The following is a 144,179-nucleotide window of genomic DNA, read 5'->3' on the forward strand; positions in this document are numbered from 1 at the left end:
GGCAAGGCATTGGGATTTGTTGGTTATAGACACACGTGGTGCGTTTTAATTGGGGCCACTCAATGGAATTTGAGCGGGAAGAGTATGGGGTATTGCTCGGCGGATGGCGTATCGGTTGTGTCCTTTAAGGTTTGTGTAATGTTATGTCAATTGCTTCGCCATGGTTATGATGATTTGTTTTGGTTCTAGACATCGAATTATGCATGGTTGTCGAGTTTGAGCATAGTGACTTGAGGTGTTTCATGTGAGCTAGTGTTTGGATAGGGTCGCTCATTGCAGCAAAGTTATGTGGAGGTATGCTCCTTCGGGTTAGATTTGCGTGTTCTGTTTCTACGATGTGTGACGTTTTCTCAACATTGCATGTGGTGGTACCGGTGAGATTGCGGTACAGCTCTCTCATTTGAGTCATTATCATGATTCGAGTATGTTCGAATTGTTGCTTATTGGTGCGCGAATTGCACGAGTTGTGGATTTAGTTTGTATTGATGTGTCATGTCACCAGAGTAGTTATGTTGGATTAGATGAGATCGTCGGGATCTATAATGAATACAAACGGATTCGATTCCAGCATGTTGGAAGATAATATCAAGGTTCGGCTCAGAAATTTGCTATGGTCCTTGCCAAAGGAGAAGGGGCTTCACGAATGGTTGTGACTTTCTACGTGTTTCATTTATCATTGGCAGTATACAGAAGTGTTGGAGTGAGGCTTTATTGGATAAGAGGCTTATTATCGATATTTGGTTGCTTTGAGCAACTGCCGTGATTAGAAGTTATCGCTACGAGTGGTTGAGTTATGTGGTATATCATGTAATTGCATCTGAGGTTGCAGGTATGGTTTGTTACAGCTTTTTCGGGCTTATTCAGAGTATAGATGTGAGATTCTGGCCTTATGGATGATTTCAGAAGTGGAGATGTGGTTTTAAGGTTCATAGGCTAGGTTGGATTGTGAAATCTCAGTTACATTATGTTATTGGACCTATATGAGATAAAGAGACGTGGGATCACCCTCAGGTATATGCATAGTAAGGTTGCACGGTGAGTTGATGGTTTTCGAAACAACTTTGGGCATGTTCGAGGATGAACGTATGTTTAAGTAGGGGAGGATGTAACGACCCGGCTGGTCGTTTTGAGCTTTTACACTTTGCTCGCCAGTTCTCGGGCATGACTAGCCCCATGTGATGTATTATGACTTAATCAAATCGTCGGTTTTGGTTTTCAGGGTAATCGGAATGAATTTGGAAGAACAATTCTCAGTTTGAAGCTTAAATTGGAAAGGTTTAACCAGGTTTTGACTTGTTAGTATATGATCTCGGATTGGAATATTTATGATTTGGTTAGCTCCGTTAGGTGATTTGAGACTTAGGAGCATGATCAGAATGTATTTTGGAGGTCCGCGCAAGGTTTAGGCTTGAATTGGCGAAAATGGGATTTTTGGCGTTTTCCGGTTGATAGGTGAGATTTTGATATAGGGGTCGGAATGGAATTCTGGAAGTTGGAGTAGGTCCATTGTGTCATTTGTGACGTGTGTGAAAACTTTCAGGTCATTCGGACGAGGCTTGATAGACTTTTGAATCGAATTCGGAATTCAAAAGTTTTTGGAATTCTTAGGCTTGAATCTGATGTGATCTTGGTGTTTTGATGTTGTTTTGAGCATCTCGAAGGTTGGAACAAGTTTGAATGATGATATGGGATATGTTGGCATGTTTGGTTGAGATCCTGAGGGCCTCGGGTGAGTTTCAGGTGGTTAAACGGATCAAATTCTTGCTTTGCAAGTTGCAGATTTCTTCAGATCAGTATTACAGAGTTTTGCTCTTCGCGTTTATGAGTGGTCCCTCGCGTTTGCAAAGAGATGTTGAGTGAGGCAGGCCAGTTACCCTTCGCGTTCGCGATGTTGGTCCCGTGTTCGCGAAGGTTGAGTCTGGTTGTGCATCGCGAGCGCATGTCATGGTTCGCGTTCGCGTAGAGGGGTGAAGCAGACTTGGGCACCAGGCCCTAAAGCATCGCGTTCGCGACTGGAAAAATGCATCCGCATAGGCTGAGCTGAGTAAGGCATCGCATTCGTGAGGGTAGTATTCGCGTTCGCGTAAGATGAAATTTGGGCTGTGAATTATTTGTGCTTCGCGAACGCGAAGCTTTGACCGCATTCGTGAAGAATGAATTTTTGGCCTAGGCAGAATGTTTAAATAGCCATGTTCATGATTTTTAGTCTATCTTTCACCATTTTTGAGCGATTTTGGAGCTTTTTGAGAAGGATTGAAGAGGGAATCAAAGGGAAACACTTGGAGATTTGGAGCATTCGGAGGCCGAGTTGAGAGGCAAAGGCATCACGGGCTAGAATTTGGAACGAATTGAGGTAAGTAATGATTGTAAATATTTGTCCTAAGGGTATAAAACCCTGGATTTCACATAGTTATTCTACTTTGAGGTGACGCACGTGCTAGATAACGAGCGTGGGGTCGTTCACCGTTGGGGATTGTGACTTAGTCCATCCCGTACGACTGTTAAGTCACGTATTTGATTAAAAACCCGTTTGATATCAGTGTGTTTTGAAAAGTATTATCAAGTTTTGGGCTGAATGCCATATTTGGGCCTAGTGCCAACTATTTTAGACCCTTAGGGGATTTTTACTACTATTCCTTACTGTTTTGACTTCATATTTGTACTCAGTCATGTTGTATTCTACTGTTTTCATAACTCAACCATTTTTACTTCATTTTTCATATTTTCAATGATATTTTGGGATGAGCATCATGTTTTACTGTTGTCGAGTGGCTTGAGAGATTTCTGACTGAATGAGGCCGAGGGCCTGTGTTGTGAGGATATTATGGGATCGGACTGCATGCCGTAGCAGTGTGGTACTGATTCATGACTATGAGTCCGAAGGCCTGATTTGTTACGCCACGAGGTAGCTTGTTATAAGGTCGGGTGCCTGTTTGATTATGCCACGATATGGCTTGATATTGTGATTGGGCTGTAAGGGGCCCCTCCCGGAGTCTGTACACCCTCAGTGAGCGCAAGTACCCAGTGTGAGTGATATATCGTAGCTCGAGGGGCTGTGGTTGTTTCATATTGATACACTAGGGGTTGTTCTTGATCCATGTTTGCCCGAGGGGCTAATTAAGAGTGATTGTGAGATAGCCCAAGGGGCTGGGTCTGTTGATATTATGCCTGAGGGGCGGTTTATGGTACATATTTTGCTCGAGGGCTGTTTACCTTTCCATCGTTTTTACTCACTATTTCTATCACTCGTTTGAAACTATTTAAAGTTGTTTAAAAAGGGTTTTACTGAAACTGAGTTTGATTTATGAAGAAAACAATTTTTGTACTGTTTTGGAAAGGTATTGCATTTGTTGTAGCATTATACTGAGTTTTACGTGTTTTCTTACTGCTCAGCTTTCATTTACCTTTATTACTTACTGAGTTGGCGTACTCGCATTACTCCCTACACATTGTGTGTAGATTCAGGTAGTTCTGAACCCGATAGTGGGTGTTGATTGCTCAGTGGCGGAATCATTGGAGTTAGCAAGATATCTGCCGATGTTCGCAGCACTACTTTTCTCCCTCATGTCTTCCTTAGACTCTATTTAGTACATTTTTAGACTCTTGTTGTATTCAGACCTTAGTAAATGCTCATGACTTGTGACACCCCGATGTCGGGCTTGTGTAATTAATTCTGCACTGTCCATTTAGACTTATATTATGAGAAAACTGATTAATTAAAGGCTTAACGACGATTGTTTTGATTAAATGGTTAATTTGAGAGTTGTGTCGGCTGGCATAGTTTCACGATAGGCTCCATCACGGCCGGGTCAGTTTTAAGGTCGTGACACACACCAATGAATAGTTAAGTTATGGGTTTCCAATGTCTTAGCTTTATGTTTCGATGATCTAACAAACTTACTATCAAAGAACCAGATAAGGAACCTGACACACTTGGTACATATTACAAATCAACGGACTCCAGCTAATATGAACTGCTACAACTTCAGAAGATAGAGAACCAACACAAGGACTTGATACCCTTGTGTTTCCCTAACAACAGTACAAAATCAACTGTGTACAGCTGGAAAATGACTGCCAGTACAGTACACAGAAACAGTGCAGCACAGTTTTGCAGTCACTTGTCCTTTGACCAACAAAGTGATTACATCATTCAAGTGATGTCATTCAAGTGATATTAACAAGAGCATTACAACAAAACTTCACTTGAACATTTGAGAATTCACTTCAAGCATTCAAGCCATCTGACATTCGAGCATTCAATTCTCAAGTGCATCAAGAACAAAGTTTAACACTACTACGGACCAGTTCCAAAATCTAGTATATTGTTGTCCTTAGTTGAGTTGTAACTTTGTAATTGTTCTTCATTGTAATTCCTAATTTGCTTATCTAGAAGCGTTTCTTAGGAACCCACTTGTAAAACTATAAACCCTTAGTGTTTGTGTCGTGACTAGAGTTAGTCATGAGTTAAAGTCTTTGTAATAGTATATTGCAACGTGGCTTGTAATAGGTGTATTATAAGTTAGTGAGGGATTAAGAATTTAATTCCTATATTTCATAGGTTGTAATCTAAAAGTTTCTCATAATGAATTTGAAATCCTACTAGTGTAGGTCGTGATTTTTTTATCCTCTTGAGCAGGGATTTTTTCATGTAAAACTCCCTATCTTATTTACTTGCTATTTCATTAGCATTCTCAGTGGGAACTCATAAGAGGACCTGGTCTCTCTATAGTTTGGTGGACTCATATAAACTATCAATTGGTATCAGAGCAGGTTCATCTTATTAGGCTAACACCTAGGAAGGATCCTTATGGCTACTCCACCAAATTTTGAAGAAGGTCATTCTACGTATAGACCACCCAGGTTCAATGGGCAATACTAGGGTGGTGGAAGATGAGAATGCATGATTTCATCATGGCAGAAGACTTTGAGTTGTGGGATGACATGTGTGATGGTCCTTATATCCCAACAAAGAGTGTCGGAGATCTTCCATTGACGATGCCAAGGACCAGAAAAGAATACACCAATGCAGATAGGAAAGCTGTGAAGAAAGATTTTTGTGCCAAGAAAATTTTGGTGTGTAGCATAAGACCTAATGAATACAACAGAATCTCGGCTTGTCAAACTGCCAAAGAGATATGGGAAGTTTTGCAAACAGCACATGAGGTAACCACTCAAGTAAAGCAATCTAAGATTGATATGCTTACCACTAAGTATGAGCTCTTTAGGATGAAACACGATGAATCTATTCAAGACATGCACACAAGATTCACTTCCATCATAAATGAGTTACACTCACTTGGTGAAGTCATTCCCAGGAAAAAGCTTGTGAGGAAAATTCTTAGCATCCTACCTAGTTCATGGGAAAGTAAAGTGAATGCTATTACTGAAGCAAAGGGCTTGCAGGAGCTAACCATAGACGAGCTAGTTGGAAATCTGAAAACCTACAAAATGAAGAGGAAGATAGACAGTAAAAGAAGAGAACCAAAGAAGGAAAAAACCTAGTACTCAAAGCTGAAAGCAATGACTCAAGTGAGGAGTACATTGACATGGTTTACTTAACTAAAAGGTTTCAGAATATGGTTAGAAGAAATGGAGGAATACTGAAAAAGGGCAACCCCCGCAGAGTAAAGAACTATGATCTCTGCCATAAGTGTGGAAAGTCGTATAACTTTATCAAATATTGACCTCTCATAAAGCAAGAACACTCCAAATACAACCCTGATAAAGCAGCAAAGAGGAACTCAGTTCCTGACAAACACTTCAAAAGGAAGATCTCTACTGACAATGTGGTGAAGCAGGCTCTTGTAGCATAGGGAGATTCCTCCAGTGAGTCTGAAGAAGAAACCAATGTAGGTGACAGTTCCATGATGGCAGTTGAAAGTGAAGGAAATGAATATGATTTTCTATTTGCTTTGATGGCTCAATCAGACGATGATGAAGAAGATGACAATGATGAGGTAAACTTCAGGGATGTTCAGAGAAATCTGAAATCCTACTCCCCTAAGAAACTCATGTCATTAGCAAATGTATTAATTGATGCCTATCATAGTCTTGTAGATGATAAAGATGCCTTGACCTTAGAACTAGGAGAAGCTGAACAAAGAAGAGATGAGTTGGTAGTGTGTGTAGTTGATATGAAGGAAAGCATAAGTAATCTTGAAAATGAAAAGGTGGTTCTAACTGGAAAAAATTGCTAGTGTAGAACATGAAAGAGATGATTTGGTGGTTATAGTTGTTGACTATAAGGAAATCATTAAGAATTTCAATAAATAAAAAGAGGCCTTAGTGGAAAAAGTGAATGGTATTGAGCGGTAGAGAAATGACCTTCTAGTAGTGATTGTAGACTTAAAGGAAACAATAGAGGAACTTGAAGCTGAGTGTAGGCCTGGAAATTCTAAAAAAGGGAAAGAGATAGCTATGAGGCACACATTAACCTTTAAAAAGAGTTAACTGCTGTGAGAACTAATTTGTGTGCTAAACTTGAGAAAAATAGGCAGCTCCAAGCGGAACTGGAAAGAGTGAAGAATTATCTTGAGAAGTCTCTTAAATGGACCTGGTCCTCGAAAGCTATCATTGCCATGTATGTAAATAATGGTGGTAACAGGCAGGGAATAGGGTTTCAAAAGAAGAAAACTCCTTATAACCCTCACATCAAATATGTTACTGTATCTGATAATTGGTTGTGCACCCACTGTGGGAACAATGGGCATTTCAAGGAAAATTGCCAAGCTAGAGTTCAATTTTTGTAGAAAAACAAAGTTTTTGCAGAGAGAGTAACTGCTGAAAAAGGACCAGGTGCCACTCATAAAAAATGCATGTTACCTGCATGGACTAAAAGAGCACTTATTCATCCTCTTGCTTATTACAAGGGACCCAAACTTGCTTGGGTTCCTAAATCTAACCCATATGTAGGGAACAGTGAGAGGAAGCAGTCAACAATGGTTCATGGATAGTGGTTGCTCAAAGCACATGACTGGAAATGGGAAAGAGATAGTGTATCCTTTAGAAATAGGGAAAAGGGGTACATTCTTGGTGTTGGAAAAGTTGGAAAGTCACTCACTCACTCAATTAAGAATGTGTACTATGTCAATGGTTTTAAGTACAGTCTCTTGAGTGTTTCTCAGATTTGTGACAAAGGAAACAAGGTGGAGTACTTGTCCAAAATATGCACAGTTACAAATCTAGTAACTGGTGAAGTGGTACTTGTGGCCAAAAGATACAAGAACATCTATGTTGCTGATTTCGAGTCTCTACAAATTGGTGATCTGAGTTGCTTGAAAGTTGTTGATGATGATGCTGAGCTATGGCACAGAAGACTGGGGCACGCAAGTTTCTCTCTTTGAATAAACTAATTCAGAAGGACATGATTCGCGGTCTGCCCATGTCAAAGTTCAAAGAACACAAAGTTTGTGATGCTTGTGCTAGAGGGAAGCATGTGAAGTCCTCATTCAAGTCAAAGAAAGATGTCAGCACCTCAAAACCACTTGATCTCCTTCATGTGGATCTATGTGGACCTATGAGAGTGCAAAGCAGAGGAGGAAAAGGTACATCTTTGTGATAGTGGATGACTACTCAGATTCACTTGGACTCTGTTTCTTAGAACAAAAGATGAAACCTTTGAAGTATTCGTAGCCTTTGTAAAGAAAATCCAAGTGAAGATGGAATCGAGAGTAGCATGCATTATATCAGATCATGGAATAGAGTTTGACAATGCCAAGTTTGATGAATTCTGTACCGAAAATGGCATTACTCACAATTTCTCAACCCCAAGAACTCCCCGGCAAAATAGAGTTGTGGAAAGGAAGAATAAAACTCTTGAGGAAATGGCAAGAACTATGCTAATCGACAGTAGGATTGCAAAGAACTTTTGGGCTGAAGCTGTCAACACTGCCTGCTACTTGGTGAACAGGTGCATGATCATATCTCTCCTAAACAAAAGCCCCTATGAGTTACTGAATGGAAGGAAGCCCAAGCTGGCTCACCTGAGAACATTTGGGTGCAAATGTTATGTTCTCAACAATCGAAAAGATCTGCTTGCAAAATTTGATGCCAAGAGTGATGAAGAAATCTTTTTGGGGTATTCTTCTCAAGGCAAGGCTTACAAGATATACAACAAGCGGACTCAGTATGTTGAGGAAAGTGTTCACGTAATCTTTGACGAGTCCTATCCCTCATGTGAGAAAATCAACAAGGATGATCAAGATGGGGAGCCCTTACTGGTTCCAGGTGAAGTCATCGACATGACAAATGGAAAGGCAGACATGATGAGTCAAGTGAAGGATCCAAGTGGAGACAATGAAACTTTTGCCTCAAGGGAACCAGGTACCACAATTACAATCACTGAATCTGAAGAAATAGTGGTTAATGCAGTGCAAAGTAATTCATAAGTAGCTGGGAGAAGAACACAAGGGAACCAGCTAGATCTACTCAGCACCTCTGCAAATGAGCCTCAAATGCCCAACTAGAAACACAAAAGCTCTCATCCTCTTGACAGCATAATTACCCATCTAGATTTCGGAGTGCAAACTAGATCAAAAGCCAGAAATTCACTTGCGTTCTCAACTTTTCTTTCCCAAATAGAACCCAAAAATATCAAGGAGGCCTTAAAGGATGCAGACTGGATTACAGCCATGCAAGATGAGTTGCATCAGTTTGAAAAGAACAATGTATGGCACCTGGTACCTCGACCCTCAGATCGAACCATCATAGGAACCAAGTGGGTATTCAGGAAAAAGCTTGATGAACATGGAAACACTACAAGGAACAAGGCTAGGCTAGTGGTTCAAGGTTACAATCAGGAGGAAGGAATTGATTATGATGAGATGTTTGCTCCAGTTGCTCGCATGGAATCTATTAGAATCCTAATCGTTTTTGCATCACATATGGAATTCACTCTATTCCAAATGGATGTCAAAAGTGCATTTCTGAATGGATTTCTTAAGGAAGAAGTCTATGTAAAGTAACCTCCAGGGTTTGAATGTCATGACCACCCTGAATATGTGTTCAAACTGGATAAGGCATTGTATGGGTTGAAGTAGGCTCCTCGAGCGTGGTATGAAAGGCTGTCAAAGTTCCTCTTGGAAAATGGTTTTGCAAGAGGGAAAATTGACAACACCCTATTCCTAAAGAAACAGGAGAGGAACCTGCTCATCATTCAAGTATATGTTGATGATATCATTTTTGGGGCAACAGCTGATTCACTATGTGAAGAATTTGTAGAACTCATAAGAAGTAAGTTTGAAATGAGTATGATGGGTGAGCTGAATTTCTTCTTGGGTCTTCAAGTGAAGCAGTACACAAAGGGTACATTCATCTGCCAGCAGAAATACATCAAGGAGCTCCTGAAGGGGTTTGATATGGAAGCATCAAAAGTGATAGACACTCCCATCGCCACTGTTACTCCACTGGACATGGATGATTCTGGATCTCCTATAAATCAAACCATGTACAGAGGCATTATTGGGTCTCTTCTCTACCTCACTGCCAGCACACCTAATATTGTCTTTAGTGTGGAGCTGCGTGCAAGGTTTCAGTCAAATCCCTAAAAATCTCATTTGAATGCTGCCAAAAGAATTTTGAGATATCTTAAAGGAATACAGGACCTGGTCTTGTACTACCCCTCAGGGGACAAATTTAATCTAATTGGATATGTTGATGCTGACTATGCTGGTTATCTTATGGACAGGAAAAGTACTTCTAGAATGGCTCACTTTCTAGATTCATGTCTCATCTCATGGGGCATAAGAAAGAAAAACTCAGTGGCTCTTTCAACAGCTGAAGCAGAATATGTAGCTGCAACTTCTTGCTGTGCTCAGCTCCTATGGATCAAACAGCAATTGGAAAATTTTGGTTTGTACAGTGACTGTGTACCTCTTCTATATGATAAAACCAGTGCACTCAACATGGCCAAGAATCCAGTTCAACACAAAAGAACCAAGCACATTGTTGTGCGATATCATTTTTTGAGGGACAATGTGGAGAAAGGACTTATCTGTATGAAGTTCTGTAGTACAGAAGACCAAATCGCAAATATCTTTACCAAAGCATTGAGCAAAGAACATTTTGAAAGAAACACGCTGGAGATGGAGCTAATAAAGAAAAATTGAGAACCTTATTCCCATCACATTGGCTATAAAAGTCACACTCAGGTAACATTAGCTAAAGTGTTTTCTGGCCAAGTCTAACTCGTTTCAATACCGTTATAGGTAGATACGCATAATTATTATAGAAGTTGTAGACGCATTGTATGGGTGGTAAAAGAGGATTAAAATTTTCAAAGACTGGTCAAGAACCTGGTTCTTGCACCACAGGTTAGTAGTCATGTGCATTCTTTTCATACATATCTTAAAAAGGTGCAAAAATCAAGTGCCATGTCATCCACCTTTTTAGACTCTGTTGTCATGTCTTTTCATTTCAAATCCTTTCCATCTCCCTCTGAAAGGTACAACTCCACACACTACCGCCATTTCATAACCGATTTCTCTCTCTCTCTCTCTCTCTCCCTCATAATTATCTTCTCCCATTAAAACCCTCTCTTCTTCTTGAACGATCATACTCTCCTCTTAAGCTTTTCTCCAGAAAATTCTCAACTGTATCCTTGCAATGGCTGAAAATCACCCAATAATTCCTTCTTCAATTGAGAACACCCCATAGAAAACCCTTGATTCGTCCATCCCTGATGAACCCTCTTTTACCACTCCAGTCTCAACCATTAAAAACACCCTCAAACCAGATTCCCATACTCTCTCTAGTTCTCATGCGACTCTCTCAGACCTCTCTCTTACTCCAAATGATGAGAACTCAGAAACCCCAAAATTCGATAATCCTTCATCTCTCTCAACTAAATTCTCACCGACAAAAGTAAGGGAGGAGAACAAGGTAGAGTTTTGCAGTCTATAGGGGTCTCAGAGGTTGGTGTTGATCAATCTCCAGCAATTCTTGCTCATGTGTTTGTGGTAACCATGGAGTCTCTAGAGAAAGAGGTCACCGCAAACATACTGGTCGTATCTGCAGATGGAATAGTGCATGATGTAATCTCTGGTGTGCTCGAGTCTTAGAGGAATGAGACATAGGGGTTAGTGGAAGAAGGATATGTGGTGATTTTTGAAAACTCTACACCAACAGAAACTACTAGGACTTATCGTGAAGGACCTGACCCCTCTCCAGAGGAAATAGGTCAAGGATCCTTCTCCCATGTTAGTTCTACTCTTGCACCCTCTCCACACTTTGTTGTTGAGCCCTTGGAAATTCTGGTTCCTGAGATGAGGTCTAGTGATGAGGAAGATCAAGACAACATTACTCTAGACACTTTTATTGTCAAGAGAAGGGCAGTTATCACTCCTGATTCCTCTACTAAGCGACGTACTACTAGGTTACAAGCAAGAGAGGCTTATGAGTCTGCCCTACAAAAGAGAAAAAGGAACAGTAAGAAGAAAAAGAAGAGGTTGGTAAAAAATGGAGAAATGATATGTGACAAGGACATTCCTATGGTGAAAGTCAATAAGGAAACAACGGAGGAACCCAGTTCATTGGTTAACAGATCTTAGAAGAAGAAGCAATCTACTTCAGTGGAGGATGTTTCAACCCCTAGTTCAAAGGTTAAAGGTGTTTTGAAAGGAGGAAAGTTGAAACATGTTGTGAGTGAACAATCTTTTTCTGATGAGGATGTGTTGGACAAGTCTAGTGGAAAAGAAAATTCAAGTGTGAAGCCTGGAAAAAGAAAATTGGAACTTGTAAAGTGGACTGATTCTGCAAATAGAGTGAAAAGTGAGACAAGGTCTACTACAGATCGATTGAGGCATCAAAAGGTCTTGTGGGGTTGCACTTTTGACCCAGCAATTTCTGATATGGCTGGCGTGAGACAAGTAATTGAGATGGTTGAGTTTCAATGGTGGGGGCATTTATTCCAAATGGATGCGCCCAAGGTGTATTAGGATGAGGTCCAAAACTTTTATGTCAACCTCTTTCTTGTTGAAACTGACTGTCACGACCCAAACAGATGGGCCGCGACGGGCAACCCGGTATCTTACTCGACCGAGTACCAACGTAACGTATCTTTCTTATTACATCATTAGATACACGTGACATATGGGCCCAATAGGCCAACATAATCATTTATAAACTCAAAACATAGGCCGACAAGGCCGTACAATCTTTCACATACACGACATATGTCTACAAGCCTCTAAGAATACATAAATGTCATAATGGTCGGGATAGAGTCCCGCCATACCAAAAAATACACGTCTAAACCATACTAACCAAACAAGCAACTCCGAAGCAAATGGAGCGCACCAACATCTTCCGCTGAGCTGATAGCCTACTTGGAGGGCTCTCGACCTGTCTATTGGGACCTACGGGCATGAAACGCGGCATCCCCAGGCAAAAGGGACGTCAGTACGAATAATGTACCGAGTATGTAAGGCATATAAATAAGTACATAAGAGACATGGAAGAAATATAGAGTACGTGACTCATCTTGCAAGTCTGAATAACTTTGTAAATCATAAATTACTCTTAGCGTCATGCATATGTGTATGAATGTCATGTTGTGCATATGTACATGTTTCATAACATCATCAGCCTCTGAGGGCATCCCATCATATCATATCGGCCACTGTGGGCAAAATCATCATCGTATACCAGCTGATCAGGTGGTGGTGCGTATATAATGCCATAACCTTTCCCATATCCCATATACATATATATATACATATATACGCGTATATAAAACCGTTTGAATACATACATGTATATACGTATATAACGCTATTTGAATACCTACCCATATATGCGTATATAACGCCGTTTGAATCATATTTTAGCCACTATGGGCAACATTATCATCATATACCAGCTGATCAGGTGGTGGAGGTGGTGGTGCATATATAACGCCATAACCTTTTCCCATATCCCATATACATATATTTACATATATACGCGTATATAACGCCATCTGGTCATGGGTCAGTGCACATGAATGCAATGCATAAAAAGTACGTCAATAAAATCATTCGAAATGTCATAAGACCATCTTGCCTTTGAGTAATATCATAAAGTAAACTCTTTTCAACTTTCGTATTTTTCTGAGACCCATGAACAGATGATAAGATATTATAACACACAAAAATTCAAGAATACAGATGTCTCTAATACTTCTATGAATAGAGTCATTCATGGAATTTGTGCATTTGCACGTTCCATTCATATCGTATGGGTCATGCCAAAAGAAGGAAGGGATAGCCTTAACATACCTGGAGTAGGGAAAAATTCGTACGATATTATTGAGATGGGTTACACCGTATTCCTTTAGAACCGCAAAAACTTTCATTGCTAAGGAGCTACAAATCTTCATAAGATATTTGTTGAAAGCTTACTGGATTGAGTGATATAACACTTTCGTTGAAAGCTTACTGCATTGAAAGCTTTTGTTGAAAGAAGCTACAAATTTTCGAAAGCTCACTGGATTGAAAGCTTACTAGATCCTTTCTTTTGAAATGTTTTAATTTAGGAAAAGGTTACATGACTTACATGAAGCAACTTCAAGTTTTGCTGATTTTTTTGAGTCCAATTAAGCCAATCTTAAAAATCTTACACGTAATATCCACATTGTTTTATAAACCTCACTTTAAATGGCCACCTAGGCTAATACTAAGAGTCATTTGCACAATATGTGGCTTGCTGCCACGTTCTCACCTTAATACTTATCCAAAATTTCTAATTAATTTAATTAGGTAATATCCCGCTACCCGATAATTAACCAATTACCCGCATAATTCAAAAATTCCCTCCAATTACTTAAATACTACTCTCTTTAACCATACCTTGTACACATTACTAGCATGGTCATGTAATACCTTTTATGGCACTAGTCCATAAATACCGGGTATTAATGTTCGGGCCGTATTTTATCCCAAAATATCAAATTTCAACGAAATTCATTTTCTTTGACTTGCTCCCCCTTTCACCTTCATGAATTTACTAATCTCTTGTGAAATAGCATAATCCTTATAATCCTCACATAATCTTTTCCTTAGACTGATGTCAATTACCTTACGACAAATTCAATGTAAAATACTGCAGGGTACAACACTGTCGTAAATTAATACAGCAGGACGTAATATTGACGTAATATTGCGGGGTGTAACATCATCCCCCCCTTTGGAACATTCGTCCTCAAATGTTGACTGATTCTTTTATCATTTTCATAACTTATAGCTCTTGTGAATACTTTAATCTTCTTTCCATTTAAGCAGTTGTTCTGGGTATTTCCCCCTTTCGTCTTTTTGCTCATATCATGACCTGTGGTCGAAATCTTCCTAATCTTGCAACTTCTGTTACCTCCTGTCACGCAGCTTGTATGACCCTGGCTTTATAGGTGCACTTATGCGATTCATATTTTCTTTTTCCTTTTATCTTTTAGTCAATCTCTAGGCCTTACTTTGTATATACAAGGCTTAATATGATGCCTCTCTGGGACTTTATAGGTATACTGAAGTCCTTTGCTCGATACTTTGTAGAACTTGTGAATATGGCCATATCTCATTTCCTAGATCTTGTTACCCATTCATATGACTTTACTGCATTTACATGGGTTATACTATACCATAATGTTTGCTTCAATCTACCTTTACTGAGGTATGCTTACCAAGTTCCCAGTTACTTTTGTTGCCTACCCTTTAGGTATAAATCTCAGTCCTTTAATGCCCCTTCATTACCATTCGTCTTAAGAATCATGGCCTAATCTCATGTCATACTTTGTAACTTATATCTGACCATTGTTGATTCGCCTCAATGTTGATCTATAATTCTTTACTTGAAGACTTGAAACTTCTTGTGTAATACATTACCGCCAGGGCTTACGTTGCATTGAGGAATACTTGAAGTGACTTCCATAATCATATTTCATAGTGTCTCAATGTGATTCACCTTATGGGGGTATCCTAATTTTGTGCCGCCAATGAAATCTTTTCTCCTCCTCTTCTTCTATTTTCTTTTATTCAAGTCATTATTCAAATGAAGGCCCAAACGTCATCCTTTATCTGTCACAATTATACCCTCATTTTATTACCAGGTCAGCATTTCATTCCTTGTAAATGCTATCAATCTTAGACTCCTTTGAGTTCATTCAGGCTATACTGAACTTTCAATAACTTAGAGAAACCATTATCTCTCTTATTTTCATGGACTTAATCTCGAGGACTTACCCATTCTTGTCACCTTCTCACTTGCCTTTCCTCATCATTAATCATGTTCTCTTAACACATTGTCGCTCTACCATACTTTAGCTTGTTACTCGCAACTTTCCTTCAACTTACTTGCACCATATATTTCCTTATGTCATTTGGAACATCAAGCGAGACATCACATCGTCTCTAACTCTTCTTTACTCTTTTAGTCAAGCTTTTCGATACCTAGACCATAGGTTGGAAGGTATGGTACTGACGATGCCGCTATGATTCCTAGATAATGAATCCTCGTGCTTTTGTCCCTTTTATCCGAAGTATGGACTACTCACGATCTTCTGTATTTGAGTATCTCGTACGTTGTTCACCTTTACCTTACTTACTTTAAAAATCTCGCATCGTATCTTCTATCTTTTTTTTATGACCTCCCTTCCACCTAGGTGTAATTCACGTCCATAACTTGAAGCTCTATTGTAATACTCGCACATCTGGTACATACACAATCCGGTGAGAGCTTCGTACTGACTTCTTATGAGGCTGGTACTTCTTCTAACTGGCTTCTTTGTAGAGCCATTATAGATCATGGTTGTTATGTTATTTCTCTTGAACATCTGATATTAAGAGTGATTCTATCATGTTCTCAAGCACAACTTCTATAATTTTTCTAGGTCCAATAATCAAACTCATAATTTATTTGGGTTATATAATTCTTTAGTTCCCTCCTTCTTCTGATCAGCCTTTACGTAGGCTTAAGTTATCTTCTGATCTGTGGCTCATGATATCAGTTATTACCTTTGCCTTTCATGGGCGTTATGGAAAATCCAGGATACAATCTTCTAACAATTCAATCATTTGTCTATGCCATGGGCTCAATTCTTTCTTTTAACTTATACCGGAGTCTTCTATGGGTGTATATGATGTATGCATAAAACTTTGAACCCTTAAGTATGTTCATAACGTAACCAACTCTGGATCATTGATCGAATAATTTCTTTCGTTCCATTTTAGCTTTCTTTAAACGTAAGCTATTACTTTTCTTGATCTTTCTGCCCCCTTGTTGCGTCCATACTTATCTTATCTTAGTGCCCATATATATTGAAATTCCATACAACTCATATGATCATGAATATCACTTCTGATTTTACTCCTTGTTCATTAGCCACTATAGGTGCCACTTTCTTAGGGAGTGCATACAATGTTGTTTTGAGACTGTTGTCACACGACCATTTCCTCTTTAGGTCATTGTACTGAGGTTGAAGCCTTCTTCCTTATTTCCTCAGTTAGTCTTTCGTCATAGTACTTAGGGAAGTCCCTCTGACTCTTGTAAAGATGCAAGCTTATTATACCGTATTCCTGATAGAATTTTTGATGTTCGTGCTCACTTGTAATTATCCTTAGTTACTTACCTCCATACTCATCTGCTCGTATGGCTGCTTCTGAACTAAAGTTTTGACAATCTTTCTGGTAGAACTATCTTTTATTTTCGTAACACTCATACGGTACCTTTAACTAACCCAACTCCTATTTGAATATTTCTCAAGTATTACAATCTCATAACTGTGGGGTTAAATTCACTATATTGGGTTTTACTATCTTTATCTTGCACGACCTGCTGTCTTGTTCTGTATCCTCTTGACTAGCCATAGCTAGGCTCTTTCTGAATTAACTACTAACTACTCATTGGCCCATCCTCATGTCAATATTCCGCAAAATCTTTCTTGGGTTATTTCCTTGGTCTTAACTTACGTTTCGCACTGGCTCCTTAATTATCAATAACATATCGGGAAGGAACCCTTACTTCTTCTCCTTGACGTCGCGTATACATAATGTTCTGGAATCGTAGCATATCTGTAGCATTTAGATAAGTGCAATCTCATCCCTTTCTCATTTTTATCGCATTATTCCTTTTATCATTCCAAATTCCCCCCTTTAGGGGAGTACTAAGAGTTGGAGCTACGATGACCTGCCTTTAGATGTTTCACCTTTTCAACTTTGGCATCATTTCACATTATCAATGACTCTTACCCGCCTTGCGATAATCCTTCCATACCAAGGATAGCAAAATCCCTTACTCACAAGGGTGAGATTTAGTGTAACTGGCACATACAGTCCCTTAAGCTGAACTTTGCTCACATTACTTACTATAGGGGAAGCGTCTTCCTGAATGATCATTCTCTAAATTTCTCATGAATCTTCTTTTGTCGTCCATTCTATTATTTTCGGAACAAAATTTGAAGTTCTTATAATGGCGACTATCACCAGTCACTCAGTCCCTAATTCTTGTTTACTTTATCTTGTTCACCAATCCATACTAGTTCTATTACTATGGGGTCTAACTTTTCCTCTTGGTAATCGCGCTAGAGTTGCGAATTTATTTCTTGAAATGAGGACATGATTATATGCCCTATGCTCTTTTGTTGTCCTAAGGACTATCACTTCTTGTTTCTTCCTTCATTTGACTATAGATTTTGTAATATTGTCATCTTTTGATAATCCGTTGTCATCCATATATCATATCTTACTCATAATGCTTTATTAACTCTTTTCTTATTCCCTGCTAACATTTATGCCGATCACTTTGTTCTGAAAACTTGAATAAGGCATTCTTTTGCTCTTAGCTTCCCTTTGCTCTATCCAATGGCTCTTCAAGTTGCTTAATGTCCTCGCTTTACTAGGGACGTGAGCCGTACTAAGGTAATATTTATCCCTTCAAGGCTTATAGTACATGTCTTTGTAGTACTCATATCTGGTTGCGCTATTTTAAAGTGTACCATCTGGGTGTCTCACAAGGAGATCTATTAGCAAATTTGCCATATCATTCGAAAATGTCAACTGACACAAACAATTCATCCATTACATCTTCTTATACTATTTCCTATTAACCCCCATAGGGCATATCTGGAATGGGTGCGGCCAATTGTATATACCTCTGTTACATTTGAATATAACTCAAAAAAAACTTATGTTCCTCTGCCTGAATTATAAACATTGTTAACCTTTGTTAACTGGGCGCCTCATACCTTTCTTCATCTTGCTTCTTTTACTTGCTAAAACTTGTACTTATCTTCTTAATCTCTTATTATCCTTCACCATAAAGATGGATAGGCATTCTTGCCTTAAGGCTTTTTATCAGAAAGCTTACACCTTTCAATATACCTGTGATCTGCTAAAAGACCTCATATTTACTTATCATAGGCATCATACAAAAATCGAATTCCTCTAACTGAGCTCTTCCACAACTATCCCTCTTTCCAACCATCTTTTCGAATGTAGGTATAGTCTTATTACGAATAATATAGAATTTCAAAATTTGACTTCTTATAAATGAGCTCTACCACACGATCTAGAGTAAGAAGAAAGAGTAACATTCCTAAATGCCCTGTAGCCTCTTGCTTATAAGTGTGGTGCACGACACACCCATAAACAAGACTATACTAGACACAACTTGTAGACTCCCTAGGATAGAACTGCTATGATACCACTTCTGTCACGACCCAAACCGATGGGCTGCGACGGGCAACCCGGTACCTTACTCGACCGAGTACCAACGTAATGTATCTTTCTTATTACATCATTAGATACACGTGACATATGGGCCCAATAGGTCAATATAATCATTTATAAACTCAAAACATAGGCCGACAAGGCCGTACAATCTTTCACATACACGACATATGTCTACAAGCCTCTAAGAATACATAAATGTCATAATGGTCGGGATAGATTCCCGTCATACCAAACAATACACGTCTAAACCATACTAACTAAACAAGCAACTCTGAAGCAAATGGAGCGCACCAACATCTTCCGCTGAGCTGATAGCCTACTTGGAGGGCTCTCGGCCTGTCTATCGGGACCTGCGGGCATGAAACGCAGCGTCCCCAGGCAAAAGGGACGTCAGTACGAATAATGTACCGAGTATGTAAGGAATATAAATAAGTACATAAGAGACATGGAAGAAATATAGAGTACATGACTCATCTTGCAAGTCTGAATAACTTTGTAAATCATAAATTACTTTTAGCGTCATGCATATGTGTATGAATGTCATGTCGTGCATATGTACATGTTTCATAACATCATCAGCCTCTGAGGGCATCCCATCATATCATATCGGCCACTGTGGGCAAAATCATCATCGTATACCAGCTGATCAGGTGGTGGTGCGTATATAACGCCATAACCTTTCCCATATCCCATATACATATATATACATACATATATACGCATATATAATGCCGTTTGACATACATGTATATGTGTATATAACGCCATTTGAATACATACCCATATATGTGTATATAACGCTGTTTGAATCATATTTCAGCCATTGTGGGCAACATTATCATCATATACTAGCTGATCAGGTGGTGGTGCGTATATAACGCCATAACCTTTTCCCATATCCCATATACATATATTTACATATATACGCGTATATAACGCCATCTGCTCATGGGTCAATGCACATGAATGCAATGCATAAAAAGTACGTCAATAAAATCATTCGGAATGTCATAATACCATCTTGCCTCTGAGTAATATCATAAAGTAAACTCTTTTCAACTTTCGTATTTTTCTGAGACCCATGAACAGATGATAAGATATTATAACACACGAAAATTCAAGAATACATATGTCTCTAATACTTCTATGAATAGAGTCATTCATGGAATTTGTGCATTTGCACGTTCCGTTCATATCGTATGGGTCATGCCAAAAGAAGGAAGGGATAGCCTTAACATACCTGGAGTAGGAAAAAATTCGTGCGATATTGTTGAGATGGGTTACACCGTATTCCTTTAGAACAGCAAAAACTTTCGTTGCTAAGGAGCTACAAATCTTCATAAGATATTTGTTGAAAGCTTACTGGATTGAGTGATATAACACTTTCGTTGAAAGCTTACTGCATTGAAAGCTTTTGTTGAAAGAAGCTACAAATTTTCGAAAGCTCACTGGATTGAAAGCTTACTAGATCCTTTCTTTTGAAATGTTTTAATTTAGGAAAAGGTTACATGACTTACATGAAGCAACTTCAAGTTTTGCTGATTTTTTTGAGTCCAATTAAGCCAATCTTAAAAATCTTACACGTAATATCCACATTGTTTTATATACCTCACTTTAAATGGCCACCTGGGCTAATATGACTAAGAGTCATTTGCACAATATGTGGCTTGCTGTCACGTTCTCACCTTAATACTTATCCAAAATTTCTAATTAATTTAATTAGGTAATATGCCGCTACCCGGTAATTAACCAATTACCCGCACAATTCAAAAGTTCCCTCCAATTACTTAAATACTACTCTCTTTCAACATACCTTGTACACGTTACTAGCATGGTCATGTAATATCTTTTATGGCACTAGTCCATAAATACCGGGTATTAATGCTCGGGCCGTATTTTATCCCAAAATATCAAATTTCAACGAAATTTATTTTCTTTGACTTGCTCCCCCTTTCACCTTCATGAATTTACTAATCTCTTGTGAAATAGCATAATCCTTATAATCCTCATATAATCTTTTCCTTAGACTGATGTCAATTACCTTACGACAAATTCAATGTAAAATACTGCAGGGTACAACACTGTCGTAACTTAATACAGCAGGACGTAATATTGACGTAATATTGCGGGGCGTATGACTGTATTTGTACTTTAGTTAATGGGGTGGATATTGTGTTTGATGTTGCTCTGCTTGGGGATATTCTTAAAGTCCCTACAGTTGGAATGTCTTCTATGAAGGATGTGTGCGGGTCAAATTTCAGAAATGCTATTCTGAAGGATGATGCAAACCAGAAAGGGGAACAGGTTCACAAGAAAGCCTTGTTCCCTGTTTATTAGTTATTATTCGAGCTGGTGAATAAGGTTCTTCTACCCCGTGCTGTGAGGATATCCATGATTTCCATATATGACTTGTATCTAGACTTCTTTATGATGATTGCTTGCTTGTGTCTTTTTTTATGATGCCAAAAGGGGGAAGTATAATTGAAACAGGGATCTGATTAAGGGGAAAGCATAATGTCAAGGGGAACTTGTGACGTTCCTATTGCTTCATCTGGTTAATTATGCTCTAAATTTGGGTTATGAATTTTTAAGTTTGTCATCATCAAAAGGGGGAAAATTGATGGGTTTCCAATATCTTAGCTTTATGTTTTGATGATCTAACAAACTTACTGTCAAAGAACCAGATAAGGAACCTGACACACTTGTTACATATTGCTAATCAACGGACTCCGACTAATATGAACTACTACAACTACAAATAAGTCTAAGTGGTTCTGCTAAAATCATCAACAATGGTTAGAAAGTATTTGTATCCATCATATGTTGAAAAACTATATGGTCCCTCAGTATCTACATGAATTAAATCACACACTGCTTTAGTAGAGATAGAACTTGAAGGGAAAAGGAGTTTAGACTGTCTTGCCATTGTACAAATCACACAAGAATTTTTTGAAGATGAAGAAGCAAAAATAGATAAAATATTCTTCATATTACTCAATGGGATATAGACTAGTCTATAGTGCCATAGCTTCTCTTTTACATTGGAATCAAAAAAAGTGAAGCAAGATCCTAAAACTGGAATGGAAGTAGACTTCCTTTTGGAAACAAAACTACTTATGTACTTGGACAAATTACGGAAAATTGTTGTTGTCTATCTTGATTTCAGAATGTAGAGTCCTCCATACTCTTTATCAATCCCCATAGGACCCTTCATTGAAAGGTACATGTAGTAGAAAATAAGAAGAAGGGATGAAAATAATATATTGCTTGAGGCGTCTGCATAATTTGTGCACAAACAATAGATTGTATCTTAAGGATAAGGTATACAAAACTTTATGAAAGACCAAGTTACGCAAAAGTAAATTGGAACCTGAATGAGTAACTCTAACCCTTTGAAAATTAGGTAAATTTACCATAACAGGTTTTGGCAAGGGTTTAAATTAGATGAAAGATTGTTTGTCAAAAGTCATATGCTGAGTGGCTCCACTATCTAGAATCTATGAATCACTATTAATATTAATGAAACAAGCATAAGTATTAAAAAAATTTGTTATACCAGTACAACTGAGATTTGCAGAAGCATCAACGGTACTAGATCCTTGTTGGCCCATTTTTACTTTGTTGAAGGAGTTGGAGTAATTCTGTTACATTTTTCTTGGTAAGTGTCTGGGCACCTTCCGCATTTGATCACTCCTGTTCAGCTTCTTTAGTTGTATTAAAAGCACTATTTGCATGTATATCTCCCTGATACCTCTTCTGTTTTGTGAACCTGAAATCAGCAGAAAACCATGGATCATATAGCACTGTTCTATGCTATGTCCAACCTTCTTGCAGTAAGCACAGGTAACACACCCTTTCTTAGCATCAAACCTACCCTTTTGTCCCCTATTATCATTTATTTTTCTGGTATTAGTTGCATAGTTAGCTACAATGAATGAGGCAAAATCTCCTGAATGAACAGTAGGGGCTGAAACAATTTGGCTCCATTAGTTTGACCAAATCTATCTTCCAAATTACTCCAAAGGTCCTTCGCACTTTGAGAGTACAAAACACTTTCAACTATCTCCTTGGACAGAGAATTCAGTAGCCATGAGAGGACCATGTCATTACATCTGGCCCAGTTCCTTTGCAGTCTAGAGTCAGCAACATGACAAGCTAGTGAACTATCTAGCTTGTTCTTTGCAGGGAGGGCTATGACAATTGCTCTCCAATCCCTACAGCCTTTGCCATTAAATAATGTGTAGACCAAAGTCATGCCTGGATAATCAGAGGATACAAATAATATGAATGTGCAGAATCCACTAACCCAGATCCAATAGAAATGGTAGGAGCATAATTATTGTAATGGATGATGTTACAACATGGGGATAAGTGAACTGATTAACAATACCCATTTAATGAGAAGATAAGAGTAGAAAATGATGAAAATAAAAGATTAATCTATGTTGTGAAGAAGCATATTTAAACCTACTCTGATACCAAGTGGAAATAAAAAAATATTGGGAAAATTTTCTTTGTGTATTGATTAAATTAATAATGTATTGTACAGCTTGTCTCTTTATACAAGAAAGAACAAAATCTTTGTATAATAACTCATATACATGTCACTATTTTATTAGCTAACTCCTAACAGACTATTGCGATAAATACATAAATAAATAATTATTTACAGTGTATATCTGACTAGATTTGTTTCTATACTCTTCTAGAATAAGCTTGTTCCTGTCTTGTTCCAGTAGGCCCAACACAACAAGGTTGAATGCTTCAGCATAATATCATAAGTTGAGCCCAATAAAAAGAATCCATTACTTCTTCAGATAATAAGTTTAGCAAAGTCTCAAACTCACTCTTTTGTCTTTGTTTGAGAAGCTTCGAGCACCATTAGAGAACCTCCATTACTGCTTTTAATTTTAGTACCAACATAAAGTGAGTCTTTTTTTAATAATATTATTTGACTAAATTGGTGATTGAAAATTATTTATGTTGGTATTTGGAAGATTTATTTTAAATTTGAGATCATTTGGAGCAAATTTGGGGTGGTTTAGTCGAAATTAAAGTTGCAAATTCGAAGACCACTTTATTAACATAACACAGAAAAATTATACCAATTGAGTAGAATTCGATGAACAGCTTAATAAATATGTAGAATAAGTATAGCATAAACTCTATCAATCCGGTAGAAAATCCCCGAAGAGCAAAATCATGCCAACATGGTTGACTTTGATGAGCAATTTATTAGATAGATAGAGTAAATATTGTATAAACTATATCAATTTGGTAAAGAACACTTAAGAACAATAACCGAGTGCAGGTCTAAAAACTATTTAAATGCTTCCAATTTTGAGACATTCAGCTAAAACCAGCCCTTTACGGAGCCATTCATGGTAATCACCCTTCAAGATTTAAGATATCGTACTTGGCAAAGGCCTTCAAAATGACAAGTATTTTTGTCCCATTATTCCATTATGTATCTGTCATGGCCTGAATTTTTCACCCTCGGGAGTCATGATGGAGCCTACTAATGTGATCTAGGCAAGCCAATTATTAGACAAATTACCCTTTTTACCAATTTTTATTTTCTTTAACATTATATAAAACAATAACGTGTAAATAGCAAAAATTTAGAATAAGCGGAAGAAAGCAATAAAATATCTGAACATGCGTCTATTACAACATCTTAAACCTTAATCACCCAGAACTGGTGTCATAGTACCACAGATGGTCTAAGACTGCTAAATACAAGGCCTGGAAATAAAATACACATTGTTTCTGAAGCAAAGAGATGAAACAGAAAATAAAGGATAGAGGAGACGCTAGAGCCTGCGGATGTCTGCAGGTCTACCGTGAATCTCCGCGTGGACTGAAGGTAGCCTCTAAGCTACGGTCCAAGAGCTGCTCCGGGATCTACACATAGTGCAAAGTGTAGTATTAGCACAACCGACCCCATGTGCTGGTAAGTGCCTAGCCTAACCTCAGCGAAGTAGTGACGAGGCTAGGACCAGACTACCAAATAAACCTATGCAGTTATATAATATACAGCGGAAAGTAAAGCAGAAATAAACAAGTAAAGATGGGAGGGGGAAAGCATGCTTCGGGGAATAACAGGTAAAAATAGAATATCAAGAGAATTATAAAGGAACCAAAATCCAACTACTAACAAGGATAAGGGAAACAAAGGCAGAATTCACTTTCATTTCACATCTTGTTGCAGGCGTGCCACCCGCTCCCATTTCATATATCTCGTAGCAGGCTTGCCACCCTCTCCCATTTCATTTATCTCGTGGTAGGTGTGCCACCCACTCCCATTTCATTTATCTCATGGCAGGCATGCCACCCACTCCCATTTTGTTTATCTTGTGGCAGGCGTGTCACCCGCTCCCATTTCATTTATCTCGTGGTAGGCATGCCACCCACTCCCATTTCATTTATCTCCTGGAAGGCGTGTCACCCGCTCCCATTTCATTTATCTCGTAGCAGGTGTGCCACCCGCTCCCATTTACAAATCAACAACAATTACAAAGAATCCCGGCAAGGGAACAAGAGCAATATAACCATATACCGGCAAGGGAACAATAATATTTCAATAACATCCCGGCGAGGGAACAATAATATTTCAATAACATCCCGGCGAGGGAACAATAATATTTCAATAACATGTGAAGTGCAATAATTTACAACGGAGTCATAAAAATTACAATACAAGACTCACGGGCATGCTTGACACTGACGTATAGATACTCGTCACCATGCCTATACGTCGTACTCCATAATTAACACTTAGCAAATAAGACACAACTCCTAATCCCTCAAGCTAAGGTTAGACCAAACACTTACCTCAAAGCCACGAGCAAAATTCAAGTTTTTACTATCGCTTTACTTCTTGATTCCACCACCAATTTGCTCGTATCTAGCCACAAGTTACTTAATTACATCAATAAAAGCTAAATGAATCAACTCCAATGCATGAAAATAAGTTTTTCAAAGTTTTACCCAAAAAGTCAAAAATCGCCCCCAGGCCCACATGGTCAAAACCTGAGGTTCGAACCAAAACCCGATTACCCATTCCCCCACGAACCCAAATATATAATTTGTTTTGAAATCGGACCTCAAATCGAGGTCCAAATCCCCAATTTTTGAAAAACCTAGGTCCTACCCAAAACACCCAATTTCCCCCATGAAAATCATTGATTTTGAGTTGAAATCATGTGAAAAGATGTTAATGATTGAAGGAAACGAGTTAGAAATCACTTACCAATGTTTAGGAGAAGAAAGATTCTTTGAAAAATCGCCTCTTATGTTTTTGGGGTTTTTAAAAATGAAAAATAACTGAAAATCCTGTTTTAATATACCCCTCTCAGACCCCCCGTGCGGACCGCACAAAATCGAGTGCAGCCGCACAGCTCTCCCTGTGGACTACAGTGACATGATTTAGTATTTTGGACGTAACTTTCCCTACATATATCCAAATTATGATTTATGTACCTTTATGAAAACTAGACACGAAGGGCTACAACTTTCGTGTTTGAATCATCTCAAAATTCATTTTAGATCAAAAGATATAGGCTTCCAAAGTCGGACTAGTGAATCTGTTCAGACCGCACAAAATCGAGTGCGGTCGCACAGCCCTCACCGCGGACAGCACCAAAACCAATGCGGTCAGCACTGGCAGGTTCAGAGATTTGCACTTCTCTGAACCTGCAACATCCATGTTTTAAGTCTAAGATATCCGGGAACCTACCCGAAACTCACCCGAGCCCTCGGAACTCCAAACCAAGTGTGCATACTAGCTCAAAGACATCATATGAACCTACTCGTGTGATCACATCGTCAAAACAACATGTAAAATTTTGAATTAAACCTTAAAACTCAACATTTTCATTAAGAACTCTCAAAGTTTATAACTCTTCAATCGGAAGTCCAACTCACGTTAAATAAACTCTATTTTTCACCAAATTTCACAGTTATCTTTCAAATACTATAACAAGTTTGTATTGGGCTCCGGAACCAAAATACGGGCCCGATAATAATAGTTTCAAACATTAATTCTTTTCTTCATTTCTTAGATAATTCAGTAAAATAATTTCTTTCACAAATTGATTTCTAAGACTTGGGACCTCGGAATTCATTTCTACTCCAAAGTCCCATATTTTATTGCGGACCTCCCGGGATCGTCGGAACGCGGATCCGGGTCTGTTTGCTCAAAATATTGACCAAAGTCAACCATAATCAAATTTTAACTCTTGAAATTTCCATTTCTCATATTTTCACATAGAAGGCTTTCCGGATATAGGTATGGACCACGCATGTAAATCAAGGTGTGCGAGCACCAGGGCAACTATTCATGCTCATGAAAATGTTTGGGCTATAACAAGCTTAGAATTGACAATTAAGCTTTAAGCTATTGTGTTTCTCATCTGTAACATTGCGTGAGCTATTTTGGTTATATTTGCGGATGCATAGGGGTTAAAATCCCTGAACGAACTTGATAAATGCCTCAGTGATGAAAAATTTTCAATTTGAGCTATGATAACATACTTGGTACATGCTTATACTTTAGCATGTCACTTATACCAGTCCAGGAACATGAAAGTCTTATCTTACCCATCATGAAAATGTATACCTGTTTGAATGCTCCCATATAAATGTTTGAACTGGAGGTCTGAGAATACCATGTAGATTATATTATTGGCACGTGAGTTGTTCATGCGTATTTTATTGTTAGCACGTGAGTTGTCCGTGCATATATATGTATTGATGTAATTGGCACGTGAGTTTTCCGTGTGGGTGCTATTGTTAGCACATGAGTTACGTGAAAATTGTGATTCCCCGATCAATTATATGATTAATGGTCTTCTTCCTATTCATGCTATGATACTTCCAGATCAGGGCAATTTGAGAAAATTGGGCGCATGAACATATAGATGGCCTTCTAACAGAGTTGGATTTAAATAATGTTCTATGCCAAAAAGGGCAGGATTACATCGGAATAGATGGAATAGCTGTGTTTGGTGATATAAGGTCATTGGACCTAGAATGAGTACTATGGAATATGATTACGGTAGATTTGGGAGAATAATATCGGGAGTGTACGAAGATTTTGGAACGAGACTTTATGGAAAATGGAGTTTCATACTAGTACTTGGTTGGTTTTGAGCAGTTACTGTGATCGGAAATGGTGATGCGAGTATGCGAGTTGCGTAGTATATTGTGTAATTATATTTGGGGTCATGGTTGTGAGCACGTTATTTTTGCTTCACGAAAACTACTCCAAAAGAAATCAAAAATAAAACAAAATTCTCTTGGTGTGCAATTTTTAGGATTTACGTGGCATTTTTGGATAATTATTGGTGTTTTTGTCTGTGAATGTTTATCCTGTTTTAATTAATTAAAATAAAAAAATATATATATGTTGCATGCATATTTAGGATATATATATATATATATATATATATATATATATTGCATGCATATTTAGGATTTGATTGTGCGATTAGGAATTAATTAAACCATAATTTGGTTTTTTTAAAAGAAGAAAAATATGCATTTAAAGTGTGCCATCGTGTGATTTTATTTTTTTTAATGTTTTAACTTGTGTGATAATTGTTGTTGAGAGTTAATATTTTGTAGTTTAATTTTGGTTTTACATTTTTATTTTTGGAATTTTTGTTAAGTTGTTAATTAAAAGAAGAAAATGAAAAGAGTTGAAAATATAAGGCAAATCGGATCTAGGCCAAAATTTAGACCAAAAATCAGGCCCAAACATTCAAAAGACCCGGTCCAATCCAGTTCAGCCCCTGCATAATTGAAAACGACGCCGTATTGACACTTTCCATCTGGACTATTGATCAAATAGATCTAACGGTCCAGTTTAGTTCTTTCATTAAACCAAACGACGTCGTATGGTTGTATTTGATCAGGACCGTTCATTGCTTTTGGTCTAATGGCTCCCAGGCCTTCCTTCATGATCCGACCCACTCCCATCTAAGACCGACCCAAATCCGCCTGTTTAAACAAAACGACACCGTGTAGTTTAACCCCCTTGATCTTGGCCATTGATCTTAATTGATCTAATGGCTAGGATCGAAACAACCCTTCCGTATATAAGGCCAATCCTTACCCCACACCCCCAAAGCCATATACCCCCCCTTTCCACCTTCGTCTCTGATCTTCAGAGACCAGACATGTCTGCCACCTCTAGCCACCGTGCACCGCCCACCGGAAATCATCTCACGGCGGTTCCGGTGGTCCAAACGACCCCAAAATACACCATAGCTTCCCCACGACATCCTCTTTCCAGATCTGGTAATAGTTTCCCTCGAATCCATACCCAATGTCTCGAATCTTCAATCAAAGAGTCCGTCTGAGACCTCACTTGTTCCGATGACTACAAAATTAACACCCCTACGCCATCTGACCACCCTCATTACAGATCCAGTACCCGTTGGCTTCGAATCTTCCTGAAACTCCTCGAATCTTCGTTTGAAGATTCGAGCCAAACATGAACCTACCCCGATTCGTTCCAAATTCATATCAGGTGACCCCCAAACCTCCCTCACCCCTAAACCACCACTGGTTCCCTTCAAATCAGCCTAGAAACGTTCGAACCCTAAATCGAAAAAAACGGAACCCTAGAAATTCCAAATCATGGAATCCGTCCAAATTAAGTGAGAATTTGGGGTTTAGTCGACCTTAATCAAAGTGTTCTTAGTTGAGAACACTTCGACTAAGGTCTGTTCGACCTCAAAATGTCCAAATCCGAGTTCGAGCCTGGGTCTGTATAGTTCTGAGGTATTTCTCTTTTTTCTTTATTCTGTATTTATGATTTTTTTTATCTATGTATCTGTTTAGTTTAGTTTTATTGATTTCCCATGCTTTTTCAATTCATCTTCTCATCTCCACTAGACCTTTTTATTTGGTCCAATTCTGGCATTGCTTCTGTTTGCCATAATTGTTATGAGTTACAATGTGTGTAATCGATTGAATAAGTGTCGTCGATTAGTCTGGCATGCTGAATGTTAGATTAATATGATAATAGTCTGAGTTTTGGTTCATGCTTGTCTGTTTCCCTTCCTGCCTTGTTTGTGTTTTAAGGTTGTATTAAAATGATCCCGTTGGTATATTTTGAACTTAGAATTGAGCCTGTTGGTATAGTCAGTTCATTGAACTAGATTTATTGGTCATTTGTTATCTTGAACCTGTCAATACCCTTAAAGCCCCGTTGACTGTTTCTTCTTGTGTATTTCAATCTGATTAAGGCATATGCTCAGCGAGTTGATCCCAGCTTCCATTTTCTTATGTGCTGCCATGAACCCTTAATGGCATAGCTTGAATGACTAACTGATTTGAATAGCTTAGAAAGGTTCAGTGCACAAACTGGTAGGGCAGTAATTTCAGGACTTTAGGGGGTAGTTTGGGAATAAAAAACAGGAAGAGATGGGTGGTTTAAGTGCTCTGTCCACTAATTATTAAAATACAATTAGGCTAATGAATTGATTAGTATTAATGGGAAACAAAAAGGGAATGGGGGCTGATAATAAGGAAAAGTTTGTCTTAGTGGGATTTAAAGTGAAAATCAGATTTTAGTGGGAAATAACTGACTTGAATAAGGAAAAGGGTCGGGCACTAAGTTTGAAAGGGGGGATAGCTGTATAAAAAGGAGATTGAGGACTGAATTTGGGGGGGAGATTTTTCAGAACAAAAAAAAAGAGAAATTTCTGGAAAAAAAGAGGGAAAATTTTCTGGAAAAAGAGGGGAAAAAGGGAACTAAAAGTTCAGTAATTGGAGAAAGTTAAAAGAGAGGGTCGAGAGATAAAACAAAACTGAAAAGTGAAGTCTTTCTTCCACTGTTAAAAATCAATGTCAGTTTGCTACTGTGTCATTGAAGCTTCAAACTTCTTTTCTTTGAGTGTGTGAAAACTAGAAAATCTACTATTCTATCGCATTGCTGAATACATTCTGTATCTGCATGTGGTTGTTGGTGGTATTTTTGGTTTTATTCCTGGGTTTCTGGTGTATCTATGTTGTTGTTTGGTGCTTCTGAAATTGCAACTTGTGGTCCTAAATTTGCTGTTGGTTAAAACTCTTCCATTGGTTTTATTCCTGGATTTCTGCTGGTTCTAATCTGTTTTTGGGTTGTTGTTGTTGTTGCTGCATCTATTACCGCCCTGTTAATCTCTCACCTTCCTCTTCTTTTATTTCAATACCAGGTACACTTTCGAATCAATATTGATGTGGCTGTGAGATGTGAAAGTGAAATGAAATGCTAGGGTGTTTCGATGAATTAGTGTTGTATCTATAGTTTAATAAGACACGTGACAAGTATTTATATAGTTTAGTTTTATAACTCAACTGGAATGTATGACGTAGTCTTGTATTTAACTAGAACTGTTTGGTTTTCAAACTATAGTTTGTATTTGTCAATTACAAATTCCATGTAGTTAAATATGTAATTTGTAGAATGAGCAAATAAATCAAGGGATTAGTTGCCATATTTCATCGCTAGCTTTCTTTTGTATTTGAGGCAGATTTTAAATAGGCAGCATTTGATCCCGTTAGGCAGTATATAGGCCAATATTTGAATCCATTTCCTAGCCGATAATTCCAATAGTTTAAATCAATGTTAGGAATGTTAGTTTAAATCAATTTGGAGAATGGTTAGTTTGTTTTGAATATCTTGATAATCTTGTAGGCATTTTTGTAATTTCAGATTTAGTAGTTCATTTATAGAATAAAGGCATGAAACATTTCTCCATTTTTACGAGTTCGAGTGTAAATTACCATTATCATCTACTGTAAACCAATAACTACTTGTCAAGCATGTAATTAATTAATACTTTTCTCGTTTATTCTAGAGTCAAACTTAATAGAAGTGTAGTCACTTTAGGATTGCCCTTTTAAAATAAATGAGATGAGCCTCACCCAATAAAACGCACAAGTTGTGGGGCCCTCAATAAATGGTTAATAATTGTATAGACTTCGGGGTCGTTTAGCAAATTTCACGACCTTACCCAAAATAATGATACGCTAGTCGCTTTAGGCGCGCCTTTAACAATTTACTTTCTTAAACTCGGGTGCACATTTATGTGACCCAAATCTAAATCTCAACAGAGTTGAAATATGTTGATAATCACGGGTACATTGATGTGACATGGTTCGAGATATATTTTCATGATGTTGCAATTCTCGATAAAAAAAATAATAATGATAAAAGCGGTTAAAAGTTAAAATTCGCACATATGCTCAACATGTATTATATCATATAATCAAGCCGAATATGACAGTTGAGCGACCGTGCTAGAACCACGGAATTCGGGAATGCCTAACACCTTCTCCCGGGTTAACAGAATTCCTTATCCGGATTTCTGGTGTGCAGACTGTTAACAGAGTCAATATTTTCCTCGATTCAGGATTCAACCGGTGACTTGGGACACCATAAATCTCCCAAGTGGCGAATCTGAAATAAATAAATAAATCTCGTTTCGATTGTCCTTTAATTGGAAAAACTCCCTTCCGCTCTACATTTTGCGGAGGCGCAGGCAAAAAAGGAGGTGTGACAGCTCTGGTGACTCTGCTGGGGAGGTAAGCAGCCAGAATCTCTGGTTCAGGGTTCAGAATTTGAGCTATAATAATTGTTGAATCTGGCTTTGTTTATTATCTGATTTTATTACATGTTTGGGCTTAATGTGCTAAATGTTGCTTTTACCGCTTTGATATTATCTGAACTGTATATAAACTGTGCCGAAACCCTTCTCTTCTTACCTCTGGGGATGTGCTTGCTGGTCGAGACTCCCTATTCTGTTAGTGCCAACACCTGAAATAAGAAAGAGGCCGGATAAGTTACTAAGCTGGATGGCCTTTTGGTTCCCGGTAAGTAGCCCCCTCCTCGACTCGAGTTGTCCGCTCGGGTACACAGTCTACAACAAATACCCAGGTTATGAACCTAGAATAACTCCGTTTCATGCCGGATCCCTAGTAGGAACATTTGTTTGTATCACGTGCATTTGACTTTGGAGGCTCAACACAAGGGTTGGGTCTGTCTAGGACAGGTGTACCAAAAATGAAAATGACCATCCTGATGCATCTTACTTGCTTCTACTTGTGCATTTATTTGCTTCGGACTGGCATGCTGACTGGCTTGTGAATATTTTGAGGAAAGAGAAATATAGGCACGAGGGTTAATCACTTTCTTTGAAAATGATGTCGAAACTCTGCCGAATTTTTGAGAAAATGGAAAGAAAAAAAAAGATAGTTTTATTTGCCAATAAAATGGAGTTTTTTTTTCAAAATAAGTTTTGTATTATCGGCGAACTACGCCGGTTTGATTCTCACAGGGTGTGAGATACGTAGGCAACCCTCAACGGGTTCAACCTCCCTTTTTGCAAAAATAGTCAAAAAATGTCAATTTTTGATTGTCAAACATAAATAAGTCGGGTGATGCCGTTTTTTTAAGAATAGCCGAATGTTCCCGGAAGGGACGCTGGAAGGCTAACTTTGCATAAACGGCCACTTTTGATCATCCTTTAGAGTTTTGGTCGGTTGACCCTCACAGCCTTAAAATCTTCATTTCCGAAGTGCTAGAAGGTCGTGTTTGGAACCGGATCTTCCTTTAAATCTCGAAGGAAAAAATAGAAATAATAATATATATATAGCCAACTGGTTGAGTCAGATAAATTTTATTTTTGCTTAATCACCCTAATAAATGTGGAGAATGAGCACAAGTCAGACTTCGTACGTAACAATTGTGAACAAGATCCCTTTGGAGTTGCACATGTGGTGGGATGACTTGGGCGAGGCAGGACGCGACACAATCAATCTATACCTGGGAGGCCTCCCTGGGTTGCTGAAGATTAATCCTAGAGGGGATATCATAAAGGCCTTGGTCGCATTCTGGGATCCGGCTCACAATGTATTTCGCTTCTCAGATTTTGAACTTACCCCAACATTGGAAGAAATAGCCGGGTACATTGGGAGCCCCAAAATTCCTTTGAGACACCAATACCTGATCGCTCCAAGGGCCGTAGCCGTACACAGGTTACTAGACTCTCTGAAAATAAGCAGGGGGGTCCACAATCCAGACTTAGCAGCTGGGTTTTGTACTTTGCGGTTTATATACAACAGGTATGGCCACATATGAGGGCTCAACAAGCCGGAAAACAAAATCTGTAGCAAAGGAAACCGCCTAAAGTGGGAAGAACATAGGTGTGTTGCGTTCATGATAGCCTTTCTGGGACTCCTGGTGTTTCCTAGAAAAGACGGGAACATTGACATACGAGTGTCCGGGGTTGTCAACACTTTACTCACTCAGGACAACAACACCCTCGTACCCATGATAGTAGCTGAAATCTTCCGCGCTTTCACAGCTTGCAAAGCCGGGGAAAATTTCTTTGAAGGGTGCAATGTGTTGCTACAGATGTGGATGATCGAACACCTATGTCGTCGTCCTCAATTTATGAGTTATGGATCGATAGAGGAAACATGCATAGAGGAATTTTCCACAAGGGTTGACGGAATTAGCTTACCAGAGGGGGTCACTGAATGGATAGCCCGCCTCCGTTCTATTACTGCGGGCCGAATAGAATGGACATTTGGATGGTTGCCTACGAATGAAATCATATATATGCCCGCCACGGGACCCCATTTCCTTTTGATGGGACTCCGTAGTATTCAACCCTACGCCCCGTATCGAGTCTTGAGATAGCTGGGGAGATGCCAAATAGTTCCGAAAGATGAAGATCTTAGTGGCCAAGTAGTCGAGATCGGGCCTAGCGGACAGTTTCCTGAAGCAGCCATCCGACAAATTTAGAGCGAATGTCAATACCTAACAGCCAATACATGTGTATGTGATCAGTCCAAGGGTGAAGTTTCGCCGGGATACCTTGCTTATTTTAGGAAAGAAATCGAGTTAGGGAGACCGGCCAAAAGACCCCATCTCCAAGAGTTCGTCCAGGCGTCACAAGAACAGTGGGATTGGTTGGGTAAAGAAGAGAGTTACAGGGCAGAAATAGGCAAGCTGAAACAACAGATTAAGGATCTGAAATTTGAGAACAAAGTGCAGGTTGCTGCCAATGAAGGAGAAAAGAACAAATTAGCCAGATAAAGCGAGATCCTCAAAGCTCAGATCCGGAAGATGAAAATGGATGCCGACAACCAACGAAGAAGCCGGTCCGATAAAAGGTTGATAGCAGGGTTAAGGAATCAGGTCATTGAAAGTCGAAAAGACTTGGAAAGATCCGAGGCTAGCATAGCAAGAATGCGGGCCAGATGGGCAAAAGGTGCAACAGCGCGGAAAAAGCACCTATGGCAAGTGAGAAGGGATTATGAAGGGAGCATTGCAATATTGAGAGAAACAAATTCCACTCTCAGAGATCGGGTCTTTAAACAAGCCCGAAATGCTAGAACAGACAGGGAGCGCTGCAATGATTCAATAGCCCGATTGGAAGAACAAATGAAGAGGTTCCAAGATCAGCTCGTTGACAACACTCAAGTATTGGGACTAAAGAATCAACGAATAGAACAGCTGTGTATGGAAAGGGATAGACACAGGGGTAGGATCGATGAGATTGGACGCTACATCACCACGAAGTGCCTAACATGTGAAGAAATGCCCCGTGATACCCTTTTTGCCTCAGTCATGGATTATGTCCATCGGATCATGGAGGAATTAAAAAACCTGCAAAGAAGCCTGGCACAAAAACCCGCGGAAAGGCCGAACGATGCCTTGCGGGCACCAAAATTCAAGGCTTTAATGTATCCCTAGTTCAAGTCTGCACTTGTTTGGTTTTTAAAAAGTCTATTGTCTACCCCTCTGTTCTCTTTTCATATCAAACAATGTTAATAGTGTGGAGTCTGTATTTCGTTTGTTTTTTTTTTCAAATGATAGCTTGTAATAGCATATTTTGGTAATAAAATGCAAAATTGTGTCTTTATTTTACTTATGGCAGAACTACGCCTGGTCTGATTCATGCGGAGACATGATACGTAGGCAATCTACATAAGATTCGACCACCCCTAAAAGATAAAAAGAAGAGGCAAAGTGAATAAAGAAAGGACATAAGCCGGAATGACGCATGCAGTCGAAGAAAAAACATGTTAGAAATGGTTAACTGCCTAGGAACATTGCATTCCCCAATGTGAAAGTGCAATATGTGTTAAACTCTAACGCTAACAAGTTTGTTGTTTATATCAGAGAAAGAGATTTCAAAACAGTTAGCTCGTTAGAACGTTCTGGCAAATTACCATTACCACATAAGATCAAAAGGGCCCATTCCGGAAAATATGTCTGGTTCGGACAAAAGTGTTGAGGAGGAAAAGACGAAGATGCAAATGATGAAGGAGGAAGTAGACAGGTTGAGACAAGAGATAGCTGGGATGCACCTAGTCTGGGCTAAGGGACAAACACCACCAATACTTCCCCATACTCCTACCCTTTCACCAGCTCGGACTCCGGAACACCCTTCCACTGGTCCATCAACGAGCTTCCCCATTGCCCAATACTATCAAGGGGAAACTTCTTATAATCCCCAAGCTTCACCACCCAAACAAAACCCTCCTCCACCAGTTGTTCCTGTTTTCGTGACACCTCCACCCGCCACATTGCAAAAATCATCTGATGAACCAGTGTTTTAGGTTCACGACAATCAATACTATCCTCCTGAACTCACCTTCAAAGCACCCGAGCCATACACTTACACCCCTCACCTTCAGCTCTCGACAAAAACTGAGAGGCCAGCTAAGAATCCGGAGCAGGACGAAGTACTCCGTAAAGTGAAAAGCCTAGAGCAATCCTTCAGGAATATGCATGGATTGGGCAGCCAATTCAGTGTATCCTATAAAGATCTGTGTCCCTTCCCCGATGTTCAATTGCTGGCAGGTTTTAAGATGCCAAAGTTTGATCTATATGAGGGACATGGTGATCCCATGGCACATTTGCGAGGTTTCTGTAGTACGATGAGAGGGGCTGGTGGAAAGGATGAGTTGCTGATTGCTTATTTCGGTCAAAGTTTAAGCGGGTCCGCATTAGAATGGTACACGAGGCAGGATCCTAGCAGGTGGTATACCTGGGACGATCTAGCACAAGCATTTGCAGGTCATTTCCAGTATAACCTTGAGATCGTCCCCAACCGTCTCACACTATTAAAACTTGAGAAAAAGCCTGGAGAGAGCTTCAGGGAATTCGGATTCCGTTGGAGAGAACAAGCAGCAAGAGTCGATCCGCCAATGAGGGAAGGTGAAATGGTGGATTACTTCTTACAAACTTTGGAGCCAACTTACTTTGGTCACCTGGTGACGTCGGTTGGTAAATCTTTCAATGAAGTAGTAAAAATGGGTGGCATGGTTGAAGAGGGACTCAGGTCCAACAAGATAATGAGTTATTCGGCAATCAAAGCCACAACTCAGGCTATCCAAAGCGGCACGGGAGGTGCGCTTGGGAAAAAGAAGAGAGAGGAGGTCGCAATAGTCGAAGCAGGTACTTGGTCCAGATCAAGAGGTCCAGCCCCTCGCTATCAAACCAGACCCCATTACCCAAATTATCCACATAATCCATACAACCCTCCACAACCCTATTATCCACCACAAGAGCCCCATTTCTCCGTCCATCACGCCCAAACTTACACCCAGCCTCCGGCTCGTCCGCAATGGTGTGCGCCGGCTCCCCAACACACATATCCTCCTCCACAAAACACATATCCACCACCAATGGCCTACAGGAATCCTTCAGGGCCAAGCTTCCGCGGAAATCAGGCTTTCAGAAATGAAAGGATGCAGAAGCCGAGAACATTCACTCCGTTGGGAGAAACCTATACTACTCTATTTCACAAGTTGAGGCAGATAGGCTTATTAAGTCATGTTGAACCCAAATTGCCAAATCCCCTTCCCAGAAATCTGGACCATTTAGTAAGCTGTGAATATTGTTCAGGGGCTCCCGGACATGATACCGAGAAATGTTGGAAGTTGAAACATGCAGTGCAAAATCTTATTGACACCAACAAGATTGAGGTTCAAACACTAGAGGCACCCAACATCAATCAGAACCCGTTGCCGGCACACCATGAAACCCACATGATCGAGCTAGTGCACAAAGGAGGGGAGCTAAAGAAACCCTCACAAACAGTGATGATGATCCGTGCCGGTTCAAAGAAAAGTCGACCAGTGGAAAAGTGGTGGCATAGTTGGAAAAGGTATATGACAAGCCAGTTATGGTATTGGGAAAAGGGTCCATTGGGGCAGATGTACAGTTTGTGGGGCTGAAAGCAAAAATCAACAATTGAATGGCTATTCCTCTTCCTATCCGAAGGGAGTCTTGGTAGTGGGCTCTGATTTTCTTTCTTGTTGTCTGGATTATTCCAGGGTGGTAATCCAGATTTCTTTTTGTGCTCGCCAAAGTGTGAAACCTTGCTATCCCGTATTTTAATAAAGTGAAAGTTTTTTTTCTTCATTCCTTATTTTGTTTTAATTTTTCTTCTTCTTTTTCTCTTCTGAACAGTTCTCTTTATACTGGTTCTAATGACATAGCATGTGCGACGGATCTTCAACCTAGTCTAAAAAAATCAATCTGATTTCGAACTTATAGTACAAGATTGTGATGATGAGTCGGAATACGATGAGGATGAAGCCTTCGAAGAAATTAACAGAGAGTTGAGCCAATTTGAAAAAAAAACAACTCAAATGACACGAAAGTCGTCAATCTAGGGGATGCGGATGATATCAGGGAAGCTAAGATAAGCGTCCACATTGAACCAAACATCAGGGAAGAACTAATCAAAGCACTTATTGAATTCAAAAACATTTTGCATAGTCATATGACGACATGCTGGGTTTAAGCACCAATCTAGTGGTTCACAAATTGCCCACTGACCCGGCATTTCCTCCCGTCGAGCAAAATTGAGGATTCAAAACCGACATGAGTGTGAAGATTAAGGAAGAAGTAACCAAATAGCTGAATGTTAAGGTTATTCGGGTCGCTCCATATCCTGATTGATTGGCTAATGTGGTGCCAGGGCCAAAAAAGATGGAAAAATCAGGGTGTATGTTGATTATCGCAATCTGAACAAAGCAAGCCCAATGGCGCTTTATGTTTAACAGATATCGAAGGGAAATGCATCGACAGGGCTATCAATTCTGACGCAGTTAAGAGATATTATGTATGATTTCTTGTAATTGTAATTGTTGTTTGTTTGTACTTAGCATTTATCGGGGAATGAAATGACGGAGGCAATTCTTTCTTCTATCCAAACACTTTAACCTTTGCTTCCCCTTTTGAGCCTTATTTATTCTTTCATACCCCTCTTTTTGGAATCAGTAATGAAAATGAAAGAAAAAGAAAAAAAATAATAATGATAATAAAGACAAAAGAAAAATCACAAGAAAAAAAAGGAATTGGGAACTACGTTTGACCTGATTCCTCAAAGAAGGATACGTAGGCGCCTCACAGATCGGTCATAGTGTAACAAAAAACAAAAATCCCCATGCAAGAAAAACTGGGGCAGAAGTTTGTGTTTATAATTTTGGGAAAGAAAGTTGATTCCAAGAGTTGTAATGTCTTACCCATCAAAATTATTTTGAACCTCTTGTTACCTCTTTTCTTTTAACCATACACAAAAACCCATATTGATGTCCAAAAAAGACCTCCCGATCAGTATTCGAGAAGTGCAAAGTTATGCAAATGGAAGTCGGGAATAACACTCTGATCCCCAGCTAAGAAGAAGATCATAAGCTGGAAATGAATTGATAGCCGAAAGAACCCCCAACAAAGAGAGTCATATCGGCAGCACTCCAATCCCCAGCTGAAAAATAAAATAAAATGAGAGAGTCTTATCGGTGAAATCCTTCACAGGCCCCATAAGGCGACGAAAGATGAGAGAAACCAAATGAGAGAGTCTTATTGGTGAAAACCTTCACAGGCACCATAAGGCGACGGGAGTTGAGAGAAATGAGAGAGTCTTATTAGTGAAAACCCCTCGAAGGGCACTATGAGGCGACAAGACAAGATTGGCGGAAAGGATCCGCATTTGGAAAAGAGTTGAATGCCTGTTTATCCCCAGCAAAATGAGGCCATCCGAAAGATTGATTGATACAAATAGACTGGATTGATCAATCCGGAATGCACGACATGATCATTGGGATTGGTTATATCTCAGATAAGTTCTTTTCTTTCTTTTTCCCCAGCATTTGTTCAGAAAGACTTCTTCTTTTTCTATTTTTGAAATCATCACTTTATCATTTCTTGGTTTAAAGACTTTACCTCCTTAGTAGTTTGTCTTTGGAAAAGGATTTTCAGAGCTTAATACAAGTTGACAAAATGGTGGAAAACAAAGTGCAAATAGGACAGGCCAAGGATAAGGCGACAAAGCAAAAAGAGGTTGGTCGCAAGACCAAATAATGAATGGGTCTAGAGCCCAAGAGGACCAAATTTCCAAGGGAAGTTGGAGAAAAACGGAAAAATGACAGTTAAAAAGTTATGGATCAAATTCCAAGAGGATCCCCAGCAGATTTGCGAGATACAGGAACAACTCCGACAGATTCTCGACCAAGCTCCACAATGGTCGGACAACACAGAGCGGGGAAGGAAGAGAAAAGAAAAATCATCCCCAGCAGGAGTATCATCCTCAGCAAACAATATCATCCCCCAGCAAGTTTTATAGCAAAGCAGGGAAAGGAAAAAGGGAAAACCATCCCCAGCAGAAGTGGCACGACCACTCACCACGTTTTAAACTAACAAATTTCTCTTTGATTTTAAGCAGGGAAAGGAAATGTTATTGATAGTAGGAAGACAGGGTCACAAAGAAGATTATCAAACTGGGGCAGAAAATTTTCTCTCATTACGAAAATTTTCTTGAAATCAGATAGCCATTTGGGAAAGAGAGAAGATAACACAGGTTTTAAAGGAATTAAAATCCCTAGCAGTACACGAGAAGGGAAATACAAGTTTTAAAAGAAAAGCAATCTTGGAAGAAGCAAGATGACCCAAAGATGTAAAAGCAATGACCTTTGAATCAATATCATCCCTACCATTGTTAAAAGGAGGAAGATAATTCCCCAGCAGTGTTATTCCCGGCAGTTTTCAGAGGAATAAAACACCAGTTTTGAAGGAAGCAGTCGAAGAAGTCAGGAGCCCGCCTGGAGAATGGAGGTGTTACATTTAAGTTGTTGTTGAAGTCAGGAGCCCGCCTGGAGAATGGAGGTGTTACATTTAAGTTGTTGTTGAAGTCAGGAGCCCGCCTCGAGAATGGAGGCTGAATTAGTTTGAAGAAATTGTTGAAGTCAGGGGGCCGCCTGGAGAATGGAGGCTGAATTATTTTTAGGTTGTTGTTGAAGTCAGGAGCCCGCCTGGAGAATGGAGGTGTTGTATTTTTTAAGAACTAGTTGAAGTCAGGAGCCCGCCTGGAGAATGGAGGTGTTATATCTTTAAGCTATAGTTGAAGTCAGGAGCCCGCCTGGAGAATGGAGGCTGAATTATTTTGAAGAAATTGTTGAAATCAGGAGCCCGCCTGAAGAATGGAGGCCGAATTATTTTTTAAAAAGTTAGAAAAGTTAGGAGCCCGCCTGGAGAATGGAGGTGTTATTTTTAAGAAGTTGTTGAAGTCAGGAGCCCGCCTGGAGAATGGAGGCTGAATTATTTTGAAGAAATTGTTGAAGTCAGGAGCTCGCCTGAAGAATGGAGGCCGAATTATTTTTTAAAAAGTTAGAAAAGTCAGGAGCCCGCTTGGAGAATGGAGGTGTTATTGTTCGAAGTTGGTGTTGAGGTCAGGAGCCCGCCTGGAGAATGGAGGTGTTATTTTTAAGTTTTTGAAATCAGGAGCCCCCTGGAGAATGGAGGCTGAATTATTTTGAATTAATATTGAAGTCAGGAGCCCGCCTGGAGAATGGAGGCTGAATTATTTTTAAAATTGTTGGAGTCAGGAGCCCACGTGGAGAATGGAGGCTGAATTATTTTAAGAAAGTTGGAGAAGTTAAGAGCCGCCTGGAGAATGGAGGTGTTACATTTAAAAGTTAGAAAAGTCATAAGCCCGCCTGGAGAATGGGGGTGTTCCATTTTAAAGATTGGAGAAGTCAGGAGCCCGCCTGGAGAATGGAGGTGTTACATTTAAAAGATTGGAGAAGTCAGGAGCCCGCCTGGAGAATGGAGGTTGTGTCATCTTTCAGAAGTCAAGTTGGTGTCAGGAGTGTCCCCGCCTGCAGAATAGAGGAATACATTTCAAGATCAAACAGAAGTCAGTAATGAGGAGGGGTACAACAAAAATCCCCAACATAAAAAGCTTTAATGTAGGAAGCAGTGTCCTCAGCAGACAGAACGGAATAATAAAACTTGTGTTCAGAAAAGCAAAAGGCCAGTGTCATCCCCAACAGTTTTCGAAAGAAAGGCACCCGAGGAAACACAAGCCGACAAGAAAGCAAAAGCAACCAAAGCGCGTGGAAGATACATAAGATTTTGTAATTCCTAGTTTAGTCTAGCCTCTAGTTTTCTTTTGAGAACAATGTAACAAGGAGATCGGTAAGCAGTAGTAACAACATGCAACAGTAGTAACAGCAAAAGGAAGTCCCATGGTAGTCCCAGCTACCAAAACTTCCCGAACTACATTAACCTGATTCTCTTCTAGCCAGGGATATGTAGGAAACCTTTGAAGCAAAGGTTCGGTTAAATCATTTTCAAAAAATGCTTCACACGGAGTATTCCAATGGGCAAAAATCGCTTGTATCTGCTCACTTTATCTTTGCACGAAAACCCTTCGTGTTGTCGGACAAAGAGGGGCAGCTGTGAGCACGTGATTTTTGCTTCACGAAAACTACTCCAAAAGAAATCAAAAATAAAACAAAATTCTCTTGGTGTGCAATTTTTAGGATTTACGTGGCATTTTTGGATAATTATTGGTGTTTTTGTCTGTGAATGTTTATCCTAATTTAATTATTTAAAATAAAATATATATATATATGTTGCATGCATATTTAGGATTTGATTGTGCGATTAGGAATTAATTAAACCATAATTTGGTTTTTTTAAAAGAAGAAAAATTTGCATTTAAAGTGTGCCATCGTGTGATTTTTTTTTTAATGTTTTAACTTGTGTGATAATTGTTGTTGAGAGTTAATATTTTGTAGTTTAATTTTGGTTTTACATTTTTATTTTTAGAATTTTTGTTAAGTTGTTAATTAAAAGAAGAAAATGAAAAGAGTTAAAAATATAAGGCAAATCGGATCTAGGCCAAAATTTAGACCAAAAACCAGGCCCAAACATTCAAAAGACCCGGTCCATTCCAGTTCAGCCCCTGCATAATTGAAAACGATGCCGTATTGACACTTTCCATCTGGACCACTGATCAAATAGATCTAATGGTCCAGTTCAGTTCTTTCATTAAACCAAACGATGTCGTATGGTTGTATTTGATCAGGACCGTTCATTGCTTTTGATCTAATGGCTCCCAGGCCTTCCTTCATGACCCGACCCACTCCCATCTGAGACTGACCCAAACCCCCTGTTTAAACAAAATGACACCGTATAGTATAACCCCCTTGATCTTGGCCGTTGATCTTAATTGATCAAACGGCTAGGATCGAAACAACCCCTCCGTATATAAGGCCAATCCTTACCCCACACCCCCAAAGCCATACCCCCCCCCTCCACCTTCGTCTCTGATCTTTAGAGACCAGACATGTTTGCCACCTCTAGCCACCGTGCATCGTGCACCGCCCACCGGAAATTGCCTCACGGCGGTTCCGGGGGTCCAAACGACCCTAAAATTACACCATAGCTTCCCCACGACATCCTCTTTCCAGATCTGGTAATTAGGTTCCCTCGAATCCATACCCAATGTCTCGAATCTTCAATCAAAGAGTCCGTCTGAGACCTCACTTGTTCCGATGACTACCAAATTAACACCCCTAAGCCCCTAGTACCCGTTGGCTTCGAATCTTCCTGAAACTCCTCGAATCTTCGTTTGAAGATTCGAGCCAAACATGAACCTACCCCGATTCATTCCAAATTCATACCAGGTGACCCCCAAACCTCCCTCACCCCTAAACCACCACTGGTTCCCTTCAAATCTGCCTAGAAACGTTCGAACCCTAAATCGGAAAAAAACGGAACCCTAGAAATTCCAAATCATGGAATCCGTCCAAATTAAGTGAGAATTTAGGGTTTAATCGACCTTAATTGAAGTGTTCTTAGTTCAGAACACTTCGACTAAGGTCTGTTCGACCTCAAAATGTCCAAATCCGAGTTCGACCCCGGGTCCATATAGTTCTGAGGTATTTCTCTTTTTCTTTTATTCTGTATTTATGGTTTTTTTATCTATGTATCTGTTTAGTTTAGTTTTATTGATTTCCCATGCTTTTTCAATTCATCTTCTCATCTCCACTAGACCTTTTTATTTGGTCCAATTCTAGCATTGCTTCTGTTTGCCATAATTGTTATGAGTTACAATGTGTGTAATCGATTGAATAAGTGTCGTCGATTAGTCTGGCATGCTGAATGTTAGATTAACATGATAATAGTCTGAGTTTTGGTTCATACTTGTCTGTTTCCCTTCCTGCCTCGTTTATGTTTTAAGGTTGTATTAAAATGATCCCGTTGGTATATTTTGAGCTTAGAATTGAGCCTGTTGGTATAGTCAGTTCATTGAACTGGATTTATTGGTCATTTGTTATCTTGAACCTGTCAATACCCTTAAAGCCCAGTTGACTGTTTCTTCTTGTGTATTTCAATCTGATTAAGGCATATGCTCAGCGAGTTGATTCCAGCTTTCATTTTTGATCCCAGCTTCCATTTTCTTCTGTGTTGCCTTGAACCCTTAATGCCATAGCTTGAATGACTAACTGATTTGAATAGCTTAGAAAGGTTCGGTGCACAAACTGGTAGGGGAGTAATTTCAGGACTTTAGGGGGTAGTTTGGGAATTGAAAACAGGAAGAGATGGGTGGTTTAAGTGCTCTGTCCACTAATTATTAAAATACCATTAGGCTAATAAATTGATTAGTATTAATGGGGAACAAAAAGGGAATGGGGGCTGATAATATGGAAAAGTTTACCTTAGTGGGATTTAAAGTGAAAAATCAGATTTTAGTGGGAAAAATCTGACTTGAATAAGGAAAAGGGTCGGGCACTAAGTTTGAAAGGGGGGATGGCTGTATAAAAAGGAGATTGAGGACTGAATTTGGGGGGGAGATTTTTCAGAACAAAAAAAAGAGAGAAATTTCTGGAAAAAAAAAAGGGAAAATTTCTGGAAAAAGAGGGGAAAAAGGGAACTAAAAGTTCAGTAATTGGAGAAAGTTAAAAGAGAGGGTCGAGAGATAAAACAAAACTGAAAAGTGAAGTCTTTCTTCCACTGTTAAAAATCAGTTTCAGTTTGCTACTGTATCATTGAAGCTTCAAGCTTCTTTTCTTTGAGTGTTTGAGAACTAGAAAATCTACTGTTCTATCGCATTGCTGAATACATTTTGTTTCTGCATGTGGTTGTTGGTGGTATTTCTGGTTTTATTCTGGGTTTCTGGTGTATCTATGTTGTTGTTTGGTGCTTCTAAAATTGCAACTTGTGGTCCTAAATTTGTTGTTGGTTAAAACTGTTCCATTGGTTTTATTCCTGGATTTCTGCTGGTTCTAATCTGTTTCTGGGTTGTTGTTGCTGTTGCTGCATCTATTACGGCCCTGCTGATCTCTCACCTTCCTCTTCTTTTATTTCAATACCAGTTACACTTTCGAATCAATATTAATGTGGCTGTGAGATGTGAAAGTGAAATGAAATGCTAGGGTATTTCGATGAATTAGTGTTGTATCTATAGTTTAATAAGACACGTGACAAGTATTTATATAGTTTAGTTTTATAACTCAACTGGAATGTATGACGTAGTCTTGTATTTAACTAGAACTGTTTGGTTTTCAAACTATAGTTTGTATTTGTCAATTACAAATTCCAGGTAGTTAAATATGTAATTTGTAGAATGAGCAAATAAATCAAGGGATTAGTTGCCATATTTCATAGCTAGCTTTCTTTTGTATTTGAGGCAGCATTTGATCCCGTTAGGCAGCATATAGGCCAATATTCGAATCCATTTCCTAGCCGATAATTCTAATAGTTTAAATCAATGTTAGGAATGTTAGTTTAAATCAATTTGGAGAATGGTTAGTTTGTTTTGAATATCTTGATAATCTTGTATGCATTTTTGTAATTTCAGATTTAGTAGTTCATTTATAGAATAAAGGCATGAAACATTTCTCTATTTTTACGAGTTCGAGTGTAAATTACCATTATCATCTACTGTAATCCAATAACTACTTGTCAAGCATGTAATTAATTAATACTTTTCTCGTTTATTCTAGAGTCAAACTTAATAGAAGTGTAGTCACTTTAGGATTGCCCTTTTAAAATAAATGAGATGAGCCTCACCCAATAAAACGCACAAGTTGTGGGGCCCTCAATAAATGGTTAATAATTGTATAGACTTCGGGGTCGTTTAGCAAATTTCACGACCTTACCCAAAATAATGATACGCTAGTCGCTTTAGGCGCGCCTTTAACAATTTACTTTCTTAAACTCGGGTGCACATTTATGTGACCCAAATCCAAATCTCAACAGAGTCGAAATATGTCGATAATCACGGGTACATTGATGTGACGTGGTTCGAGATATATTTTCACGATGTTGCAATTCTCGATAAAAATAATAATAATGATAAATGCGGTTAAAAGTTAAAATTCGCACATATGCTCAACATGTATTATATCAGATAATCAAGCTGAATATGACAGTTGAGCGACCGTGCTAGAACCACGGAATTCGGGAATGCCTAACACCTTCTCCTGGGTTAACAGAATTCCTTATCCGAATTTCTGGTGCGCAGACTGTTAACAGAGTCAATATTTTCCTCGATTCGGGATTCAACCGGTGACTTGGGACACCATAAATCTCCCAAGTGGCGAATCTGAAATAAATAAATAAATCTCGTTTCGATTGTCCTTTAATTGGAAAAACTCCCTTCCGCGCTGCATTTTGCGGAGTCGCGGGCGAAAAAGGAGGTGTGACAATGGTTAAAGCTTAATACAACTTTCTCTAATTCATACAGTGTGTTGACGTGAAATTCTTATCTTTAAAAGAAATTTTTGGATGTTGGAAGTTTGATTCCAAGGTTTATGGGCTAAGGCCAAATTAGTAATTTTCAGTTATGTGGTGTCCTCAGGCCTATATGGTATAGGATGACGTGGGATTACTCTCGGATATGAATGTGTGATAGGTGAATTAGTGATTTGAAGGTTCAAACATATCAAAGAAGAAGCATTACACCGTGATCAAATATATGGGATATGAAATTTTATCATCAATTTTGTACCAGAACATCTTAGAGTAATTGTTGGAGGTCGACAAAGGTTTAGTTCAGATGTTTGGCGTAGAGATTTAGCGTTGAAGAAAGTGAACGGGTTATTCTCAATATTTTCTCCATGAGGATGTTATGTGAATTTCTAATACGAGTAAAGTATGTGTAGTTACATCGGGTCTTATGAAATCCCGAAGGGAATATGCCAAACTATGAGTATGATGTTTCCCTATTATTTCTCTAATGTATTTTGTGTTTTCATGTATCTATGTCTAAGAAGGTAGTTGAAAATCCTTTGTGTATCATTCCATTGGGAAACTACTAAAGGTAAAGTTAATGGGTAATTGGCTTATGAGGGGAATCTATTTGTCATATTAGTTAGATAAGTCTGGGAGTTAAGATCACTTTTGTAAATGTATTATGACGAAATCTATGAGTCGAGGAGCCCACTTTGAAGGTCGAAAACGTTAAGGAAAGAAAATGTTCTTACTTGGTTTAATAGCCCAATAATGGTGGATCGAAAGGTATTTTCTATGTGTTACGATTCAAATAGGTGCAACTCATGTCAATGTATCAATTTTGATAATATAATGCATGTAATATTGAGATTAATATTGTTGATATACATTGTAAAGCTTTGTCGAGTTGTGAATGTGTTGTTAGGATGGTTTTGGTGATTCTCTAACAGGTGAATAGGCCCAATTACAAAGGAGACTCTGCCGAAATTTTTGAAAAATTTGGGACTTAGTAAAAATTTGGGAGCTGGAGGTGTACGGAAAAAGGGTTAAATTATGTTATGTATTTGGGAGTGGACTCTACTTCTCATTCGAGGATGAATGATCCTAAGTGGGGGAGAATGTAACACCCCGAAAAAAAAATTTGAAGTACTTAAGCGCTATTAAGAAAGTTGACGTGCGCTAATTATATTATTTTGTCTGCGAACGAGGACTATTAATATGATGGATATCAATTGGATATGATAATAAGTGTACGAGGCATTCTAAGTGATTTGGGGTCTAAGAAGAGGCCTAAGTCCAAGCCAAGTTGAAAATTTTCATTATAGACTAAAATTCTAAATGAGTACGCACAAGATCACACTTTGGACGAGCATATGTACATATATATAAGGTTTTATGTGATGCCCAACCTATCAAATTAAAGGTCTTTGAGTCTAATTCTAACACTTCAAACCGTTCATCATTTGGACATTTGTACAAAAAGTTATGATTGATTTACTGAAGGCGGGTAATGCTGTGTTCTGGGGCAGAGGCAAATCGTTGTTACCAAATGCGATTTATAAGTCGTATTCGATACCTGCGACTTACCTGGACAGATTACAAAATGCGAGTTTCGGCCATTTTTAACACATTTGGAGCTATGGAGCTCGGATTGAAGCAATGGTTGAGGTAATTTTCACCATATGGATTGGGGTAATTGATTCTAACTCAATTTTGGTTAAAATACATGAATCTATTGTTATTTTTATCATGAAATTAGTAAATTTGGTTGAAAATGGTAGAAATTCTCTATACATTAAATTTAAGATTTGGAGCTCGATTTGTTGTTGGAATTTAGTAATTTTGGTATGATTGGACTCGTGGTTGAATGGGCGTTCATATTTTATAACTTTTGTCGGATTCCGAGACGTGGGCCTCACGGGCGATTTTTGGGTTAATTTCGAATTTTGTTGGAAAATTAGTATTTTCATAATTCCTATAATATGTATTGAATAAATTGAGTTAATTGTGACTATATTCGGGACGTTTGGAGGCCGATTTGAGCGGCAAAGGCATTGCGGAGTAGGATTTTGCTCGGATTGAGGTAACGGTTATAAATATGGTCCTAAGGGTATGAAACCCCGGACATTGTATCGTATGACTATTTTGGAGGTGATGCACATGCTAGGTATCGTAAAATTTCTCTTCTTTTCCCCATTGCATTGCTTGAAAAAATTTGCTTGTAATTGGTAAATGTTATTTTCAAAATTAAACTCATTCTTTATGTTTGATATATTATTTTAATATCAAAATTTGAAAAATCAGAAACAGAAAAAGTGAAAAAAGAAAAGGATGATCAAGACAAGACTTCTACTATTATGAAGGCATTACGTAATATAATTAAGATGAAATTCCTTAGAAATTTTATCATATGTAAGTGGTTTTTATAATTTCATGGTGGCTTCTCGATACATAGTAATTTATAAAATATATTTTTAATTTATACTGGATGATAAATTTTGATTATTCAAATCATCATATAAACAATAAATAAATATACTAGATACCCAATATTATTATTTTGGTAGCTATATGTTTTACGGATTAAAATATTTAATAATTATTCTTACTCTATATTTTATATATTAAACTAAATTAAAAATAAATTTAATTATATATATATATTCAAAATTTTGATAAAAAGGTAAACTTTTTGCTTGCAAAACTATCAAACAGCACAATACATCATAGCATTAAAAAAAAGTTGTTGTTAAATATTTTTAACCTTGTTTTCTTTCCAAATGGAATAAAATAACTCTTTTGAATGAAAGGAAATATTGCAAAGGCACAACACCGGAACTCTCGGAGGAAAAACAGTATTGCTTCACATTCTTTATATGGAAAAATTATATGGTGTAGCTAACTTATATATTGTATTTATGATTAATAGTTATACTTTTAAAAAATTGCTATGCATAGAGATATTTGAATGTTATAGCAAATTTACTTATAGTACTGAAACAAGGATCAATTATTTTGAACTGAACACTAACAACATAAGCTCTCATAACTCAGTTGGTTAGAACACCTGTTTAGTAAGAGGGAGGTGTTGAGGTTGAGTCTCATTGTGAGCATTCTGTTTCTTAATTTTTTTGTATTTCTGTATTTCGCCTTGGTTGTACGCATTGCGGAATACAGGTTATATTTGTTGCACTAAATAGTAATTAGGCAAACTATAGTTACGTATGGTAATCAAACTCTAAACCATAGTGCTTTGTGAAAATTCTTTTATTATCATCATAGTTCTTTATTGTTCGAGTGGCATTAAATAAAAAAGAAACTGAAGATTAATTAGAAGAATTTAATGCTTAGAATTTAATTTTGCAAGTAACGGGTTCATGGGAAAAACGCATGAAACAGTTGCTATAAAAATATATTCAGAAACATACTTCTTTAATCCCCCTTATTCATATAGTGACTTTAATGCATTTGAGTGAACCAAAAATGACAACATCACAAATCATTGTCCTTATGACTTTCATGGTCTTCGCTTTTGCATCACTAGGTGGGTATTTTCCTTAATTAATTAGCAAAAGTTAGTACTAAATTTATAATATCAAAGCTCATTTAATTTTCTAATCAATGAAAATAATTAATTATGCCTGTAAACATTTTAATTTCTACCAAATTAATGACGATACTTCTCATCATGTTCTTTAATTAAATTTATAATGTCAAACATTTTTAATGATTATGATCATTCATTAAAATTCATTATCCAATGGATTGTTTAAAACTATGTTTTTGTAAAAAAAAAAAAAATATTTAGAGGTGTTAGTGGTTTTCTTGTAACTTCTTGAATTCATTAAGCAAAATACATTTGTGAAAAAAATGAAAAATATGAAGTAAACAAAAGAATCTTTCATTTTGTTTGATTTTAATCGTTTTTGTTAATGAATCATCAACTCGTAATTTAAATATTTTAACTCATGCAGAGTTGACAGCTGGGCAATGTTGGCTTTTTGTTCACGAAGATTCGGGATCGTGTATAAGTGATGATGATTGTCAGGTTCAGTGTAACATATATCATGATCGTGCAGCTTCTGTTAAGGGTCAATATGAAGCTCAAATGAGTGTATATAGTTGTCAAGCTTGTTCGTACTAACAATATAATAATTTATTGTATTATTAGTATATAAGTTAACCAGTTAATTACAACTTGTTATTACTTTATTTTCGATGTTATTGTATTTAGAATGCGTATTATAAAAATTACATGTTATCACTTAACTTAATAGTGTGATAATCAAAGAGAAAATTTAGAATAAAATATGATTTTTGTCGTCTTTCATAAACCTTACAATACAAAGGAAGATTTATTTTCATACACTAAAATTTTATCCACTAAATTTCTCCATCTCATAATAATAAAACATTATATGTTGCATTGTGAGGATCTCAATTTTGCTCTGTAGAATGTCGTGACCGTACATAATCTCTAAGTTTAGGTAAACTTAACAAACATGCGGAAGTAAATGAAACAGTAATTTAAAAATATCAAAACTCAACAACACATAAAAAAGGAAATTCTCTACAACTCAAGGTGTATACAATAGCCCAAAACCCGACGTAATACAAGTCACAAGCTCTATGACAATAGCTAAATATTAAAAACATTAATTTTATCAAATGTAAAATTTATTTTATATGATAAAAAGGTCGACCAATTTTGCGTTGAAGTTTTGTACTTTTAATAGTCTGGATTGATTGAGAAGAGAAAATTAAGTGAAACGTTATTTTCCTATATATTTAGTAGTTTTTAGTTTTAGTTTTACATTATTTACCACATAATTATTATAAATTAATATACTATGTTGCAAATACTAAGTGATTCTTCTAAAAAATTACTCATTGATGTAAAAAAAATTATTTTGTTCATCATGGTAAAGTACCAATAGGATGTCATTTTCCAATTGCCATATAAAAATCACTTTAAGGTCATTGCATTCCGTAACAAAAATTGATAATCTATATATATATTATTATAAAAGTAGGAAGCCCTAAACTTAAAAGTTGAATTACTAAAATACCCCTATGAATTAATTAAGTATCTTTTTTTTTTATATAGTATCACGCTTATTTGAAGGGTTGCAATTATCACGCTTATTTGAAGGGTTGCAATCTTTCACATTAGTTACTAATGATCACAATTGTTTTAGACTAACATTCCTATTTTGATTTTGTTTCCAACCGTTGCTACTTTCCTTTATAGGCCTTCGACTATTCCTTTCACAAATCACATAGATATAATCCAAACGAGAAGAAGAAGAGTAGTTCTAATGTTCGATTAGTTGAAATTTTATCAAGAAACAGAAAAATATAGTGAACGAAAATTTTCGCGGAAAGTTGACGTCATTGTGATTTGTGGAACAAAGGTAACAACGGAAATCTAGGTATGTTCTTGCCATCTCGGGATAGAAAGAATTCCGAACAATTCGTAACAATCTACAATTTCACTTCCTTGCTTGTCCAATTCTGATGTTATTCTTATAATAAAGTATCTTTCATTCTTCAATATTAATAAGGAGAAGTTTTGTTCCATAAATGGTGAAAGCAAAAACATATCTATCTATATTATTATTATAAAAGTGGGAACCTCAAAAATTAAAAGAGGAATTACTAAAATATTCTTCTTACATATATATATATATATATATATATACTTCTTTTTTCACCAGATACGTAAATATTCTACTTATAAAACAATTTAATAAACAGAACCTTGAAAAAACATAACGATGAGGTGTGGCGATTGGCAAAGTTTAGAACCAACTACATGGCCATTGGCAAATATGTGATACGTGCTGCAACTTTGTCAAGGATGTTGCCATTTCCTCAAGGCGACGATTTGGTATGATATCTAAATTGAAAGAGGCATTTCTGTTCCATATTTTGCGTGTCATGTGCTTTATTTTCCTTTAAACAACAAAAGCACAAATGTGGAGACAAAATACTACAAATATAATACATCCAGAATACTTGAAACTCCTCCAAGATTATGGGGACGTTCCAGTAACGTTTCTAACATGTTTTCCTTTTATTCTTTTCATTCTTTTTATCTTTTGATTTCTTCCTTTAGGATAATGGAAACTAGAAAGCAAATCAATGGAGGAAAGAAAATCTTGGGATTAAAGCGACAACCAGGGGCGAAAGGGTGTTCACCCGAATCCCTTCACCGAAAAATTACGCTGTATATATAAGGCGAAATCTGTTTTTTACCTCTATATATTATGTTTTGAATCTCCTTGACACAGCCCAAAAGCATAGCTTAGTGGTCAAGGGATCAAAACCTTTGTAAGGTCATTGATTCAATTCCCACTAACTACAATCTTCTTAAACGTTTTTCTTTTTTGAACCAAAATCCTGCCTCCGCCACTAACGCCAATATCAAAGTGTTGAATCAAGGAAAATGTTCAACAAATAATAAAAAGAAGAACTTTAATTCATTGGGTTAGAATGGAGGAACCATAATAAATTAAATTAAAATAATGCAAGAAAATGCTTGGAACGGTTCTGAATTGGAAAAATAATTTCAATGCTCTCTAACAAGTTTGTCTCATCGAGTGATCAGTGATACATCACTTCTCTACACATGCAGCCAGTATTGTTAGAGTAATAGAAAGATGGACTTTAAATTGAACAGTGAACTATTCTCAGGCATCTGATAAAACCAAAAATGATCTCTATATGAAGAAGCGGTGATGGAAAAAAAAATATATTAAGAAGCGGTTGCAATAGTACACGGGCTCAGAAGAGTAGCAATATGTCTCTTTTCTTCCATTTTATTTGATACCATATGCTTTCTTTTCTCATGTGATAGACCATGAATTTACAACTTCTTTTCTGATTTTTAAAATGTGTACATTGAATTATACTAACATGTTTACTGTATTTTTCGAGTCTTATAGAAACTAATTTATGTTGTGTTTCGATATGAATATGATGCGAGAACGAAGATGGCTTCGATGTATGGCGTGGGAAGAAAGAGACAAACATATATCGGGTTCTACTTTTCTTAACTTCATTTATTAACTGTTTACTACTTTATTTTATCCTATGTAGTTTTTCATGAAATTTAATTCTCTGAAGGATAGAGTAGTCATTTTATATGAACTGCTGAATCAAAATATGTATTGTGCATGTTGTTATGATTAGGAAAAGCATATCCTTTAAGGTATAGTTTTTATTCTTTTGCCAAAATGCATATTAGTTGGTAATACATATGTTATAGGTGCATACATATGTGAAATTTACGTTCATGTGTACTAAAATAATATAAAGTATACAATTTGAAAGAATCATAGTTATACTTGAATGCCTTTTGTCATTTTGAGATCATAAAGTAACTTGATGTTTTATTTAGACATCTTTCTTGTAATATATTTTGTGGTAACGGCTACCTTGAGTTGAAAAATCATGGGCAATATGATTCTTGTTTCAGCTGAGATGCGTGTGTTAGCCTTGGAGGTTCAATCGTTGCCTAATTTGTGTGTCATAATAGATTTTTCAATAACAACAAAAGTTTTTGCTTGTGTGTTTGTACACTCTTTGTTACTTGAGCAGATTAAAGCCCACTAATATGATGATCTACATTTTCTTTCACTTGGGGAGAAGGTTCATATATATAAGGGAGACTTCTATTGTAGTGATTGATCAAGTAGATGCATGTTTTATGCTGATTACAAGAGCTCCAGTCATAATAGAGAAAACAAAATGATCGAAAGGAATATATACTATGAATATTGTCTATAGAAAATTATTAGGTGAAATACACTTCATTACATGTGTGTACTTTATAAAAACAAAATAAATATAAAAGAAAGTCACATGTATCTAAATCAAACATTGATTGTTGATCTTCATGTTCATCCAATATCCAATCATGTTAACCTTAGCTTGACAAACAAGTTATCATACGCTGATCCATATTGACCATTTATAAAAATTTGTGCTTTATTTCATGTATAATTATTTACTCATTAAAGCTTTAGTTTTGGCAATATTGATATTATTTTATAAAATCATGTACTATATAACATAACATAACGTAACATGTAATATATATATATATATATATATGTCTAAGGTTGTGGTTCTAGTAGTAGAAGGCACGAAATTATATTGTCATTGTTTGATCCATCGTCATATTTTTCACCAAACCTCTCCTCAATTTCGAGGAGAAAATGGAACATGTAACTCATCATCACATTCTGAGATTTCATTCGTGCAATTTTGCTCAAAAGCGATTTGTTGGTTTGAGACCCTGGTATTTTCGAACAATGGGGAGCATCCCGCTATGCTGTTGGTAGCAATGCTATGAATTTGATCTGTCTCATCCTCCACTGAGTCTAATGATGTGGTCACTAATAATCTTTCTGGATTAACAATTGAACCCTCGAGTCTGGTTTTCACCTTGTGTCGCCATCCATGTAGCGACTTCCTAACATTCTCTGAAACAATTGTCTTCTTGTATCTGGAACCCATCTGCTCGATCATCGATGACTCAAGGAATAATGCAGAAGGATATATAACCAAGGACAAAAGAAAGAGATTACATAGTGTTTTTTAGTTACCTGAGCAACAATAACATAGAGTGGAAATGTGACAAAGCTACACCAGAATTGAGAAATAACCCTGCAGCGACAAGTTAACACGGGTCATGCCACAATGAGTGTATTCAGCAACAAGTTAACAAGAAAATGAGACAAAGATAGGTACCCAAATGACAAGCGAATCACGAGAAAGGTTTGATTTTCTGTGAAACACGATGATCCCTTAATTTCCCACTGCACCAGAAAAGGAAATCAGGGTTAGCCCCTATGGAGAGAATTTTGTATCACTGCATAAGAAAATTATCGCTTTTGCCTTTTCTAAGTATTAGGTGAAAATATAAAACAGACACAAACCACATATGAAAGCCTCTAGTTTGCTCTCTCTCTCATATTTTCTGACTCGTAGCTCAATATAACTTTGTAGTTTGCTTTAAGAGTTGAAAAGTTAAATAAATGTGATCTTTAGACTTGTAGAAGTTATGTAGAGGCTTCCAAAAGGCAAAACTACCAAGAGTGTAAAACAAGATAAACACAAGGCAGAAGATGTTACTCGCTCTGATCACCCAACGATATGCAGTCAATGGAGGGTCTGTGAATAACAATCAGTACCCGGAACTTACATCTATTGGCTACAAAAGGGAAAATATACCTAATTACTGTCTGCAGCAGCCCATAGGAACAACGTTTCCTCATAAGCAACTCTACTTCTTCCCATTGACAATAAGACAAAATTATTTTATTTCATTATAAGCAACTCTACCTCAATCAGAAAACTAAGTTCCCAAGTTCTTACCAGTGACCAAATGTATGTTGCCATCTCAAATGCGTTCTGCATATCATTCACCCAGAAGAGCAATCAATAAGTCATATATGAGGCAGCTATATCATTGACCTAAATTTAATTAGCGCTCTTCTTGTTAAGCCCTTTGAATTTGAGGATAATATTAATGTTATTTTGCATACCTGGAATGATATAAATTGTATTATCCGTAGCAGAAACCTAGGCTTCCCAAACCAGAATAGCTCATCTCTGAGGTTAAACTGATGAAATCCTTCCCGTGGACTGCTATCCATGATTTCAACTGCCAGCTTAACCACCACATGGTGAAGCTTGGTACCAACCAGAAGGATTAACTTCCAAAAACAATTTTCGAAAAGGTCAGAAATTGAATGATAATTGAATTATGCTTCTGAAGCAAAAAGAGAACAGAAAATAACAAGGACATACAATAGCAGGAAAGAAGGAGATCCAGAAGTAGATATTAGTGCCTGGACAACGATCATCAAAATTATCCATCATCTTTTTGAAAGAACTAAATGAACAATAGAACGGCAAGGATTCAAAAAGAAATCAACAGTAAACCTACTACACATTTTGGCCTTTTGCTTCATTTACATATTAATCTTTCCTGGTTCCTCTTCTACTACTCTAAAGAAGGGATACGATCAGGAAACAATTCAATAAAAGTATAAATGTGCTTTTATAACATCCTCTTTATTGTCTTTTGTTGATCAAAGTAATCTAGTTGCAATGACTTTCATATCCTTTTTGTTGCTGGATTTTTACTTTCAAATGCTAAGCAATTAGGGATTTTGTGATGCTGAAGTAGCAAAACAAACTGAATCTAAGCAAGTCTGAAGTTGTAAAGTAGCTCGTTAAGCGACCTCCTCAATCTATTATTTCCATTAAAGTAGTTAGAACTAAAAGAAAATTTGATAAAATTATCTGTTAGATCAATAATACATGCTGAAGCAGAAATTTCAGAGAATATCTAGAGGATAAATTACCGTGAAAGCTTAAAAATACACAAAGTATGACGAAAATCCATAGTGGAACACTGCAACCAAAGAAGAATCAAAAGGATTATTTTAGATGAATAATCCATAGTGGAATACTGCAATAGAAGAAAGAAAAAAAGAGAAAAATCTTAGACTTTTGTCGTAACCATGATATCTTACAGTTTATGAAATGTTGTATTTAGTCTTCAGAGGGACAAATATGTCAGGTGTTGTCTATAGTCACAACATAATTGGGCATCAACAACAAACCATGCCTAGAGAAAGGAAAAGCGTGAAGTGTTGATTGCCATCAGCCAGGAACACACACCAAGGAATAGCTAAGTAATTAGGATAGTTCAAGTGGTGTAGCTATTTTTAATAAAAGTCTGGACATATCCCTTAGCAAAACTTGACTACTTCCCTTTTTTTATCCGTCAAAAAAAAATTGACCCATATTCTTAGATAGAAACTTGCCTGCCCTCCAAGAATTCAAGCTAATATAAAAAAGAGCTGTACTTTTGAAAGTTTAATATTGATGCGACGTCCTATGAATTAACAGCTATATTTCAGTAATTGTATCACTTTTTGAAAGCTTATCTAATTCTAATAGTAATATGTCCAGACTTTTATTTAAAGAAGGTAATACGTAGTGCAAGGTTCTGGTAAGAAGAAGGCCGTATGTGGTGCAAGATTCTGGTGAGTAAGATGCAAGTCAAAGAACCAACACATGGTAATACTCAGTCTGAAACTTGTGTTCTTTATTAGTGATACAAGAGAGGTCTAGATCATAAAACTGGAGAAGCTAAGACAAGCTAATTAAGCAGTCAATCTTAACGTCTTTACTGGTGTCCGAACATGATTACCAGAGCTATTGAGGGGAAACATGGAATGCCGATAATAAAACATGAACATAAATAATTTAAACTGCAGAAATTCTCTATGAAGTTATTGATAGTCTGCCATCTTATAGTATAATTCATAATGTGGAAGACGGAGATGGAGTAGCAAATAGTTTATTATGATGCAGAAGTTATGTCAATCCGAAAAAATAACCTTCAAACTGATATGCCATTGTACCTAATACCAACAATATCACGAAATTCTTCCTCCATGCTTCGAAGCATATACTTATGGAAATCATAAGTTAATGGCAGCTGATGAGTCTGCAAAAACAAAATGAATATAGAGACATAAGATTGCTGCTCCATTCTAGTATAGGAATATAGAGAGGTGCTAGTCGTGGTTCATGTTCCCATCCAAGCACCCACAGCAAATTCGTTTGGAAGGTTAGACCAATACTGGAAAAGTCACAATGTAGTTCGAGAAAGTGGACCCTCTGCTTCATGGTTAGTGCATGCTTCTATTATCAATTAATCTGACCTACTCATCTTAGCTGTTAACTTAACAAGGCATTGACAAGAACTTAATCCATGAACTACACAGAAGTACCTAAAATAGGGCCTACTTGGTTTCTATTCTTAACTGATTCACATCATCTATGTAAGTGAATATTATCTTCAGTGGTTATTAGTTAGAAAGTGTTTTCATAAAATAACCAAAACCCAAATATGAATAAGGAACTGATTTAATAAACAAATTACTATTTAAAAAATGGAAATAGCATTAATAGGCCAGTGTGACTTAGAAAGTCACTCTTCACCTTCCACCTCAATGATCATTGAGGAAGATATTTCAGTTGTAGAGGAAAACAATACAAGACTTACAGTAATAAAACCCAGGCGCAACGCCATGTAGTCAGCTTCATTTATAGAACTCCAGAACTGGCGGCTGAAACAAAGCTAAAAGGAGAACTTTGAATAAATTATTTTTAATTGCTTGAACTCATCGCAGCACATGCCAAGAGGTAGAGAAGATTAAAGTATGAAGATGAACAATTTATCAGAACATGAAGTTTAAGATGCAATTGTTTACAATAATTCAATCTGAATACATGAATTAAAGCTCACAACAAATGATGCAGCTAAGTTTATAGTTTTACAATGTCGTTAAGATTTATGACTCCTGTGTGACCAACGGCAGTTTGAATAGTCATTGAATAAACCAAATGGCATTGTAGATCATGATCAGTACCACTCTAGATCATAGCTTTAGCTGCAAAAGGCACTTGAATTTGTTATTCTCTATTGCATTTTAGAGTTTTATCATCTTAAGGTATGTATGTAAGTCTTTTCCATGCCACTCCATTGCCCAGAACAATGTACACAGATGTCTTATCTTTCAAATAGATTCAGGACGCATTGTGTTGATGACTAGATCTACATGAGTTGGGACATCTAGTATTCACCTGTACTCAGCCACCTGTTTATAACATCATTGGGCTAATACTATTCCTCTTAAGTTGAGATAGCATAAGAACACCACATAACAAGTATCCACTCAACCAGAAACACAAGATTTTATGTGAAAATACCAGCCAAACAAGAGCCCTGTGCTGGCTCCATGGGTGAGCAGTGTGGTGAAAAGTAAAAGTTGATATACGCCCCATTCTCCTGTTGTTTGGGACAGCTTCTTCAGAACCTAAGGTTAAACTTGCAAGTAATTATTCTGGAATTTATAAATAAAGTATGAAGAATAGTAGTACTGCTGGAAATTTTTGCACCTTCCAATCTTTGAAGAGCCATTGACTTGGCATAGTTTTCCCATGTTCTCCAGCTATATATCTGCATGGTTGTGGAAAGAAAGTTCTAATTCATGGCGTTTGATGGATGTAGAAAGAAAGTTCTAAGATGTCATCAGAGGTTAATCGGGAAGAAGATCAGCCAACCTTGATCATTGCCAGGGCGATGGCGAAAAAGCTATAAGACACATGGCTAACACCGAGGACAAGCAATAAACGATGGAGCTGCTCCAGGCTCTCCTTTGAAGCAAACGATTGGAGACCCTGGCAAAACTAACATGAGTGTTCTCTGCTCATGTGGAGCCAGTATTAGTACTGGCCACTTAATTAAAGACAACAACTAAAACAATTTGAAACTTGCAAAGTGATCTATATGAAGCAATGCAAAATGTGAGAGAACTTCATAGTTCCATCATCAAGACAAGCTTCACTTTTTGTACCAGGTAGAGAGCCCTGAGGAATCTTTGTTAAAAATAGTCCTATTTTCAAGTTCTACACACCTTAAACTTTTGATTTACAAAAGTTTAGGCTTCTTAACTCCTCCAATCTACTAACCTATGAGTACAAAATATAGTAAAATCATGGATTTTCAATGAAAGAAAACATTTCAATATTAATTGTGCCACATTCAGGAATTTGCTTGGCTATAAGGTTGTTACTTTCCAGTTGAATAATCTAACGGGGCAAATGTTAGCTTTCAACAATAGAATAGGGATTCCGAAGTTGTTTACAGACTATCCTTGTAGATGATAGCTCGTGAAGATCGACCAAAATTTACTCATGGAAATTCGGATCAAACAATGTTTAAGGTAAAAAGTCACAGAATGGAAAATTGTTTTTTTTTTTTTTGGGCGGGGGGGGGGGGGGGGGGGTCAAATAAAATTGAGTAGAATATTCTTGCTTGGCACCTCAGGACAAAGATCTTCATTCCTGCTGCTTAAAAGCAGCCTTGAACTTGAATTCAAGTATGAAGAACCTGATAAAACAAATCGCGTAATTGCTGATTCGCTCTTGTTTCTTGGCGGAGAACATGGATAGAAGTGGCTGCTCAAGGCTGATGACTTGACACAAATCTTTGCAACATAAATGATCCAATGACCCATTAGCAGTGATAGCAGTCCAAAAACCATAAGCTCTGCTTGCAGCCAAAAAGGAGGAAGAGGAAAATGAAAACAAAAGAGTTCATTAAGCATCTTAAATGGGAAATAATGATTTACTCCCTATTCTTAAACGTTAAGCTCAAAAGAGCAAGCAGCCTTTAGAAGAATCAAAACCAGTGATCAGTACATTGAACTCTAATTTTTTCTAGTATATTTCACACACATCTACAGGGTTAGACCGTTAGAGTAAACAATCCTGTGTTCTACCGAACTCACAGAAACCTTCTACATCCACCACTGCAAGAGTGCCAATAATCACGAAAGGCTCAATATACAGATAGCAGGTGGCTTACCTTCCTTGATTTTCTCTAGCGCAGCATAAAGAGGTTTCCTTTTCGTCCTGTGCAACCACTGCAGGAACAAATTACAAATTTAGAGAATTCAAACAAATGCATAGAGCTCAACATATAATCCACCCCAAAGAAATATATTGCAGAGCTCGAAAATAGAATAATAAGAAATGGTTTTTTTCTTTTACCTTTCCAAACTTGTTCAAACTGCTATGGATTAAGAAACCAATGCTCACCAAAACTGTGACGACTGTCGCTACGGCCCATGTTGGTGTTTCAGCAAACGATGCTTCTTCCAATTTCTCCATCTTGACTAATATTCAACAACCTTAAAATCCACAGTAAAGACTGCATCAACCTTAATCACGTCTTTGGGTGGATTATCAAAGTTTTTGGGAAAATCTAATGCAGAAAGATGGAACTTGTTTCAAGTGCAGAAGCTTCAGCACTGAGCAAAGACTGCCATTAATAAGATCACCAATTGGTCAGCTGATTTTGGTTCATAGGCAACGAACATCAACTTAGAGCGTGGGGTGTTGGAAACTAGGAAAGCATAATGGTCCCATGTGGAAATGCCTGATGCAAATCTTTTGTCAGTATGTTGTACAACCAACTGGCAACCTCACGCATCCTTGTTCTGCTCTAAATGCTCACCCACCTATGTTGTCGTAGTTGCTGTTTCTACCACTTCATTAATGCACTTGTGCCTTGTGGTTACTTTGACCTAATCTTATATTTAGACTGTAAACTTTGTGCTTTTTTTGACGTAATCTCTCTCTTGACTAAAGACTTGTCGTATTGTTGGGGAGGTTGGTTTCTATGTTCTTCCGAAAATGGAGTAACAAATGCATCATATCAATAATCAACCTTTAATTGCTATCAGCCTTTTCAAGGTGTCACAGGTTTAATTGTTAAAGCTTTGAAGTTGTGGAATTGAAGTCTCAGATCAGCCTATTTGTGAAGGACCATATAGAAATCTATACTAAAACAGAATACACGATTTATTGCAGCATCAAAGCTCAAATTTTTGTAAGAGGTACAATTTCATCTGTAATTGAACCAAATAAAAAAAGTTCTGACATTGTTCTTTTTATACAAAAAATGTGTGTCGGTCAGTTTTTCTATCTTTGCCTGTCATTTTTAGGAATTGTGAACTATCTGAATTTTCCACATGCTCCTTAGGCCTATTTATTGGGGCTTATTGCTGGTTCTGTCGCCATAATGTTTTTTCAGTTCTGGAAGTTATATTGCAAGCTTTGCCTCGATCCTAGCAGAAATTAAAAATTATATAGCTAGATTTCTTTTTATTTACCTAAGTTTTGATTCACAAAGTTAATACTTCCTCGGCGGCGGAGGCAGGATCTCCGCGCGAAGAGGATTCAAAAAGGAAAAGGTTAAAAAAAAAATGGAAACTATAGTCTTACAAATGTTTTGAACCCCTTGATCACTAAGCTATACTTTTGGGTTGTATTAAAGGGATTCAAAACTTAATATATCGACGAAGAGAGTTCGGGTGAACCCCTTCCGCCCCCCTAAATCCGCCCTTGAGTTCCTCCGTTCATAATAAGTGACTCTTTTGTTTTTTTTTTGTCCAAAATAAGTGTCTTTTTACATAATCAAGAAAGAATTATTTTTATTTTTCTACCCTTATTTACATATCTCAATGTGACAGGGTAACAATATGCAAATTTTAATTAAACGTAATATAGTGAATACATATTTTTTTCGGTAGGAGTTCGTATTTTTTTAAGGGCGTGCCAAAAATCAAATAGTCACTTATTATAGAAGGGAGGAAGTATTATTAGTGAAAGGAGTTATAGCCTATTTGGCCAAGCTTCTTTTTGGCCAAAAACACTTTTTGCCAAAACTTGAGGTGTTTGGCCAAGCTTTTGGAAGGAAAAAAAGTGCTTTTGAGGAGAAGCATAAACAGTTTTGGAGAAGCAGAAAAAATAGTTTCTCTCTAAAAGCACTTTTTTGAGAAGCACTTTTGAGAAAAATACACTTAGAAACAATTATTTAAAGTTTGGTCAAACACCAATTGCTGCTCAGAAGTGTTTTTCAAACTAATTAGTCAAACACAAACTGTTTCTCACCAAAAGTAATTTTGAGAAAAGCACTTTTGAAAAAAAAACATTTCTCAAAATATGATTTTTACAGCTTTGTCAAACAAGCTATTATTCAGTAATGATGGTAGTGAAGGTAACCGGTATTGGGTAGCCCAATAAATATAGAAGTGCACAAGTTGATTAGGACATTACACTATAGGAAAAAGAATTTAAGCTTCCATTCAAAGCGTAGGGGTGGCCCATTTGGCAGTTGAGAATCAAAGGGTTGCTGAACAGCTCAGTAGTTGGAGCTCTGATTGGTAAAAGTTAATTTTTTTTTTTAATATAGAATAAAGTATTTTGACTAATTCTCTTAGCCAGCTGCCATTAACAAACATCCATCGACCTCCTACCTAGCCGCCCAGCAGCTTACCTCCTATTTTACATCATTCAATAAGTAAGCTTTCTTCTATTTCAATTGGTTTCTCATCTATTTGCAATTTGTCTTGAGTAAAATACTAAGTACATTTTAGGGACCGCAACGAAAAAAAATGCAGATGTCAAAATCAGAGACTTTATTGCAATATTTTTGTTTTACAATGAGCGTCAAATACAGAGAATATACTAGTGATTTCAATGAAAACTTATTCTTTCGTGGTTAAGATATCTTGATAGCTAGCGCAACTGCTGCAACAAGAGAAGACCGAGTGATCAAAGTTCATCTTGTGGTTTGTTTACAGCAAACCCACTCTCCACCCAAGCCTGATATCCCCCTCCCATGTTGCTTACATGCTTGAATTCCTGCCAAGTTCATCATTAGTGTTAATTTGAATATGTTATCAGTATTTGGAACCATGTAACAATCTAGTAAGCCTAGAATTGTAGCCTAAAAAGGTGTAATTAACCTGCTACAAGCCGTTAAAATTGTAGATCTCATTGTAAATAAGTTAAATCATTTACCAAATCCAGGTTCTTTTCCGGAAAGTAAATATGCTGGTAAAGTCTTTCTAATAATCAGAGAGAGAGAGACAATTCAACTTACAACAGTAAGAAGATCAGTAGTTGCGTACAGTGACCTCACACCACTTTGACATCCCTACACGACAGAAAGCTTACCCCCGTCAAATTACAGAATATTCTCTCTTTCAAATACTAACTAACAAAACCTTCCGAGAGAAATTAAGGTCTTAATGGGCACGTTGTTGAATAATATCGATCAATTATAAGAAAGGTGACAAATTCAGTTTGATTTACCACAACTAGCTTTTCTTCCTTGCCGAAAGCGGCAGATACTTGCTCCATAAATTTTGGATTCTTCACCCTACCTAAAATTACCAAAATTCGAAACATCATTATCTATACAGACATTAATGAGTTGATAGAGACTAATGCATCATTTGTTTTTTTAAAAGATTAATACGTCCAGATCTGAATACACATCTGAATATCAATATGTGAATTAATACATCTGAATTTGAATACATATCTGAATATTAAAATGTGTATTAAGATCTGAAAACTAAATGATTAAGACTGTTTGTTTTTAACATTTGAATGTATAAAATTTATCTTTATTTGAAAACTAATAAACATAAAATTCAAATAAAATAATAATTATTTAATATTCTATCAATAAAATATATATATATTTTAAAATTTGGTAGTTAGTGGTGGTGATGGCTAACGACGGTGCTTGTGAATGCCGACTAGAGGCGGTGGTTGGTGGTAGTTTTAGTTGATGGTGATGGTTTTGATTGATGGTGGTGGTTCTGAGTAATAGCTAGTGGTAATTGATAATGATGACGATTATGGCTGAAAATGATAGTGGTAGGTGGTAATAATTAATAATTGTGGGTGTGTGATGGTGTGTGGTTGTGATTGAAGAAGGTGGTGGTAGTTTATAATGGTGGGCAGTGCCGGCTATGGTTGTTGATGGTAATCAGATGGTTAGTTGTAATAGTTGAGGTGGATGAGTTTGTGGATATGGTTGTGGTTGAGAATGATGGTGGCGGGGTAGTGGGGATTCTGGGTGATGGTTGTCGTTAATGGTGGCGGCTATGATTGGGGAGGTAGTGGTGGTGGTAGTTGAGTATAGTGGTGGTGGTAGTTGAGTATAGCGGTGGTGGATGGCATGGTAATAGTTGATAATGGTAGGCGATTGTGGCAATTAATGATTAATGTGGACGATATCATCTTAATGAAATTATGTCTTTATTATAGATCTTAATCATACATACCTATTAAGACTCATTAAATGGGTGTGAAGTAAAAAAAAAAAAAAAAACTAAATGATTAAGATTCAGACTTTAAAAATAAACGTACTTAATATCTGAGATCTGTTTGGCCAAATGAGGCCTAAAAGAGACAAATAGCATATTTGGCTAAGCTTCTCCAAATAAGTATTTTTTTCAAAGTTGTAATGTTTGGCCAATCTTTTGGAAGAAAAAAAAATATTTTTGAGAAAAGCAGAAGCAGTTTTGGAGAAACAGAAAAAAATAGCTTCTCTCCAAAAGCACTTTTTAAAAAAATATTTTTGAGAAAAATACATTTAGAACTAATTTTTAAAAGCTTGATCAAATACTAATTGTTGCTCAGAAGTGCTTTTCAAATTAACTAGTCAAATACGAACTACTTCTTACCGATACTTTTGAGAAAAACACTTCTCAAAATAAGTTTATTTTTATGACCTGGCCAAACGGGCTATAAGTCTCAAATAATAACTGAAAGAATCAGAAAAGGGAGACCTTGGGGAGTATTAAACATATAGGGAATATTCTCAGAGTTCTCTACATGTTCTTTCTTGAATTCTTCTTCTGTCCTGTTCAATTGCATGAAACCCAAATCAGAAATCTGATTGAATTGCATATTGAATAAAAAAGAAACCTTATTTGTGCTAGATTCTACCTAACATCAAGATAACGGTGGCCAGAACGGAGGAGATGACGAGCTGCATGAACATCTACAGTAACTACCTGATCTGCTCCTGAGCTACAAAACAGAAGCAGAACTAGAAAAAGAACAACAAGAGAAAGAAGACTATTCCATAAAACAGTACCCATAATAGAACAACCTAGAATATATCTTTGCCTATTGCAGTAGTATTATGATTTGTGTGTTTAATGTACCAGGGTTGACTGGCCATGACAAATGGAAGTTGTACTTATATAAGATCTCTTCTCTTCGAAAGTGAAATTTTACTGCAAATGTTGCTACTGGATCAGAGGAGATCTATTGGCGGTTCGATTGTTTTGAGAATGAAAAATTGGCAGGAAGAGGAAAACCGATGGATCTATTCTAATGTGATAGAGATGGTTTCGTACTTTATTTGTTCCGTATATTGTTTTCGAGTTTAGCCGCAAGATAAGCAATTAATATTTAAGCACTTAGATTTGTGCCTTTTGGTGCGTGTACCTTACGTTAAAAGAATTACTGCTGCATATGAGCAAATGGGTTGCCCATTTTCAAAGTCTTCCACGTTGGGTTGCCCACTTTGACCAATTACCCAAAATCGATATTCTCCTAAAATACTGTATTCTACAATTAATGTGGATATACTAAACTTGAATGCAAGTAAATAATCTAGAATATTTCTAAATAAAAGAAACCACAATATTTTAACATTAATATCGATCCTAATTTACAAGAAAAGGAAATATTATATAGTATCTTAAAATATATTCCTAACAAAAAGTTTTTTTTGTCTATAACTGTCTCAACTCCTAAATTATATTACAGTACATGCCAACAACTATAAATTATATTACAGCATAAATCTTTAATACTCAAAGTTTCACGAAAACGCCATCCAATTTGCTAACATTATTGTCAATATTTAATAAATATTTTTCAACAGAAACTTCTTTGCTCACCAACCAAACATACATTTAGAAAAAAATTAACATGAAAATGACTTATTCTTTCGGAAAATATTATGTACAGCCCAAGTCCAACGAACGACTCATGGTCAATCTACGTTATAGATGTTCAAAGAACGAATCATGAACGGGTATTTGGCCATAACTTCACTTGCAAATACTGAAGCCATTGTTTGCCACCATAGGAGTATATAAGATTTGAACTTTAATTTGGAATTCTGCCACGTTTCGTCTAACTTCATGGGTTTAATTCTTTTTTCCTTTGCCTGTTTAGTGAATTTTAACACATAAATATATATGTTTTAAGCCAAAAGTAATGATTCACATGAACTCATAGCTTCTTCACTAAATTTGGCCCTATTTGTAAGTTGAAGTTTGGTTACCAATATTTGCAAATATCAAATTTCAATATTCGAAATAATGGTGAAATGTTGAAAAACGTGTTTGAGAGTATTTTAAATGAAATAATAGTACACAAATTTATTAATTATTTTTTTCATTTGAATATCTTTGCGAGCGCGTAGAAGAAAATCAGAACTGGGAAAAACCGGCACTTCAGCTATTCTTCAATGATCCGAAAAGTGTCGAATATAATCTGAATTCCACCTGAGGCCCCCGGGACCTCAACCAAGCATATCAACAAATCCAAAACATCATACGAACACGCTCGAAGTGTCAAATCACATGAAACAACAATAGAATCACGAATCGCGCATCGATTCAAGCCTAAGAACTCATGAACTTCCGAATTTCCAAGACTAATGCAGATTCATACCAAAACAACTCCGATTGACACCAAATTTTCCACACAAGTCATAAATGACATTACAGACCTATTTTAACTTCCGAAATTGGGATCTGACCCCGATATCAATAAAGTCAACTCCTGGTCAAACTTTCCAAAATCCTCCAACTTTCGCCAATTCACGTCGAAACGACCTACGGACCTCCAAATCAACGTCCAGACACGCTCCAAAATCACCATATAGAGCTATCGAACCGTCAAAACTCCATTCCGGAGTTGTCTTCACACAAGTCAAACTACGGTCAACTCCTACAACTTTTTTTTTAAATTGTAATCACTTTTCCATATATATAACATAAGGTACAACAAAGGAGGGGGACATAAACCTGGCCTCCAGACATATGATGAAAGAATACTTGGTTGTCAAGAATACTATGATAGGTTAGACCTATAATGATGTTCCAATTATCTACCTAGAAACGATAGATAATTGGATATACAAAAACAAGCTGAAGTAAGCCTAGGTCAACTATACAAAATTGCACAAATGATCCTAAATCTACCGAAGTATTGAACTGGAATATCATCTTCCATGTACAATAATTCTCTATCTAATAAAAGTGTAGAAGTTCCATATTGAGTGTGACAAAAGACATGTGAAAATGGAGAGGACTATCTTCAACTCTGCTTTGACATTGAATACAAAGAAAGCTAGGTTGAAGGTAGTTATCAAAAAGGTCCAGGGAACTGGGTTGAGTAGCTATTTTTTGTTGCTGTTGATAGAAGGGAATGAGCACTGTCTTTCTTCATTTGTCCAGTAGAGCTTGTGGCCTGGAACTGACTTCTGATTGCTGGGTAAACTGTTGCCATGCATGTGCTTTTGTTGTTGAGGGCTGATAGGTGAAGAAAGCAAAGTGACTAGGTCTGAGTCTCTTGAAATTTCCTGCTTTGGACTTGAATGGATGACAGGTTGTCGTGAGTGCTATTGTTGTATGAGATCAGGAGAAAGAGGTATCTCCTTGTAGTATTTGCTTTGTGCATGCAGAGGGCAGCATATTTGGAGCTGTTGTTGACAGAATGGTGAGGGCATCTTAGGTGTGATGTTTATTATAGCATGTGTCCAAGACTTGAAAAATTTGGGTATATGTGTATGTGTGTGGATATGGGTTGGGAGATGGGTTGGGAGATGGATTGACAGACTTGGTAAAATTGATGCACTTTCAGCAGAATAAGCAGCTGAGATGCTGATACCACTAACTGAAAGTGCAGCAATTGACCAAGCCAATTCCACGTACCTGCAAAAAATAGCAAATATGTTAGTGAAAGAAGACTTTGTTTCCAGGTTCTTGTGGGGTCTGGAAATGAGCATTGGAGTAGGAAGGGAATGGTATCTCTGCTTTTGGTTGAGCAACTATTTGTAAGCACGGGATTTTTGCTTCACGGACAATCGCTCCAAAAGAAAATAAAAATAGTGACAAATGACTTCGCTGTACAATGTTTCGAGTTTTCCGTGATGTGTGTTGTTAGTCATTTGTGGGTCTGTCCATTTTGCATTTAATCTTACCGAGCAAAATACAAAGCATGTATGTCAGGGTAATTAAAACCATAATTCGGTCATTAAAAAAAACGAAAATTCAAAAAATATATATGCATCGTTCGTTCTAGGTTGTGATTTAACTTACTTAAATATTTTAATTCGGTGTGATAATTGTGTTGAAGTGTCACATGGTTGTTTGTTTTAATTTCATTTGTTTCATTATTTATTTTTGTTATTTCATTTTTTGTTTTAAAATAAGAGAACAAAGAAAAGAGTGATTTGGGCCCAAGAAATGAGATAAAAATAGGCCCAAAACCGGCACAAGGACCCAGCCCAAGTCAGGCATGCCCAAACACTGATTCAAACGACGCCGTATCAGCATCCTTATCAGAATCGTTGATCTGACTCAAACAAACGGTCCTGATCAGGTTGATCACTTCACTTCGACGACGTCGTTTCAGGCAGATTAATCTAAGCCGTCCAACCCCTTGATCCAACGGACCTAGGCCATTCCCCTTAAACACGTCAAACTTTGACCCGATCCAGCCTCACCCGGTCTCACCCACTATCAAACCCAAAACGACACCGTCTTCCCTAAGTGAATAGATCCTGACCATAGATCTCATTTGATCCAACGGCCAGGATCTAAACCCCTAGATCGTATATAATCTTTCTATCGTACCTCACGCCCCCTATTCGAACCCCCTCCACTCATCGTCTTCACCAAACACTGAAACCCCCCAAACCCTAGCAGCCGCCCTAGTTTCCCTTTCACCAGAACCCGGCGGCATGAACGCCGGTGACCACCTCCTGAACACCCTAAGACCCCTCACTCTCCTGAACATGGATCTGTCACCCCCTAGCCTCGAATCACCTTCCTTCGTCTCGAATCTTCATTTGAAGATTCGAGTCGAACCCGGACCTATACCAAACCTCACCATCTTCATACCAGACACTCCTCTGACCCTCCTCGTGACCAAACCAAGCTTGGTTTGGTCTGAATCTACCCACAACTTCTAAAAAACCAGATCTGAAAATCCAGACCTTAGAACACATGCACCTGGGGAATCCGGCCGGTCTTGACAGGGGTTTGAGGTCTAATGGACCTTAACCAAGGTGTTCTCGTGTGAGAACACCCTGGTTAAAATTTGTTCGGCCTCAAATGGTCAAAGTTGAATCAGATTTGGGTCAGTTTGGTTTAAACATTTTTCGGTAAGTTTTTCTTTTCCTTTTTTGTTATTCAACTGCTAATTAAGTTGTTAGCATGCTTTGTTGTGACCGTGTTTATTGTCTGATAATTTTCTTAATTTCTTCCATCTCTGTCAAAGAACTTTTATTTGGTCGATTGTTTCTATGTGTGATTTGAACGTATCCTATGATAAACATGTCCGATTAGGATAGTCGTCGCATAAATAACTTATATAGGTTCCCAGTTGATTGACCAAAGTTGTCCGAAGCCCTTCAGGTCCCTGTATGTATTGATTTATATGAACGACTGATTGTTACATGTTATAATTAGTATAGTCGACTTGATAAATATCGTCGATTAACTTCCTACGACTGAATGTTCAAATATTCTAATACATACAACCTCACTCGACTGAATGGACCTGTATTGTGATTTGAATGCTGGACATTATCTATGAATGCTAGTTTGTAACTGCATTGTAAACAATTAAAAGAACCAGGCTAGGGCAGTTCTGAAATTGAACTTTCAGAAGTTCAAAATGCCCTGAGGCTGCAGTGATGCAGGACAGTAATAATCAAGGGTTAACAGGGGTGGTCTGGGGTTTGAAAAGAACAGAAAAAAAATTAGTTTAAATGAGCTGACAAGTAGGGTACTAAATTAAGATTAAACTAATGCCAATGGGGAACAAGACACAAGAGTATGGGGTTTAAAATGAATACTAAAATGAGCCCATAACTCTTGATTAAAGAATAAGCCAGGCGTGGGGAACAAATGGCTGGCATCAAAAGATGCTTAGGCATGGGCTTAAAGGGTATGGGCAGTCTGCAAGTGGGAGGATCCAGGCAGCTTAGCTGCACTGGGTCGTTTGGCTTATAAATAGGCCATTTCAGAACTTAAAAAGGGGCTGAAAATTTTTAGTCTTGAGAGAGGTCTTTTGAGTTTAAAGAAAACTGAAAGCATAAGGAAATTTCTAGTAAACAATGTAACCAAACACTGTCTGAAAGCTACATAAGAGTTCGTATTGGTCAAGCTGTCTTGGCCAAGTTCTGTTGTTTGCACTGACTGAGCTGCTTGTGATTGTTGGACTGCTGGTGTTGCTGCATCAAACACTCTATTACTTCTGTTGTTTCATTACTCTTTTCTGGGATTACTTGTTTGGTGCTCGACCATCTGCTGGTTTTCTTTGTTCTGGAAACTGTTGCTGGTTGTCTGTGGACTGTGGAAAACACTTGGGGCTATTGGTTTGTTGTTGTGTTGTTGATGTGTATCTGTTGTTGCTGTGTTTATTGCATATTGCCCAGCTGATCATTCCTTTCTTCTTTGTCCTCTATACTAGGTACACAACCAATGCACTGTCAAATGTAATTGGAACATTGAGCATGAATACAAAAAGAAAAGACCTGAAGTTGACTTTCATACATAGATTGTTACATTAGATATCATGTACTGTATAATAATTTTCATTCCTGTGTTGACAATAGAAGTAGCCTGTATGCCCAGTGTATATCAATATAGATTAGCTGAATGATAGTTTACATATGTATGCTGATAGGTGAAAATATTCCCAATGAAATAGGTTGTATCTCAGACTTAGTTTTACTTTGTAATATGTCCTTTCATGTAGGCCAAGCATGAAAACCGTACTCTATTAATTAAGTTCTTTCCTTTCTGATAAACTGCTTCATATAACTGGTAAATCATGTTTTAAGACAAAGAACACGGAGACTGTAATCTCAACCTCACGAAGGTCGAGCCCGGGTCGAAACAGACCAAGCAGGCCTGCATCGAACGAGCAATGGCCCAGGTCTGGTCCATCACGCATGGGCTGGATTTGGGCCCTTAATTTTTGCTCGGCCGACTGTGTACGTGGCCGTGCTTTCTGATTTTGTGCAAGCACTCGGAACTCTGTATAGATAACTTGCAAGCATGTAATTAATTAGGGCTATCTACTATTTTCAATTAGTAGAGACAAACGCAACAAGAAACGTAGTTGCTATAGGATATCCTTTTTGAAATAAGGACGAGATGAGCCTCGACAAAAAAAAATAAAGAAAAATGCACAAATTGTGGGGCCCTTGTTAAATATATATATGTTGAAGCATTCAGTCCCTAAGGTGGGTCGTTTAGCAAATCTCACGACCTTCCCGGAATAATAACGCGATAGCCTCTTTAAGCGCGTACTTAATAATTTTACCTTCTTAAATTCGGGTGTGCATTTATGTGACCCAAATCCAAATCTCGACGGATCCGAAATGTGTTTCTAATCACGGGTACATTGATTGTGACGTGGTTCGAGATGCATGTCCATGACGTCGCAAATTCCTTTTAAAATAGAATGAGATGAGCCTCGTCAAATAAAAATACAAAATTGTAGGGCCCTCACAAAATATATGTATTAAATACTTAGATTCCGGGACGGGCCGTTTAGCAAATTTCACGGCCCTACCCCAAAATAATAATGCGCTAGTTGCTTTAGGCGCGACTTTAATAATGATATCTCCCTAAATTCGGGTGCACATTTATGTGGCCCAAATCCAAATCTCAACTGAGTCGAAATATGTCAATAACCACGGGTGCATTGATGTAACGTGGTTCGAGATATGTTTTCACGACGTTGAAAGTCCTATAAAATAACAGTGAATGATAAAAGCGGTTAAAAGATAAAATTGGCACATAAGTTCACATTTGTATAAAATCAGATAATCAAGCCGAATATAACAGTTGAGCGACCGTGCTAGAACCACGGAACTCGGGAATGCCTAACACCTTCTCCCGGGTTAACAGAATTCCTTATCTAGATTTCTGGTACGCAGACTGTAATATGGAGTCATTCTTTTCCTCGATTCGGGATTAAAATTGGTGACTTGGGACACCCTAAATCTCCCAAGTGGCGACTCTGAAATAAATAAACCAATCCCGTTTCGATTGTCCCTTAATTGGACAAAACGCCCTTGCGCCCTCGCGGGTGCGGAAAAAGGAGGTGTGACAGCTCTGGCGACTCTGCTGGGGACATGACCCAGAACCACTGGTTCAGGGTTAAGAATTCGAGCTTAGAATAATTGTTATTATTTGGATTTATTTATTATCTGATTATTACATGTTTTGAGCCTAATGTGCTAAATGCTGCTTTTACCGCTTTGATATTATTTGAACTGTAAATATAAAACTGTGCCGAAACCCCTCTCTTCTCTCTCTTGAGGAGTGCACGCTGGTCGTGGCTTCTTTCTGTTAGTGTCATATACCAAAATAGAACGAGGATTCGGTGGAGTTGCAAAATCGGATGGCCTTTTGGTTACCGGTACACAGCTCCCATCCTTGGCTCGAGTTGTCCGCTCGGGTAAGCCAGGTCTAGAACAAACACCTAAGGTTTTACAGCTTAGTATAACATGACTTCATGCCGGATCCCTAGTAGGAACGCTTATTTGCATCATGCGCATTTGACTTAGGAGACTCAACACAGGGGTTGGGTCCGTCTAGGACAAGCAACCTGAGAATAAAGACCATCCTGCTACATCCTGTTTGCTTTATGCATTTACTTGTTTCAAGGCTTGCATGCTGACCGGTTTCTGAATATTGGGAATGTTGTGGGAGAAATGGTTAGGGAGTTAATTATTTATTTTTTGAAGAAAAAAACTAATACCCAGAAAATAGTTAAAACTCGGCCAGAATTTTGAAAAAAAAAGAGGAGAAAATGTGTGTCTTATTAATTTGTTTAAAAAAAAAAAAGAGTCTTTGACTTATTTTTAAGAGAAAATAGCGTGTCTCCAAAATTCAGCTTATGCCCGAACTACGTCAGTTTGATTCTCGCGGGGTGCGAGATACGTAGGCAACCCTCATCGGGCTCAACTTATTTTTTAAAATATAGGTACAATCCAAAAGAACAAAAGTTTTAAATAGTCAAGGTGACATCATGCTTTTCAGAAACAACCAAATTTCGTTTTTTTTTTTAAAAAAAAAAAGGTGTGTCAATTTGGTATTTGAGTCCAAGTAGTCTGGATCCTTGCTTAATCACCCCAATAAACATGCAGAATGTGCATAAGTCCAAGTTTGCCAGTAACGGTTAGGAGCAAGATCCCTCTGGAGGTGCGATTATGGTGGGAGGATCTGGAAAGGTCAGAGCAAGACAAGATCAAGCTGCACCTGGGAGGTTTGGTTAATTTATTGAATGTCCGGCCCCGATGCGACATCATAAAAGCTTTGGTTACATTTTGGGACCCGGCCCACAACGTATTCCGTTTCTCGGATTTTGAACTCACCCCAACCTTAGAAGAAATGGCGGGTTACATGGACGTCACTGAAGGTTTGAGACACAAATACCTGATCGCTCCAAGGGCTGTGAATTCACACAAATTCATGGATCTGTTGAAGATAAGCAAGGGAGTCCCATACGCTGAACTGGATAGAGGTTTTTCTACCCTACAATTCATATACCAGAGGTACGGGAGCATAGGAGGATTTAATGATCCAGAAAGTGGTGTTTGCAATAGGGGAAATCTGGTAAAGTGGAATGAGCATAGGCGGTTCGCTTTTATGGTGGCATTTTTGGGCCTTGTGGTGTTTCCCCGAAAAGATAGAAATATCGATCTAAAAGTGGCTGGAATCGTTAAAGTCCTGATTACCAACGATAAAAGCATCTTTGCACCTATGATAGTGTCAGAAATGTACCGAGCCCTCACGGCTTGTAAGGCCGGGACAGACTTCTTCGAGGGTGCAACTTGTTATTACAGATGTGGATGATCGAACACTTGTGTCACCATCCTCAGTATATGCGCTACATATCTACAAATGGGGGCTGCATCGAGGGTTATAACCTAAGGGTTTCAGGTTTCCGATCACCGGGAGGGTTTGAAGAATGGATATCCTATCTCCGGGTCATCACCGCAGATCAAATAAACTGGACTTTGGGTTGGCTTTCTGTGGAAGAAATCATATACATGCCCGCCACTGGTCCTCACTTCCTCTTGATGGGACTCAGAGGTATTCAACCTTATGCCCCTTACAGGGTGATGAGGCAGTTAGGAAGATGTCAAGTACTACACCCGGATGAAGATCTCAGCACTTATGCAGTCGAGGTCAGCAGTGACGGCCAATTTCCTGAAAAGACAGTTCGTTGCATATGGAGTGAATGCCAGTATCTGACGGCAAATACTCGGGTAGGTGATGTGTCTAGGGGTGAAGTCTCGCCGGCCTATCTCGCTTGGCATAACAAGAAGAACATTGTGGAACGGCCAACCAAACGGCCTCACCTCCAAGATTTTGTTGAGTCATCACAAGAACAATGGGACTGGCTCGCAAAAGAGGAAGGTTACCTGGTTGAAATCAGGAAGCTAAAGCGACAAGTTGAAAGGATTGTATTTGAAAACAACGTGCAAGTCGCCCAGGAGCAGGCTGAAAAAGACAAGCTAGCCCAAGAGAACCAAACCCTGAAGGCCCGCCTTCGCCAAGCCAGTAAGAATAACATCGACCGACAGAAGCGTCGCTCCGACGAAAGATTGATAGCCAGTTTGAGAAATCAGGTCATCCAGAGCCAAAAAGAATTAGAACAATCAGAGGCTTGCATAGCAAGGATGAAGGTCAAATGGGCAAAAGGTACAACCGCCCGAAGGCAGCGTCTGCAGCAGGTCATCAGGGACTATGAAAGGAGCATCGAGATATTAAGAGAGACGAACTCCACTCTACATGATCGGATCATCAAACAAGCACGAGATGCCCAGGCCGATAGAAGGCATTGTTACGATGCAATGGCCTGCATGGAAAGACAAATGGAGTTGTTCCAGGATCGACTTGCCGACAATGCCCAAGCACTGGGATTGAAGAACCAACAAATCAGGCAGTTGTTCATTGAAAGGGATAACATTCGAGCAAGGATTGACGAAATCGGGCATTACATCTACCTGAAATGCCTGGCATGCGAGCAAACACCTCGGGAAACCCTCATTGTCTCCATCATGGACTACGTCCACCGGATTATGAACGAGTTGAAGAGCTTGCAAAGAGACCTTACACCTAGGGCCGCGAAAGGGCCGAAAGATGCCTCGTGGGTCCCTAAGTTGGAAAATTAGTCTTTGGTCGAGTCCTGTTCATTTTGTTTGTTGTTTCCCCATATGTTGTTTTCTTTTCTTCAAACCAAGTTTAAAACCGTGGAGTCTGTACTGTTGCTGTTTTGTTTGAAGCAATGTGTAATAGAAAATTTTGATAATGAAATTAAGTGACTCCGGAAGAATTTCTATGTGTCTTTACTTTGAGGCAGAACTACGCCTGGTCTGATTCACGCGGGGACGTGATACGTAGGCAATCCCCAAGAGATTCGACCGCTTTTAATAAAGAAAGAAAAGAAAATACAAAATAAAATAAAACACAGGGTTTCCCAAAGTACTTTAAAAAGGGACGAATGAGCAAACCGGGATGACGCATGTTGTTTGAAGCAAAGCATGTAGAAACGGTTAACTGCCTAGGTGCATTGCATCCTCTATGTGTTATGATCAAATCTGTTAAACTCTAACGCTAACAAAGTTTGTTGTTGTCTGATCCAGACAAGTTAGTTGTTAAAGAACTCTGGCAACACACTCATACCAAACCAGATCCAAAGGACCGGTAGCAACAAGCATGACTACTTCAGAGAATAGTAATGAGGAAGAAAGGCCAATGAGCCAGTTGTTAAAAGAAGCAATGGAAAAGATTGAAAGGATGGGACTAGAGATGAATGCAATGCAGCTAGCCATAGCCAAAACACAAAAGAGCCCTGAAACACTGGGGCACATGCCGGAATACCCTCACTCTGGCCCTTCCACAAGCCGCCCAAATCCCCTTTATCATCAAGAAAGAAGCCCTCATGATTCCCAAGCTCCACCACCCCATCAACCTCTCCCAACACCCAATATTCCCATTTTTGTGGGACCAACATCAGCCCCTTTGCAAAGAACGACCAGTGAGCCATTGTTTCAGGCTCACGATACACAATACTATCCCCCCGAGCCTACGTTTCATGCCCCCGAACCACAGGCTTACAATCCACATTTGGAAGTGCCGGCAGAGATTGAGAAGCCGGCTAAGGCCCCTGAACAGGATGAAGTATTGAGAAAGTTCAAAAGCCTGGAGCAGTCCTTCAGGAACTTGCACGGGCTGGGCAATCAAGTCAGCGTAGCATACAAAGATCTGTGCCCTTTCCCAGACGTCCAACTCCCGGCTGGGTTCAAGATGCCTAAGTTTGATTTATATGAAGGGCACGGTGATCCCATGGCACATTTGCGGGGATTCTGTAGCAAAATGAGAGGGGCAGGCGGCAAGGATGAGCTGCTGATAGCTTATTTCGGCCAAAGTCTGAGCGGATCTGCACTAGAATGGTATACCAGGCAGGATTCCAGCAGGTGGTACACGTGGGATGATCTGGCGCAGGCTTTTGCAGGTCATTTCCAGTACAATCTCGAGATAGTCCCTGACCGTCTCACATTATTAAGAACTGGGAAGAAACCCGGGGAAAGTTTTCGCGAGTTCGGGTTCCGCTGGAGAGAACAAGCAGCTAGAGTCGATCCTCCCATGAGAGAGGGAGAGATGGTGGACTATTTCTTGCAGACATTGGATCCAACCTACTTTGGTCACTTGGTGACAACAGTTGGAAAATCTTTCAACGAGGTGGTCAAGATAGGGGTCATGATAGAAGAGGGTCTGAGTTCTGACAAAATCTTGAACTATTCGGCACTCAAAGCCACAACCCAGGCTATTCAAAGCGGCACGGGAGGTGCGGTGAGAAGAAAGAAAGAAGAGGTCACCACGATCGAGGCAGACAGTTTGTCCAGGACTGGCAGGCCGCACTACAACCAATCCAGACCTCACAGGTCAAACTACCCATACAACCCACCACAAAATTTATATCCACCTCGAGAACCACATTGTTCCGTACACCAGGCTCAAGCATACACCCAGCCTCCGGTTTGCCCGCAATGGCGCGCGCCGGCTCCCCAGAACATATATGCACCACCACAAAACACCTATCCTCCACCGAGGGCGTATAGAAACCCTTCAGGGGCAGGCTTCCGGGGAAATCCAGATGCTAGGAATGACAGGTTGCGGAAGCAGAGAACTTTCACGGAGTTGGGAGAAACCTACACCGCTTTGTTCCACAAGCTGAGGCAATTGGGTTTGGTTAGTCCTGTCCAGACTCGAGAACCAAATCCCCCACCTCAGAATTTGGATCGATCAATAAGTTGTGAATACTGCTCAGGGATGCTCGGGCATGACACCGAGAAGTGTTGGAAGTTAAGGCATGCCATACAGGATCTTATCGACACCAATAAGATCGAGGTCCAGACACCAGAAGCTCCTAACATCAACCAAAACCCACTGCCAGCGCACCACGAAACTCACATGATTGAGTTGGTGTGTGAGGGAGGAGAGTTGAGAAAACCCTCACAAACAGTGATGATAATCCAAGCCGCCCCGAAAGAAGTCTCAACCAATATTCGACAAAAGTGATTTATTACCAGAGATATGATCAGAAGCGCCTGAGTCCATAACCCATGGTCCAAGAGTACTAGACTGGGAAACACAAGCAAAAGAATTACCAGCAATAGGAGTGTCAGTATGGGCAACTGAGGCTACTTGTGGAGATGTTTGCTTACTTGCTCGATACTGAAGGAGCTCATTATATTCTTCTTTAGATACAGAAAAGCCCTGATTACCTGTAGTCTCGCTTTGAGCAACGTAGACATTTTTGGGTGGACGACCATTTAAGGAATAACACATTTCGCGAGTGTGTCCAAGTTTGTGACAATAAGAACACTTGGGTCTAGATCTCCCAAAACGACCGCCTCCTCGTCTATTCTCCATAGCTTGAGATGCCCGAACATCCACTGTCTGGGATGCAAGAACAGAGGAATCAAGTATCTGTGATGAAATCACTGGGTGACTTGGTGCTGCAGCAAGGCGAAGTAATCGAGAGAATAATTCATCAACTGTAGGGACAGTCGGACTCGCCAAAATCTGGTCTCGTACTGAATCAAGATCATGAGGAAGTCCAGCGAGTGTAAGAACTAGAAACATTTTCTGTCGCTGCTCTTGTTGTTTTGACACACTAGCAGAAACTGGCATCAATGTCTCAAATTCCTCCATGACTGCCTGTACCTGACCCAAGTAAGTAGACATATCTAATTCTTGCTTCTTTAAGTTTGTCATCCGTGATATCACATCATAGAAGCGAGATATATCATTAGTGTATAACGTACGAGCCTTTGCCCAAACCAAATAACATGTCTGGAATGGCCGAAACAAAGGCATCAACTTAGAATCAATAGAACGCCACAAGATGCTACATAATTGAGCATCAATTTTTGCCCAAAGCGCTATCGCCTTTTCATCTCCTTCGCTAGACTGTTTAATCAGATGATCTTGCACACCTTGACCTTTACACCACAACTCGACAGATGAAGCCCAAGCTAAGTAGTTTGAACCTCCCATTAAAGGTTCCGAGGTAATCATAACATTAGAGTTTCCAGAACTCATGCTTTTAGACCCAAAAACATCAATTCCCAAAGACATCTTGTAAATTATTACCAAATAAGAGAAATAATCAACTGTAATCCACTGAAAATAGAGTAAGGAACACTGAACCAGAATAGTAAACTACTGTAGCAGTTGGAAAGTTACTGTTGCAGCCGGAAAATATTCAAAGTGGTCGGAATGAAATAAAAACAGTAGGGGTAGGATCGGAATTACCAGAAGACCCAACTGTTCTGAAGGAACTTTTTCAAAAAATGGCCAGAAGTCAACTTTTTGAAATCACTATTCACGCCGGAAAAATAAAAAAGTGGTCGGAATTTGGTGTAACCTGGATGGGTAGGCTCGGAATTGCAAGGGAAACAATCTGTCCTGAAGAGTCGTCGCCAAAAAATGGCCGGAAGGTGGCCCACGCAACGTTGGAACTTTCGCCGAAAAATTTTCTTTGGACAACTACAGTACCGTCGGACATTTTCACTGGGATTTGGTCGCCGGATAGTGACTACTCTTGTGGTAGTGTTGGATTTTGTGCACAACACTGACCGAGACAAAGCAGACGCAAAACAACTTTGAAAGTCGCCGGAAAAAAAAGGTTCCGGTGACTGATTTTACTTCCCGAAATCGCTGGAATTTATGCACAGCGATAAATCTCTCACGATAGCTCTGATACCATGTGAGAAGGCACGAGAGAAAATATGATATATTGATATTGTATGTGATGCAATACAAGAGGTGCTATTTATAGCTACTCTATACAAAGGGGATACTACTCCTATTCCAATGTGGGACAATTACATAGCTATCTCTAACAATAACTGTATGTATAAAGATAATATTTATAACTTAAATACAAATTTCATACAACGATTCATACATTATACAACTATTTTTCAACTTTCATATAATATTCAAATTAAAAATATATAACTACAACAGAATATAACTTAAATACAACTTTAATACAATTTCGTAAGTATATTGTATATCTTATCTTCTTCTTCTTCTTTTTCTTCTCCGAGTTCTTCTTCTTCGAGTTTCAATCTGAAATTCAGCCAAAATCAAGTCTAATCTTCACCAAACGCCCTCAAAATTTAGATATAAACTCCAAACAATATTTCCAATTGTTTGCAATAATATCCTATCCAAACAAATAATTGTTTTTGAAAACCCAAAATTGAATTCAAAGTTTCAAAGCTTTTTAACGGCGGTCAATGGTGAAGAGTTAAATACCTTCAAAATTTATTGATTGATAATTTGAATTTGAACACCAATTCTGTAACATGAAAGAAAATTACTAAATTAAAACTCTATAGTAAAATGATTAAATCTATTAATGAATTCCATTAAAATTATATATAACATGAAAGGATAAAAAATAGATAACATCGAAGGAAGAAAAATTAAAAAAAAGAATAGAGAATAGAGACTGGAGAGTGAGAGGGGAGAAAACAGAGATGGGAAATAGTAACTAATTTGTATATGGCTATGTAATAATTTCATTGTAAAAATCCCTTTTCAAATTACCTTCTCCGTTATCGTCGGCCTTCAAGACTATAAAGGCATATTTGAGCAAAGGATGATGGTTAAAACCCAAAAAACAAAAAGAGAAGAGTTCATATATCTGATTTGATATCGCCGAGACGAATTGAACACGGGCAGCAGTGCTTAATCGACCATATACTATTCCCAAGGTTTGAAACGGTGCGCCTCCACTTCTCTTTCTACAAATACACCAATAGGAATAAACATGAGTGTGACTTCTAGCATAGTTCCATCCATCATGTAAAGACTTTTTACGGAGCCATTTTAGCTTTTGAAGTTCAAGTTGCTGGAGTGAAAATTGAAATCTCCAAAAATGGCATATTTTGTATCTCTTGAGATTTTCTTTTATGGCCGCTTTAAATTAACAAAATAAAATTAAAAATAATTAAATCCCAATAATTTAGGATCAAATCCCCTTTCTCTCCATCCTCAACCTACCCCCCTTCTCTTCTCTTCGTCTTTCCATTGCCTTTGTCACCACCCATTCACCTTCACAAGAGCACCAGCCCTGTAGCACATAAATCAACCAATAAGAAAGACAGAGGTACTTCAAGTTATCAACCGCCGTCAACCGTCCGCCGGCGAAGTAGTGTCAGGTTCTGGCAGTATTTTTTTTTAAATTTTTTTATCTAAATTCAAATGTAATACAGGTTCAATTTTTTCTCCTTTTTTTTCCCCTGTGTATTGGTTCCCTGAGACAATGTTTACATTTTGTTGTATTTGGTATATTAAAACATCAGCTAAAGAGTGTGTGTGTGTGTGTGTTAAGTTTAAAATTTTCATCTTTGAGAATTACTTTTTGCTGTAATATCTCTGGAAGTAATTAATTTGCACTCAGATGCTAATGTTTAGTTCATTACTTTATTGCTTAATGTAATTTTGTTGTTTACTTACAACCCCAAAGAAAAACCTTGATATCTATGTGTGCCTCTGATGGTTTCTTATGTCCTTAGTTCGCTAACTGCTATTTATTTTACTGCTCTATGGGCAATATGATCGTTTTGCATAAAAGAATTCATGTGTATCTACCTTGTTTTGAAAATTGTAGACTGATATCTTTGGTTCTGGATGGCTTTGTAGAATTTTTAGTGGCCTATGTGTGGGTGATAGAGGAGGGCATGGTTTTCCTAGAGAATGATGGATAAGTTTCTGTGTGATTGTGAATGATACTTTTTTTTGAACAGTGATTGATTAGTCTACCTTATGTGTGGGTGATACTTTTTTTGTTCCTCAAAAAGTACTTTTTTTTCCCCTCAACTTGGGCATTTGGCCAAGCTTTTTTGAAAAAAAAAAGTACTTTTGGGAAGAAGCAGAAGCAGTTTTAGAGAAGCTGAAAAAAATAGTTTCTCCTTATAAGCAGTTTTGACTTTTATTCTTACCAAAAATACCCTTAACAAAATATGATATATATCAAAATAACCTTACTTATTTTAAATCTAATACTTAGAATTAGAGATTTTATTATTGAACTCTCCTAATGTATAAATATTTCTTTTTATTTTTAGGATAACTTTCTAATATATGGTAACTTTTGGGATGAATGCTTTTATATTTGTTAAATAATTTTTTGATATATTTAAATCATCTTGAAAGAATTAAAATACTTTTTTTCTTCTTCTTCATGTTTTACTTGAATAAAATGAAAAAACTTAATTATTATTAAAAAGATTATTTATTTATTCATATAATATTAACTATTAAGTAAATATCTTGTCCTTATTCGTAATTTGATAGTTAAAAGCACTTTTTGAAAAGCTTGGCCAAACACAAATTATTGCTCAAAAGTGCTTTTCAGATTGACTAGCCAAACACAAAATGCTCCTAGACACCTTAGACACCGGATCCTCGGTAGGACTCTTATTTGATAGGCATTAGTGGATTTGTTCTCTCCAAAACTTTTTTGAAAAGCACCTCTCAAAATAAGCAAATTTTTCCAGCTTGGCCAAACATGCTATTATTTGTTTTCTTGGTAGAGAGCGTTTGGACTGTTGACCTCCAAATGCAAACCGTCGCCTATTTATCTTTTCAGAATTCTCTATAACCTGGTGTGATTTTAAAGGACTTGTTAATATAGTTCTAAATTTGAAATAGCTCTTAGACTCGAGCTTGTCAAACTCAATAGACAATGTGTAACTTTTAAAAAAGAGAGGTCGCTGAATGGGTTGATAGGTTCTGGCAAACTAGGTTCGCCACATAGGTTTACTGAAATTCAAATGAGAAAAAATAGGTTTTCGGGGACATTTATAACTTAAACATAAATCTTTTCTTTCAATCCAATTGTACGGCATCTGGGAATGGCGAACAGCAAGTATGAATACGTAAAATGTTTTGAGGCAGAAGACGAAGTAATGTACCCAAATATCATTGTTGTTCAAATTGATGGCCGCGATTTTGGCAGGTAATGCAATATCTGTGGTGTGCATGTGCCTTGTTATGTTCTTTTCTTCTTGATATATGAAGCCTTAACTTAGTGATTAAGGTAAAGGTGTTGAAATCAAGAGATCTACTGTTAAAATTCTATTGAAGTATAGGTCGGTGTTCAAGTTAAATGCTGATGCGGAATTAGAGTGGTGATTCTTGTCAATTGGTCTTGTAGATACTGTGAATAAACTCTTACTGCTAGAGAAAAAGTATTCCTTTTTGGGTTTCTGGGGGTTGTTTGATTTGCTAATTTGCATTGTATATGTCTAGTTTCTCGGAGAAGCAGGGATTTGAGAAGCCGAATGATGAAAAAGCCTTGAACTTGATGAATGCTTGTGCTATTAAGGTATTAGAGAAATTCTCTGATGTTATATTTGCATATGGATTTAGTGATGAGTACAGGTATGGTGCGTTTATTACTATTAGACAATTATACAATTTTTCTTTTCCCGTTGAAAAGCTTGACAGTGTGGTACAATAATTTATGCAGTTTCGTTTTGAAGAAGGAAACCACTTTTTACCAGAGGCGAGCAAGGTTTGTAACCTTTTTCATAGCCCAAAAATTTGTGTTATCTGTGTTCATCAAAATATGATTTTTGGTTCTTTAGAATGAGTGATTTGAATGATGCACGTTGTCTTGTTTGCGTTCATATATCGCGTGCATAGTACACCATTGCTCTTGTATTGGCTCTTGTTTGAGTAGCAATATAACTGTACTTGTTTACTTTCAATTATGCTTATGGATTCTGTTGGATAATCCATCCTTTCTTTGACTTGAAAGTATCATGAGGCATTTAAGGGTGAAATTTAGAATCTGCTAGCTATCCAATACTGATATTCCTCTTATCTTTTATTGATTTCCTCCGTTATGATTTGTCAATACCTCTTGGATAATTTATCCACTCTCTCTCTCTTCCCCTTTCTCTATCTTTCTCTTAACCACTCATTTCTACACCGGTCTGCCCCCTCTTTTCATTCCCCTTCTTTAGCATGATTTAACTGATCTATTTGATATGTCTATCCATCTCATCTTCAGAGTTATATATATATATATATATATTTTTTTTTTTTTTTCCTTCCATTTTTTACACTTAGCTAATGAGAAGGAAAATCATCTCCAACTCGCTAAAGCCACTTGTTGTAGCTTACTTGAGGAAATGCATAATAAACAGTATTAGGGAAAATTAGAGATTGGTCACAAAACTTTCCTTACGAAGGCACTAGGGAAATCTCAAGGCATGGTCACCTTTGCTGTCCACTCATTTGTCTTCTGACTGTAAGATGACAACACTAGAAATATGTTTTTGTTTTTCGAGAAACTTAACTGGATTAAGTACAATGGATTATAAGATGCAAAATGTCCCTCTTGTTTTAATCTGGATGACAATCAAAAGTGAGATATGTAAAATAGTCCTAGTTTCCGCATTTGAGATGAAGCTGCTCATGGTTTTCCTTAGCTGACAAGAAATTTGACTGTGCAGCAAAATACTCTCCATTATTGTGTCTTTCTTCTCATCTACATTTGTAACCAAATGGAAAGAGTTCTTTTCTCAAAAGGAGTTAAGTGTGTTTCCATCATTCCATTCACGGGTTATCAGCTGTGCATCAATTGAGGTTCTTCAGGCATATCTTCTATGGAGACAAACAGAATGTGTGTTCACCTATTGAATATCTCCAATTTATAATTACTTGGTACATGGGTATTGGGGTAAGATTTGATGATAAAGAATATTGGTTCTTCTTACAGGTCATACAAGCAATCTATACAATACTTGTTTGTGGAAGTTGGTGGTTTCTGGAAAGTCAGAAAAGGAGGCCAAAGAGATTCTTAAGGTGCTTACTTAAGTTTTGCAATAAAAACTCGAATTATTTCCTCAATACAGTGACATGCTTAAGATTTACGATTTGTTCCTCAAATATTCTATCTGGTTGAAAAGTTTAGTAGCGGAATTGAGTTTGGTTCAGCTGGAATCAACTCTTAGATGTGATAGTCAGAGTGCTATTCATCTAATGAAAAATCAGAGATTTCATGAGCGCACTAAACACATTGATGTCAGATTTCATTTTATTCGAGATGTTATTGATGAGGGAACTATCAAGGTCGTGAAGGTTATCACAGATGATAATGCTGCAGACATGTTGACCAAGATAGTCCCGCTCGCTAAGTTTGCACACTGCAAGGACTTGGCGGGGGTGTGCATCAACTGATGCAACTCCGAAGAGAACAGTTGCTAGGTGGAGGTGGTATGTTCAACAATGGTTTGATTCTTCTTGTTTCTTACAACGGGGTTGCCCAGTAAGCTTAGAAGTTTTGGCCAGAGTTGTTCACACGCTCGAAACGCAAACCAAGGTGGAGATTGAAAATGTTGGTTTATGTTTAGTTAACAATGGCATGCTGAAAATGTTGGTTTATGTTTAGTCAACAATGGCATGCCAATTGGAAGAGTTGGTGGAAAGAGTTGGTGTGGATGCTAGGAGGAAGCTTCCTCCTTTGATGTCACCCATGACATCAAGAGGAGGTAGTTTGATCTCTATAAATAGATGCACTCCTTCATTTGTAGAAACCATCCCAAAAATAATACAACACATTGTAGTGAGTAGAGAGTTAAGAGAGAAATTCTCTTAAGTGTAATTGGGAACTCTCTCCTTCCTTTGTTAATATTAAAAAGGCAACTGTTCTCTGGTGGACGTAGGATTATTTTGATCCGAACCACGTTAAATCTTGTGTTCTTTCTTTTACGTTTCCGCTAACAATTGGTATCAGAGCAACAAGATTCTTTAACGATCCAAGGAGGAAGAACAAGCAAAGATGAGTTCCATGAAGTTTGAAATTGATAGATTCAGTGGACGCAGCAACTTCAATATCTGGAAGATCCAGATGATGGCGTTACTGCGGAGGGAAGGTTCAATCCAAGCTATTGACGGAAAGTATCCTAAGGATATATCAACTCCCGACAAGGAGAAGATTGAAGGGGATGCATTGAGTGCAATCCAACTATCCCTTGCACCTAACGTGCTTTGTGAAGTAAGTACGGGTACCGAAGAGACGGCCAAACAGTTATGGGAAAAGCTAGAAGGGCTATACCAAGACCGATCAGTGACAACAAGGATGTTGTTACAACGACGTCTTCACACATTTAAGATGGGGTCAGGTACTTCGTTACAAGATCATTTAGATGCGTTCAATAAACTTGTCATGGACTTACAGATTGCAGGAATTAAAAAGGAGAAGGAGACGCTTGCATGTGCTTTGCTATTTTTATTGACTTCAGGATATCGTGATATTGAGAATTCAATGATGTATAGCAAGAGCCTATCAAGCTTGAGCAAGTGCGGCAGGCACTTAACTCTAGTGATGTGCGGAGGCACATTGAAGGAGATAAAGATGACCAGGCAAGTGGGCTCTTTATGAGAGGCCGGACTAGCCAACAGGGAAAGACCAAATCAAAGCACAGATCAAAGTCTCGTGTGAACAAGAAGAATACAGAGTGTTGGGGTTGTGGCAAGAAGGGGCACTTTGAACGAGATTGCCCAATGTCAAAGTCCAAGGAAAAGGCGAGTGCATCTACAGTTGAACAGGTACATAATTTTGATAATGATTATGTACTAACAACATCGTGTAATAATAATAGTAGTTATGAAAACAAATGGGTGTTAGACTCTGCTTGTACTCTGCATATGACGTTCCGAAAAGACTGGTTTAGCAGCTACGAGAAAAGTGGAGGAACCGTAGTAATGGGCAATAATGCAACTTGTGCAATAGTTGGCATTGGCTCAGTTCGGGTTCGCTGCCATGATGGAATCGTGAGGACTATTACACAAGTCCGTCATGTTCCTGATCTGAAGAAGAATTTGATCTCCTTGGGTACTCTGGATGAACAAGGCTACAGGTACATGAGCGAAGCAGGAACTATGAAGGTGACTAAAGGTTCTTTAGTCATGCTGAAAGGCAAGCTGGAGAACGGCCTTTACACATTGGCCGGAAGCACCATTGTTGGCTCTGCAAATGCATCTACAGTGCAGTTATCTAATGATGACAAGGCAAGACTATGGCACATGAGACTGGGTCATATGAGCGCACGTGGACTGGAGATGTTGAGCAATCGTAAACTTTTGGAAGGTGAGAAGATCAGCACGCTTGACTTCTGTGAGCACTGCGTTCTAGGGAAGCAGAAGAAGGTCAGCTTCAGCACTGGCAAACACAAGACAAGAGGAGTGCTAGACTACATCCATTCAGATTTATGGGGTCCTTCTAAACTTCCATCGAAGGGCGGAAAGAGGTATCTTCTCATTTTTATTGATGATTTCTCACGAAAGGTTTGGGTGTATTTTTTGAAGGCAAAAAGTGATGCTTTTGAAGCATTTAAAGAGTGGAAGATTTTGGTTGAAAATCAAATGGAGCGGAAAATCAAGTATCTTCGCACAGACAATGGCTTGGAGTTTTGCAATGAAGAGTTTAATGAATTCTGCAAGGTTCATGGGATCTCAAGACATAGGACTGTCAGGCATACCCCACAGCAGAATGGAGTTGCCGAGAGAATGAACAGAACTCTTCTTGAAAAGGCTCGTTGTATGCTCCTACAAGCCAAAATGTCCAAAGTATTTTGGGCTGAAGCAGTTCACACTGCTGCTCATATTGTCAATCGATCTCCAGCATCGACAATTGACTTTAAGACTCCGAATGAGGTATGGTCAGGTGAACCCTCTAACTATTCATACTTACGAGTATTTGGGTGTCCAGCTTATTATCACGTTAATGAAGGAAAGCTTGAACCAAGGGCTAAGAAGGCCATATTCGTAGGGTATGTGGATGGAGTAAAAGGGTACAAACTTTGGTGTTTGTCTTTACTCAAATTTATAGTTAGTAGAGATGTCACCTTTGATGAATCCTCTATACTTGATCCCCGTAAAGTTTCCGTGGAGTTTTCAGGAAACAAGAACGACGAGCAGGTGGAGCTTCCGGTGGAGCTTGCCAAGGAAAAGGATCAAGAGACTGAGGTTAAAGATGAGTCAGAAGATGTAGACCTTGAAGAACTTGCTGTCAATGAACCATACACAATTGCAAAGGGGAGGGAGAAGAGGCAGACACGAGAACCGGAACGCCTTATAGATCAAGCAAACCTGATTGCATATGCGTTCGTAGCTGCACAAGAAGAGATTAAGGATCTGGAGCCCTCCTCATATATTGAAGCAACTTCTTGCAAGGATGTTGTACAATGGCGGTTAGCCATGACTGAAGAGATGGAGTCTCTTCACAAGAATCAGACATGGGTCTTAGTGAAAAGACAAAAGGGGAAGAGGACAGTTGGATGCAAGTGGGTCTACCGAAAGAAAGAGGGAATTCCTGAAGTGGAAGATGCTAGGTTCAAGGCGAGATTGGTTGCAAAAGGATTCAGTCAGAAGGAGGGAATTGACTACAATGAGATTTTCTCTCCAGTCGTGAAGCATAGCTCAATTCGCGTGCTACTAGCATTGGTTGCCCAATTTGACTTGGAGCTTCAACAGCTTGATGTCAAAACTGCTTTCTTACACGGTGATCTAGAAGAGACAATCTATATGGATCAGCCTGAAGGTTTCCTAGCTGAGGGAAAAGAAGATCACGTATGCCAACTAAAGAAGTCTTTGTATGGTTTGAAGCAATCCCCTAGACAGTGGTACAAGAGGTTTGATGCATTCATGACTACACATGAATTCTCAAGGAGTGCATTTGATAGCTGTGTGTATCACAAGAAGATGTCTGGTAACTCAATGATTTATTTACTGTTGTATGTTGATGATATGCTTATTGCTGCTAACAACATTACAGAGATAAATGCTTTGAAGAAACTGTTGAGTAAGGAATTTGACATGAAGGATTTAGGAGCTGCAAAGAAAATCCTTGGTATGGAGATTTCAAGAGAAGACGGTGTTGTACATCTTTCTCAGAAGAGGTATATTGAAAGGGTTCTCAAGAGATTCAATATGCATACGTGCAAGCCTGTAAGTACACCATTAGCTCCTCATTTTAAACTTTCAGAGTTACAAATGCCTCAGTCCGAGGATGAGGTGGAGCATATGTCAAAGATTCCTTATGCCAGTGCAGTTGGTAGCATTATGTATGCTATGGTATGCACACGTCCAGATATTGCTCAATCTGTAAGTGTGGTAAGTAGATACATGTCCAGCCCAGGAAAGAGGCATTGGGAAGCTGTCAAGTGGATATTGAGATATCTCAAAGGAGCTTCTGGTGTTGGTCTGACCTTTCGAAAAAGTGGTGGAGGTATTTCAATTCTCGGTTATGTAGATTCTGACTATGCAGGAGATCTTGACAGAAGAAGGTCCACAACTGGATACATCTTTACCCTCGTTGGCAGTGCCGTTAGTTGGAAGTCGACTCTGCAGTCGATTGCCGCTTTGTCTACGACAGAAGCAGAATACATGGCAGCAGCGGAGGCGGTGAAGGAAGCTATCTGGTTGAAAGGTTTAGTAGCGGAATTGAGTTTGGTTCAGCTGGAATCAACTCTTAGATGTGATAGTCAGAGTGCTATTCATCTAATGAAAAATCAGAGATTTCATGAGCGCACTAAACACATTGATGTCAGATTTCATTTTATTCGAGATGTTGTTGAAGAGGGAACTATCAAGGTCGTGAAGGTTATCACAGACGATAATGCTGCAGATATGTTGACCAAGATAGTCCCACTCGCTAAGTTTGCACACTGCAAGGACTTGGCGGGGGTGTGCATCAACTGATGCAACTCCGAAGAGAACAGTTGTTAGGTGGAGGTGGTATATTCAACAATGGTTTGATTCTTCTTGTTTTTTACAACGGGGTTGCCCAGTAAGCTTAGAAGTTTTGGCCAGAGTTGTTCACACGCACGCTCGAAACACAAACCAAGGTGGAGATTGAAGGTGTTGGTTTATGTTTAGTCAACAATGGCATGCCAATTGGAAGAGTTGGTGGAAAGAGTTGGTGTGGATGCTAGGAGGAAGCTTCCTCCTTTGATGTCACCCATGACATCAAGAAGAGGTAGTTTGATGTCACCAATGACATCAAGAGGAGGTCTTTACCTCTATAAATAGATGCAATCTTTCATTTGTAGAAACCATCCCAAAAATAATACAACACATTGTAGTGAGTAGAGAATTAAGAGAGAAATTCTCTTAAGTGTAATTGGAAACTCTCCCCTTCCTTTGTTAATATTAAAAAGGCAATTGTTCTCTGGTGGACGTAGGATTATTTTGATCCAAACCACGTTAAATCTTGTGTTCTTTCTTTTACGTTTCCGCTAACAGGATGAACCACATTACTTGATGCTAACTAATACTGGCTTGGGGCCAAAGCTTTGGATTCTGAGATTCTAAGTTATAGGTCAAGATCACAAGATGCATGAGTCTTTTCGCCTATCTGTACTTAAAAAAGTACAAAAGGATTTCCCAATCTTTAATTCTTTTTCCACTTCCCGGGCAATTTGAGTTTGCATTGTGTGATATGCTTTCAATTAGTCAATTCTCGTAAGCAGATATATGCTGTGGTCCTTACAACATAGCAATAGATGAATTATGGCCTCCCTAATCGTTTACACATTTTCTTTCCACTTTAGGCTTTCCTAGTCTGTCTGCTTGTATCATAAGGGTGCTCTAAGGCAAGTCTACTCCTCTTAGCACAATCTTTATGCTTATGAATTTCATATATAACTATTATCTTTCTCAAAAAGAAAAATGGTGCTGTAAGGCAAGTTTGCTACCCTCATACTTTTTGAACTCGAGGCTTGATGGTGTTGTTACTATGTGAATAGGGATCACAAAAGCTGGAGAAAAATGAATTACTCTTTCAGCAGTTTGGTATCAACTACAAGGACCTTCCACAGATTTTTCGTCAAGGGTCTTGTGCCATCAAGATAAAGGTAGGTACCTTCATCCTGCTTCTCCTAGAGAAGTATATATCTGTATAAGCATGCTGGTGCATGTGCCACTACTCCTTTTTTTGGTTTCTCCTTTTCAGATCTTTTAGATTTGGAGAAGAAAATGGCATTTGGATTTTGAAACACACTTTTCGTTAAATAATAGATGTGTGTGGTTGGTTTTGGAAGATTGGTTTTAGGGAAGAAAACAAGAGACTGGATTAAGAATTTTAAAAAGTTGAGGCAGAAGAAATGATTTAAAATGGTTTTGATTTTTTCCCGAGCGAGGGATGGGTGGTTTTGCTGGATGGTACCTTCCTGACGGTAGGCCCAAGGCTCTCCAAAAACAGAATATAGAAACCAAGTTGGAGACAAATATGTTTTCAAGAGCAGACACTTCTATTTTTTTCTGAGTTTGCTAACAAACTTTCCCTTAGGATCACCTTTTGGCTTTAAATTCTTCTTTCTTTCTTACAAAAAGTCTAGAAGTTTAGAGGAATGATCTGTTTTTATGGATTAAGTTCATTTACTTCGAATTAACATGTTAATATACACCCAGTTAAATGTATGCATAAAAAAGAGCAAAGCGAGTAGTAATTGAATTCCACACTCTGAGCCTTGGTGAGTCATCTTATTTGTTGTTCTTTTTCATGTAGCAGTAATGTGTAGCTCTTATATCTTGATATAAAATGACATATGCACTAAAGGACTCTTTTTGTGAATCCTCTCAATCACAAAAAGACTGATGCTTGTTCTATGCTCAACCCATGAAAAATTCCCCCACTAGAAGGGTAGGAAAGGAAGAGCGGAAAGTATACGCGGTGCAGTTTGCTCATCACTATAAGGGTGGTACTTCATATTATGTGTCTTCCCATCCACATTCTTTTGTTTATATTTGTCCATCTTAATGCTGGTTGAAGATATTGCGAAATACCGAGAAAATGGCACTCCTGTTAAAAGACCAAGGAAGAAAGCAGTCATAGTTCACTCTGAAAATATAGCAATAAAAGGCTTCTGGATAACTACTCATGCCTTACTGAGGAACTTGGTTTGCTTGCAGAAGGCATTAATAAGATTAAGCCTGAGTATTTGAGGTCTTTCGAATGTGAAAGCAAGTTGATGTTATCTACTTGGATTGTAGTCCGGATAGACGGTTGTCATTTCCACAGGTATCTTGTACTTTCTACCCAATGATCTTCACTATTACTAACTAATTGTTTTATGACCTTTTGCTTGACTTGCAAAGAAGTGTTGACATCATTCTTTTTGATTTATTGTTGTCCTTTTGTATTTTTTCCTTTTCCACTCGATGCACTTGCTCTTGTCTGCGATATGCTTTAGACTGATTTATTCTTTTTGCTTCAAATCCCAAGTTCCATGTCAAAGTGATGTGGCATGATTCTTGCTTATTTTGATAGAGTATGAAAATTTATAGGTAGTATGCATTTTCTGGATAATGTAATCCATGTTTCAGCGGGAGTTGGGTTTTCTTATATGCCTATTTTCTTTATCACGTCTGGATTTCTAATTCCGGATTAAAGAAGAAACTCCAAGCATATGCTAAGTTAGTTTTCTATTATATCCTGGAAACAACTGCAGTTATTCAAGCCATTCTTGGTTGTTGCCAATAATCCTTAAAATGTATCAGACACAACATCATGGTTATAATACATGCATATATATTTATATATATATATAATATCACTAGTATAAACTCATGTCTAATACTGAGCATGTCATTTGTGAAATCTAGTTTGGAATTGCTGGTGTCCTGATCTTGACTGATTGATCATAGGTTTTGTGAAGATAATGGTTTTCAGAAGCCAAATAATGAGCAGGCATTGAATCTTATGAACTCATGTGCGGTTTCTTTGCTAGAGATGTTTAAGGATATTATCTTTGCATATGGGGTGAGCGATGAATATAGGTATTAGTTCCTTTAACATCTTTGATTCACTTATAACATAACCTTTTTCCTTTTCCTTTTATAGTTTATCTCAAGAGATTAATTTTTTCTTTCAGCTTTGTTTTGAAGAAAGAATCTCTATTATATCAGAGGCGGCCAAGGTAACTCTTTCATCACCTTTCATAAGTTCCTTGGAAAGTGTAGTGGTTAGCTAACAAAACATATTAAGAGGGAACCAACTGGAGATTGTCAGAATGTGTCCTATAAAATGCTTGGCTTGTTTGAGTGGTGAAATTGCCCTTCTAGAATATTTTGCATTTATAGAAAATTCTGACTTACAGCGATTTCTCGAACCTTTGTCATTAAATTGGTTGAAGTTTCAGTGTGAGTCTATTTGGCCACTGCACGAGGGCAATCCCCAATTAGTTTGCCCAATGTTGTATTGACTTTCTTTTTTATCAGTAATATTAAATGGTATATTAACTTGCTCTTCTGATCATCATTTCAGTGAAATCGTCTCTGCCATTGTATCTCTTTTCTCTGCCATGTATGTGATGAAGTGGAAAGAGTTTTTCCCTGAGAAAGAGTTTAAAGAACCACCTTATTTTGATGGTCGATCCATTTGCTATCCGTCATCTGAGATTCTTCGAGATTACTTGGCTTGGAGACAAGTTGATTGTGAGTACTTCCTATTCTATTTGTTATTTAATTTCGCAAATTAATCAGGTTTATATGAAGAAATTTTTGTGTTCTTCTTGGTGCCAAGCTAAAGGACAAATCATACCATATTGACAATCCAACTTTAATACCTTGACTTGTAGGTCACATAAACAATCAGTACAATACTTGTTTCTGGCTGCTTGCTAAGTCCGGAAAGAGTAGAACTGAAGCGCAAAGCTCTCTGAAGGTGTGGAATCTCATTTCTAAAATTTTAAAGCAGGTCTCTTGTTTCAGATGAAGTAGCATGATCTAATATAATGTGTGATTTCGCGCCGTTCCGTATATGAGCCTCCTCAAACGGGGCTCATTGCTATTGATTCGATGATCCCTATAGGACGTGGTCAGCGAGAATTAATTATTGGGGACTGACAGACCGGTTTGGAAAAATTTTCATTGCTGCTTAAATCTGCTGGATTCTCTCTTTTACGTCATTTTATGTTAAAGAGAAAAACAACTTCAACATCCAATACAAGCTTCACTTGCATTACTTTAGATCTATCTAGCTTACAAGCCTATAGAAAGTAGTACAAGCTGCTTCTTTTTTCTCAGCATACACATTATTGATGCTGAAGAAATGATCTTCTAAATTTCTGAGATATAAATTGTTAGAAATGACATATTCTTGCCAATACCATCTTTCCTTTTACGTGGACTGATGACTCTAAATCTCTGAATCCCAATTGTTTATTGGAAAAGACCAGGTGTTGCCTTTGATACATTCCTTTTTTGACATTAATCAACAAAATAAGCTGTATAACGTATTGTGCTATATCCATTTATTATCAGTTTGTTTGCCATATCTCCACCTTGAAGTAGTTTTGCCGCCTGTGTTAGTGGTAAAGTATCGCTACATTTGTTGGCATCACACGTTTTCTGTGTTAATGCTTTGACTGGAAATACATTCAGCAATAATAAGCCCACTTGGTTTGGTGATAGATGTATTAGGAGTTATAAAAAATGTGATATATAGTTCTTTGAGTGCCCGTTCCTGCTTATAGTACAGTCAGAAAGGGAGTGTTCAAAGATGCAAACACTTCTTAAGCCGGGGAAGAGTAGTCGTTGAGAAATTGGATATCTTATGATCACTGGAAGTAAAGCAGTGGAAATGATAAGTGATGCAGAACTTTAGTTAGTCTTTCCAATTGGGCAATATCTTTTTTTTAGCCTAGCACGTAGCAAGGACTAAGCTTTTTGAAAGGTAAAGTAAGAATCTTGTTCAAGCTAGCTCTAGTTTTGACTATTGTGGCATATATCTGTTGGGGAAACACACTTCTTAAGCCAGGGGAGAGTAGTCGTTGAGAAATTGGATATCTTATGATCACTGGAAGTAAAGCAGTGGAAATGATAAGTGATGCAGAACTTTAGTTAGTCTTTCCAATTGGGCATTATCTTTTTTTTAGCCTAGCACATAGCGAGGACTAAGCTTTTCGAAAGGTAAAGTAAGAATCTTGTTCAAGCTAGCACTAGTTTTGACTATTGTGGCATATGTCTGTTGGGGAAGCACACTTAGTTATGGCAATTGAGACTTACACAGAGATGAGATTCCGTTAAACATAGAGGTGGACATACTATGTGAACTCTATTGGCACTGAAACCTTAGTTCCTAAAGGTAACTTTTCTCATCTAGGAGATTTTAACAAATAACACTGTAGATTAATAATCTTTTGAGTTGTGTAATTTGGCTCTGTAGAAGTCGACCGCACACTTAAATTTATACTCAAACTTTGATTTAACCTTGATAAATCAGTGGATCTGTTACTGCCATATCTCTCATCCTGTTCTGATCAGATATAAGCAGGTATGCATGATATTAATCTTGATCATCCAATGACCGTAAGTGTCCTTTTTGTTCTGCAGGGTACCCAAACTCAGGAAAAGAATGAGTTGCTTGCCCAGTTTGACATTGATTACAATGCGCTACCAATCATGTTTCGGATGGGTTCCTCTGTTTTCCAGGACAAAGTATCTCTCTTTCTCTCTGCTTAAAGTACTTTTATCTTATGTTTGATGATATTGTAGACCAAGCCTGAATTCCTTTTGTTTTGTCCTTCTACCGCCATGCGGATGTTGTGAATAAATTTAGGTCTGGCATCACTTGTAAACAACTTGAATAGGGAAAAAGGTCAGATTTGTCCCTGTACTTTGATAAATTGTTCACATTTATCCCTCGTTCTACTTTCCATCCAATTACGCCCCCACCGTTAACAAAGTAAACAAAATCACCCCCAACCCTAACAGATTTCCACCGTGGCAATGGACCCCCTCACTTAAACTACCAACTGGGCAAATTATCAACCCTAATTTGAAAGACCCCTCACTTTTCCTCAATTGTCAGCTCCACAACTCGATTCAGTCCGAGCCAAACCAGTCCAAATGCTCTCAAACTTCAAAAATAAGTTCTTCTACTCAATACCGAGTATACTTAGCAACACACAGCTGATTTCAAATACAAAAATTGGAGTTCAATTCAAACCCACTTCGATACTTAAAAGCGGCTCAATAATGGTGGTTTTTTCTTGCTCCGATTCGTTTCCCAACAACAACCAAGCATTAGGAACAACTTAGCCCCTCAATTCCAGCTTCAAATCACACAGAAAACCTCCAAATATTCTATGAAGCTCAGATGTCGAAGTTGACATAGTGAAAACGCCGAGGAACTCGATGTCTAAGTAAACTTGATTTTTTTCTTTCATATTCTTTGTCAATTCAGCTTCACATCAACAAATAATGATTAATTCTAGATATACCCACGTTTTTCCCTCACCAAAACACAATCAAACTTCAAAGATCCTTTCAGTAACTCAAACTAGATTCGCAATAGTGAAGAACAACAGGTCTTTAAAATTAGGGTAAGATTATTTGCCCAATTGGCAGTTTAAGTGAGGGGTCCCATTGCCATGGTGGAAATCTGTTAGGGTTGGGGGTGATTTTGTTTACTTTGTTAACGGTGGGGGCGTAATTGGACGGAAAGTAGAACGAGGGGTAAACGTGAACAATTTATCAAAGTACAGAGACAAATATGGTCTTTCCTCCACTTGAATATTACCTTAAGAAGTGGCTTTTGGTTCTTGTCATTAATGAAATAATTAATCCATCACAAGCATGTTTTCGTTTGAATCCATCAGAAGTTTCAATCTCAAACGTGTAATTTGTTCTCGATCTCATCTGTATTCTTCACATTCAGAAGCTACACTCGGCACACAGGTTCATTCACAATACGTACCATTGCTTTGACTTTTGGTGCGGATCAGACTGGTGAAATGGGTGATCACTTGTTCTTATATCTTCTTTTTTGCTTTTTAATGCAGGATGAACTAGCTGGAAATGACGAAGTAGTTGTTGAACACTGTAATATAATTGACACGAGCTTTTGGAAAGAACATCCAAGAATACTTGATGAGGAGGAGCCATTGCTGACGATTTTGCGGCCCCATAGCAATAAAATGCTTCGATTGTCTTGATGTTGAAAGAGGAGCTGCTCCCTAAGTAATATGTGTTGGGCTTTTTAAGTTTGGTTTACCTTAAAAGAGGGTGAATGGGAAATCGGGGAAAATAAAATATTTGAGTTTTCCTCCTTGACAAAGGGACATTGTTCCATATTGGAGGAAGAAAAGACTTTTGATGGGTATATATATAATTGCTCTTCTCTAGATCTTAAAGAGTTAAGAAGAAGGTAAGCGTCGCGTCGTCGTCGGTCAGCTTCAGATTTGGATAGATTGATTGATTAATTTTTTTGGACAAAATTTCTTTAATTATTTAATAAAATATTAATTAAATTATCCAAATATCCAACCCGAATCGAATTCGTGCGCAGACTATTCTGAATTTTTATTTAAATTTTCCTCTTGGATTTTTATTTAAATTTCCCTCCCGTTTTGAAGTGATTGTTCTGAAGAGTTGTGAACTTTCAGAAATAGTACTTCCATCGACTATAAATTCGTTTGATTCCTCAGAGTTTTCCTTACGAATTTTCTAAACTTCAAGACTACTTCTTCCGCACAAATCTATTCCAGTGTAATTTACAGCCATTAAGTGGTTCGCAGGTCATCTGAGTTTTTAAAACCAATACGCTGGTGAGTTAAAGTCGTTCTATTCGGGGAGGATAATATTCCAACACTTTGGATATTTGAAAGAAATAATTTTCTTAAGGATACACTGTGCATTCAGTGGGCTCGATTTATTCCAAAATTATTTTTCCAGATATTATTTCGATATTCTGTTGCTGCTAACTTTCTGTTTTCTGTTTCAGAAAGGTTACTGTTTCGTTTCGTTATTTATTATAGTAATACACATTGACTAACAATATATCACTATCTGGAATATTGAAAACACAGGTCCAATCAGAATTAGCCTTCCATTCATTTTGAAGTACATCATCATCATAAGGAAGGAAAAGAAAAAAAAAAGGGGTAAATTGAAGGATGATCACGTGGACCTCCCCTCAAATTTATAGAAATGGCATGTTGGCATTAGGATTTCAGATGAGTTGCCCGATGGTGATTCGGGAAAGAAATGTTCTTCAGATGGAGAAGAACAAATGAAGAAGAAAGCAGGCACAGTCAAAATTTCGGACTTTACAAGGTTTAAAACACGGCCTCAATCACCACCGTTTATTTGAGTGTGTGATAGATCTAATCCTAGCCATTCTTTATTAGCAGGAAGGGTATTTATGTCAAAACACTCCATTTGCACCATCAGGAAGCTTTCCTGCCTATGTGTAAATATTTTAGATAGATTTGTTTTTAGAGAATATTCCTTTTCTAAGTTAGTTATACATTAGGTGGTAGATTGGAGCCAGGTGTACAAATAGGATTACATTCTTTCTTCATTCTTTTTGTTTAAATTCACGTACAGTGCTTATTTTGAATACACAGAAAATTCAGTTAAAAGCTTTTCCTTCATTCTTCTTATGAATTATAACATGGCACTTAGCCTCCCTTGAGGTTAGGGGTGTTCAAACCAACAACAACAACAACATCCCAGTATAATTCCACAAGTGAGGTCTGGGGAGGGTAGTATGTACGCAGACCTTACCCCTACCCCAAGGGGCAGAGAGACTGTTTCCAGGAGACCCTCAGCTCAAGAAAGCACCAAGTGACGATATAGTAGTACTATTGATAGACTCATAATATAATAACATAAAATACATAACATACATAAAAGAAATTAAAATAGCAAAATAACAGCCATATAAGAGAATATAGGAAATACGAGAGAGATGGAAGGTAAACTAATATCCAGCGTATAAAGCCCTGCATCAGTAGCTAACCAGTAGTAACCTAAGCCTAACTCCTAACGGGCTAGTCTCACTCTAGTGCGCTGTAGAAATATTCAAAACTTCCCCCTAACCTTCAACCTTAATGTTCGACCTCCACAATTCCCTGTCTAGGGCCATGTCTTCAGTAATCCTAAGTCGCGCCATGTCCTGCTCGATTACCTCTCCCCAATACTTCTTAGGTCTCCCTCTACCTCTCCTCGTACCCACTACCGCCAATTGCTCACACCTCCTCACAGGTGCATCAGTGCACCTCCTCTGAATGTGCCCGAACCATCTGAGTCGTGCTTCCTGCATCTTGTCCTCTATTGGGGCCACACCCACCCTCTCTCGAATATCTTCATTCCTAATCTTATCCATCCTCGTATACCCGCACATCCACCTCAACATCCTCATCTCTGTTACTTGCATCTTTTGGATGTGTAGGTTCTTAACCGGCCAACACTCGGTACCATACAACATGGCAGGTCTAACTACTGCTCTATAAAACTTACCTTTTAGTAACAGTGACACTTTCTTGTCACACAGGACTCCCGTCGCTAACTTCCACTTCATCCACCCCACCCTATACGGTGTGTGACATCCTCGTCGATCTCCGCGGTCCCTTGAATAACTGACCCAAGGTACTTGAAACTACCCCTCTTAGGTATGACTTGAGATTCAAGCCTCACTTCTACTCCCTCGTTCATCACCTCGTCCTCAAATTTGCACTCGAGGTATTCCGTCTTCGTCCTGCTCAATCTGAACCCTTTAGACTCAAGGGCCTGTCTCCAAACCTCTAGCCTCTCATTGACGCCGCATCGTGTCTCGTTAATTAGGACTATGTCATCAGCAAATAGCATGCACCATGGCACCTCCCCTTGAATATTATGCGTTATGACATCCATCACCAGGGCAAATAGGAAAGGGCTGAACGCCGACCCTTGGTGCAACCCTGTAACAACCGGAAAATGCTCTGAGTCGCCTCCTACTGTCCTAACCCGAGTTTTAGCTCCATCATATATGTCTTTAATCACCCTAATGTATGCAACCGTGACCCCTTTAGCCTCTAAGAAGCTCCATAAGACCTTCCTAGGTACCCTGTCGTACGCTTTCTCTAGATCGATAAACACCATGTGAAGATCCTTCTTCTTATCCCTGTATTGTTCCACCATCCTCCTAATAAGGTGGATAGCTTCTGTGGCAGATCGCCCCGACAAGAATCCGAACTGGTTGTCTGAAATAGACACCGTCCTTCACACTCTCATTTCAACCACTCTCTCCCAGACTTTCATGGTATGGCTCAGTAATTTGATACCCCTATAGTTGTTACAGCTCTGGATATCACCTTTGTTCTTATACAACGGAACCATTGTACTCCACCTCCACTCTTCAGGCATCCTAGTAGTCTTGAATATAACATTAAACAACCCAATAAACCATTCCAAGCCTGCTCTACCCACACCTCTCCAAAGTTCAACCGGAATTTCGTCTGGCCCGGTAGCTATGCCCCTCCTCATCTTACGCATTGCCTCCATGACCTCATCGACCTCAATGTCCCTACAATAACTTAATTCATGGGGGCTATCCGCATTCCTCAATTCACCTAGTGTAATATCCTGATCCCCTTCTTCATTTAGAAGTCTATGAAAGTAGGACTGCCATCTCCTCTTAATCTGGTCCTCCCCCGTCAAAACTTTGCCGTCATCATCCTTTATGCACCTCACTTGGTCCAGATCCCGAGCCGCTCTCCCTCTCTCACCTTAGCGAGTCGAAATAACTTCTTCTCCCCGCCTTTGTTCCCTAGTTCCTCATACAGACGAGCAAAAGCTGCTGCCTTAGCCTCCGTTACTGCCATCTTCGCCTCCTTCCTAGCAACCATATATCTCTCTCTGTTCGCTGTCTTCCCCTCCTCGCCAGTGCTCCCTACTAGTCGCAGGTAAGCCGCCTTCTTCGCTTCCACTTTACCTTGGACACCGGCATTCCACCACCAGTCTCCTTTGTGGCCACCGGTGCGTCCAGAAGATATACCTAACACCTCTGTCGCCGCCTTCCTTATGCTGTCTGCCGTCGTCGACCACATAGTGTTTGCGTCCCCACTACTTCTCCAAGCTCCCATTGCCGATAACCTTCCTGCCAACTCCTGAGCTTTATCCTCAGTCAAGGCGCCCCACCTAATCTACAGTTAGGGGTGTTCAAACCGAACCGGAAAATCGCACCAAACCGAAAAATTAAACTAAACCTATTAAAAAACCCGACTAGGTTTGGTTTGACTTGGTTTGGTATTGAGTAAAAAAACCCGAACCAAACCGACATATAAATATATAAATTTTATTTATATTTTTAAGATTTTATGTGAATTTTCTTTAGAAAATGTAGAAATATTTGGGATCCTCTCATGTATTAACCTTGAAAGCGTAAATTAACGAAAAATTATTGTTAGACGACTAAGAAAATAACTATCATGTGTTACTAAAAAAATTCTCCCATTAGAATATTTTAATAGATCATATGTTTGTCAATTTTTTTCATATTTACTAAACGTATATTCACTTATCAAAGCTTTATCTATAATTTTAACAAAGTAAGATTGAAATCATATTCATGTAACAAAAAAAACCCCAAAACCCAAAAACCCGACAAAACCGAACCAATCCAAACCGATATAGTTGGTTTGATTTGGTTTTGATAAAAACCGAACCATCCCGATCCATGTACACCCTTACTTGAGATTAATGAAACTTAAAAACATCCCTTAATCATCTGTAACAAAAAAAAAGGTCATTTCCTTAATGAGTACGCTATAATTTTGCAAGAACATCTCTCTCGTCTCTAATACTTTTTATTTGAATTCCATCTGGTTTAAAGAGGATGTAACAACAGCCATTTACCATGATTGACCTATCAATAAAATATACAAAATACAAGTTAAGTTTTAACAAAAATTGCAGGCTCCTATACTGAAGAATGTGTCCTGTCCTCTTGGACTTCAATCTTAGAATGCAAACTTGACCTCTCTGGAAGCCCCAACGGTGGACCTTCACATGAACATTTATCAACATTGAATAGCTCCCACTCTTTGATGCCACATCTATCCAATGCAGATACCAACCTTTCTTTTTTCCTCTCAGCTGGATATTGGCCATCTGGGCTCACAAGAACCGCCCCGGTATATGACTGCCCCGCCACTCGTGCAGCTCCATGATAGTGAAACAAACCCCAGCTTAAATCATCAGAAACATCCACAATTGTCCAGGACTCAATTGAAACAACTCCATTATCCAATACACTGAATTGAAATGTTCCAGGAAGTTTTCCTCTTTTCACTCTATACTTGCGCCTTCTCCAGACTAAGTTATCTTAAAGTGTTCTTACCTGGAAAACTGGCTCATACCAGAATGATCCTCTAGCTTTTCCCCGATAGTATAGCTGGTACTGGCATGGAAATTGATCATAAGCTGGATTCTGCCCTGCTACAACGCGCCAACTCCAATTCAATGTCCCTAACCAACCCACAAAAAGGTCCTCAGCAAGTTCAGAAGACAATATTTCCCCTCGAAACTCGGTCATTGGAGGTACATAAGGTTTTTCAGGGATATTTGCGTCGAGCTCAAGACAGTTATTCTTCTGTAGTACACAGAGAGAAAACTCTTCCAGGTATTGACTCTTATATGAAGCAATACACCGATAATTGCATACTTGATCTACAGGGCTGCACTGGTTCAAGCACTGAAGTGCCTTCCTATAATTAGGATCCAGTAGACAATTCAATAGCTGAGGTCCGCAATTTGTCACCATGCAGTTCAGGGTGGAGAATCCTTTTGCTCTAAGGTTCTGTAGTGTTGAAACCGGCGTTCATTAAGCATTAATTATAACTAATAAGCAGAACCGTATGTCATCAGAGTTATGCCTTTCCCAAGCCTCAGACACTATTCGGGCTATCTCTACAGATTCATTCATTTTCTTAGATTGAGAAAATGGAAGTAAACTGCTGAATATGTCTCCTCTTTTTTCAGTTTCAATCAAAATTCCGCCCAGCTTGTTTCTCAGTGCCGAAGAGGAGTCAAAGCATATGATGTTTGGGACATTCTGGCTGTTAGTCTGTATCCAGTTGACCGATCCTTCCTTACAGACAGCAACCAGCACCAAAATATCAGCACGATCCAGCTCATTTCTAACGTGGTTGACAGTTTCATCTTGAGAATTAATAAAGTTGTCAGAAAAGACAATCATTTCAATCTCTTCATCAACCCATTTCAGTTTCTCTGCCTTGCATTTATAAAAGGAAACAAGGTACAATATCGTCAACAAAGTACAATCTAATATGTATATTCTCATAACTGTGAAGGGAAGCAATGTTCTCACAATACACAAGCTATTTCTACTCTAATGTCTAATAAGAATATTCTTGTGTGCATATACATAGAAGGGGGAGAGAGAGATTTTAGAGTAGTGTTTGGGTAGTGCTACAATGAGCACCAGGACCTCCTTCCTACTTGAAAAGTCTCTAGCAGAAAATATAAGAGGCCGGAACTTATTCATAAATAATTGGTCATTTGGTTTTCCACATTGTAGAAGTTGTAGATGCATATTACATTCTTCCCATTTTGCTCCCTACTATTACATAATACTTTTTGCTTTCTTTTTCTCTGGTAATTACAATGTTTCTGTTCAGCAGGTTATCATGTTATACTGAAAATCTCACAAGTTCCTCTTGAGAGCAGCACAACAAGCAGCGGACATTGCTCATCATCAACTTTTCATGATGATGTTACAGTAAAACAGAACTTCATCTGTCTATCAAGTAGTAATATGTCAAATATTTTATCCCTTTGTTCAGTTTCTTGTTTCTTATTTACTCAAAAAAACTACTTCAAATTGTGAGAGCTTCCTCTTTACTTTCTAATAAGAATATCGAGGAAAGAATAGGTAGAAATGCAAAACAACCTTGTTCTAATCAGGCTGCCACAATGCGCTATTGACAATATTACTCAATAAAAGAAAACGGATCTAAGAGAATCAGAAAATACTCATCCTCCTTCCCACCTTGAAGAGAAAAGCAGGAAAATAATCCCTAACATCTACAAACTCTTCAAAGCCAGAACTTGGTAAAACACAGTTGGTCTCATTTACTCCAAAAAACTAGAACTCCTTATAAACTAATGACCCTCTTCCTCTACTAATGTGATATTTGAAAAAGAAAAAGGCGGATAAACTCCTTAGAATCATCAACCCTTTCCATTGTATACAAAACAAAACACTGAACTTTGAGAAAATTTCAACTCTCCAAGAAATTTGAATTGCACTGCCTCAATTTCAAGCTGTCAACATCAGCGAAAGTTTAATATTTTCTAAATATTATACATCATTTCCAATAATTGTCAGCCCAACATCCAAAAAATACTCGATTATGGTTCCACATTTCGTTTGAGCTAAAGCACCTCATACTCCCAGTTGAAACACATGAAACTTCCCAAGCACCGAGTTCAAGATTTTAAAATAACCGATATGAATATCAATGTAACTAATTTAACAATATGTACCAATACATGATAAGTTATACGCACTTGCAGTATAATTAATTTTTTACACCATCGGTGTAATTTAACTTATTATAACAGATTACTTATCATTTATTAAAGATCACCAATCAATACTATTAAAGTAGTGACTGATTGTGTACATACTTTTTACACTGACACAAAACTCAAACTCATTAATACATACAATATAAATTTGGAGTCAAAGAGAGTGAATGAAGTTGCAAAATACTCACAGCGTGAAGCATGACATCTAGCCAAGGAGCAGAATTGAGAGGGCTAACACTATCCTCTCCAACAAGACTCACTATTCTCACTGGATTACTTGTCTTTTTCTCTGCTTCTTTCAGTTCCACAGCAGCAACAACAACTATGCCTTTTGTAGCTCTGATTTTCCTGTCAAGAGAAGAAGAAAAGACGGACACTTTAGTTTTCCGGTAGCAGAGAAGAAAAGGGTCTGGAATCCCCGCGACACTGGACCGCCGGTTAACCGAAAAAGTAGCCGGAGAATTGATGGAGGAGGATGGTGCTACGTTTACATTCATGGTTCGTTATGGTGGTTGAGGGAAATGGGAAAATGGGTCGGGTTTTTTATAGGTATAAAAGAATTGAATAGAATGACGTCTATTGTAAGGAATGTATAGGAGTTCTGCGGAAGTCCCTCGATTGATTTGAATATTTAACTGTAGTAATACCTGGATTAGTCGGAAATAGAATACGAAGTTAAACGTTAAGATAGTTATAATAAAAATATTATTTTATCCCTTTTAACTATCAAATATAAAAAAACTAGCAAGGTATGCCCGGCTAAGCCTGTGCCCAACTGTTATGTGACTAATTTGTGTCTGAATTTATATTTTGATTTAATTATTTCTCTGCTGATTCTCAATGGAAATATCATCCTAATATCATTCAGAAACTTTTTAAAAGGACCTCAAAATGAGCTATATTCGCCAAATAGTGCAAGACAGCTTAAGTGATGAAATATGTTTAGTTCAAATCTCTGATAGTCCTCTATTTGATTTCTAAATTTGTGCTAAGATAATTTCATATATATATTTTTGTCAATGTACCAGTGACTAATGTAAAAGTAACTTTTTATCAAATACATATTGTAATAAAAGTTATAATTAAATTAAGTTTGCAGTAAAATAGAATGCATACCTCTTGAATTTGAGATTTTGTTTCTACCGAGGGGCAGAAATCATGTGTAATAGACATTGAACAACTTTGATTATGTCTTTAACTTATGGTGTGTCTATGATGTGCGTCTCTCACTCAAATTACTTTTAGATAGTAACTTTATCTTTTTCAATTGTATGATCATTTACCAAAGAGTGTCGAGGTTTTGATGACTTTGGCAATTCAAGAGTGTTCTTTTAGCATCCTCTTTAACTGATTTTGTCAAACCTTGTATATTTTCAAGTATCCAATATCTTGTAATTTCTAGGGCGGCCATGGAGCTTATTATTATCGACCCCTCGTGCTGTTTATTATCAACTTTACTTTTTCTTAAAATAATATAAAATTTAAATATTATATTGTATATAATTATAACATTTAAATTAATGAATGACTTTTGTATTTTAAATTTATTTGTTGTTGCAACACTGATTCCGGCAATATAAAATCAACAACAACAACAATCCAATATAATTCCACTAGTGGGGTCTGGGGAGGGTAGTGTGTATGCAGACCTTATCCCTACCCTGAGGTAGAGAGGCTGTTTTCAAATAGACCCTCGGCATCCTTCCCTCCAAGAACTCTCCTCCTTGCTCTTGGGGTGACTCAAACTCACAACCTCTTGGTTGGAAGTGGAGGTTGCTTACCATCAGAGCAACCCCTCTTGTCTAATGGCAATATAAAACCAAAACTAAAAAATTTAAAAACTATGAAGTATAAAGTATAATTATCTGTAACGAATATGTTATCATAGAGTAACTCTTCTGACGCTTTCACGATAAGTTATCCAACTCATTTTTTATCCTCATAGTAAGCGTAAATCTTTTTTTGGTCTTATTTAAAAAAATAATGTTCGTATTCTTCATATATTACATGTAACTTTACCTGATTAAAAACTTTTCAATTCTACGTTATCGAATAACCTATATTCTTCTATTTGCTTTCTAGCGCTATTAACATGTTAATTTGATTATTCACTTAATTTTATTTATATAAATATTAGTTGTGCCTTTTTAAAAATATATTGATCTTCCTTTCCTTTTTAAGATTTCCGACTCCAACTTGTATTCTGAAAAAATAGGTTTTGTAATAATTCGTTTGTCCTTTTCTTAACCCTACGGTGTTAAGATGAGTGTTCTTATTTAATTTTTTATCCCATTTAAAATGGTATTCTTTTATCATATTTTATGTGATACTTTTTTCTTTTTAGTCAATTCAAAAAAGAATATTATTTTATATATATTTGATAATAATTTTGCCTTAAAATGGCCGTAGTACACATAATGAGATAATTTATAGTGAACACAAATATTTATGGCTCATTTTATATCACAATTGTCGAAAATTTTTATTTTTCTCGTAAACTCTATGGCGAGTCAAACATTGTTACATAAATTATAACGGAAGTAGTACATAACTTTTTGCAAAACCTAAGACGTACATTTATTAAAACGGCAACCTAACTAAACTATACAGTATTTTATGCGATGAATTTTTTTATATAGTCAAATAAAAAGTGCATCAATCATGTGAAATTATTGTTTAATCTTTTTGATCAAACTTTGTGCTATTTTAAAGGAACTTTATTCTGGAAAAAATTTCTACTAATCCTTCTAAACGATCAACCCCTTAATAATACTGCTAAAAAGATTGGCTTTTGGAGTTATGATGTTGCGCTAATCTTTTTGAGTGTTAATTGGTAAATTTCTCAATGGTTTGAGGCTGACGAACAAATTTATTTACTGAAGTGTTAGTCTTATTGTTAAAACTTCTTTAAAAAATCGATTCCATTAGAAGTTTCACGTTTTATTGACTAATCATAATTAATTCAGTTCTTTTTAGAAAGGGAGAATTACGCGATATAGCAAACATATACACTATATTTATCATTTGTAGCTATACTTTCAAAAAAAATTACCATGTGTAGCTATATCAAGATTTTTTTATAGCAAATTCATAAAACAAGAGATTCATTGATTGAAACAAAAGGGCAATAAAGTTTTCGTAACTCACTCAATTGGTTAGGGACCTGCCTAATAGCTTGTACAAGCTATTGCCTTTGTGAATCGTATTTGCAAGTTGTTAAAGAAATTTATAACTTAACACATGTTTTAATTCATATTACACCGAATCTGAAGTATCCTATCATTTTTAAAGACTAACCATGTCTCAATAAAACAATGTAGCTACTGTCTTTGTTTTCTCTTATTCCTTTTTTTTTTTCCTTCAAGAAATCAATCTTGAAATTCGTTTTTATTTGTAAAATTTTGTCAGAACATCAAACAAATAAATCTTTGCCTTTTCGGGAAAATACCTGGTCGAACGTTTGGGATCGAGAGAATACTAATAGCATATTGCACAAAAACACAGATTTTTTTTGTAACATGTTGGATCACCTCCTCTTCGTCTTCATCTTAATTCTTGAAAAGTCCTAAAATACTAATTAGTAATGTAAGTACTTATGCTGTTATAGCTTTGTTAATGCATTTTTTTTAAATTTCTTTTCGTAATTCCGTAAGTCACCTAGCAGGTGAATTTCTCAGATGAGATACATTTTCAATGTGTCGCTTGCACAAAAAAGTAACCGCACATAAGTCTTAGAAATAACATATGCTACTCCTAAATATATGGGACCCAAAGAAATTAGATCAAATTGTGCACTTCCATACACACTTATGCAGCTACAACCAGCATGGCCTACACAAGGGGCATATACAGTGTCATCAGGTATGCAGACGTGGCAGTTTTTCTCTAAAACCAGCAGGAACAACACGTCAGTCACATGTGAGAGTTAATTAAGTACGTAGTTAAAATAAATTATTGTGAGAGCCAATAAAATGCACAACAGAGCTGGACGACCCCAAGCTCTGGTTTCTATATAAGTAGAAAGAATGTCATACGCACGAGTTCTTTTCTTCTTTCTTTTTTATCAAAATATATTAGAATACTAGATGATCAAAGGCCCGTGCTAAAGCACGAGCCCGACATGATTATTATAACAGGTGGGCGCCTCTCTGATTTCAGTTGTACGCTATTACAGCTCGGACGCGATTGAGTTTATCTACTCTTAGTTTTGACAGCGATGTTTTTTTATATTGCAGTTCTTGCTATCGTGGTCATTTAACCCATAAGGTGAGGTGATAGTACAATAATTTTAATCCTTCAATGAGCATGACTTCAAGTTTTTGAATGAAGTTGGGACCTCTCTGCTCTGTCGATTTTCAACTAAGATTTGGTTTGATACTTTTGGCCTACTGATACCCCTAACCTTTGTTTAGGTAGTAACTTCTATTAGTTTATTCTTCTTTTTAAAAACAAAACGAAGGAGAAATAAAGGGAGCCTGTCCTTTACTTCTGGCAGCGTTTTGCCATTGAAATTAAAACAGATAACCATAGCCAAAAGACTTCTATGTACAATATGTACATAATGGGATATTCTTATGTACAATAAGCACAAAAGTGGACAAAACTACATTGCAGTTATGTAGTCATATGTGTACCAAGACAATCAGAGAAGGGGAGATGGTATGTTTTACGTTCAAGAACTGTAAAACTTGGAGAAGAAGAAATGCAACTGAAAGTAAAATTACTTTGCATTTGATGTAAAACTTGGAGAAGAAGAAATGCAACTGAAAGTAAAATTACTTTGCATTTGATATCTCAGACGGTTATTATGAATAGTGTTGTAATATATATATACATGTGTTCCTCCACTAGCTGGCAAAACACGTGCTCTAAATAAACTAACTATAGTTTATGTACAAGAAAGTTCTAGAAGAAGATCCTATGGCTAAAATTAAAACAAACAAGTAAAGAGCAAGGGCTATGATGAAGCCACGTGTCCCTGTTAATGTGTTTAAGGAGGCAACTTTGATATCATGTGATACATTGCATAAACCTAGCCGTCAGAGATCTCTTTCAATTGAATACCATCGTCAACACCCCCCCTCAAGTTGGAGAGGGAAGAATGAACCCCCAACTTGCTCAGGAGCTCACGATGAGAAGGCCCAGAAAGAGGTTTGGTGAAGATATCGGCCAGTTGAGAGCGAGTAGGAAGAAAGGAAAGGGAGATGAGACCAGATTGAAACTGTTGGTGGACAAAATGGCAATCAAGTTCGACGTATTTCGTCCTCTCGTGAAAAACGGGGTTTTTAGCGATATGGATCGCAACTTGGCTATCAGAATGAAGGGGAATCGGTAAAGAGGGAGGCACAGAGAGATCCGTAAGAAGGCGGTAAAGCCAGGTTAATTCTGCCACTACACGACACATGGAGCGATACCCTGCCTCGACGGAAGACAAAGAAACAAAAGGTTGTTTCTTGGATTTCCAAGAAATGGGACAACCACCCAAACTGATGAAGAAACCACTAACAGAACGGCGAGAATCAGGGCAAGAACCCCAGTCGGAATCGCAAAAAGCGAGAAGATCAAAAGAAGGGGAAGAAGACATGAAAAGACCAAGACCAGGATCTTTTAAGAGGTAGCGAAGACAATGCATGGCAACAGCCAGGTGAGGAGAACAAGGATCTTGCATAAACTGAGATAGGTGTTGAACAACAAAAGAAAGATCTGGCCTAGTATGAGTGAGGAAGTTGAGCTTACCAAGAAGACGACGATAAAGGGAATGATCAGGGATAAGAGGACCAACTCCAGCAAAGAGCTTGATAGAGGGATCCAAAGGGGATGTGACTAGAGAAAGATCCAAACAAGAAAATTCAGTGAGCAGTTCAAGAGTAAATTTGCATTGGCTAACAAGCAAACCAGAAGGCTCCTGCAAAATCTCCATGCCCAAAAAGAAAGATAAATGCCCTAAATCCTTAATTCTAAATTCAGCATCAAGGAAATGTTTCAATTCAGTCAATTCTTGCTCATTGTTGCCAGTAAGTAGTATATCATCAACGTACACAACCACTAGTGAGACAGATGAACCAGACTTCTTGTAGAAGAGAGAGTAGTCATTGAGCGAGTGGGAGAACCCTTTAAAATTGAGGGCAGCAGTGAGCTTAGCATACCACTGGCGCGAGGCCTAACGAAGCCCATAGAGAGACTTCTTAAGGCGACAAACATAAGTGGGAGAGGGGGAAGGAAAACCAGCAGGAAATTTCATATAGACTTCTTCGTGTAGATCCCCGTATAGAAAAGCATTATTAACATCGAGTTGATAAAGACCCCAACCTTTTTAACAGCAATAGCGAGAATGCAAAGAATAGTAGTCATTTTAACAACCAGAGAGAACGTTTCAGTGAAGTCAATACCCTCACGTTGAGTGTTACCTCTAATAACCAAACGTGCCTTAAGCCTTTCAACACTGCCATCAGATTTAAGTTTCACTTTGTAAACCCATTTGCAGGGTAGAGCCTTTTTCTCAGGTGGTAGAGGAACTATTGTCCAAGTCTCATTGGCCAATAAAGCATCCAATTCCTTAGCCATGGCTTCCTGCCATCTAAGATGAGTAACAGCTTGAGAAAAGGAAGTGGGTTCATGAATGTGGGAGATAGAATTAACAAGCTGACGACTGAGAGGAGATAGGGTGGAAAAGGATAGAACATTAGGTGAAATAGGATAAAGAAAGCAAGGGGTAGAAACATCAGTAAGATGGACAACATTGCATATAAAATCTGAAAGGTAGGCAGGTGTTTTGTGTTCTCTTAATGACCTGCGCAAGCGAGCCTCAAGAAGAACAGGAGAAGGTGCAGAATGGGTAGGGGACATAGGAATAAAGGTATCAGTGGAGGTAGATGAAGAGGCAGAACTAGAGGGGAATTGTATAGGAGATGTAGGAGAAGAGGAAGGAAGAAGAGAAAAAAAAGAAGGAGGAGAGGAGAAGGATGGACTCAGATGGGAATCATTAGGAAGAGGAGAGTTAGGATGAGAAGAAAGGATAGAGAGAGGATAGTTGGAAGAAGACACAGTAGGGGAAACATGAAAGAGGGGGTAAGAAGCAGAATGCAAAACAGAAAAAGGAAAAATGGATTCATGAAACACAACATTTCTAGAAATAAAAACATGGTTAGTTTGCAAGTTTAGGAGCTTATAGCCTTTCTTCCCAAAAGGGTAACCAAGAAATACACAGGCAATAGCCCTAGGATCAAGTTTCCCTCTTTGATGAGACAAAGTAGAGGCAAAACAAAGGCAACCAAAACACTTAAGTATATTATAGTCAGGAGATTTGCCAAAAACAATTTCATAAGGTGTCTTGTGGTGAAGCAATTTGGTATGATATCTGTTAATAAGAAAGGTGGCAGTTAAGAGGCATTCACCCCAATAAATGGTAGGAACTTTGTATTGAAATAGCAAGGCTCTACAGGTTTCAAGTAAGTGTTTGTGTTTCCTCTCAACTATACCATTTTGTTGAGGGGTGGATACACAACTAGTTTGGTGAATGATCCCTTTAGACTGAAAATAAGCAGCAGCAGTAGAACCACTCCCTAGTTCTAAGGCATTATCAGATCGAATGACTTTAATGTTGGTGTCAAATTATCTTTCAACCATGGCAATAAAGGATTTGATAATAGTGAAAGCATTGCCTTTGTTGCTCAAAAGGTAGGTCCAAGTTCCCCTACTAAAATCATCCACTATGGTTAGAAAATATTTAAAACCATCATAAGTAGTTGTTTTATAGGGTCCCCAAGTGTCAATATGTATAAGTTCAAATATGTGTGATGTGGAAGAGGTGCTTTTAGGAAATGGTAGCTTATGTTGTCTTGCTAGAGGACAAATAGAGCAAGGGTGAGGATCAGAAACAAAAGCATTCTGTGGTAGAGAAGAGATGTGTTTCATACTTGAAATGGGCATATGCCCAAGTCTTACATGCCATAAAGTTCCACAAGAAAATTCAGAATTAGAAAACAGGGTGCAAACAGACTGATGACAATTATTAACAGGAGATGAAATTGTTTGGTTTGTCTGCAGGTGAGTTCCAGACATGGGATGAAAGGTCTGCAGCAGATAGAGTCCATCCTTCACTTTACCAGGATCTAGAGGCCTCCTCAAGGAGGGGCCCTGTAAGAAACAAGATGTAGCAGAGAAGGTAAGCAGACTGTTAAATTGTGAGCATAGTTTGTGAACTGATAAAAGGTTAAATTTGAAACTAGGAACTAAAAGCACTATGTTAAGAGTGAGATCAGGATGGATATAAGATTGTCCAGCATGTGTGACTTTAATCCTAAAAGAATTAGGTAGGTTGTCAAAAACAGGTTGTGATAATGGTTTGATGTTGAAAAGAATAGATTCATCAAAAGTTATGTGTTCTGAGGCACCAGAATCAAATATCCAAAAATGACAAATAGAATTTTTAGGAGTAGTTAGGATAGTAAAGGAAGCAATACCAGCACAGTTAACTGTCACATTTGCTTCAGAATTAGAAGTAGTTTGTTGGCCAATTTTGACTTGGTGTAGTATCTCCATCAATTGAGAAATTTGCTCTGATTTAATCCAATAGACACATCAGTATTTGTAGGCTGTGTAGAGTCTGGCTAAGTCTTGATGGCATTGCTATGTGCTGAATTATAAAAAGTTGGTTGTACATTCTTCCTTGGTTTGTTGTTCTTAAATCCTCCATGTTGAAAATTTGTGGGATATCCATGAAGCTTGAAGCATTTTTGTATAGTATGTCCTGTCCTTTTGCAATATTTGCAGCTTGAATTATTTCTCCGATTGTCCTGATAGGAATTGGGCTTTGAAGTACTGTAAAATGATCCTTGTTTCATATTGAATCTCTGATTGCCTTGCCCTAAATGGATGACTGTCTAGCAACAGAGAAAAAGGTAGAGTCTGTAGGTAAAATCCCCATAGGTTGTATACTTCTTTGTCTTTCCTCTTGTAGTAACAGAAAATAAGCTCGATCAATATCAGGTGAGGGATTCATCATCATTATATTGCCTCTACATGTAGTATATGTCTCATTAAGACCCATTAAGAATTGCACTAATTTCTGCCTTTCTTCAAGTGCACTGTTTTTCTCTACAGCCCCACACTTATAATCAACACAACTGCATACAACTCTAGAATCAAGTAGATCAATCTCATCCCATATGGCTTTCATATTATTGAAATATGTTGCAATATTGTTTGAACCTTGTATAGTTTCCATTATTTGTTTTTGTAGATCAAATAATTGCGCTAGATTAGACTGTCCATATCTCTTCTCAAGCTGTTCCCACAGATCATGTGCAGACTTAGAGTGAATTACACTAGATCTAATTTCCTTGGTAAGAGAATTTAATAGCCAAGCAAAAACCATATCATTACACCTTGTCCACAGATTAAAAAATTCAGAATTTTCCTTTGGTTTAACTAACTTCCCATCTATGAATCCAAGTTTGTTTTTAGCAGATAAGGAGACTAGAATAGATTTCCTCCATGATCCATAACCAGTCCCATCGAAAGCAAAAAAAAAAGGCCATACCTGGCGAATCGGATGCATGAAGATAATAGGGATGAAGATGATCAATTTTCGCCATTATTGGAGCAGGAGAATCAGCGGAAACACTGGAACCAGAATCTTCAGCCAAAACCATATTCAACGAGAGAAGATGAAACGATTACTGATATTCCAGAAATTTTGTATACTAAATCGCAATTGAATCTAGTGAAATTGATATGCTCTGATACCATGTAAAACTTGGAGAAGAAGAAATGCAATTGAAAGTAAAATTACTTTGTATTTGATATTTCAGACGGTTATTCTGTACAGTGTTGTAATATATATATACATGTGTTCCTCCACTAGCTGGGAAAACACGTGCTCTAAATAAACTAACTATAGTTTATGTACAAGAAAGTTCTAGAAGAAGATCCTATGGCTAAAATTAAAACAAACAAGTAAAGAGCAAGGGCTATGATGAAGCCACGTGTCCCTGTTAATGTGTTTAAGGAGGCAACTTTGATATCATGTGATACATTGCATAAACCTAGCCGCCAGAGATCTCTTTCAATTGAATACCATCGTCAACAAGAACCAAGATACGTACACTGGAAAAATCCAAATCTACACTTACAACAGTGGAACGCCTCTAGTATTTTATCTGAGCTAAAAACTTTAGCAAAAGTGGCATATCCTCCCCTGTACCAGCAAAATATATTGCTTCACCTAACCTTTCAATCACATATTGTTCATTCCGCTTATGCAACGCCCCTAGGCACAGTGACTAACAATACTGCAGAAAGCTGGAATTGAATGGTGCATTGATCATTCATGATATTGATATATAGAAAGTGGCTCCCTGATGCTAGTCCAGTGGTTAACAAATACATCTAGTATACCCTGGAGATTACAAAATGAAGTGAACGACATAAGAATCAAGATAGAGCTATTTGATGAGACAAAGGTGAATTACACTGAGAAGGTAACAAAGGGGTAGAGAATTTATCTAATTGTGGTTTATATTGTAGCGCCATCACCTGTATACAATATTTCAACATCTCCCAAGGGAAGGTTAACATGGATCGACAACTGCTTAGACTATAATTTTGATGTACTTTGATTTTCTTTTTTGTAGCATAGGGAAGATCTCTCACTCCCTATCTCCCTTTTGTGAAAACACTTGATGACCTACATATGTATTGGTTGGAGCATGTTCCACCTCTGTAGGAATAGAGAGTTTAGGATGCCAACTCTTCTGCATTTTGTACTCCCTTTTTATACTCCGTATTGAATAAAAACAGGCTCGTTGATTAAAAAAAGAAGAAAATATATACGTTACACCTGTATCACCAAACAAAGTAAAAAATAAGAAGCTAATTGTGATGACCCAAAGGGTCATCTTCTGTTTTAGAACTCAAATTCGTATTCCGAGTCCTTAAAAACCTCATTTTATCTCTCCTCGATTTGCGTGCGCAGTCCGAGCGTGATTCCGGAAAGTCTTTATTTGGAAAATTTATGTAATAACAATTTTTGTTGACTTCGGTCAACGTTTTAGATAAATGGACCCGGACCCGTGATTTGATGATCCCAGTAAGTCCGTAGTAAAATATTGGACCTGGTCGTATGCCCGGAATCAAATTCCGAGGTCCCAATCCCGAGAAATGAATTTTTGATGAAAATTGTAAGACTAAAAATCTAAAGAATTAAAGAAATTGATTAATGTTTGATCTCACTAGTATCAGGTTTGTATTTTAGTTTCGGAGCCCGGTACATGTTTAATATAATATTTAAGTCATGTATGTAAAATTTGGTGAAAAATGGAATTTATTTGACATGATTCGGGCATCTGATGGAGAAAAGAGGAATTTCAAGTGTTCTTAAGAATTTCATGTGTTTTGGTATTAAATCCGTAGTTTTGGATATTATTTTGACGATTTGATTGCACGAGGATGTTTTAAAACTTGTGTGCATGTTTGGTTTGGAGCCTCGAGGGCTCGAGTGAGTTTTGGATAGGCTACAGGGTATTTTAAAACTTAAAAATTTTTGCTGGTATGACTGAACCTATTGCAGGCCTCTGATCTCGCATTTGCGAGATCAAGCATTGCAATTGCGAACACCACAGGTTCCGCATTTGCGAGGCCTTCATCACATTTGCCAAGAAAGGCTGGGCCAGCAATTCTCGCAATTGCAAAGATTTCTTCTCATTTGCGAAGCAAGTTGGGAAAGGGCGGTTATCGCAAATGCGATCATTTTGTCACATTTGTGGAGGTTCATGTTCGCAATTGCGAACATTCCTTCGCAATTTTGAAGGCAACAGAGGTGTGAGGGTTCTCGCATTTGCAATGGGACCTTCGCATTTGCGAAGCTCAGGTCGCAAATGCGACATCTGCAGCTGATATGTTTAGACTTAGACGAGATTTTTCATTCATTCTCCCATTTTTCAAAATCTAGAACACAAGAGGCGATTTTCCAAAGGCTTTTTCTTCCCGAAATTATAGGTAAATGATTCTTAACTCATTTCTTTCAATCTTTTACTTCTTTTCATAAGATTTCATCCTAGAATCTAAGGGTTTCATAGTGGAATTGGGGATTTTTGGGCAAAACTTAGGAAATTCAAAATTTGGGTATTTAGACCTCAATTTGAGGTTGAATTCCAAAAATAATTTTATATCGGGGCTCGGGGGTGAATGGGTAATCGGGTTTTGGTCCGAATTTTGGGTTTTGGCCAAGCGGTCACGGGGTCGGTTTTTGACTTTCTGGGAAAATATTGGACAACTTATAATTATGCATTAGAATTGATTTCTTTAGCGGTAATTGATGTTATTAAGTTAATTATGACTATATATGAGCATATTGGGGGTGGAATCTAGAGGAAAAGTGGTAATTGAGCTTTGAGTTGGCCGTTGGCTTGAGGTAAGTGTTTGGTCTAACTTTGACTTGAGGGATTAGGGATCCCCAACTTATTTGCTATGTGAAAACCCATGTGTTTGGCGTATAGGTGAGGTGATAAGTACCTATGCACCACCAAATTATCTGTTTAGCCTGCTCCTTTCCCCGTCCCTAATATATTATTTTCCTGTCTTAATTGCTACACGCTTATTAGTGCTTCCATGTTTAATTGCTTCTTGTTAGATGTTGTTTTATTTATTGAAGGTATAATTGTTCCGTAGTTCATGTATCACATTATTGGTTTAAGTTGGTTTATCAGTGTTTCATGATACATTTTGGTTGGTCTCGCTGTGTAGTATTAAGTGATGAGGTTTTATAATTGTATAGATTTCCGTTTGGTTTGGTTTGAGGCATAAATGTTATGGAGGGTTTGAGACAAATTGTGAAATACTTGTTATTATTTTGCGATTGGTACTGATATGGTGAGATCGGGTTGCACGCCACAAGAGAAGGAACAAGGGTGAAACATGATTGTCTGGTGGGATCGGGTTGCGCGCCGCAACAGGAGCAATAAGTCTGGACATGTAGGATCGGGTTGAACGCCGCAACAGGAGGAATAAGGGTGATATATTGAGGATCAATAAGGGTGGACTGGTGGGATCAGGTTGCACGTTGTAACATGAGTAATAAGGGTGAATGTTCACACTGTTACTGATTATATGGTGGGATCGGGATGCGCGCTGCATCATTTTGTTGTTTATGTATTCTTTTTCTGCTGTGATTTTATTCTGTAACATTGAACTCTCTTAAGGATTGGTTAGAGCTGATACTAGCAGGATAACTGGGTTCCGTATTTATTTACTGCAAGTTACTATTCCATTTCGTTCCGTACTTCCTTTTTCCTTTATTATAAACTGTATGCAGGTTTTATAAACTCCTCGCCGTAGCCTCGTCACTATCTCGTCGAGGTTAGGCTCGGAACTTACCAGTATATGGGGTTGGTTGTACTAATATTGCACTCTGCACTTTCTGTGCAGATTTTGAAGCTCGTTGTGGCAGATCGAGAGGTCAGTTGCATGCATTCATCTAGGAGAGCCAAGGTAGTCCTGCAGGCGTCCGCAGGCCCTGGCGTCCCCACCTATGTTCTACATTTCTGTTTTATTTTCTTTCGAGACAGATGTACTTTTCTTTCAGACCAATACTTGTAGATATTCATAGAATGTTCGTGGGCTGTGACACCAGTTTCTGGGTGGTAACTGTTTCGGTTTTGTTAATAGTATAAGGATAATCAGTTAATTATGTACCTATGCTTTTATTTCCATTGATTTAGTTTTGTTAAATTTTAATTATAAAAAATTAAAGGGAAAAGGTGAATAGAACTCTAACATTGGGTTACCTAGCGAGTGCGATGTTAGGCGCCATCACGGTCCCGACGGTCGGAAATTTGGGTTATGACAAATTGGTATTAGAGAACTACGTTGCCTAGGTCTCACAATTCACGAACAAGCTTAGTAGAGTCTGAGGGATCGGTACGGAGACGTCTGTGCTTATTCCCTAGAGGCTACAAAGTTAGGAACAATTTCATTTCTATTCTTCTCTGTCGTGCGATTTGGTCTCTCAATGTTAATTGAACTCTCTACTCTGTTCCTTCACAGATGGAGAGAACGCATACCGCTTCATGAGCTGATCAGCAGCCTGAGCCCCCAATGGCAGATCCTACGAGGGGCAGAGGATGGGGCCGTGCTAGAGGTCGAGGCAAGGACAGGGTTCAGCCCAGATCCCGAGCAGTAGCACCAGTGGAGGAGCCTCAGGTAGAGTTTGATGAGAAGGCTCCGGCCTAGACCATTCCAACAGGGCCAGCTTAGGTTCTAGAGGGGTTCATAGCTACCCTGGTACTTCAGGATGCTTTGGTCAGTCTAGTGGGCCTTATGGAGAGTGTTGCTCAGGCCGGTACATTCCCTACAGCACCAGCCGTCTCTCGGGCTGGAGGAGGAGCACAGACTTCTGCTACTCACACTCTGGAGCAGATGGCTCCCCAGTTTCAAACTCCAGCAGCTCAGCTAGTTAGGGTAGTTCTGCCGGGTGTTGTAGCACAGACCGGCGATAGATCAACTATGTCTTTTGAGGCCTTGTGGAGATTGGATAGGTTTACCAAGATTTTCACCACTACCTATGGCGGTACATCTTCAGAGGATCCCCAGGACTATCTGGACAGTTGCCACAAGGTGTTACGGAACATGGGGGTAGTGGAGACCAATGGGGTTGACTTTGCTGCTTTTCATCTGTCAGGTTCCGCCAAGAACTGGTGGAGGGAATTTTGTTTGGCTAGACCAGCTGGGTCGCCTGCTTTGACTTGGATTAGTTCTCTCAGCTATTTCTGGAGAAGTATCTTCCTATCACTCAGAAAGTGGACTATCGGAGGCAGTTCGAGTGCCTTCAACAGGGTTCTATGACCGTCTCTTAGTATGAGACTAAATTTGTTGATCTGGCCCGACATGCTCTTCTTCTACTTCCTATAGAGAGAGAGAGAGAGAGAAAGAGAGAGAGAGAGAGAGAGAGAGAGAGATAGAGAGAGAGAGAGAGGAGGTTTATTTAGGGACTTGCTCAGCCTATCAGACTGCAGATGGCTAATGAGTCAGGGAGTGAGATTTCTTTCCAGGATGCAGCCAATGTGGGCAGACGAGTTGAGATGGTTTTCGCTTAGGGGAGTGATTAGGAGTCTGAAAAGAGGCCTCGTCACTCTGATTGATTCAATGGGGCCTTATTTGGAGGCCCGGGTACTTTTGGTAGGGGCCATCTTCCTAGGCCGTTTCATTAAGCACTTCAGACATCCCATGCAACTTCAAGGGGTCATGGTCCTTATTTACCTTCTTCAGGGTAGCTAGCTTATAGTGCACCGCCAGCTCCTATTAGAACACCTCCTATTTTGAGTTATTATCGCGGTTAGCCGGCTCGTCAAGGTCAATCTCAGCTTTCTCAGCCGTAGTATCAGGATGGATGTTTCGAGTGTGGTAAGTATAGGCATATCCGTAGGACCTGTCTGAGATTAGTAGGTGCTTAGCCACAACAGTAGGGCTCTCGTGCCATGATGCTGGCACCGCCCACTCAACCAGCTAGAGGAACCAGAGGTAGGGGTCAGTTCTCTGGAGGTGGAGGCCAAGCCGTTAGAGGTGGAGGCCATGCAGCTAGAGGTGGAGGCCAGCTAGCATAAGGCCGTCTTAGGGATATGGTTCAGAGTGGTAGGGCCCAAACCCGATGTTATGCTTTCCCAGCCAAGCCTGAGGTTGAGTCCTCTAATGCTTTTATCACTGGTACTATTTCGATTTGCAGTAGAGATACTTCAGTTCTATTTGATTCGGGGTTTACATACTTTTATGTGTCTTCTTATTTTGCTTCATATTTAGTTGTGTCTCGTGATTCTTTGAGTGCTCCCGTATATGTGTACACATTGGTGGGAGATTCTATTAATTAGATCGTGTCTATCACTCGTGTGTGGTTATTATTGGGGGTCTTGAGACTAGCGTAGATCTCCTACTTCTCGATATGGTTTATTTCGACGTCGTTTTGGGGATGGATTGGCTGTTACCTTAACATGCTATATTAAATTGTCACGCCAAGACCGTGACCTTAGCATTGCAAGGGTTGCCTCGATTGGAGTGGAGAGGGACTCCTGGTCATTCTACCAACATGGTGATCTCTTATATGAAGGCTCGACGTATGGTCGAGAAGGGGTGTTTGGATTATTTGGCTTATATTCGTGATTCTAGTATGGAGGTTCCTTCCATAAATTCTGTACCAGTTGTTTGGGAGTTCCCATAGGTTTTTCCTGTAGACCTTTCGGGTATGCCACCCAATAGGAATATCAACTTTTGCATTGATTTGACTCCGGGAACTCAGCCCATTTCTATTCTGCCATACCGTATGGCCCCGCCATAGTTAAAAGAATTGAAGGAGCAGTTGCAAGATTTGCTTGATAAGGGATTTATTAGACCTAGTGTCTCACCCTGGAGTGCGCCAGTGTTATTTGTAAAGAAGAAGGATGGGTCGATGAGGATGCGCATAGACTATCGGCAGTAGAACAAAGTCACCATCAAGAACAAGTATCCATTGCCAAGGATTGATGACTTATTTGATCAGTTTCAGGGTGCTAAGGTGTTTTCAAAGATTGATTTGAGGACTGGCTACCGTCAATTGAGGATTAGGGCATCCGATGTCCCTAAGACAACTTTTCGGACTCGATATCGACATCCTAGTGATGTCATTTGGCTTGACAAATGCCCCAACAACATTTATGGATTTGATGAACCGGGTGTTCAATCCCTATCTGGATTTCTTTGTGATTGTTTTCATTGATGATATCTTGATCTACCCCCGTAGCTGAAAGGAGCATGAGCATCATCTTCGGATCATTCTTCAGACTTTGAGAGATAGCCAATTATATGCTAAGTTTTCGAATTGTGAGTTTTAGTTGAGTTCAATTGCTTTCTTGGGTCATGTTGTATCAGCAGAGAGTATTTAGGTGGATCCTAAGAAGATTGAGGTAGTCAAGCACTAGCCTAGACCCACATTGGCTATAGAGATCCAGAGTTTCTTGGGTTTGGCAGGTTATTACCGTCGGTTTATAGAGGGATTTTCATCTATAGCAGCCCTGATGACCATGTTGACCCAGAAGGGTACCCTGTTCAGATGGTCGGATGTGTGTGAGTCGAGCTTTCAGAAGCTCAAGATAGATTTGACTACATTGCCAGTATTGGTATTGCCCACATTGCCAGTATTTGTTCATAGCCCTATACCGTATATTTTGACGCATCTCGTATTGGACTTGGTTCGGTATTGATGCAGGGTGTCAATGTTATTGCATATGTTTCGCGGCAGTTGAAGATTCACGAGAAGAATTATCCAGTTTATGACTTGGAGCTAGCAACCATTGTTCATGCGTTGAAGATTTAGAGACACTATCTATATGGCATGTCGTGTGAGGTGTTCATGGATCTTAAGAGTTTGCAATATTTGTTCAAGTAGAAGGAGCTCAATTTGAGGCAGAGAAGGTGGTTGGAGCTATTGAAAGACTATGATATCACCATCTTGTATCATTTTGGGAAAGCCAATGTGGTGGCCGATGCTTTGAGTAGGAAGTCAGCTAGTATAGGTAGCCTTGCGTATATTCCAGTCGATAAGAGACTGCTTGCATTAGATGTTTAGGCTTTGGCCAATCAGTTCATGAGGTTGGATGTTTCTGAGCCCAATCGTGTTCTAGCTTGTACAATTGCTCAGTCTTCCTTGTTTGAGCATATCAGGGAGCGGCAGTATGATGATCCTAATTTTTTTCTCCTTAGAGACACAGTGTGGCACGGTGATGCCAAGCAGGTTACAGTTGGAGATGATGGAGTATTGAGGATGCAGGGTCGTGTTTGTGTGCCTAATGTGGATGGGCTTCGTGAGTTGATTCTAGAAGAGGCTCATAGTTCCCGGTATTCTATTCATCTGGGCACTGATAAGATGTATCTAGACTTGCGGCATCATTATTGGTGGAGGAGGATGAAGAAGGATATTGTTGCATATGTAGCTCGGCGTTTGAATTGTCGGCAAGTAAAGTACGAGCATTAGAGACCTGGTGGTTGTTGATACCCAATTTTTCCCTATATATTTTTAATATATATAAATACTTTTAAAATAGCATATATGCATATATAAGCATGCATAAACATTTTTATAATTTTTTCTATAATTTTAAAGACTTCAAATTGATTTATTTCATACCTTTTTACTCATAAAATCTCCTATAATTATCCTTTAAATTATTTTTGTGGTGATTTAGCCATTTAAATTCTGTATTTATGCCAAAATATTGTTAAAATATTTTTAGTGCATTTTTTATAATTGCATTTGCATTTTTAAAGCTAATTTGCATATATTTGCAATACTAGCCCTATTAATGCATAATTATATTTATATGCATAAAATGATCTTCTATATTTTAAAATGTTAAATATATATTTTAAATCATTTTAGTACATGAAATTATTTTTTTAGAAATTATTTATTATTTATTATAAATTATATAGGGTTAAATTGGCTATTTAAAACTTAGCCAAATTGTATTTCAATTTTAGCCTAAATCCAACGCAATACCCAGGTCAATTCCTAATTAAATTGCCCGACCCAGGCCCTAAATATACCTACCCAACCCAAGACCCCATCAGATCATGGCCGTTGATCTAAAAGATCAACGACCTTCGTTAAAACTTGCCTTTTTTAAATTCCAATACCCTCAAAACCTAATTCATTCTAACCCACCCCGCCGCCCTAAGGTCCTCTCTGCTCTCAAAACACTCTCAACCTAACCCTAATCTTCAAACATTGATTTCCCATCTCTGGCCATCTCCAGTGACCTCTCATCGTCTCTTACGCCTCCAATGGCTACTCTCATGCCATTCTTGCCTTCTCTAAGGTCCTCAAGGGCCCAGGACCACGCCGACTTGCATCTAGGGTTCATCTCCTACCTATACCCGGCTATTCTAGTGTGATTTCAAGCAGAATCATTCTATATTTGCTACGATCCTTGGGATTCTAGACAGGTTTCTTCATCTCTATATTGGTTTCTTTCGAAACCCTAATTTCTTTTCTACACCTCCTAGATCTATACAGATCTAGGACAATTTGAGTTTGTTTCTTGAATGTTTTACACTATCCTTGAGGTTCTTTACAAGAATCATGTGATTTCAAGTGTTTTTCATCTTCTTCTAAAATCAGGGTTTTCGGAACTTCTTTTTAAAACCTTGTCTAACTGATTCTTTATGTTTAAACTTTTATTTCTTACATATTTTGACTGATTCTATGAGTCTACTACATCTTAACTCATCTATGCTGAAAGCCCTAATTATTAGGGTTCTTTCGTTTGGTTCTGTGTATTAGCATGACTGGCCAGTTCTCGTTTTGAGTTTCTATGATTTCTCGTGACTATCTTGCCTCGATATATTTCTACTGAGTTTCTTAGACTGAACTTGCACTGACTCTATGTGCTTGTGTTCATCTTGACTATTCAAGACTTGCCTTGTATGCGATGAATCCGGGGGCCCGAATTCCCCATCGTAAGGTCATCTCGTAGTCATTCCCCTCGAAGCTCGGAGCCAAGGTCGAGACTCATCCTCGGGGTTCGTCTAGAGCTAATCCAAAGGATATAGCATTCCGACTAATGCAGCGGGCCGCAACGAGCAAGGGGAAAGTTCCCAAGTCACGCGACTCAACCTGACAAGGCCGACCTATCTGAGGCCTATTTTCGAGGTGTCACATCTAGCCATCCTATCTTTGTACTTTCATGGTCAACACGTTTTGTATTACAAGAAATTCCCCTCCTATATAAATGGGAACCCCACCTCTTTTCAAGGGGGCTGTTGTTGCTCCATTTCTCCACAAGTACAATAATATCTCTCTCTCTCTCTCTCTCTCTCTCTTTTCTTCTAAGTTGTTCGTTCTCATTTGCCCGAGGCCGCTTTAGCATTTATCATTCTCTTATTTGTTCTTCACTACTTTGCTCAATATTGGTAACATAGAGCCTTGCTCGATCATATCTCTGCCTGTTACTCCATTCCTGACTGCCCTTGGTAGCCCGAGCTCGGCTCGAACCTTGGCCCCGAGGCCCCGTCGACCAACTTTGCATCCGAGCAACATGCCCCTTTGGTTTGATTAGTGCCTCATTTTAGCTCGCTTTTCATTATTATACTTAGCATTCTTAGCAACAACTGCTCTAAAAACTAGCTTGGGAATAGATCACGTATTTTTAGAATTCCGTTTACAAATTTAATTGTTGTTACCATTTTCACGGCAAAAAGTTTGGCGCCCACCATGGGGCTAAAAATAATAGTAATTATTTTCTTGCTGGTTTCGTTGCAAAAACGCAAGTTATCTTTCACACTTCTTTTTGCTGAGGATCTTCACTTTCAGGGTAGGACGCCTGGCTTGGCTAGTGAAATGAGAAGCTGAAACCTCAAAAGCGACGGAGAAGAGGACACAACCAACCCAGAGTCCGGTGCACCCCCGTGTTTAATCCGAGCGAAATGGAGGGGTCCCCAACATAGTGTCCATATGATTATCAGAGGAACTAACGATCTCCAAGGACCCATGTCCAAATGAATGAAAACATCTACTGTAGAAGAGGGACCAACCCGAAAATTCTTATCCAAAGAAACACTCATATTCACCGAGGAAGACCTCGAGGCCATGGGGGAACCACATAACGATGCGCTGGTGATCTCATTTCTCTTAAACAACACAAGGATAAAGCACGTGCTTGTGGACCCGGGTAGTTTGGTTAACATAATCAGGTCAGAAGTAGTAGAATAGTTGGGGTTGCTTAATCAAGTTGTCCCCATCCCTCGTATCCTCCACGGTTTCAATATGATCGAAGAAGAAACAAAAGGAGAAATCATCCTCCCGATCAACACATCTGGAACAACCCAGAGCACTGAGTTTCAGGTCATCGACGGCAACATGAGGTACAATGCCTTGCCTGGCAGGCCTTAGATACACAATATAAGGACAGTGCCCTCGACCTTGCACCAGGTAATAAGGTTTCCCACAAGGGATGGCATCACGACAATACATGGAGAACACCGGGCAACAAGGGAAATGTTCGCAGTCCACCATGAGATGCCAACCCCCATACACTCGGCCACAAACGTGGAGAGAAGCATGCAGACTCTTGGAGACGATGAGGAAGATTTCTTCGCCCCCCGAACTTTCGTCACCCCCGAAGAATCGAATGACCAGGTCGTCAGTCGAAGAGCTGGAGCAGACCGTTCTAATCGAGAACTTCCCGGATCGCAAGGTATACCTGGGAACGGGGCTAACCCCTTAACTCAGTACAGGGTTTATTCAATTTCTTAGTAAAAATATCTACTGTTTTGCCTGGTCCCACCTAGATATGACAGGTATCCCATCGGAAATAACCTCCCACCGGCTGAGCGTTGATCCCAAATTCAAACCTGTGAAGCAGAAAAGAGACTGCAGTCCGAGGTAAAACACCCCTTCATCAAAGAGGAGGTAGCGAAACTTCTTAAAATCGGATCCATTAGGGAGGTAAAGTATCCCGAATGGCTAGCTAATGTAGTTGTAGTACTAAAAAAGGGGAATAAGCTAAGAATGTGCGTAGATTATAAAGATTTAAACAAAGCATGCCCCAAAGATTCCTTCCTGCTGCCTAATATCGATCGGCTGATCGATGCCACGGCCGACCAAGAGACCCTCACCTTTCTCGATGCCTACTTGAGGTACAATCAGATCCAGATGAACCCCGAGGATAGGGAAAAAACCTCATTCATCATCTGGTACCTATTGCTATAACGTGATGCCCTTCGGGCTAAAAGATGCAGGAGCAATATACCAACGCCTAGTTAATAAAATGATCGAGCATCAAATAGGTAAATCGATGGAAGTATACATTGATGATATGCTAGTTATATCCCTGCACGCAGAGGACCATCTGACCCATTTGCAGGAAACTTTCAATATCCTCAGAAGCTACAATATGAAGCTCAATCCCGAAAAGTGTGCCTTTGGAGTAGGCTCGGGCAAATTCCTGGGCTTCATGGTCTCAAACAGGGGGATTGAGATCAACCCTAACAAAATAAGTGCCATCGAAGAAATCACAGTGGTGAACAACATGAAAGCCGTCCAACGGCTGACAGAGCGGATTGCGGCCCTGGGCAGATTCATATCAAGGTCGTCAGGTAAAAGCCACCATTTCTTCGCCCTACTCAAAAGAAAGAGCAACTTCAAATGGACTCCGGAATGCCAACGCGCCTTGGAAGAACTAAAACGGTACCTGTCTAGCCCACCTTTGCTGCACACGCCCAAGGAGGATGAAACGCTGTACCTGTACCTGGCCATGTCCAAAATAGCAGTGAGTGGTGTATTAGTCTGAGAATAGCAAGGTACGCAATTTCCTATGTATTATATAAGTCGAACCTTGGGGGACGCCGAAACTCGGTACCCCCATCTAGAAAAATTGGCGCTCACACTAATAAGTGCCTTGCGCAAGATAAAGCCTTACTTTCTGTGCCGCCACATTTTTGTCCTATCGACTTATCCTCTCCGGAGCATACTGTACAAACTCGAGTTGTCGGGTCGACTGGACAAATGGTCCATTGGACTCGGAGGGTATGATATCGAGTATCAACCTCGGATGGCCATTAAATCCCAAATCCTGGCAGATTTCGTGGCCGATTTTTTGCCATCCCTCGTCCTCGAGGTAGAGAAGGAACTTTTACTAAAATCAGGCATGTCCTCGGGGGTATGGACCCTGTTCACGGATGGTGCCACAAATGTTAGAGGATCCGAACTCGGTATAGTCCTAAAGCCGCCTGTAGGCAGCATAATCCGATAGTCCATAAGAACCACAAAGCTAACTAACAACGAAGCCGAGTATTAGGCTATGATTGCAGGTTTGGAGTTGGCCAAGGGCTTGGGAGCCGAGGTTATCGACGAAAAATGCGATTCGCTCCTCGTGGTAAGTCAAGTGAACGGGAGCAACAAAGCCCGGGAAGACAGGATACAGAGGTATCTGGATAAGATCCAAATCACGTTGCACCGCTTCAAAGAATAGACCTTAGTCCATGTACCCCGAGAGCAGAACAACGAGGCCGATGCCCTAGCGAATCTGGGATCGTCTGCTGAGGAGGAAGACTTGCGCCCCAGATTTGTTGTCCAATTAATCAAGTCCGTGGTCAAGGAAGGTCACACGGAAATCAACTCCTCCAGCCTAACATGGGATTTGAGAAACAAATACATCATTTATCTGAAGGACGGGAAACTACCCACCGATCCAAAAGAATCAAAAGCCTTGCAAACCAAAGCGGCTCGATTCTCGTTCAACAAAAATGGGGCCCTGTATAGGAGAACGTTCGATGGCCCCCTGGCAGTATGCCTAGGATCGAGCGACACGGGTTATGTGCTTCGAGAGATCCACGAGGGCAGCTGCGGAAACCACTCCGGGGCAGACTCCCTAGTCCGAAAGGTAATCAAAGCAGGCTAATACTGGGATAGCATGGAAAGGGACGCCAAGGAGTTCGTCCGAAGATGCGACAAGTGTCAGAGATTCGCCCCCATGATTCACCAACCCGACAAACAGCTACATTCCATTTTATCACCATGCCATTTATGAAATGGGGAATGGACATCGTCGGCCCTTTGCCAACGGCACCAGGTAAAGATAGATTTGTTCTATTTATGACTGATTACTTTTCGAAATGGGTGGAAGCGCATGCCTTTGAAAAAATAAGAGAGAAGGAAGTCATCAACTTCATATGGGAACACGTCATATGCCGGTTCGGGATCCCATCCTAAATAACATGCAACAACGAGAGGCAATTCATCGGGAGCAAGGTAACACAGTTCCTTGAGGACAATAAAATCTAAAGGATCCTTTCAACGCCATACCACCCGTGTGCGAACAGCCAGGCTGAATCCACAAATAAAACCATCATTCAAAACTTGAAGAAGAAATTAGAAAGCGCTAAGGGAAAATGGCGAGAATCTCTGCCTGAGGTACTGTGGGCATATCAAACAACTCCAAAATCAAGCAGAGGGGAGACACATTTCTCTCTAGTGTATGGTGCTGAAGCACCAATACCTGTAGAGGTCGGGGAACCAAGCACCAGATTCTGGAACGCTAACAAAGAATCAAACCACGAGGCCATGGCAACGGCCCTCGAGCTGCTCGATGAAAGACGGGAGGCCTCGCTAGTTCGGATGGCCGCCCAAAAGCAGAAAATCGAAAGATACTACAATAAGAGAACGAACCTCCGATATTTCGGAATCGGAGACTTGGTCCTAAGGAAGGTTACTCTCAACACCTGAAACCCCAATGAAGGGAAGCTAGGCCAGAATTGGGAAGGGCCATACTGTGTCCTTGGGATAGTTAGCAAAGGCTCCTATAAGCTTGGCACCATGGAAGGCGAGCAGCTCCCGAGCAACTGAAATGTGTCGATGCTCAAGCGGTATTACTATTAAGGCATTCGATCATAAAACCCCATAGGAGCCCTCGAGCAAGCGTCACACTCTTTTTGCCTCAATCTGGCTTTTTATCCCAAAACAAGTATCTTGCCGACATAATTTTCTAATGAGGCGACGTACGCACACTCCTTAAAAAAGAATTCCAAAGGGGCCTACGAGATTTCCTTTCCAACTAGCCCAGCTTTGGAAAAATGGTGAACGGGACTCCGACAGGAGGCAATGCACCGAGCCAAGCAACCTGAGGAGCTGTACCCATGCGGTCCGAGCTCGCAGTAACGGGACAATATGTATTTACAAACTATATTTACGCCAAGCAATAAAGGATATCTTTTCGACATTTAGTGCTTCGAAAAAGGCTATTTTGGCATATTACGGCAAAGGCCTCTCCGCCGAATACGTCCCGAGATGCTCAGAGACTTAAACGGTTCAAATGCCTACATGACCCCAGGGTTGGAACTTCGGGCTCACAAAACCCTCACAATGCAACTCCGAGTTCACGAGAAGCAGTCTTCAAGCTTAAACAAACTCGATAACTCGGAGACTGTCGCCAATCACCATGCACTGGAAATTCCGAAACTATAAGACCTCAATAGGCATGAAAAATTGTAAGACCTCAATAGGCATGACAAACTGTAAGACCTCAATAGGCATGAAATCCTGAAGTTTAGGCTATACATCATATTTGTAAGAATCCCTAAAGGGCATACCCTCGATGTAGATGCCTAAACTATCACTAGAGATCAAAAATGGCTACGACCAAACGCATATGACTATGGTCAAAACGGTTGATACAACCAAAATAACGTGACTCGGGGACGCCCGACTGTCGCTAAAAATTGCAGGCCACTACTCCGAATATACTTTAGAAAGAACTGGTTAAAACATTCTTCCCTCAACAGGCAAAAAACGAGCTCCGATTACGTTTACTCCAAATTGCAAAGCATCGATCTACTCAACCTATGAGTTATGAACCTTACGAGGTGCTCATAACATCGCCGACAATGACTTGAAATTGAGGTTCTTCTAGAACCGATGACGGGTCAGGCAAAAATACTCTAAAAGACCTTAACGAGCGGAAACAAAGCATACAAAAAAGCCCATGGGCAAAAATAGCATAAGAGCCATTGTCGCCAGCTAAGAAAGCCTACGGGCCTCATATTGAAAGGTCTCAACGACCAAACAACGTAAGAGCCATTGTCGCCAGCCAAAGATTTTTGACAACTTGAGGATTAAAATGAGCTCGAATCATAACCCGATTCGGAGACCAGATCCAAAATAGTTAACTATGAAAGCCTCCGGGCCACATACTGAAAGGTCTCAACGACCAAACAACATAAATTTCCACTATCATCGGCTAGGAAATCGAGGAAATTTAAGGGTCGATTATAGCTTGAATCGCAATGCGATTCGGAGACTGGACCCAGAGTAGTTAAACTGCAAAATGCCTAAGGGCACGACATAAATGCCATCATCACCAACCGAGTGAGCCTCCATGCGACGCGCCTGTAAGGTCATCTTGACTCAAAGCACAGAAGGCCATCATCATCATCTCATGCAGGCAGGAAAGAACTTCAGGGTTAATTACAGCTCGAGTCGCAACGCGACTCGGATATTGGACCCAAAATAGTTAAAAACAACGAATGCCAAAGGGCACAAGACAAAAAACCACCATCGTCCGATCATGGAGGAAAGCGGAAATCAGTAAAGCTCGGGACAAACTTGACCCGGAGACTCAGCGCAAATTGGCTTAGCAAAGGCGCGAGACCCCCCACGACAATTCATATCAGAGGCTGTATCAACCAGCCTAAACGGGCCACAGAGTCACGAGGTTTCTCCATATACATATGCCAAAATAAAAGCGCTATATACAGATAGAGAGATCAATAGAAAAAACAACACAGCCTAAATCTATGGCCAAATTAGCAGCCTCAAAGGTTGCATCCAGGCGGATACGAATCCCTTGACAGTCCCTTCTTGACGGCGTCTCCTCTCTCCGGGGAACCTACCCCATTTTTAACACCGCTCGAGCTGCCTTTCAATGCACCTTTGACGATCAACCTTCGAAGGTCCGGCCAAGCACAGTCTGCGGCCCGAGGTAAAGCTGGGTCTGCCCCTCCAAGGGTCCTCACAACACAAGAACCTTCGACGATCGCTCCTCCCCCATGCGAAGATACAAGCGCCTCAGCCTCGGCTCTGATCCGAAGCAGTGCAGCTACTAGCTCGGAATGAAGGCTCTTATACTTGCCACTGTCCGCTTTCGTGACCTGAAGCTAACGCTCAATCGAGGTGACTCTCCTCCTAAGGATGTCCCTTTCAAAAACCACCTCATCCATACGACGACTAAGCTCGGAGATTTCAGCATCCCTGGCCTGAAGCTCCTCTCTCTGTAAGAGTTTCTCCTTCTCGAACTGCATGAATCAGGGTCCAAGGGGTTAAAAGCAATAAAATCCCTCAAAATCTCAAATAATAGTAAAATAAGGGATGAATAATCTGTTCGGATAAAAGGGCTTTCTCATGTTCGCAACAGTTCACCTCGTTCTGATGCTGGGTGTTTATTCTTTAAGGGAATAAAGATTGGAGCAGCCCGAAGCAACAAATGAGGCTAGATGAAGTTACCCGCTCATAAAGCCTTCCCATCTCGCCAAAAATAAAGGAGGCGCTGGTACCGGAGCTACCCTCAAGAATGATCGCCAGTCTTTTCAGTGCGTCTCCGCCTTTTATCAGTGCTCCCGCCTCAGAAAGATCCTTGCAAGGCTCATCTCGCGTTCCGGAAGATGGAAGTATTCTCCTTTTTGAGGAATCAACAATAACCAATGGGCCAGCAGGGTCAGCCGGAATGTCCGCCCCCCTTTAACCCCGGGTATCCGATCGAGCCTCCTCCAGATCACCTGCTAAGGGCGCCCCAACTCGAGAAGGACTCCGATCACCTGCCGAGTCAAGGGCAGTGCTCGATATCCCATCTGTTTCCTCAGCGCCATAAGGACGAGCTGCGCCTGCATTAGGCTCCTGCCCGGAAGCATTTATCCCCCTCGGCGCAATGAGCAATCAATCCTAAACGATCTTTGAGGGGTGCTGAGAAGCTGATTTCTCCCTCACCTTTAACACAAGGGTTTCCTGCCGCGCCAGAAGTCGGAACTGATGAATCAACCTCGGACTCCTCCACTTTGGTCCTTTTGAGCTTCAGTGGCTCATCCGATGTGCCCCTTTGCCTTTTCTTCACCTCGTCAAGCATCGGGATGTCCCCTCTAACGGGCGGCACCCCCTTATTAGTAGGATTCCTCCCAGACCTATATAGATGTATAAATTAGATGCACAGAAAGGAAAGAGCCGCTGGCAGCAAGCTGCGCTAAAATGCGTAAATACATCAAAGCTCGGAACTTACCATGATCTTTTGCTTCCCACCGGGCTCGGGATAAATCCCGCCACGCATGATCATTATACGGGCATATCGAGTATAAATGGCCAACCCAACCCTGAATATCTAGCACTACTCTAGGGTAGACCGCTGCGGCTAAAAAGACAAAGAAGAAACAATAGAGTCAAGGACGTAAGGAGAAATCATCAAAGGGAAGTAGAGGCTCTGCATTCACTTACGCACGATGTTCCACTTTTCAGGGAACGACATCCCTTCCTTTGGGATCAGATCGGACGTCCTCAATTGGACAAACCGACTCAGCCATCCGTCGTCCCCAAATTCCTCAATACAGGCGAAAAGGGATCTCGGGGCTCGACAGAGAAGCTTGATTAAGCCCCTGCGAAGGAGACGAGGGCTATACATCCAGATAAAATGATTCAAAGTGAAGGGCATTCCCTCTATCATGCTCGAGTAATGCCTGATCATATAAACCACACGCTAGAACGAAGGATGGATTTGACCCAGAGTCACCTAGTAACTCCAACAGAAATCGAGAATCACAGGGTCGATCGGGGGAGAAGATGGTCCCGCCGGTCCTAAAGTAAATGGGTAGGTGTACACGCTCAGAAATCCGGCCCTATGAGCCGTAATGTCTTCATCCTAAGCAAAAATCTCCACAATCACGGCATCGCCCCAACGACAATCGGCCCTCTCTCTCGCGATATCCGTTATAGAACTGATATATTGAGTTACTGGTTCATGGTGTCCTGACTTCGAGGAGGGTCTCTCAACTCTGAAATCTGAAGTCATCGCAAAAGGTCTTGGGACACACTCCTCGACACGGGGTGCAGCGGCCACTTCACCATGGGATAAGAATGAAGAAGACGAGCCCGCAACCTCCTACGAAGCAACAGTGGAAATATTCTCCATCCTTGAGAAAGTCCAAGAGAAGAAGAAAATAGGGGAGGGTCGGGCTCCTAAAAAGAAAAGCAATGAGCAAAGGAAAAATAGACTTCACTAAAAGGTTCTGAATAGGATCCAAAAGGGAAGAAAAAAATATTTATAAGAGCATCGGGGTACATTAAAGGAGGCCAACCACCACAGTCAATGCTGGAATCCGCAGTAACGGTGCATATAGCACACCTTGTTTGCTTGCAACCGTTCTCAGGGACGTCGGAGGAAGTAGGAGTTCAGAACCGTTTCTCATTACTTCTCATTGCCTTCACTCTAAGAAATGCGAAGACTATCTATATGCGGTGAATCCGGGGGCCCGAATTCACTATCGTAAGGTCATCTCGTGGTCATGCCCCTAGAAGCTTAGAGCCAAGGTCGAGACTCATCCCCGGGATTCGTCTAGAGCTGATCCGAAGGGTATAGCATTCTGCCTAATGCAGTGGGACACAACGAGCAAGGGGGAAGTTCCCAAGTCACGCGACTCAACCTGACAAGGCCGACCTATCTAAGGCCTATTTTTGAGGTGTCACATCTAGCCATCCTATCTTTGTACTTTCACAGTTAACATGTTTTGTATTAGATGAAATTCCCCTCCTATATAAAGGGGATCCCCACCTCTTTGCAAGGGGGATGATGTTGCTCCATTTCTCCACAAGTGCAATAATCTCTCTCTCTCTCTCTCTCTCTCTCTCTCTCTCTCTCTCTCTTTTCTTCTAAGTTGTTTGTTCTCATTGGCCCGCGGCCACTTTAGAATTTATCATTCTCTTATTTTTTCTTTACTACTTTGCTCAATATTGGTAACATAGAGCCTTGCTCGATCATATATCTGCCTGTTACTCCATTCCCGACTGCCCTTGGTAGCCCGAGCTCGGCTTGAAACTTGGCCTTGAGGCCTTCATCGACTGACTTTGCATCCGGGTAACATGCCCATTTGGTTTGATTATTGCCTCGTTTAACTTGCTTACCTTCATTATACTTAGCATTCTTAGCATCAAGTGATCTAAAAACTAGCTCGGGAATAGATCACGTATTTTTAGAATCCTATCTACAAATTTAATTGTTGTTACCATTTTCACGGTGAACATGACTTTTTCCCATTGAATCAGTATTGTTTAACTTTCATGTTTGCTAGAGTTGTATGTCAACTCTTGACTATCCACGTCTTACTTTATTTATATGCTAAACACTAACTCTTTTCATGAGTTTCTCTTTTATGGATTCTGAATTCCCTGTTTCTTGATTTGATTTGAAAACTTTCCTTTATAACCTTCCATTCTTACCTTCCTACTCAATGTGATTGATTTGCTTGCCTAAGCTGACTTTCCCTTACCTTGTCTGCATGGTTACTTGATTCTTACCGACTATCTCCTTAATTAAAATTTTCTAAACCCTGTCCTAATTGTTTACTCTATGCCTACTATGTTTAAATTATTTCCTTGTCTGTTATGCTCAAGTTACACATTGATTTCTTTCCTTATTTGCTACATGTTCTTACCGTTTGAACTGATTCCCTTAATTAAGGGAGTACTTGTACTGATTTTACTCTAATTAGTTCTGAATTCCATAATTACTGTACAATTGTGATTCTTGCCTTATTTTACCTAATTCCGAACTACTATATATATGCTCTCTCACTAATGGTCAAGAAAAAAAACCACATTAGTTCAAACTCTCTCACACTAAAAAAAAACTTTTCTGCGCTCTTTCCTTGGTTACTTGCTATTATTCTGAGTTAGCCGGTTGCAAGCCAAGGCTAATTATTGTGCTCTCCTATTCTTCACTTTGTGTTTACTATCTCTTTACTGGTATGTTCTGATTTCAATTCAAGTCCTAAAATCAATATGTTTCTTTTACTGCTTCAGTTTATCATGTCTCTAATTTGTTTCTATATATGGTTTTGTTGTTCAACATGTAATTGGCATGTCTACATTACTACTTCATCTAGCATGATAGTCTAACCCTCTTAGGGCCTTTTAGAACATGTTCTACCCCTAGTAGTTTGTCTCAACAGGACTCTACCTGTTTTGAATGCTTCTACTTGTTATCTAGTTTTGATATGAAAACTGATCTATCACTTTAAATGGCTGATTCTATGATTGTTTCTGAAATTCCTACTGTGTTGGTACCACTAGATATTCCCTAATCCCTTAAACCCCCACAAGAACTGCTATGCTCATGTATACTATATGCTCTATGTGTCCCCAAATCCCATTACCCCTGTTTGTGGTTGCTGAACCTGGCTTGGTTCTATGTTCTTTGATTATGTATGGACATGTTTTGGGTACTGTGTTTGGACTGTTGCTTATTACTCTACACTCTTTTTGAAATTGTCTTATTGAATAACTCCCTTTGTTGTTTTTACAAGACTATTTCAAACAAGTCTCTTTTCAAACTGTTTTCCTACTTAAATCTTTTCAAAACTATGTCAAGCACTCTCACTTCACTCTTAGGTCCTTAAGTTCTGCCCCTCCAGTGTGTGATTGTCTTGGGATCTCTATGAGATCCCTCTGAACTCTGATACACTGGAACTGGCTCTTCCACACTGCACTTACTCAGTTCTGGTTATAAAGTCTAGGTGTGAGAACTACCCGGGATCCTTAAGATCCTTAGGGAACTCTGACGCACCTAGACAGTGATATTATCTATGGAATTTGGCATTTGAGGCTATTGGAGGCTTGGAAAAATCATTTGGGCCTATTTTAGGCTCCCTATAGAGTAACTTCTTCTTTTTCTTATCTACTTATGTAATTTATTCGATATTGGCCTGTAATAATTTTTTGTAAATGAATATTGGGATTGGCTAGTGAAAAGGGGAGGGTAGTCATATATGTTATCAATATCAATGGGTAGAAAGCATGGTTTAGGTTTATATTTTGTATGTGCATTATAATTCATGTTTAGGACCAATACATGTAAAGCATATCATGCATTTGATACCATGCTCCTAGGTTTCATGTGTACTATTTTCAGCATCTCAGTTTGACATCTTTATTATCACTTAGAAATCCTGTTTCTAGGATAAACAACAACATTAAAAATAAACTGTTACTTATGCATATTTTGAAATCATGCTGTAACCTGCTGTGCATTCAGAAATCCTTCTTTAGAAATTCTGCATACAAACCATTTTGAATCTTACATGTGCATATTAGATACCATATTCAAGATCTCGTTCATACTCGCTCAGTCACATCTAGTTAAACTACTGATGTATGAAAAGGGTATAAAACAGTCTCACGACTAATTATCCTATTTAAACAAATTAGTAATTACCCTGTATCTTTGTAATACCTAGAACAACATGCTCTTAGGCAAAAACAACTTCTGAAGTTCTAATGGTTCTGGTAACAACTGTACACTACCCCACGCCTAGGCAAGCCTTAGTTAATCAAATCTTATAAATAAATTGGAAATTGCTACTCTGTGTTTACTGCTTAATGATTGACAGGCTTAGAATCAGTAGGCAAAATGATTAGGGCCCCTGCTTCTGAGCTCATAAAATAAAACTGCCTATATTCTATGTTTTGATATTCACTTAGACATCATGCCTTAGTATCCAACTTAATAATACTGCCCTTATTTGTGTTTTAGTCGTGCTGCTTATGTGCATTATTTGTGGAGGTAAACCTGAGCCTTTAATTGCTTCTTTTCTGCCTTATGTGCTAAAGTCCTATTTGTTCTTGCATGTCGCCTAGTATTTTCTCCTTTTAAACCTTAGGGGTCTGATTAGAACTACCTATATGTAGAGGTCCTGATTTCCTCCAGGGTCATTTAGAAGGGACGAGTAACAGCATGCAATAGAGATCGTTGAACAATACTCGCTTTAATAACCGCTAAGGGATGGGAAGGGTAGAAAGGGATATGAGGACTATGTGCTAATGTCATGTGTAGCCCTTCATTGAGGAGTGTTTACCGGGTGATCCTGTAGGCTAAACAACCTAGGACCCCTCCTTTCCCAAATTCCTTTTGCTTAAAACTTCATTTTTATGTACACAACTTGTTCGAATCCTTTGTCTTATTATCTGAGTCATGCGATGTCCAACATGCTTTATTTGCAATTATTTGTTTCAACTACTTATTTGTTAAAGGACTAATTAATAAGTATAAGTTCGGTTGGGACCCACCGTTGTGGACCGAGAGGGGTGCCTAACACCTTTCCCTCAAGGTTATTTCGAGCCCTTACCCTAAATCTCTGGTAATGCAAACGAATTCAGGTGGTTATCGCGAACATTAGGTGCGGCTTCCTTTGCCTGTATGACCTTGTTGTCAATTAGCGTCTGGATCTTATCCTTTAATGTTCGGCACTCACCAGTGGTGTGCCCCTTTATACTAGAATGGTACGCACAATTCTTGTTCGGATTGACCCATTGGGATGGGTTTTCTAATGCCACAGCACGAACAAAAGTGACGTAACCCATGGCTTTCAACCTTTCATACAACTAGTTGATAGGATCAACAATGGCGGTGTATTGTCTGGGTGGCTTGCGGTCGAAGTTGGGTCTCGAAGTTGGATAATTTTGGTGAGCTGGTGGTGATTAGAAGTGGGATGGTTGGGAGTTATAGGTGTGATGGACAGTGGTTGTTTGAGAGTATATGGGAGATGAGGGTTGATATATAGGTGGTGATGCTTAAGTATGTGGACGGAGGTGTTTGATATGTGGATAAAGGTGTTTGATATGTGGGTGGAGGGTTTTGATAGATAAGGGGGGATTATGGACCCTGGGCCACCATTACTGCCCCAACATCTCTCTTCTTCGATATGCCACATGATAGTAACGCCTTATTTGTAGCATATAGTGCCTCAAAATTCGTTATCATCCCGCTCTTGATTCCTTCATTGATTCTTTCTCCAAGTTTGATGATATCAGAGAATTTGTGGTTTTCAATAACAATCAACCTTTCATAGTATTGTGTATCCTGTGCTCTTACGAAGAATTTGTTCATCTGTTCTTCGTCCAAAGATGGCCTAACATTGGCTGCTTCCGACCTCCAATGAGTAGAATACTCACAAAAATTCTCAGTAGGTTTCTTCTAAAGATTCTGGATGTAAAAAACATCCGGTGCATTCTCTATATTGAACCTGAACCGGTCCATGAAATCTGACGACATACCTACCCAATTGGACCATTTCTTGGGATCTTGGCTGATATACCAGGATAAAGCATCCCCAATAAGACTCCTTATAAAGAGCTTCATCTGGATCTTTTTATCTTTCCCGACCCCGACAAGCTTGTCACAATAGGTCCTTAGATGAACCCTGGGATCACCTGTGTTGTCGAACATTTCGAATTTGGGAGGTTTGTACCCCTCTAGCAGTTCCACATCTAGCTATATGCATAGGTTTTCATAGTTCAAACCTTGTATTCTTCTGTCGCCTTCAACACCCTAAACTTGGCTTGTTAAATTTTGAGCTCTCCATCCATGTTTTTAATGAGCAGATCTTTCTCGGAGGATTCTGGTGTATAGGAGATTTGTTGGGTAGAGTGAGGTACAGTTTCTACGTATATAGGGTTGCTTTGATGGGTGTCAGGGACTTGAGTGTAGTGATGGTCATTGGTGGAGTTTTGGGGATCGGGAATGGGTTGTGGTGAGTTTTGGAGAGTGTGGTAAGTGGTGGTTGGTGGGTACTGAATTGGTTGATGGTGATGTGTGGCGGAGTTGGTATTGGCAATGGATTGAGATTTTGGGGTGGAATTACGTATTGATTTAGTGTAGTAGGATTTTGTGGATGTTGGTTTTGTGCGTTTTGGGGAGGTGATGGGTTCTTTATGTTCTGTTGGTTGATGTCAAGGGCATTCAGGGTGAGTGACAAGTTTGCCAAGTTGCGAACCTGCTCAAGTTCTCCTTGCAGTTCCAGTATCTTTTGTTCCAGTCTCAAAACTAGATCATTTGGGGCCGGAGTACTACAACCATATGAGGTTTCTGCGTTCTCAATATTCTCTTTTCGGATACTTAAGTCATCCATTTTTGCTTTTCCCCTGCCTTTTGTGTTGCTAGGAGGAGGAGTAGGTGGAGGGCCTCTAGATCTGGTATGGTACGCTGATGAGGCCAGTATGAGTGAACCAACCTAAGGGGATGGGAATAATCAAGATAAAGAAAAAACAAAAACAAAAAAAGTAACAAGTCAGTGAGGAACCTGAAATGTTTGCAGTATTTAAACACATATTAGCAGAAATGTAAATTTGTGTCCTACTTTGGTAACCTCGTTGTGCCTAAGGTAGGACTAGCGATAAATAAATTTGGAGAACTTTAAAAGCCAATAAATGGTTCATTTCATAATATAAAAATAGACGAATCCCAAAACGTCACTAAGATAAAAGAAAATAAGTCATTATTGGCACTTGGCTTTAGTACATTTGGAAAGCGAGTAAACCTAATCTATTTGGTTTCAGAAGGACTTCCTCGGGTTGAATGCTCTCGTTGATCAAATCCTCCAGTTCGCGTAGGTTCACCAGTAAGAATATCTTTGCCAAATGTCCTCCTTCATTTCCCTCGGCGTTTTGGCAGTCGGTGACTCTCTTCCTCACTTTTCCTTTCAATTCCAACAGACTGTATTCCAGATATTCCAGCTTCTTGCTAGATTTGGTGGCCCTCTCTTTCCATTCATTGATTTTGTCATCTGTTGGAAAATTCCTCCACCAATCTAGCAAGAGTGAGGGTATGCTAACCATACCAAATCTGGGGACCTCGTTCCTCATTTTCTGCAAAACAAAAGAGAGTTAGGCCTTTCTCCCCCACCAGAATCGACTATATATACATTTATGATCAGCATATTAGCATTTAGTCCTCCAAATAATGCACAGAATGTTGTTGTGTCCGTTGGGATTATGGAAAACCCGAAGGACTTTTGGATAGGGCTTATCTTAAAGGATCATTATGTGGACAACATATTGATCCGACTAGGTTTGACCATGATGTATGCACAATTTTGACCAGAGTAAGGCTACTATAGGGTTTTAGACTGGTACCCTCAAGCGGACAACTTGAGGGGGAAGGCACGAAACCGTCGACTGCACCGCTGATCGACTTGTTTTACCGCTAATAAGCCTTTCTGAATTTAAGGGTAAAAAATAGGAAGAGCGCAACCACTTATTAAGTGTTGCTATAAGATTTGATACACACAAGTGGAATATGACGTGGAGCATGATATATGCAGCAATAAATAGCATGTAGTCAAGTATTTGCACATAGGAAAAATAAATATAGTATTTAAATAATTGAAATGCAGTTACGAAAAAAGAAAACAAAGAGAAATGTTAGTTTCATGAATAAAAGAAACATAAACTCTTAAAATAGGCAGTTAAATTCAAATAAGGAAAAAGGGTACAGGGTAAAACATGCTTGGATTGATTCAAAAAAGACAAGTCGTTATGGTAAGAGCTTAAAGGTATCCCCAGCAGAGTCGCCATGTTGTCGCGCCCCCTTTTTTCCCTCCGCAGAGAGAAGTCCGGGTTCCGACGTTCATGGGGGTAATAACTTATTTCCTTTTGGGAATTGGGTATTTGAAGAGATGCTACCTAACGAATTATGGTACGTTAGGGCACCCAGAGCGGTTAACTCTTACCCTAATCTTCTAATGCTGACTTCCCATCTCCGGCCATCTCCGGTGACCTCTCATCGTCTCTTACGCATCCAATGGCTTCTCTCATACCACTCTTGCCTTCTCTAAGGTCCTCAAGGGCCCAGGGCCACGCCGATTTGCATCTAGGGTTCATCTCCTGCCTATTCCAGCGTGATTTCAAGCGGAATCATTCTATGTTTGCTACGATCCTTGGGATTATAGATAGGTTTCTTCATCTCTATATGGGTTTCTTTTGAAACCCTAATTTCTTTTCTACACCTCCTTGATCTGTACAGATCTAAGACAATTTGAGTTTGTTTCTTGAATGTTTTACAATATCCTTTAGGTTCTTTACAAGAATCATGTAATTTCAAGTGTTTTTTCATCTTCTTCTAAAATCAGGATTTTCAGAACTTCTTTTTAAAACCCTGTCTAACTGATTCTTTGTGTTTAAACATCTATTTCTTACATATTTTGACTGATTCTATGAGTTTACTACATCTTAACTCGTCTATACTGAAAGCCCTAATTTTTAGGGTTCTTTCGTTTGGTTCTGCATATTAGCATGACTGGCCGATTCTCGTTTTGAGTTTCTGTGATTTCTCGTGACTATCTTGCCTGTATATGTTTATATTGAGTTTCTTAGCCTGAACTTACACTGAATCTATGTGCTTGTGTTTATCTTGACTGTTCAAGACTTGCCTCTTTCTCATTGAATCAGTATTATTTAACTTTCATGTTTGCTAGAGTTGTATGTTGACTCTTGACTATCCATGTCTTACTGTATTTATATGCTAAATGCTAACTCTTTTCATGACTTTCTCTTTGATGGATTCTGAATTCCCTGTTTCTTGGTTTGATTCGAAAACTTTCCTTTAAACCTTCGATTCTTACCTTCCTATTCAATGTGATTGATTTGCTTGCCTAAACTGACTTTCCCTTACTTTGTCTACATGGTTACTTGATTCTTATTGACTATCTCCTTAATTAGAATTTTCTAAACCTTTTCCTAATTGTTTACTCTATGCCTACTATGTTTGAATTATTTCCTTGTCTGTTATGCTCAAGTTACACATTGATTTCTTTCCTTATTTGCTACCTGTTCTTACCGTTTAAACTGATTCCCTTAATTAAGGAAGTACTTGTACTGATTTTACTCTAATTAGTTCTGAATTCCATAGTTACTATAAAATTGTGATTCTTGCCTTATTTTGCCTAGATTCGAACTACTATATATATGCTCTCTCATTAACAGTCAAGAAAAAAAAACACATTAGTTCAAACTCTCTCACACTCAAAACTTTTCTGTTCTCTTTCCTTGGTTACTTGCTATTATTCTGAGTTAGCCGACTGCAAGCCAAGTCTAATTATTATGCTCTCCTATTCTTCACTTTGTGTTTACTATCTCTTTACTGGTATGTTTTGATTTCAATTCAAGTCCCAAAATCAATATGTTTCTTTTACTGCTTCAGTTTATCATGTCTCTAATTTGTTATATCTATGTTTCTGTTGTTCAACATGTAATTGACATGTTTACATTACTGCTTCATCTAGCATGATTGTCTAACCCTCTTAGGGCCTTTTAGAACATGTTCTACCCCCTAGTAGTCTTTCTCAATATGACTCTACCCTGTTTTGAATGCTTGTCTACTTGTTATCCAATTTTGATATGAAAACTGATCTGTCACTTTATATGGTCGATTCTATGATTGTTACTGAAATTCCTACTATGTTGGTACCACTAGCTATTCCCTAATCCCTTAAACCCCCACAAGAACTGCTATGCTCCTGTATACTATGTGCTCTATGTGTCCCCAAATCCCATTACCCTTATTTGTGGTTGCTGAACCTGCCTTGGTTCTATGTTCTTTGATTATGTATGGACCTGTTTTGGGTACTGTGTTTGGACTGTTGCTTATTACTCTACTCTCTTTTCGAAACTGTCTTATTGAATAACTCCCCCTGTTGTTTTTACAAGACTATTTCAAAGAAGTCTCTTTTCAAACTGTTTTCCTGCTTAAATCTTTTAAAAACTATGTCAAGCACTCTCACTCCACTCTTAGGTCCTTAAGTTCTGCCCCTCCAGTGTGTGACTGCCTTGGGATCCCTATGAGATCCCTCTAAACTCTGATACACTAGATCTGGCTCTTTCACACTGCACTTACTAAGTTCTGGTTATAAAGTCTAGGTGTGAGCACATCCCGGGATCCTTGAGATCCTTAGGGAACTCTGACGCACCTAGATAATGATATTGTCTATGAAATTTGGCAGTTGAGGCTATTGGAGGCTTGGAAAAATCATTTGGGCTTGCTTTAGGCTCCCTATAGTGTAACTTCTTATTTTTCTTATCTACTTATGTAATTCATTCAATATTGCCCTGTAATAGTTTGTTGTAAATGAATATTGGGGTTGGCTAGTGAAAAGGGGAGGGTAGTCATATATGTTATCAATATTAATGGGTAGAAATATTCTTTAGGTTTATTTTTTATGTATGTGCATTAGAATTCATGTTTAGGACCA

The 144,179-nt window shown here is 38.8% G+C and overlaps 8 protein-coding genes, 1 long non-coding RNA gene and 1 pseudogene across 11 annotated transcripts; 3 read left to right on the forward strand and 7 right to left on the reverse strand.

Annotated features, from left to right (window-relative positions):
* The first annotated feature begins 4,899 nt into the window (after positions 1 to 4,899).
* LOC138885096 (uncharacterized) lies at positions 4,900 to 5,505 on the forward strand. Its single transcript, XM_070165995.1, has one exon. It carries the CDS (start codon positions 4,900 to 4,902, stop codon positions 5,503 to 5,505), a length of 606 nt encoding a protein of 201 aa, XP_070022096.1.
* Positions 5,506 to 52,060: 46,555 nt separating this feature from the next.
* Positions 52,061 to 53,966, forward strand: LOC104212752 (uncharacterized). Its single transcript, XR_707436.2, has 3 exons — positions 52,061 to 52,166; positions 52,492 to 52,624; positions 53,730 to 53,966. It is a non-coding gene; the product is annotated as an uncharacterized lncRNA (long non-coding RNA).
* Positions 53,967 to 54,496: 530 nt separating this feature from the next.
* LOC104212753 (MLO-like protein 4) lies at positions 54,497 to 62,243 on the reverse strand. Of its 2 annotated transcripts, XM_009762102.2 has the most exons (15): positions 61,381 to 62,238; positions 61,196 to 61,253; positions 60,651 to 60,877; positions 59,890 to 60,006; positions 59,725 to 59,785; positions 59,536 to 59,642; positions 58,829 to 58,903; positions 58,182 to 58,267; positions 57,114 to 57,163; positions 56,554 to 56,594; positions 56,289 to 56,459; positions 56,119 to 56,154; positions 55,492 to 55,559; positions 55,347 to 55,407; positions 54,497 to 55,257 (listed from the first exon to the last, which is right to left on the reverse strand). In XM_009762102.2, exons 1-15 carry the CDS (start codon positions 61,498 to 61,500, stop codon positions 54,940 to 54,942), a joined length of 1,596 nt encoding a protein of 531 aa, XP_009760404.1. In that variant the 5' UTR covers positions 61,501 to 62,238; the 3' UTR covers positions 54,497 to 54,939. The 2 variants fall into 2 exon arrangements, 1 of the variants encoding a protein (XP_009760404.1); XR_707437.2 differs by lacking the exons at positions 54,497 to 55,257; positions 55,347 to 55,407 and adding an exon at positions 55,975 to 56,032 and having other exon boundaries at positions 61,381 to 62,243.
* Positions 62,244 to 63,795: 1,552 nt separating this feature from the next.
* LOC104212754 (thiosulfate sulfurtransferase 18) lies at positions 63,796 to 66,571 on the reverse strand. Of its 2 annotated transcripts, XM_009762105.2 has the most exons (6): positions 66,363 to 66,571; positions 66,142 to 66,225; positions 65,982 to 66,055; positions 64,492 to 64,562; positions 64,280 to 64,333; positions 63,796 to 64,038 (listed from the first exon to the last, which is right to left on the reverse strand). In XM_009762105.2, exons 1-6 carry the CDS (start codon positions 66,377 to 66,379, stop codon positions 63,949 to 63,951), a joined length of 390 nt encoding a protein of 129 aa, XP_009760407.1. In that variant the 5' UTR covers positions 66,380 to 66,571; the 3' UTR covers positions 63,796 to 63,948. The 2 variants fall into 2 exon arrangements, with proteins under 2 accessions (XP_009760407.1, XP_009760406.1); XM_009762104.2 differs by having other exon boundaries at positions 66,142 to 66,390.
* Positions 66,572 to 79,062: 12,491 nt separating this feature from the next.
* On the reverse strand, positions 79,063 to 79,878 carry LOC138886340 (uncharacterized). The gene is made up of 2 exons (XM_070167427.1): positions 79,202 to 79,878; positions 79,063 to 79,118 (listed from the first exon to the last, which is right to left on the reverse strand). Exons 1-2 carry the CDS (start codon positions 79,854 to 79,856, stop codon positions 79,114 to 79,116), a joined length of 660 nt encoding a protein of 219 aa, XP_070023528.1. The 5' UTR covers positions 79,857 to 79,878; the 3' UTR covers positions 79,063 to 79,113.
* A 3,806-nt stretch (positions 79,879 to 83,684) lies between these two features.
* Positions 83,685 to 98,219, forward strand: LOC104211579 (tRNA(His) guanylyltransferase 1-like; annotated as a pseudogene).
* Positions 98,220 to 100,373: 2,154 nt separating this feature from the next.
* On the reverse strand, positions 100,374 to 101,920 carry LOC138885097 (uncharacterized). The gene is made up of 3 exons (XM_070165996.1): positions 101,564 to 101,920; positions 101,267 to 101,477; positions 100,374 to 100,918 (listed from the first exon to the last, which is right to left on the reverse strand). Exons 1-3 carry the CDS (start codon positions 101,918 to 101,920, stop codon positions 100,374 to 100,376), a joined length of 1,113 nt encoding a protein of 370 aa, XP_070022097.1.
* A 751-nt stretch (positions 101,921 to 102,671) lies between these two features.
* LOC104239182 (uncharacterized) lies at positions 102,672 to 105,968 on the reverse strand. The gene is made up of 2 exons (XM_009793749.2): positions 105,578 to 105,968; positions 102,672 to 104,070 (listed from the first exon to the last, which is right to left on the reverse strand). The coding sequence occupies exons 1-2, from the start codon at positions 105,884 to 105,886 to the stop codon at positions 103,660 to 103,662; spliced, it is 720 nt and encodes a 239-aa protein (XP_009792051.2). The 5' UTR covers positions 105,887 to 105,968; the 3' UTR covers positions 102,672 to 103,659.
* On the reverse strand, positions 102,757 to 103,599 carry LOC138885098 (uncharacterized). The gene is made up of 2 exons (XM_070165997.1): positions 103,196 to 103,599; positions 102,757 to 103,090 (listed from the first exon to the last, which is right to left on the reverse strand). Exons 1-2 carry the CDS (start codon positions 103,597 to 103,599, stop codon positions 102,757 to 102,759), a joined length of 738 nt encoding a protein of 245 aa, XP_070022098.1.
* Positions 105,969 to 114,255: 8,287 nt separating the features above from the next.
* Positions 114,256 to 115,042, reverse strand: LOC138885099 (uncharacterized). The gene is made up of 2 exons (XM_070165998.1): positions 114,931 to 115,042; positions 114,256 to 114,830 (listed from the first exon to the last, which is right to left on the reverse strand). The coding sequence occupies exons 1-2, from the start codon at positions 115,040 to 115,042 to the stop codon at positions 114,256 to 114,258; spliced, it is 687 nt and encodes a 228-aa protein (XP_070022099.1).
* Between the last annotated feature and the right edge of the window lie 29,137 nt (positions 115,043 to 144,179).

The sequence above is a fragment of the Nicotiana sylvestris genome, chromosome 2 (assembly GCF_000393655.2).
Source record: "Nicotiana sylvestris chromosome 2, ASM39365v2, whole genome shotgun sequence".
Taxonomy (NCBI): domain Eukaryota; kingdom Viridiplantae; phylum Streptophyta; class Magnoliopsida; order Solanales; family Solanaceae; genus Nicotiana; species Nicotiana sylvestris.

Excerpts from the sequence above, each read along its gene's own strand:
- LOC138885096 (XM_070165995.1), top strand. The coding sequence starts at position 4,900 with ATGCATGATTTCATCATGGCAGAAGACTTTGAGTTGTGGGATGACATG.
- LOC104212753 (XM_009762102.2), bottom strand. The coding sequence starts at position 61,500 with ATGGAGAAATTGGAAGAAGCATCGTTTGCTGAAACACCAACATGGGCC. Across the intron at positions 59,786-59,889 it reads TCGCCCTGGCAATGATCAAG|ATATATAGCTGGAGAACATG; the intron begins GTTGGCTGATCT and ends ACAACCATGCAG. Across the intron at positions 59,643-59,724 it reads GGCTCTTCAAAGATTGGAAG|GTTCTGAAGAAGCTGTCCCA; the intron begins GTGCAAAAATTT and ends GTTTAACCTTAG.
- LOC104212754 (XM_009762104.2), bottom strand. The coding sequence starts at position 66,296 with ATGGGTACTGTTTTATGGAATAGTCTTCTTTCTCTTGTTGTTCTTTTT. Across the intron at positions 66,056-66,141 it reads CACCGTTATCTTGATGTTAG|GACAGAAGAAGAATTCAAGA; the intron begins GTAGAATCTAGC and ends GCAATTGAACAG. Across the intron at positions 64,334-64,491 it reads AGGAAGAAAAGCTAGTTGTG|GGATGTCAAAGTGGTGTGAG; the intron begins GTAAATCAAACT and ends TCTGTCGTGTAG.
- LOC138886340 (XM_070167427.1), bottom strand. The coding sequence starts at position 79,856 with ATGCCTTTGTTTCGGCCATTCCAGACATGTTATTTGGTTTGGGCAAAG.
- LOC138885097 (XM_070165996.1), bottom strand. The coding sequence starts at position 101,920 with ATGGGAGCTTGGAGAAGTAGTGGGGACGCAAACACTATGTGGTCGACG. Across the intron at positions 101,478-101,563 it reads AGTTATTTCGACTCGCTAAG|ATTAAGAGGAGATGGCAGTC; the intron begins GTGAGAGAGGGA and ends GGGGAGGACCAG. Across the intron at positions 100,919-101,266 it reads TCCGGTTGAACTTTGGAGAG|AGAAAGCGTACGACAGGGTA; the intron begins GTGTGGGTAGAG and ends TTATCGATCTAG.
- LOC138885098 (XM_070165997.1), bottom strand. The coding sequence starts at position 103,599 with ATGGTGACAAATTGCGGACCTCAGCTATTGAATTGTCTACTGGATCCT. Across the intron at positions 103,091-103,195 it reads AAAGCTAGAGGATCATTCTG|TGTATTGGATAATGGAGTTG; the intron begins GTATGAGCCAGT and ends ATTTCAATTCAG.
- LOC104239182 (XM_009793749.2), bottom strand. The coding sequence starts at position 105,886 with ATGAATGTAAACGTAGCACCATCCTCCTCCATCAATTCTCCGGCTACT. Across the intron at positions 104,071-105,577 it reads TAGATGTCATGCTTCACGCT|GCAGAGAAACTGAAATGGGT; the intron begins GTGAGTATTTTG and ends TATAAATGCAAG.
- LOC138885099 (XM_070165998.1), bottom strand. The coding sequence starts at position 115,042 with ATGGTTTTGGCTGAAGATTCTGGTTCCAGTGTTTCCGCTGATTCTCCT. Across the intron at positions 114,831-114,930 it reads TCATGCATCCGATTCGCCAG|ATGGGAAGTTAGTTAAACCA; the intron begins GTATGGCCTTTT and ends TTGGATTCATAG.